The sequence below is a fragment of the Xiphophorus hellerii genome, chromosome 11 (genome assembly GCF_003331165.1).
Source record: "Xiphophorus hellerii strain 12219 chromosome 11, Xiphophorus_hellerii-4.1, whole genome shotgun sequence".
NCBI lineage: Eukaryota > Metazoa > Chordata > Actinopteri > Cyprinodontiformes > Poeciliidae > Xiphophorus > Xiphophorus hellerii.
This window is the reverse complement of record NC_045682.1, coordinates 11713945-11845300: the sequence shown is the minus strand read 5'-3', so window position 1 is coordinate 11845300 and position 131356 is coordinate 11713945. Positions and strand designations below refer to the sequence as shown.

General features: G+C 38.0%; 5 protein-coding genes across 6 annotated transcripts in view; 3 read left to right on the top strand and 2 right to left on the bottom strand.

The window, feature by feature from the left end:
• The first annotated feature begins 10886 nt into the window (after positions 1-10886).
• Positions 10887-54514, top strand: zbtb20 (zinc finger and BTB domain containing 20). The gene is made up of 4 exons (XM_032576922.1): positions 10887-11111; positions 33811-33969; positions 36809-38329; positions 40564-54514. Exons 3-4 carry the CDS (start codon positions 36829-36831, stop codon positions 41097-41099), a joined length of 2037 nt encoding a protein of 678 aa, XP_032432813.1. The 5' UTR covers positions 10887-11111; positions 33811-33969; positions 36809-36828; the 3' UTR covers positions 41100-54514.
• Positions 54515-54877: 363 nt separating this feature from the next.
• On the top strand, positions 54878-88739 carry LOC116728660 (GDNF family receptor alpha-4-like). Its single transcript, XM_032576934.1, has 9 exons — positions 54878-55037; positions 64283-64875; positions 75290-75556; positions 75636-75728; positions 75805-76174; positions 78769-78878; positions 79210-79344; positions 82768-82904; positions 85064-88739. Exons 2-9 carry the CDS (start codon positions 64821-64823, stop codon positions 85265-85267), a joined length of 1371 nt encoding a protein of 456 aa, XP_032432825.1. The 5' UTR covers positions 54878-55037; positions 64283-64820; the 3' UTR covers positions 85268-88739.
• On the bottom strand, positions 57552-60641 carry si:dkey-251i10.1 (ADP/ATP translocase 3). The gene is made up of 4 exons (XM_032576942.1): positions 60416-60641; positions 59127-59613; positions 58892-59032; positions 57552-58786 (listed from the first exon to the last, which is right to left on the bottom strand). Exons 1-4 carry the CDS (start codon positions 60524-60526, stop codon positions 58629-58631), a joined length of 897 nt encoding a protein of 298 aa, XP_032432833.1. The 5' UTR covers positions 60527-60641; the 3' UTR covers positions 57552-58628.
• A 35263-nt stretch (positions 88740-124002) lies between the features above and the next one.
• On the top strand, positions 124003-130021 carry cdc23 (CDC23 (cell division cycle 23, yeast, homolog)). The gene is made up of 16 exons (XM_032576927.1): positions 124003-124138; positions 124423-124495; positions 125285-125422; positions 125518-125560; positions 125652-125757; positions 125868-126000; positions 126100-126277; positions 126368-126465; positions 126601-126682; positions 128216-128369; positions 128481-128600; positions 128687-128762; positions 128849-128910; positions 129200-129278; positions 129499-129618; positions 129690-130021. The coding sequence occupies exons 1-16, from the start codon at positions 124026-124028 to the stop codon at positions 129840-129842; spliced, it is 1728 nt and encodes a 575-aa protein (XP_032432818.1). The 5' UTR covers positions 124003-124025; the 3' UTR covers positions 129843-130021.
• A 790-nt stretch (positions 130022-130811) lies between these two features.
• The window catches only part of kif20a (kinesin family member 20A), an 11371-nt gene continuing 10826 nt past the window's right edge, over positions 130812-131356 (bottom strand). Inside the window, exon 19 of one of the 2 annotated variants that reach the window (XM_032576905.1) lies at positions 130812-131186. In XM_032576905.1, the coding sequence (XP_032432796.1) occupies positions 130821-131186 (366 nt within the window). In that variant the 3' untranslated portion in view covers positions 130812-130820. The other variant, XM_032576906.1, reaches the window with a different exon arrangement.

The window sequence follows — 131356 nt, the reverse complement described above, 5'->3', positions numbered from 1 at the left end:
GATTCTTCAGAAAAGGCGCTCATACTAAGGTTTGTTTTGCTTTAATTAGCCCAGCATTTTATTTTGGGGATCCTCTAGAGTTGTGGAATATAACTGAGTTCATTTTCTGTTTTCTGTCCAAGAATTTTTGCAGCAGTCAAAACTGAGGGTAATCCAAGTACTGAACAACACGCATCAACTGCGTTAGCGTCTGGGGGAGCTCAGACTGCCAGTGACTCTAGAAGCCTTTTACCTTCCATCTCACACTAGGTGTAGTAGTCATTGTTGGTGAGTGTCTGTCTTGGCTGTTTCCGTTTATCGAAACCACTGTGGATCTGTCGGAAGCGGATAACGTTTCCAGCTCTAGGCTGTTCCATTTATAAATTATGTTTTTAAAGGCTGCTGAGGTTTTCTTCCTAAACCACAGACATTTTCCAGAGGTAAACCGTAATAAAAATAACTAATAAAAACCTCCTTTCAATATCCCAATGACAAGTACTTGATTTACATAGATATCAGATATCTATAAAACAGTCACAGTTTATTATGCTAGTATGTGATACAGCATCATCATAATTTGCTCATTAGTAAGTACATTGTTCCATTATATAGGCATTTCAACAGCCATTAGTCATGCACAACACTGTACATCAAACATGACATGATGGAGATTCCAGCTGCCTGTTTTATTCACTTTAGCAATAAGGTGCTTTCCATATAAAGCCAGAAATAAGGACAGAATACTACAATAAAACTAAGTCAAAGAAAGAGCTGAGAAAAATGTCTTAAATCTGGAAGTTACAACCAATCTGTGTTACTTCAAATGATTATACACAAATTATCTAGAAACAGTCTGATTAGCATCCCCTTGTTGATTGTTGGCAAGATTTTTATTTTTAAAGGTCATTACTGATGATTTTCCTTCCCTGGGATTGCATTGACATATACTGTACCTACGTCTTTCAGACCAGTAAGCTACTTGAGAATCTGCTTTTCTGGAGGTCTAGTTAATCAGGTGAGGATGTGGTAAATACCGCATGTGTTAGGACCAGAGAAGCCGGGTAAAAATCAGCCCATTCTTACAGATGCTCTGGACCCTCAGCTATTGAGAAATTATAATTAGCTGGAGGTGAGACTCTGCTTAAGTTTTAAATGTTCCCCCTACTGCGAAGAGAGAATGAAGAGCTCAACAATGAGAGTTGTGAGACAAATTTAAGAATCGGGGAAGTATTGGGAAACAGCAAATTAATGTTCTACAACAACCATAGGCAGATTACTAGAAATTTGACATTCTCATTCACAACTCCCCCTACTGTTTGCTGATTGGCCAGGATGAAATGCATACCGAGAAATCAAGCTCAATGGGACAGAACCCAGAGGGAGCACTGAAGGAAGATGAGAAGATGACATACTTACGTCATGTAAATATTAAATCAGAACTCGGTTATCAAGTATCTTTTTTCATTAAATACTCTTACATTACATTACATTCTAACATTTAATGCCATTACAGCAATCAAACGCTTTTTATAACACCTGGTCAAATGTTCCGTGTTTACTGGGGTTTTGACAACATTTTGTGAAACGTTGGAAACATTAAAATTACTTCCACCCAGAAAAACCTTGTGGGGGTTAAAGCATTACCAAATACTTCTATATATTCAGTATATATACAGTATATATAGACACATTTTCCACTTGCTGATAGGAGTTGTATATTTCCCTTTTTCTTATATGAAACAGTTGTAGTCAGACTTTGTGGCTGCATGGCCCACAGAAATAAAGACAGCGCACTCTGCCTCTCAAAGCCCGAGCAGTTGACAGCAGAACAAATGAAACGGTGTCACAGTCTAGTCTTTGAATTACTCTGACATACCTTCTTGTGCCCACTACCGGCTGCCATTGGCTCTGACAGCGAGTCAGCTACCTGGATGGTTAAAGGCTTGGCCTGACTTCTGGCAGAGCAGTCACTTAGTGGGGCACGTTCATGCCTCCTCATGAAAATAAAAATATGCCCAGATCGTTGTTTTCACTGTGCACCAGCACATCCAGCTGGGGAATGTTCTCCAAAAAGGTCTGCTTTAAGAAACAGATCGGAAAGATGTATGGAAGCTTTTTAGGCCAAATCATCTGTTTATATTTATTTACTTGTAGCATTCACACTTTAATGGGAACAGTGAGGCTAATGAAAACGGATGTCCCATCAACAAACATACTCATGTGTATAGTTCTTGCTCTCCACACTTCAACAACCGCAAAACAAAAATAACTTCTTTCAGTGTCCCAAACATAAAAATCATCTCAGCTGAGCAAAAATAAAAAGCAATGTACTTTTTTTTTTTTTTTTTTTGCCTTCAGGCAAATTTACAGTAAAATATGCTGCATGAATTCTAATCAGGGCAGAGGAGAGTCTGCAAACATCACAGAGGGGCTGAAAGTCAGAAGCATCCCGTGCCACTCCCGATGCACTCCTTTCATGTGCTTGTGGCAAACAGAGGTGAGATGACACGTGAAGCACAAAGCAGACAGATGAGGAAGGATCTGTGGAGACTTGCATCGCACTGTTCTTGTATCTCAGCTACAAGGCAGACTCTGACAACGGGCCCCTGGGAGCTGAAAGACTAGAGGAAGAGCTTATTAATCATTTATAGCACTTGGGCTGTGTTCTCAGAAAGACAGTTTTGTGATAACTCATTTATGTTACCTCCACTGTCTGGCTAAAAGAGACCGAGGCACTTCTTTTAACTGAACTCTCTTTACCACCATTGTCCGTGTGCAAACATCAGCACAGGTTTGGTCCTAAAAATATTCCTAAAATTCACCAGGAGAGCTAAAATAATCCACTTTCACACAAACAGAAAAGTGTCACAGCTTTAAATACCTAAATGTATTATGTTTTAGTCTTCCAATGCAGGTTTTAAGAGTTAAAACAAAACAAATATTAAACATATTGTAAACACTTGTTGTCTTCTTTGTGTACTTTAGTATTTCTTCTCAACTTAAAATATTGTGTGACTTGTTGAAGTGCTGGTACTTTTGAGAAAAAAATACCAGAAAAAGCTCCATTATTTGTAACCCGAATCACAGCAGCGGTGCACTTTCTACAATATCTTACAGCTCCCTGCAGGAGACAGAGATGTTTGTCACTAGAAAAAAAAAAAAAACAAGAATAGAAAAGAAATCTGGCATTGTTGTGGTTTTGTGTGACATCTGGAACGTTTGTGATCATTTTTGTGAGTTTCAATAAAAGATGTTACAGTGATATCATCGGTGACATTCTTCACCGACCCAAATGAGTCTATTTTAGGCTCAATTATTGGCAAATCAAAACCAAGGACAAAATAACCTTAAAAAAAACAAAAAGAAGCTAACCAAACAAAGAAATAATTTTGCCCATGAGCCTCTCTGAATAGCTCTCTTCATTGCAAACTTATTGTGCAATGTGAAACATTGTGCACTTTTAGGTGTTTTATTAGCATTTTAGATTTTGATTACCAAGAATTTTTGTGAAAGCATTTCCATCCTTTGAATATTTTTGCATGTTTTTAAAATCATCACCAGTTTTAATTCATGATTTGTTTTTTTTCTATTGTAAATTTTGAAATATTTTTACAAATTAAAATTTGAAAAATGGGAATCTGTGTTCAGAGCCTCTACTGACACATTTTTTAAGGAAATTGATTAAAAAGAATTGGTACTGAATAGTAACACTGGTAAGGTTTTGCTTTATTAGAAAATATTCAGCCTAGCTTTATTTCTCAGGAAGATCTGCTCTCTGGGTTGAACTTACTACCAGCAGCCACAAATAAAAGCATTTGCATTCAAGCCCCCCGAACCAACATTTTGTGGTACCTTTTTTGCTGGAGTTAAAATCTTTTGGGGATGTCTCCACCAGCTTTACTTATCCAGAGAATACTTTTTTGGAAGTTATTCCAGATTGTATGTACAGCATCAATTTTGAAATGTTTTTAAATGTTTTAAATGCATTTATGTTTGGATTTCGACGCTGCTAACGTAGCTCTGGTTGCACGCACAGGATCATTTGGCTGCTGGGACGCAAACCTCGAGCCGAGTACATGCAGTAATATTTTGCAAGTTTCATTTTAAGATTGCCTCCATATTCCCATCAAATATGACAGCTGTTTTGCCTGCTTAACAACAGAAACCCCACAGGCATAATGCTGTCAGTAGCAGCTCCGCTTTATTGCGGAGCTGTTGTGTTCGGACTGATGTGGACAATTATTCTAGATGAAAAACAATAAACAGGAGAACAATTTTCAAAATCTGAAAACATCTGAAAGAAGTTAGTTCAACTGGATATTTTTAGAGGTGTCACAGTAGAGAAGACTGAATTTAATTGCAAACCACGTATTTTAGATTTTAGTGTTTTTAATTTTGAAAACCATGCCATAGTTTCCTTCCATTTTACAATTGCGCACTACTTTGTGTTGGCCTTTTACATAAAATCTCAATGCAACACACCAGATGGTTGCAGTGTAGCAAGACGTGAAAAAGTTCAAGGCTGTGAATAATTTCACAAGGCTCTACACATACAAAAAGTATAGATTTCAAAAATGAACGCAATTAAACCTTGCTAGTGCTTCATAAAGCAAAATGTGTACTTGAATCAAGAAATTATACTTTGTTAAAAAAAAAAAAAAAAAGTAGGACCATTTGTGTGAGATTGAAAAAGAGACAGTCATAAATACTGCATGCTTGTCCTTGTGAGTCATCTTGAATCACCATTGCTGGTGAAGCTGCCAGTATTGAGGTGTGTCTGGCTTATTCATCTGTGGATTGATTTGTCTGGATTTCCGAGTACCCTTGCACAAAACAGTAAAGGCGAATTTAATCTGACGTGCTCTTGAGATGACGCAGGAACATTCGTGGAATGAAAAGAGGTTGGGAGAAAGTGTTAAAACCTGATATGAACTTGTTAAGCCACGAAAAGAACACGAGGGCCCTAAATTTATTGCACATTTATTGCTTCCCATATTTGGCATCATTATTATAAACCATCCTTTGTGTTTGTCATCCTCTTTTTCCACTCCCATCTCCGTATGTGGCAGCTCTGAATTGTGTGCCAATTAAACATATAGCTCCACCATATGGCTTCATTTTCATTCGTAGATAAAGCTGACCTTTGCTCCGGGAAGCCCCTCTTGCTATGGTCACAGGACACAGACTCCATGTTTCTCATAGAAATGGGCTCATTATAAAGTGAAGCATGCTAAAACATCATTTATGTCAACTGAACCTTCAAAAATACATTGCTACGACCAAGAAATACGATAAGGCCCAGTGTGTGATTATCACAAACAAAATAAAACTTGGTCCAGATTTGTTTGAAAAGAGGGATAAATGGAGGACGCGAAAACATTCTTCATGATAAAAGAAATCCCTGAAATGAATGATGCTCCTTTCACCCTTCTGTATCTGTAGAAAGGTGAGAGAAATAATATTTTAATTGCAAATCCTCAGATCGGTTTGCACATTATCAGTCACCTTATTGCTCATTATGCCCTGTCTAGAGGCCTTCTGCAAAATGAATAACCTTTGGGCCATTCATTTTGAGCAACACGATAAAAAAACCAACAAGAAGCACAAGGACGAGGCCTTTGTGAGCTCTTGTGCTGCACATATTTTATCTAATTTACAGAAGCAGGGGGAGTATGGATGCCTTCCATGTCGGGTAGTGAGAGTTTTCAGTTCCAAATCGTCCATAAATCCAAATGGTCAGACATAAAGAACAAGAAGTCAATTTAACATTGAAACCTGTGCGCAACTTTATGTTCTTGTGTATCAAGACACCATGAGGCTCATTTGAAAGAGAAGAAATCAATTCAAAGCTTCTATTTGAATAGGGAAGAGCTTCAAATAAAGAGAAGAAGGAGGCAGATAAAAACATGCCTGTGAAAACTGGGTCTCAATGCTGCCCTCTGTTGGTCGCATAGTGTTGTAAAAACGTGGAGCACACATGATGTTCCCGCTTAAAAAGAGGGTAGCTCATATTAACTAGACAGAGAGTAATCCTAAAATACATCCAAAAAGTTGTTTTTCAATAATTAGCGTAACAGTGGCAAGTGGGAAAAGGTGAAACTGAAGTGGAAAATATTTTATCTTCTATTTTATTTATCAGTGATTTGCTTACTCTTTAAATGTACAGCTGCTACTTATTTAAGACGAAAAAATGATTAAAAGCATTGGCCGCAGATCGATTTCCTTTTGTTTACAGTTTGGGTAAGAGTCACATACTGACAACGTATGGTATTTTATTTTTACTGGTTGCTGCATTCCAAAAGGACAAAGTCCTGTCCAGTCTTTCAGAAAAAAAAAATTACAAAAATAAAAATCAGTTACCCCAACATGCAGCAGTTCCCATAACATTCAGCCTTTTTAAAGTGAAAAATAAGGCTTTTGTTGACACTGAACATGAGAGGGTTAAAACATGCAAAAAGATCCTTTTGTTTTGCATTGGGATGATAGAAGTTTATACTGTGATCACACTGGCTTTTTCTATATCTCTGCTCTTTCACGAGAGGAACAGGCACATAGGAAAGTATATCTATTTTTTATTACCTTGTGGATTTCTTTTATGTTTAATTTCAAGAGTGAGAAGTGACCACTATTCTGGCTGTTTATGTCAGGTAAGATAACATTACAAAAGAACATTTTAACCTGATACATTTTAACTAAAATATGAATGAAATAAACAAGACAAGTCCGATAAACTAGTATTGCAATTCATGTCATTTAACATTTTTATCTACTTTAGTCTACATTCTTCTCTTTTCTTTTTCTTTCTTGTTTTGTTTGACTAATACTATAAAAAAAGATTTCTGCTGTAAAAGCTGAAAATGGGGCCTGTGACTAATTTTTTAGCTATTGCTGAAATTTTTTATGTTTACTTTTGTTAATTTAATCTGGTTTGTTTTATATTTCACTGACTGTTATTGTTATGAAGCGCTTTGCCAGTGGTTTTAAATCTGCAATACAAATGTAATTTGATTTTATTCGACAGCTTTTAAAATGCAACAAAAGAATTCAGGCCATTCTGAACCCTTACTCCAATTACACAAACGTGAACGCTAACCACACACAGCTCTGAAAAGTCAAGAAACTATTACACAGTTGTCATATTTTTCTGATTTTGCATGTATATGTTTGAGTATAATTAATTTGTGTTGCTCTTGAAACTCTTGACATTTCTCCCTAAATCCCAAAAATATTTGTCATTTTAAGATTAAGATTTCAGATATTTATTTACACTGTTTTCCTTACTTATAACTCCAGTTGTGATGCAAAGTGTTCTCAGACTCTCAAGTATGACATATGTTTTTATATACCATAAAAAACATTTTTGGCCTATGATAATTGCTATTCACGAAAGCTTTATGAGACAAAATAAAACAGTACATCAACTCATGTACCAAAAAGATGCAGAGGGTTAACCCTACAGCCCCAAATGTATCATTTTTATACAAAACTTCAATATTTTTGGTAAATAGCATGCACTTTCTTCAACAGCATAATGAATTGAGAAAATATGATTCAAGAAGCATTTTATACATTTTCAATAAAAGGCAAAAACACGGACCAAGGTTTTGAGTTTTTAGCCAAAAATGTTAAAAGTAAGCATCCATATGAAAGTGTGCCAAGTGCCTTCATAATGCATACAAATTGTGTCCTTTTGCTTGTAATATGGCTGCAACTATGATGGAACAAAATATGAAAACTAACCAATATTTCAACAAAAATAGTTTTGTTCCATTAAACAAACCAATAAACAGCACATTTTTTAAAGAATGCCATCTGTAGCTCCCACTCAATAAGCATATCTTACACAGACTCTACAAAATTACAAAATATGTGGTGAATAAACATGGTTTTAAATGCATACGTTTTGATAACAGCATTTAGCAGAAAAGCCTCCTCATATCTCAGTGACAATATAAAACATTTTGGGAACACCAAGCAATTTTCCAGAAAATGCTCCCTTATTTTTTATTATTATTATTATTTATTTATTTAACATCAGAATTTTCTCACAAATATTTTGTGTATAAGGATTACAGTTGTTTAATTATTTTCAGACATTTGTATTCATTCAGTCGTTCATTAAAAAGTTCACCCAACCGCTGATGTAAAACAAATTAACGACGTAAACTGGCATACTGTGTTACTATAGCATTTCATTAAGTGGCTCTAACATGTGTCAATTACTTCGACAATTGACGCTCCTTTGCTTTTACCCAAAAAAAAACACACATTCACACTCTTAGTTCGTTAAAAGAAAAGCATGCAAAGCAAGTTCGGCAGACACAAACTTTCCATTGCCTGGTGAATCCTTCCCCGCACAGGCTGCGGTTGATCCGGTCTGGCATGCGGATGTTCTCCTCTCAGCATGTCCCAGTTCTGATCCCAGAAATGAATCCCGACGCTTAATTGACGTTAAAAGGCGTCCTGTGTAGGCCCAGGTGACTTATTGGGGGATTTTAAACGCTCGCATTAAGGCCAGGCGACGGTGTTCCTGGTTAATGTAGGTCAAAGCAGTGACGGAGGGAGGTGTCCTCCGTTGAACCCGCGGTATTATTGTCTTCCAAGTAGACCTGCAGATGGCGCGCACAGTCAAGACAGGGCCCCGGGTGCTCACTACAGCGTGTGCCCTCACGTAAGAATATCCCGTACGGTAGTTGGGAGATGGCGATGGTCTTAAGAGACACCTCTGTCTCCTCATGTTCAGCTGGAGGGCTGTGCAAAGCAAAGTTCAAGAGGGCAGCTTTTCTTGGAGGGAGTTCAGGTCCCGAATGCTGAAACTCGGTGAAGCGTTAACCTTAGTTGACCTCTTTGTCAGTTAAAGCAAAACAAAACAAAAACACGAGGTACATCCACCAGTGGTTACTAGAAAATAGTATGGTTTTACTCCAAGTATTTACCCCCCCATCTACGTGGTCCATTATTCGGAGCTGGGCAACACACACACCTGTCACTGTCTAGACGGGGAGGGGGGCATTAAGGCGGAGGGTATCCCACATGAGCCGACACTGTTTTTTTTTTTTTTTTCCTTTTTTCTTACACCATATATCTCTAAGCTTCCTGAAAATGACAGCACAAAACAAAAAGAGAGGGGGAAAAAACACACGACTCTACCAAATTTGATTGGCCACTTGTGAACCGACACCATTTTTTCTCCCCCCCTGCTCGTAAACCCGAGGTCAGCTCGGGACGTTAAAAAATAAATAAATGAGAAAATAGAAATGCGTAGAAAGTAGAAGACACGGGCAGACAATCTAGCATGTTGTGCGCCCGGGAAGGATTGACGGGAGCCGCCGTCCAATCAGCGACCGCGGAGCGGCTAACTTGCTAGACAGACACCGGACGTGTCCAATGAGAAGTTCAGACCAATGACGGACGTGGAGATGACAGTACCCCTCTTGTTCCCGTTTGATCCAGATTTTGGAGTTCATTCATATTTGTCAAGCAGCCATTGAAACCGCCTCAATAAATATAAAAACTGCGCAAAAATGGGATAGGTTTGTAGGTTATTAAAACATCCTTTACATACTGTTTTCAATTTATACAAACAGTAAAATAAATACAGTCGCTGCGTGGAGGTGAAAGGAACTTGAATTAGTGAAGTACTATCACTACAACTACCCACAACCTCCCACAGAGAGCCATAATGATCCCACCGTGATTCCCCTTCGCTCTGCGATTGGAGCGCTGTAATGTTGACGGGTTTCTGCGCCAACCCAAGACAGTGCGCTGCGCTTCCAATGGCAGCTTCAAGTGAAAAGGCGTGCCTGGTCATAGACATAGGACTGTAGACGCCGCCATCAGCGTCCGTGTCGTACTTCAGCATCGCCGCCATCTTGTGAGTGGAAAAGAACCGAGCAAGACAGCTCTGCTTCAAAGGTCTTATTGTAGGTCAAACATTACTGTTTGATGTTTTGATTATTAAGCTTAAAAAAATCGATTAATTGAAATTGAAATTCAAAACAATTTAATTTTTTATATACATTTACTGGACAGTCACTTTTAACATAAAGTATATAGCATAATCCTCATTGTTTTATAATAACAGCGCATAATTAGTACCCACCTCATAGCAATTTCTTACCAGTAGTTACATAGTATCTCTACTGTTGCCTAAAACTTCAGATTTACTCTCACCATTAATGATGGAACCATGCTAAAAAAACAACTGAAAAATGTTTCATTATTATTTTTGTTTTGTTTATATAATCATCCATAACCTATGCTTTATCTGTCACATCAAGTACACAAATGTGTTATTTTTTATTTGTAATTTACCAAATTGTCATTACCACCCCACAATGGCCAACGCAGATAATAAAGAAGAATGGTTATGATATGAAAGAAGCCTTTCACATGGAAATAGTTTGTTTGGGGTATCAAATTGGTGTAGAAAGGGTCAAAATGGCAGTGAATGGGCATGAAATGGGGTACAAAATAATAAATAAAATGGCTCATTAACTTACACTACACTACACTAACTTTAAGGATAATTTATTATACCCCATACTGAATAAAATTAAGAGCTTTCATGTATTTTCAGAGGCAAATTAAAGGTAAGCTAATTTTAGCCACAATGTCATTTGGAAATGTTCATTTCGGTGTTTCCAATTAGTAGCAACACAATTGAAGAGTTTGGCTTTAATATATAATCTATAAAAAACACGATGAAAGTAAGCTTTAGCGTTTTATTCATTCGGAGAACAGTTTGACGGGCTCCTTGCCACTCGCAATATGGCGGACGCGCTGACGCATCTTCTCCGCTGGACAACGAAGCCAACGGGGCGTCTACTCCTCTACGTCTATGTGCCTCCCCAGACACCGCCCCCCCTCCTCCTGCCCCTCCGCCACCACCACCCCTCAAAGTACTCGATGTATAGTTAAAAAATGGGAGGGCACACTTGAACCGAGCTCTTCTATGAAGGTAGGCTGCAGCGTGTGTTTATTGATGAGATGAAAAGAAGATGGAAGTGAGAAATGAAACAAAGTAAAGGAACATACTGAGAAAGAAGAAAAGCAAAGTAAACACGCTTCGTCGGGGGGAAAAACAGGGAAACACTGTCGCCACTTTTTTTTGAACGAGCTTCGAAGTGCAGGTAAGAAATTTGAGAAAAAAAAGTAGGAAAGGGGGGTTTGGTCTTTCGGCTCCAGTGGCTCGTAGGTTGTTATATTTAGTGGAAAGGCATGTTACAGAATAAAACCCCGATCGGTGAGTTTAAGGGAGTACACGCCTGAAATGCAAGACACTTCCATGTAGTTAGAGCTGGCTTTACTAACCCAGTAAATTAGGCTGTTACACAATATAAACTTATTTTTTTTTATTGCCGGACCTTTAATGAAACCACTGTAAATAAAACGCCATTAATAGGAGTCGCCTGTAAATCGAGTTTTCTGGTCGCACTACCGAAACGCGTTCTCTTGGCGTGACGCAAGTTTCCCATCTGTCATTTTCGCTCGAGCCCCCTTCCTTTTACTTTTAAACTGTCATGTGGGGACATTTGCACAGAGTCCTGCTCCGGTCAAAGTGTGTCCACAGGTCGGCTTTTCTCTCCATCAGCGATGCTGGCTCACATTTTACACGCTGAGCCCCGGAACAACTGGAGGCAGGCAGCCCGACGTGCGCATTTTGGCTTTTAGGTCAGTTATTTGAGGTAGCTTGCTTTTTATTACTCCACTTTGCTCCAAATATACATTCCAACATTTGGTTGTACTCATTTGTATGGTTCGGCTTTATTTAGCGTGAAGTCTGTCACTTAGATGTGTGCGGGGTGCATTTTTTTTATTATTAATTATTACCCTCAAAGTGATGCATTCAGGCGACTGGTTAGAATTTGGATAGGAGAAGGAGGGCTATTATTGGGTCTCATGGTGAATTTGGGTGCCATGTTTATATATATAAAAAAAAGAAGGAACACTTATGCCTGCCAGTGCTGCCCCTTTTCTTAGAAAAATAAAAAATTTTAACTCGTAGCTTTCAGTTCAGATGTGCAGCGACGCTCCTGTGTAATTAAAGTTGCAGGAGTACCTTTTGATACATTTTATGAGCGAAATATTCATGCGTACAGCTCGTGATTCCTTTGCCCTACATCTGCAGCTCATCATGGCGCTCCTAAATAAAGTTAAAGAGATATTTCAACGCTTGCTCGCAAAGAAAAATAAATAAATAAATATATTTTTAAAAAAAACTAAAATACAAAAAATAAAAAACTGGGCTACGCGTTGAAAATGCACCGAGAGGGTCACGGGGAGTTTATCCTGAGCAACATGTCAGGCTTGCTCATCTTTATCGTTGCTCGAGTGTGCGTGCACGTGTGAGGCGAGCAGATGTTGTCCCAAAGCGCTCGGCTTTGTCAGATAAAGAGGGAATACAGCATGTTCTCGCTACAGTAGGCTGCATGCACATCATTTCGATGTGTTCTGGAGTGCAGCTTGAGGAGAAGTTGAACGCAAGTTTAAAAATCGTTAATTTTTTTTTTTTTTTAAAAGCCATTCCTTGCATACATTGGTCAGGTATCCGTGTTATTTTGTTATTTATTTAGTTAATTGTGCATTTGTTTGGTTTGCTTTAAATGCGCGCAGATGTGCACCCGTGTATAGATGTGTGTAGGTTTTCTACAACGCGATTGTGCGTTTTTTTTCCTCGCAATTTTGTTGTGATCACTCCCTCTCTCCGCCTTCATTCACAATGTGGCTTCGCAACGTAAACGGGTTGCAGTCCTATAGGATTTGCTCGTTGCAATCGCAGACTTCTCTCTGGATCATTTATTTTCTGAATGGACGCGCCGAGCGTACTGCTCACGGAGCTGAAATGAAGACAGTTGTAAATCTGTCCCGTGACTTAAAGCCTATAGATTTGACTGTACGAATGCACGCATGTGGGTTATTTGAGACAGAAACCTCCTATCGGCAATGAAATCCCACCTGTGCCTTTGTTTAGTGTATCATTTGATGACTTAGAGGGTGATTGTCTGCTCTGTAAGTAAGCTCTCGCCATCATGACTTGATGTCAGACTCTCAACAAAGAGGTGTACAGTAGCTGCTGGAACAGAGTCAGCCATTACGTGCTTTGGGAATGTTTGTATTGTGAGTATCAGGTGCCCCGTTTTATCCCAAATTGTTTAATGTGTACTTACATTAGAAATGCACTAATCGGGCTATTTCTGGCCAATTGAATTATTATAATTATTTTTAATTTTTTTTTAGGTGAATGAACTCAATTCATTTTTTTTTTTTTTTTAAAGACTGTGATATATTGAAGACAAAAACATCTATCTTTCATAGATGTTGTTGTTTGTGTCCAGCGAAAAATAATTACTCGATTTTATAAATTCTGGTCAAAAAGCAAATTGAGGTTTTAGTAGAATCAAAAGCGAGCATGAAATTATGTGCTGTTGGTTTATAGCTGCGCTGCCAAAAATAGAGGGTCTTACTTTTGTAGATTAGCCCCATTTCTGCATCAAAGCATACAGTGGTGGATCTTGCACTAATTGCATGCATCTCTCTTTTTTTATTTGATTTATTTAAATAGTTTTTTAGGGACTATATTTTCTAAAGATCTAAAAATTTGCATGAAATGGCAAAAAATACTTGTTTTCGGACCTTTGATAGTCACAGATAAAATCTGTATGTTAATCAATTTGGAATCAGATATATATATATATATATATATATATATATATATATATATATATATATATATATATATATACATTTGTTATTTTGCTTGACTTCCTATTTCTCTTTTCCTTTTACAAAAAGAATGCAAGTTTTGATAAACTTCAATGTTTTGAAGAATGTCTGGTCACTGTAGAATAACTCAGTTCTGGGATCGACCAGCTTAGCTATTTTAGTTTTAACTAGAAATGGCCAAAAATGTTCTTTTTAGACCTTTAAGTAGCCCTTTAGTTTTTGATCAACTCTATCAACCACCTGTGATGCACATCTAGGATTTCTGACAGTGTTTTCCCCATGTACAACATAAGGCTCACCAGTCCTGTGTAATTGGACATCTAATTGGAAGTTTCCCATTTAAAAAAAAAAATATATATATATCTATATATATATATATATATATATATATATATAGATATATATATATATATCTATGTATATATATATATATATATATATATATATATATATATATATATATATATATATATATATATATATATATATATATATATATTGATTTACTTGGGTTGCCCCAAACTGGGATTGCACCCTGTGTGGGGGGCCGTAACGCCTCATCTTTAACTAATTTATTTTATTTTAGTCAAAACTCACATCAGTTTTAGGTTTAGAGCCTAAAATGGTCAGAAAAAGGTCGATCTCTTGCTGATTGACTGGTGCTCCATTAGTTTGTATCCTTATATTCCAGCTTGGCATTTAAATTCACCTTCTTTGAGCTGTTGCCTTTTGGCCTCTTTCAAGTGTCACAGTGTAAAAGACCCACCCCTGACTAATGAATATTTAAGAGTGTGTCTTCAGATGAAGGAAAGCCATTATTATATGAAGCAGACCCATGCAGAGGAAACCGTACACCTACAAACAGGAGGAGGGAGGGGATGTGGTGATCAGTTAATCCACACCCAGTAATCAATCCCACTTTTCTGTTTTGGCTTCAGACGTTCCTTTTTTTTTTCACTCGTTTCCCTCGTTTCTCATTTTACAATTCATTGTTGACCAAGAAACTGTCACAAAGTGTTAACAGACCTTTTTAGTTTGGAAATGCTTTTTGACTGATATTTGTCACGCTTTCACACGTTTCTCCCACCTGATCATTTGGATTTTACTCAATTGGAAAAAAAAAAGAGGAAAAAAACGTGTGAGTATACATATAATAAAGTGCTTTTTGAAAGAGAGGACAGAAAACAATCATCTTGTACTGTACTTGCTCGCAGATGGCAGATCAGCGTTCCAAACAATTTTTTAAGTGCTGTTGAAGAGGCACTGTTGCCCAAACAGACGAGATAGAGACGTCACTCGGCAATTCTGTGTCTCTGGCTCTGGGTTTACTCACAAAATTCAGCCACTCTGCTCAGACTGTTACCTGGTGATACTGGTGGCCTAGATCTTGCATATCTAAATTTACGAGTTTATTTTTTCCTTCTAAAGCTCATTTTGGTCTTCGGTTATTACAGCACATGGTGAAAATACTTGGAGAGGACATTCACGCACAAAAAAATAAAATAAACTTTTGGAAGTCTACATTTTGCTTCAAATTGAACCGTGCTCTGATAATACTCTAATAAAAATGTTAAGTGCCTGTCTTGTTTAACCAAGCTAATTCTCGGATTCCCAAATTTTCCAGTAAGGTAATTTTTACCACGATGTGGAAAAAAAAAAGACTTGCACTTGAATCCATTGTTGCACTTTGTCTCACACAGTTGAACATATTTGGCAGCCATTTTGGGAATGCAGTCGAGATCCATCGATATAACGAGCCACTTTGTGGATGGCTTCCAGAATGTCACAGTGCTTGTAATCAACTGGTCCTTTTGTTTTCTGGCAGACTTTATATTTCTTTTTCTTTTTTTTTTTTTTTTAATGGGTGGACTCAACAACGTTCTTCTCCGGAGCAGTGTCTGTTGTTGAGATTGCCCACTGAGGCTGTTTTCAGGTGCAATACCGTAAAGTTAAGAAGTCTTAAATTCACGTACTTAAATTAACCGCAGAGTAGCCTTAAGCCTTTAATAGACTTTACAGATTTGTTTTTGTGGAAGAAAATCACAGGAAGTTTCTCATCTGTTTTTTCTTGTAAAGACTCAGGAGACACAGAAGTTACAAGTAGCGTTCTAAAGAGACACATCGATTAAATGCTTTCAGTCTCAGCTTTGTAAAATGTACAAACGTGAAATAATCTTTTGCTTGCCGTCTAATTAGACATTCTCTGTTCTAGCTTTTACTTGGTAGCACTGATTTCTGGTTTTCTTTAAGGATTTGATTCATTGATTTCAGTTTTATCAAATTATCTTTTTTTCCATGATAACAATATAACCCATCATAGTTAGGCTGATGTGCATTTATATTAGAGATGCACCAATCAGGCTTTTTCCGTGGCATTACCAATTTCAGGGTTTCTTTTACTGACTTAGATTTTTTTTTTCTTGTATAGGACTATTACACATAAAAGAGGAAAAATGAGCTGCTGGTTCTTTGATAGAGCAAGTATTTTTGGATATGACAGAAAATGAAGGAATTACAACATTATCCCCATTCATTCATCAAAGCATATGTCATGAACAGTCATCTGATTATTTTTATGTTATTATTATTTTTTTAGTTAAAAAAGTGCATCAAAGGGCAATTTACTGTTTGTTGGTTTATTTGTTAATGAATAAAAAAGAATGGGATTAAAAAAAAAAATGTATTCATTTATTCTATTGGAAAAAATAGCTTATTTTTTCTGAATTTGCCCAATCAAAGTTGATTTGGGGAAAAATCGTCTGATTCCGATTGCGTGTTGATTGACCGGTGCATTTCTAATTATAAACTGTAGATGATTAATCTTACAAAAAACGTGTTCTGATTCTCACGGCTCATTGCAGGGACAAAGGGTTAAAGCACAAATATGTAACCGAATGTTAGGTCATAGTTTCATAGCACTGTTCTCCTGTTCTCAGTAAAGCATCGTCGAAATGTATTATATTTGACATATTTATTTAGTTTGTACTCTTGGATCATAGTAAAGTTTACTTAGGTATCTTTGAATGAATTCTCTTGTGCACTTTCTATAAATATATATATTGACCTTTGGCCTGCCGGGTACATGTAATTTGCTTTTCTTTAAGTATTTTGTAGCTTTACAATTATTTGGGTTTACAAATGACAAAGTTACAAAACCTACAGAGAGCTCCTATGGACTGCCTTTGTAAATTTTGTTATATTATGCAACACAACAATGTTAATTCAATGAGTCATGGTGAGTGAGTCCCCCTCTAGCCATAAGCCAAATATAGAAGGAAATATGCTTTCCTTCAAGCATGAAAAATCTATTTTGTTTATCGGTTTTGGCCAAACCAGGATATATGTATATATTTGTTTTTAAGTGAAAGGTGATTATTATTTGTTTTTCGTCCAACTATTACGCTCCAGTTATAAAGCTGAATAAAACCTTGTATTGTAGATGCTTTCAGGAAGAAATTTGGTATATTCATTCCACTGAAAAGGGAAATAAAATAAAAAAAACATTCACCTTTTTTAATTAATTTCCACTGAGGATCCAAAAGATCAATTATGAAAAGAAATATTTTTAATCTAAAATTAATATTAGCAGCTCTGTAACTTTAAGATCATGGAGAAAGTGGAAAACTGACTAACTTCATGGCATGCTTTTTGATTTTAAGGGGACTTTTGTTTGGCATCTTCTCTCCCTGCAAGTATCGCAGGAATGCGTAATGAAAGCACACACTGAGACTGAATAAGTATTTGCGAATGTGCCAGCCAGTTGTCAGGAAGCTTTTGTTCACTTCTAAAATTTTATGGCGTCTTATGAAACACAGTTACAATTCCCAAAAAGCTGGAAGGTGGATACGGTCCTCCTTTCTTTTGTTGGTAAGACTGTTTGGGATCTCGGAACAAAGAAATAGGAAAGCGCAACACGTAAATACACCCATTTAGGTCGGTTTTCGTTCCTATGAAGTACGTCGTTCATATCTAGCATTTCAAAAAAGGACTTAAAGTTTTAAAGTCATTTGAAGTTTAATTTGAAGCTTTGTTTTGATGGTCGTTCGGTACAGCGCATTCACTTTAATTACACATCAAAGAGGAAGTGACCATGAATTTCCATTACCTATGATAAAATTACTAACAGACTGTTGATCTGTACTTCTGTATATCTGCAGGGTTGGATTCATTAAAATTCAGGTCGTGTTGCAACTTGACCTGAAGATTTTTTTACAACAAGCGCATTTTGTTTCAGTTTTCCAGAAGTTGAAAAACAAAAACATTGTCTCTGTTTTTTCCTATTTCTGTATGGCAGAAATGAGCTTTTAAGTCTGCATTTTCGCTCTTTAAAGATAAACGCAATGCCTTAGTATTCAAATGATGTGAAAATGTATCTTGGATTCTAACAGCAAAGTTGTATGTGTGCCAAGGTGCATGTGTGTCCTCAGTTCACCCTGCTGCCCATATGTTTTTCGCAAGTGAGGGCGTGCTGGCTGCATGGTTGAAGAGGGAACTATTGAAAGCATTTATTATAAGATTAATCTACTTTTTTATGTTTTAAAGACAAGTTAAGCTGTTTATTCTCTTCTTTCATGTTGCTTTACATATATTTTTTGTTTTCTTTGAACTTATAGTAGGCTAAAATTTCTGACTGTGCACAATGTGTCTCAGTTCATAAATCAGCAAGAGAAATTTGTAAAAAAACAAACAAAAAAACCATCCTATTAATATTTTATTTTTTGATTTTTACTGGCAACATAATTGAAATATCTGTAGGTGTTAATTCTCCAACAAGCTTGTATTTAGATTTTTTTCTTCAAAAACTACTTCAATTACCATAAGCTGAATGAAACTTGTTGTGCGTGTGTTTTAAGTTGACGATAGTTTTCAAACGTGTAAATGCAAACTCATAAGACAAGGTGACCAAAATTTTACAAACACTGCATGCTTAAAAAAGGATTTGAAAAGACTTTTACACATATCACTAGGGTTACAAATCAACGACTACCAGAATATCAGATAGGCAAATACATAAATACACAAAATAGCTTATATAGGTCAAAATGTTAATTTTAACCAACCTCTCTATTAATATAATTATTTTACAGTAGTTTTCTGCAACTGTTTGTTCTTTACATTATTAATAACCAGTTTTATCTGAACTAAATGTAAAAAGATACATAACATTTTGATTGTAAAAATACACTAAAATGTGTGTTTACAAAGTTTGTGAATAATCATAAATAACTATTTTGTGGTGATAAATACAGTGGATATAATAAATGTAAGTGTATCCCTGTATGTCCACACACGACTTACACATGGTAACACCAAAGAACAAGATAGAAGAAAAATACATTTTGATTTATTATGTGCATGACCAAAGCATTTTGGACATTTTATTTTTTTTATATGATTAATATGGAAATTTTGTGATTAATTTTCACACCAGTTGATTTTCTTGAACTCTTTCTAGTTGATGCCCTTTATTTTTTATCTGTATTTAAGTTTTTGTCATACTCAAATACTGTTTTATTATAAGTGTAGCAGCAATTTTCTTCTTTTTCAGAAATTGTTTTGTCATGTCAATGTCAGATGAGATTAGATTCAAAAGTTGTAAAATACTTGAATCATCAGGAAATATGTAAAGAAATAAAGGGGATTTTGAATATGTAACTGATACATTAATGCGACACCACAAAAAGCACTGACACACAGAATTAAACAGACTGTTCTTCACAAATTGTTGCTTCTTATTTACATAGCGTCTCATCCAGATCAGAGCTACTACTCCACATCCTTTAGATTTAGCCAATTAGCAATTCACCTTTGATGGTGTGAAATACATTTTAAAGATGGAAAAAAAAAACACACAACTTATTTGTTTCCATCAAAGTTTTGAATTGCAACGGTTGGTGCAGGTGACAAAGGAGCCTCATGTCTAACCTGCTAAACAACAAACAAATGCCAACACAAATATTCTGTTTTATCAAAGCATCTAGGCATGTTGAACAATGGCTTTGACATTTTGGAGTAATTAGAGAGAGAAAAAATGAAACAGTGTGATTGTTGAAGTGGCAATGGTATCACCTGCGTTGCATTTTCAAAGTAAATGCAGTCCACATGTCGAGCTTCATTTAACGTTTAAGGTGCTTTTAGCACAAAAAAAATATTTGTTGTAGCTTCGGTGGCACGTCGGAGCTTTGAATAAAACTGAAGCATCTGCTATATAAACTAAGATTAAGCTTAGGTTTTTCTTGTGGTTTTTTATGAATAGGTTAATGAATGCTTCAAGACAAAATGTCCTTTGCAGCCTTTAACTGTCCTGGGCTTCGCTCCTGGCTACAGTCTCATCATTCATTCTTTAATTCATTCATTCATTCACATTGTATTTTTTTCCTTTCTCACTCCGGTTCAGGCTCAGTCAACCGTATTCCAACATGCTTTAACAGGAACGCAGGTCACCAGGCTTGCACACAAAAAAAGAAGAAGACGGTTACAGAGATATTAGGATGTCTCCATTAAACGTACTCTATTACTGTAGGTTTACTCAAAACAAATCCCTATTGGTAAAAAAAGATTACTTAAAAATCTATGTAAAAATAAAGCCTTTCAGAGCCTCTATCTAACCATGACAGTACAAATGAAGTATCCTATATTTAATATGACCTGCTGAAAATAGTCCCAGCCATGCTGTGGGATTTTTATAGTAACATTAGCAGCAAAAGCTGGTTGGCTTAGGTTTCACTTCCATGCTCATAAACTACAGATTGTTCCTTGTAAAGAAAATGTTTCTGCTCCATTCATCATGCCAAACTTACCAACAGGTCATGGGCATTAGGAAGACTAAAGGCCAAGATGATTATCTTATAAACAGAGTGTTGAGCAGTTGTATTATCTCTTAACTACATGAGGTCACTCTGTTCCTCTGTAGTAACAGTTTCTGCTCATGGAGCAAATCAGAGGACAAACCAAACCAGAACACATCATAGTAGGAAGAAAAGTGACGGTGAGAAATGTTGCTGGCAATACACTGATAAGAAGTAAAGTGGCGAGATCTAGGTACGGTTATGGGAAATGGTAACCACTTTGATATTCGTCAGTGACAGGTCATTGTACTGGTAAGCACATTTTTCTAAAAGAAAAATGGTAAAATATGTGTAACAAGCACTGACCTAAATTAAAGGTTAAGAAATGAGAATTACTACTAAATACACTGGACATATCGTGTGGAGAGACGCTTTGGCTACTGTTAATATATTTTAATATTAAGGGAGTATTACCAAACTTTTTTGTTCATTTAGTTGGTAATTGAAGGTATTTATAACTTGTTTTACATGCTATAATGTTACAATCCTGAACTTCATAGATTTTATTTGAATAGTGTGTGACAGACCAACAGAAAAATTTGCGTAGTTGCGAAAATGATCTATATGTATCCTCTGAGACTAAAGCTGAACTTTCTGGCTTAAAATGTGAAAACTCTGTGCTTGGTGGAAAAACGTACACTGCACATCATCCTGACACACCATTTGCTTCCTTGAAATACGGTGGATGCTTTTCTTCAGCAAAGATTGTTAATCAGGTCAGAGTTGATTTAAGGACGGACAGAATATTGAAGAACACCAGAAGAAAACACGTTAGCGGTTTCAAAAGTCTTAATTCTAGAGAAGAGTTCCCACTTCCAGCTAGATAACAACCCTAAACTTACAGTTGAAGCTACAATGAAATGGTTTTGACTGAGAAGTTCTTATATGAACATAAGACTTGAAAATTGTGCTAAGAGACACTTTCTATCCAATCTTACATTTTTTGAGCTAATTTGAAATGAAGAATTGGTAAAAATTTAGGTTTCCAAGTCTGAAAAGCTGCAATAGGCCCCTATAGCTGTTCAGCTGGAATGCATCAACTTGTGACCCACTAAATACAGCATAAAACCATGCCACACCTTTCAGATTTTATCAGCAAAAAAAATAGAAATCTAAAATAAAATTGAAAAGCTTGCGTCATATTCTTCCACTTCTGATGTCTGTGCCACTTTATGTTGATCTATCACATAAAATCACAATAAAAACATTTAAGGTCGTAGCTGTAACGTGATAAAATGTGAAAAAGCTCATAAAGTATGAATACTTTTGCGAGGCATAAGAAGAACGCTGTGATGTCGTCTGAGTCCAACATGGAATGATAATTGGCAGGGTACACAACTTTTGTAATATGCCATATAACTTGTAATGCAACCTTGACTAGTCAGTCCAACATAGTTTTCCTGCTGTTTTTCTGGCAGCTAGTAATAACAGGTTCAACCCTGAGAGCAAATCTCCCTGGGAAACGAAGCTAGGCCCAGCGTTTTACAATAGAGCAACGACAAAAGCTTTAAAGGCAGACGGCGTCGTTATTTAGCATTAGTTATTTTCAATCTGTTGTTAAAAAAAATGCTTCCTTCAGTTGTATGATTGTGAGTAAATGAAAACACTTACTGATTCGGTCTTGGTACATGTGACTCAAGTGTAAAAAGTAATGTTTTATCAGGCGTTTCCAGGCCTTGTGTGTTCATTATTTTTCTGCAGAGGTGTATGTATTGACTGTGCTCCTTTCATTATTCCTTCAGCCTGGTTGTGCTACATGTCACAGGTGCCCTCTGAGAGTCGACGCTCTCTTTAGCTGAATGACCTTATTGTCCTTATTAAAGCCTAATTTCTATGGCACATCTATCAAGTGTGTGCTCTGCATGGACATTTCACTTTCAAACAATGTCTTCCTTCCACTGTGCTTGAACTTCGGCATTACCCGATCCACTATCAGTCTCGCTGAAATTAGTGTGGGGGAAAATTGTTTCTGGCCTTTATTTCTCATTTCTTGCGAAATTCCTTAGTTGACTTGCCTAAGTTTGTTTTGCAACACGGTGCTGGCTGGATCAACTTTCTCAGTGTGCTTAGATTGCCACGCCTTGCCGGAATAACCGGAGACCTTCATTTTGTGCCAACTTGTGCGCGGTTCGACAGACCTAACCTACACAGTGTTTCTAAGCCAGGCTGCGGACCACTGACCCAGACGTAGCAGCATGGTGTGTATAGGGTTCAGTGTTGCTCGGTTGTGTTTCAGTGTGTCAGCGTTACACTTTTAGATGTCATTTGTCAAGTGAGCTGTTGAGACATATATAATCTGTATTTACTGCACAACAGCTTGCCGGACTATAAATACACTAAACAGTGCTAACCTCCATATGGCTCAAAGTAAGCACAGAGTGTTTGTGTTAAATCCTTCAGATTTAATATCTTACCCACATATTAGGGGAAATGTGCATGTACAAAATGTACAAACTATTGTAGGTTAACGACACTCAAGTGTGCAACTAAAAGATTTTTTTAGGCCATAAATATTGTCTGCATATAAAAAAATATATTAAAGGAAGCAAAGGCATCTCTCCTTAAAGTAATAGTAATTATTTCTCAACTTTTTCCTCATTCTAATGAAATTTGTATAGATGATACACTCAGAGGTAATATGCAACGTCATAAATTTTATTTTTTTTTTCACCATTTTTGTTCCATTTTCCTCTAAAATGCAACAATTGGAGTAACATTGTAAGTCTGCCAGAATCCTTTCAGCTGCCAAATATTGACAGTTTCGTGTTCAGGAAGCTGAACCTTGAACCCAAGACATGCGGCTAGAACTTCAGGATTGAGCTTGTGCTGCTTGATGCCTCCCCACCCCTGTGCGTTTGTGAATGCTCAGCTCCTCGCGGCAGCTGCACGAGGGAGCACGAGCCGGTGGACCCTTGTGCAGCTGCTGGTGAAACACATGGCACTAAACTCCTGAATCTGCTTACAATCACATTCACAAAGTGGCAGAGTAATGCAGATTTGCTATTGGTGGCGAAGCTGCCTGTCAGATTACAACCAGCATGGTGTGACGTGTATTCGGATTGTCTTTGTCAAGTAGTGATAGAAAACAATTGTTCACTTATGTATGCGTGTCTTATCAATGACGGTGCGGTTATAAAACTTGTTGCAACATCAATACTTTTTTATTTCCAGTGACCATTTAAGAACTGACCATGTTCAGAGGCTGTGCTGTTCTCCATGGTGCAAGACGAACTCGCCCATTACCAAAAGCTACACATTGTCTTTTATTTAATCAGCACAAAGCGCCTTTTCTGCTCATTTATCTCCTAAGGACACAGAGTCAGAAGACACTTTGTTTTCTTTATAAGATATGAAGGCCTTATGTCCCCGCTGTACTGCACAATTTACTTCATGAGGTCCTGCTTACTGTAATAGTTTTTTTTTTTTTTTTATCAAACTTGAAATGTTACATGGTGGCAACTGGCATGAGCCAGTACAGGATTCTCACAATATAACAATTTTGAGAGAAAAATACAGCAGTTTTGTGACATTTACACTAAGTTTGAAACACAAATATTTAACGTGATCCTGTCACTTTTTGTTTATAAACAGGAGTACTAAATAACTTAACAAATGAATTGTAATGGTTGTAATAGTGCTACCAGTAACATTAACCTTTACAATCTTGATATATGGACTTAAGCAAAATACAGAATATAATAGCCTTTGTGAAATTTTGCTCTTCATTCAACAATAGTACTTTAACAAACAGATTTTCTCTGGTTAATTTGTCAAGCTGTCTGAATGGATGGCTAGCCTGCAGTCTGTTGCTTTACAGACATGCTTAGGATGGTCTATTATCATATAATTTATCATCATCAAGTTAAAAATATATAATATCATATTACATTATTTATCTCGAAAACATTAAGCCTAAATTTATATTAGAGGGACCAAAATATTACCATGGTCTGGGAACTCCTTTTTTTAAGTTTTGCTTTCATGAGGGCAACAATTAATTAATATATTACATTTCATTTTAGACCAGTATTTGTATTTGTGCTGACAGTAGAACTATGACAATTCTTTCAAAATACCTTTTATTGTAATTTTTATGGTTTCTGCTATAAGTACCGATAAAATTTGCTGTCAGATTTTAAGCTTTTTTTTCTGCCTGCATCAGATGGAAGTGGGGAAGCACTGCATTTACTTTATGCCTCAAACTCTGTCACACTGGAACTTATTCTGGCACCATTTGTAGGACCTTTAACTGTAGTAATGGTGAACCATAAAATTATATCAGCTTTTAATCTGTAACTTTTTAAAACCTTGATATGTCTTGATAGTGGTAAACTGGCCATGTGTATGGTGGTTATTAGTAGGTGTGTGACAAGCTCTTAAGGCACAAGATGTGGAGATACCAAAACATCACAATTTTTCTCAACAAAGTGAAGTCTGTCTTTCAAAGCACTACAGTTGCCTTCAAAATGTTATTTTGTTTGTCTGGCCTAAGCTTTTGTTGTGAGATCTCAAAATGAATAAGTGTAACTTTGTGGATTCATATTTGAGGCTCTTATTTTGAAATAAGAAAATAAAAATCCCTGTTGAGTTGGCCTTTTGTGTAGACAGTTGGCTAATAACGATTGCTCATCTGGTTTTCCTGACAATGCCTGGTTACGTAACCAATGACGAAGCCACCACAATAACGATCTGTTAGCACCGTGAAAATACGGCTAACCATTAACTGCTAACAATGCTAAAACTAGCATCTGGATTAAAGGATGCAATAAAAGGCTATTTCCCACGTTTTAATGTGTATTATTATTTAGTAATAAAAGCACACTAGACTGACATGAGCATTAAAAAACTTAAACATGGCTGAGATATTTTTGTCTAGAACCTGATTACAGGACAAAACTTGCAAAACTTTTAGTTTCCAAATAAAATATTTCCACAAAAATATCAATAAAATCTCACTTGATCTCATTGTCCCAAACACAACATTCTGCATCATCTCATGATTTGTGAGCTGGGTGTATGGTCACACCCATACTCATTACTGTAATAACCAGTAATGGATAGAAATCTCCTCCATAAGCACCTGTGTAGGTCCATGAAGACCTCTTATTGGCCTGTGAGGTCTCGCTTTAGAGAGCCAAAATGCCCTTGACTTGTGTAGTAGCTGTAGAGAGGCGGACTCTTGTGCCTAAACGATAACTCTTGAATTTAACATTAATCACTTCGAGGGTGGGGGTGGTGGGGGGGCTCAGAGGTGTATTTGGAGTTTGTCATATGAGTAGTCAGATGTTTCATTTTTGGTCAAATGCTCATTATCAAAAGCGGAGCCATTTGCCAACTCTAAGATTTTTTTTTTGGTCAAATGCCTCTCTGTTCCATCACCAAAGCAACGCACAATCTTTAATTTAAATGGCCCTGTGCCAGAGCGGGCTGTTTGTTTTCTGGTGCTAGATGAGTCTTCGTTAAAAGCAGAGAGAGAATTTCACTGATGGCACCGATTCTTCAGTATTTATATGGACTTTGACTTGAAAAGTGTATTATCCCCCTATCTGTCAAAGCACAATGAAGCTGCTGTGGATAACAGGGCATGGTGAATGTGTTCTTTCCATAAAATGAAGATCATCAGAAACAAGCTGTTCTGCTAAATATATATATATATATATATATATATATATATATATATTGAAGACAGTTACTTTAACTGTCTTCAACTTGCGTAATGTTTTGAAGTGTTTATTATTATTATATGCTTCAGGAATTCATTTGAGAGCCTCACATCCTGTCACAATGAGCGCTTTTCTGTCGGACCGAATGCCTTAACAAATTAATCTGCTTTTCTGTTTGAGACGTTTTATTGGCAGTGGAACTAATCGCGAACAGTCAGATTAAATTTAGGGTGCTTTACGGCGTTAGCACGCGTCCCTCTGATGCAGAGAAAAGCACAATCATAATACTGGTCACTCAAGCACTTTGAGCTTAACAGTGGTCATAACATTTCTCTGGTGTAATTACTGCATGACACCCTGACCGAAGAGGAGGAGGGCGTTTATTCATGTGAATTTGCTAAATGAATGATTTTTTTTGTTTGTGTGTTTAAACTCAAGTTTTGAAGGTTGGCCCTTCTCTTCCATCCTCTTATTTTTAAAGCTCATAAAATTCCAGTTTGTAGGAGTGTTTGCAAAATTTCTTTCAAACCAGAAGAGATCACTGTTTAATTTATTGAAAACTATAGCTTTAGTGACGCCCCCTAAGGTTTCAGCCAAAGGAGAAGTAGAAATGAAAAAAGAAAAATGTAAATGTTGTGTGAACATGTTGGCTTCTCTTGTCAGCAGCCTACGTGTTCTTGTTGATGATTTTCAAGCGTCTGCTGTAAAGGCAAATCAATTAAATCTTGACACTGCGATTTGTTTTCTGCTGCCTTTTTTTTTTTTCCTGTAGCGTATACGAGTTAGATGCATTACTTAAGTGTTAAGTGCTTCACTGCATTATAGAGAAACACTCAAAGGTAATAAGACACACGGTGCTCTGAATTACTTGGATTTAATCAGCAATCACAACTTTGTTGGCTGGAGATGAATAATTTTTAATAAATTATTATGGTGTAAATAGAGGAGAGCTGCGATCCTTCAATGTTCTTTGACATTTAATTCTATTTTTTTGAACTTTTTTTAGGAGACATTAGTGATAACAATGAGTTGTGCCTGGATACTGTTTGTCAGGTGAACATAGCGTACCTTTATCAAACACGCCCTCTTCTAACCCCTATCAAATCTGCACCCTTATTGCTGAACATTTCAAAGTACTGTGCTTTATATATTTACACAGTGCACTGAGTTGCACTGGATCCCAAAGTGAGAAAGCTTGATTTTGCCTGGATAGAAGACTGAAATGAGTTATTACTCTTCAAACAGAAGAGTAGGCATAGTGGAGGCTGCAAGCAAAAACTTCAACACAACACTCTGCATGTGTGCAAGTCTCCATCGGATCCACGGAGATGCCGCGTGCACAGGCGAAGACACGAGTTTCTCCACGGTGCCCTGTGGCCCCTTTGTCCCTAGATTTAAATGCACAAGGCCCCTTGAATATATGCCCGTAGTGTTTGTGCGCTGTAAGCATTATTTGCATATTCAACATGTACATTATTCACGTGGCTGATACCGCTCCTTTCATAATCGGGCCTCATGTGTCTCTTTTCAGACCCATCCCCCATCCTCACCATTTTAACCCCCAATCCCCCCCCGCTTCTTGATTAACTAATGTCCAATTTGATGCAGCGTATTTCAGGAGCTTGTCACCTAATGCAGGCAGCTGATTAACCTGGAGTCTGGCTGGTGAAGTTGCAATCCCCGTCCTGTCTTAATTTCTTTTTTTTTGTGTGTGTGTGTGTGTCTCTCACCCCCCTTCTCCCTCTCCTCCCCGTCCTCCGCCCCTCCTCAGCCTTTTGTTGTGGTGGCAGCAGCGGAGCATGCATTGCATTGGGGCGGTCTGAAGCATTGTGTCTGATTTCCAGCAGACAAAACTGACCTCTGGGGATTTATTGACAGTAAACTCCACAGAGGCAGACACAGAGCTGGGAGAGCATAGACGCAGCTAGAGAGGCGTGGGGTGAGTGGGGGTCGTTGGGGAAGGTTTGTAAGGAAAGAGGCAAAAAAAAAAGGAGAGGGTATTTGGGGGGGGCACGGACGGACACGTAGACGTATGGAGCAAAAGAGTTTAGACACCATGAAACAGGAAGCAGGTAGAGACACAAACGGAGGGAAAAATCAATACAGCGTGCCGAGGGGTGCAAACATGTGGAATTAAGTTCGATTTCCAAATTTTTTTTCTTTCTATACTGTTTTCTATTGGCAAGTGAGAGAAAATGGCCGCCTCCTACGAGGATCTAATTAATTTTGAAGGATCATCAGCCCCTTTAGTCCGAGGCAGGGTACAGGAGGGGAGGGTGGGGAGGCAGACCCCTGGGCTGATTAGAATTCACTGCAGGTAGGCGCTGGCTGCTGCTCACCCACTGTGTCACGGCTAAAATGGAACCACTGTTGTGAGTGGCAGTCTGGGCAACAGTAGCCTGCCTTCCCCTGGCCTGCTCCTTTGTTGCCAGCATTCACCTCACTTTACCCCTCAGGCAGGTGAATCTACATGTCTGGATGGGAAAGGAAAGCCAAACTGGGAATATATATATACGCACACACACACGCCTACACACATGTTTGCATTGTCAAAAACAAAAAAACAAAGAATAAAGGGTCAGTGGCAGCAGGATACAGTTGCATCTTCAGTTAACCCCTGCAGGGAAAGTAAAAAGGTCAAATATTTACTGTTGGGGATAGATTTAGGTATTTAACTAAATATGTGTAGGATGACTACACAAAGGGCTACAAAATATAATATTTTTATTTGTTTGATTTTCACAAGAAAATAAATGAAAAACATTTCCGCAATGGGGGAGAAGTTCGTAGGTCGTTTAAAACAGTGATGTTATTAAAATTTGGGCTTTTTTTCCCTGTTCGGTTCAGACTGGAATTCTTTTTTTGTTATTCATTAGAGGTGTAACAACACACGCAGCGTATGAGATAAGACAAAATGCAATGTTAGGGTCATGATAATAACACAAGGTCAGATTTTAGAAAACGTTTTTGAAAAACAAACAAAAAAAAACACAGTTTTTACTTTACCAATAGAGTAAAGGCTTCAGTTGTATATAATATTCAGTGTTAAGTCCTAAACCATTCATATCATTGAAGATCTAAGCTTAGCAGCAATCTTTTAATGTGGAAAAGTATTTCTTTCTGACTGTGAAAAATACTAATGTTTTAGAGCGGCCCAATAGTACTTACATATTTCTGACAACAGGTTACCAAACCACTTCAATGTGAAGGGAAAGATTTTTATCTTCTGGACGTATAGATCTGAAATACGGGTTACAGGAAGAGTGTTTTACCTTTATTCACCCTTTTACAATGCACATTTAAAATATTAACACACATAGTAAAATGCTTCACATCAGTTCAACTCTTCATTAATTCATACCTCAATATTAATTCATACTCATTGAGATTTCATCCCTTCCTACTTGTTTCTAATTGAATACAAACCATTTTATACCCATGTACTTAAAGTATGGTGAATAACTATTTAATTTATTATTTTTTTCTGTACAAACTTTAAGGGTGGCCTCCCACCCTCAAACATCTGGAACTGATCAACAAAGATAAATTGTCAAAGTGCAAGTGAGCACAAGCAAACAGCTGGCTAGCAATTATGACAATAGTTTGACTGACTGTTCCACTGGATATTGAGAAGGGTATAAATAGTGTGTTGTTGTGTTTAATAAAATTGTAAATGAACAATTTTTAAATTCAAAATTAGTACTCTTTGTATATTGTTTCTAACAGGAAATGAGACGGGCATCGCTCCAAATATATTAACACTCCTTAGTTGTATGGAAATCATTTTAAATCTAAATTTGTCATGTTTATTAATAGAGGTAGGCAATATGAGTTTAAAATTTTATTACAATATTTTATTACTGATGTGATAATGACAAAAGTGACGATAAGAATTATTTATTACTTATTTTTTATGGGCACAGCAATCATAGCACCACAAACTGGAAAACATTCCCATTTGTAATGTGCCTCTTTTGGAAACCAGTAACTGCATTTAATCATATTTTTAAATTTATTGATATTCATTGATACCCTCATTGAACAAACAGTGGAGAAAATAAAAAAAAAAATAGTAATTCCGACAATACAGACAGTTTTGGAGGTTTTAAACATCATAAGTTGGCAATTATTGTGAAAATAATAATTCAACAATCTTAATATAATAAATGACAAATAAATGCCTAATCCCAGTTTTTAATATAATATATTAATTATTCAACTCTGCCAATAAAGCTTATTCTCATTACAATTGATCAAAAATAAAAACTTATTAAGAAAACACTCTAAAACACTTTAGCTACGTATATGGTTTCTAATTCCTAATGGTGGGAATCAAACGGCGATACAAATTGGCAAAAATAATTGCAGTAAAGGATAAAATCTGCAGCATAAGTAGGGATAATCTTGTGATCCCTTGATTTTGTGATGGATTCAAAACTGATACTTTATCAGAGAAGCTGTCACGTTTTAGTTTTGTTTAAACAAATGAGATTTTATGCTGTGCAACAAGATTTTTTTTTTTTGCATGTTTTTTTCATACCCAAATCTTCACATGAAAATTAGTTCTGACTAGTGGTAGAAAAATTGTATTCAACAGTACAGTTGCACCAGATTTTTACAGGTTTTGAGCAAAACATATATGCTACTCGATTAAACTCTTAGTTTATTTTGACATGTTTACTAGAATTTATCTTCATAAATAATGAAAATACTGTACGGTAAGGGAGGAGCATAGGCCAAAAAGGTATATAAAGTCCACATTTTCTACTTAACAGGGATGTAATAGTATATATCAATATTATGACACTTTTCAAACTCATCAAAGTGATCAGTTTATCTTTAGCAAAGACATAGTTAGCAGCAGTTAAAGTTAAAGTAATTTGTTTCACCATGGTATTACTTTCATCAATATGTTCTACATTACATATCTATAGTAGAAAAAAATGCAGTCTTCACTGTGAACACGGAATGTGCCCACCATTAAGAGCGGTTCACCTTAAGGTGTTTTATTTGGATTTAAAGAATGCTATGTGAAGGTCACAGTGGTTTAAACATGGTAAAGACCCTTATTGAGGTTTTGCTGTGTTCATGTTTGAAAATGGAGACATAAACAGTCATGTACTCATTCTGGGTGTCTTGCCAAAAATACACTGATACAAAGTCTGTAGTCCAACTATAACTCTTGACAAACTGCAACAAGTTTAGCAGTCAAGCCAAATTGAGAAATGTTTTCTTACTGTGATTTAGCATTGACAGCTATGTAGTTAGCATCTGCTAGAGGAGGCGATTATTCTTGTAGTTTACTTTTGCTTGTATGGTTAAGATGTCTTCAGAATGCCTTATTTGCACATTTGTAAGGTGAAAAGTGGAGCTGTATTAAAAACTTGGCGCTCTATGGTGATTAAAATATTCACGCTGAGCTCGCATCTGCAGGTACACGTTTGACACGATGTGGTTGATTAACAACCAAGAAACTGAGAGTTTTTAATAGGAAGGTAGCTGAAGATGGCTTCAGTGATAATTTTATTTTCAAACATTGAGGCTAACCATACTAATACTTCACTACCATTCTATTTATTGAGATCACTATTTCTTTTTATACTTTAGTCACTTTGTGAATCTGCAGAAAAAAAGAGAAAAGTGAAACTGGTGTGTCAGACCAGCAGTATAGAGCTAAGCTGTGTAAAATGTGCTTCACACATGGCCTCTCTCTCTCACTCTATCTGCTTTGGCAACTCGTCTGCGCTTTCTAATTCTTTGCGATCTAGTATCATCATATCGCCCAACCCCGCTACATGGAAAAATCAAGAGATTCGTTGTGGTTTTATTTGCATGGCTATGAAGTGATTTATTTACAGTTGGCACAAAATGGTGGGAACAAATTGGCTTAGGGATAAACTGATACGGAGCCATTAAAGTCCTTAAAAAGAAAGTCAGATTCAGAAGATCTCAAAGAAAAATGGAAATCAGTAATCTTTAAGATAGACATTCTCAAGGTTTGGTGTACATGGTTAATTTAAGCTTAATTACAGAGCTGTAATAGCAAGAATTGTATGAAAATGTCATAGTTAAGGATTTTACTTTGAGGCGTCCTTTGGTCTTGACCAACCGTGCATTTGTGGTTGTTTGCTGTGACACAGAATGATCCATCTCAGTTTAGAGTGATTACCCTCTGCTGTTATACACGCCATTACTTGTCTGCATCAATTATGCTACATGAGAAGCACTTTTCAGGAAACGCACATAGGTGCAGTGAATTCAGAACTTCTCAGAGCGGAGCGTGTGGACTCAGGGTGACCAAGTGAACAGAATCCTTTATGTTTGAACATATTCACCTTTGCTTTTCTCCAAGGTATTATTCTTCACGGCACGGAAAGAGCGTATCCTCTTTGAGGCACATCCATTGCCTAAAATATATCTGTTACCTTGCCACAGAAAAATCTAATATAGATACATTAATTTGCCGGACTGCACGACGTTGTTGGGTTCTTCTTTAGAACTTCTCGAGAGCAGTGAAAGAATAATTTGTCAACACTAATGTGCAGGTCTGGTCAAATCCCAGCCCCGTTCTGGTTACTCAGCAGCCCGGTGTGGTTGCTGGCATTTCAGAAAGAGAACACTTCAATTTAGTGTTGTGGCAAATGGAAGTGGAACCAAATGTGTTTTTTTTTTCATATTCAATTTACCCCACAAAAAAAAAAAAAAAACATTTAAGAGTGTCAGGTCAAACTGAACCCACATTAATGATAAGTGTGTAATTTCCAGATACTTTTAAGGCTTCACTGGTTGTAGTACTTTAATGTATTCTGAACAATGTGACATTAATAAAAAGGAACGTGTCTGAAAATGATTTTTCCCCTGCTTTTATGTATTTTCCCAACTTGCCTGACTCTAAGTGATGTGTTAGTTCGCTGTGGTTTATCTTACACCGTCTTTGTTGCCAGTTTTTGGGGTCAAACATTTGCGTGCTAATGCGTTTGCCGAGTAGAAGAGCGATTGTGTCAGGCTTTCTTGGCGTCACCAAACCAGCACGTCACATGCCTCATGCTGTTGAATGCCTTTCTTGTGATTTCCAGTGAAAGCCTTGCATGTTTAATATTTGTCTCATCTCCATTATATTATAGCCTAAATTTGCTCCACATCTGTATGCAGTGTTACACAGGTTACATTTTGGACTAAGGATAAACCTATCATGATTTAGATTTGTTCAAAATCATTCTTTAAACAAAAGGCCACCCTTGAAATTTTGGAGAATGTAAGATTTTTTTTATTTTTTTGACAAGGGTGTGGCTTTGTTATCCTGCAGTTGAGAGAGAGAGAGAGAAAAAAAAAAAAAACTGGCACCAAAGGCAAAATCATTTTCAACCTTGATTTGTGATTTTGAAGTCATGTGATCACAGAAACGTCCACTCGCTTTGCCGTAAAAACTCTTCACACATCTGTTGCAGCACGTCTGTGGCAGATATTCCTGTTACTGTGGCTCTGGGTTCATTAAGGGAGTGGCAACATCGACAGGCAGAATGTGGCATTAAGATTTGTCTTTGTCTTTTCTCCCCCCCTCTCTCTTCCCCTTCCCTCCTCTCCAAACACTGTAGCAGAGGAACACATGATTTGGACAGAGAAGACTGACAGCCTTGCCTAGCACCAGGCCACTGATCAGCCATCTCCACCAGCAAATTGACCCGCTCTTCATCACCAGCCTCACAAGCATTTTCATAAAAAAAAACAAAAAAACAAAAAACCATCATCTAACTGTGAGTAATGGGGCAGCTTCATTTTTTTGACATCACTATTTTAATTGTAATTTTGTTTAGAAAGTAAATGTGCCATTTAATAATAGCGTACTACTTTCTGGGTGAGATTTGTAATTATTTATTTAAATGTTTTTGACACATATTGAGTAAAGATATAGTTATGGAAAAATTCTGCTGGATTTTCATGTGCCTTTATTCATTTTTCAGTGTCACGAGTAGTAAATTTTTTTAATTACTCTGAAGTATTTTAGAAAAAACTCGGTCAAAGATGACAGCTTTAGTAAGTAACAGCACAATACTTGACAAGCATTACGTGCCAACTAAATTAATTTTGTAGCAGCTTTAAATATCTCAGTTTTCCTCTTCCTCCCTATTTCATTTGGATTTTCCTTTTTGTATCTGCTCACTGAGGGGAAAAAGCACATTAGGTTATCTCTGATCAGCTAGGCCACATTTAGTGTATTGAAGGGATAGTTAGAAAACGGCATCATTGTGAACACATGGCTGACAAAAGAGGCCTGTTGTCCTTTTAGCCCAGTGCGCCACCTAAAGGCTATTTTAGGCACTTCAGAATAAAGCTGAACAGCAGCGCTTAATAAGAGAACCCTCCTAATTATTTTTCGTTAGGTTGAACTATAACTTTTCTGCATCAGGCATAGTAATATGCAGCAACATTGTCAATGTAAATAAAAACATTCATTCTTTTAGGCATACTGTTTTTTTATGTCATTAAATGTATTTTAATATTAATTATTTAGTTTGTTTTACTAGGATATATATATCTATATCTATCTAGATATATCTAGATATATATATCTACATATATCTAGATATCTATCTAGATAGATATAGATATATAGATATAGGTTTTAGAGTTCTGTAAAACCTGGTTGGCCAACATGTTACTGCCATCTGTAAACGGTAAGCGTCTTCTTGGTGAACAGAACAAAAAGTTCCTTTATTTCAGTAATTCAATTCAAAGCATGAAATTCATCTGTTATATAAAATCATTACACAAAGACTGATACATTTCAAGTGTTTATTTCTGTTTATTTTTGATGATTATAAAATGGAGGCGATCAGCCTGTGGCTTTGCTGAGGTGTTCAGAAGCCCAGTTTGCTTTAATAAAAGCCTTCAGCTCATCTGCATTGTAGGTTTAGTGAATTTCATGTTCCTCTTGACATTACTCCGTTGATTCTCTATAGGGATATTTTGCTGGCCAATGTAGCTCAGTTATACCATGGTCATTAAAGCAAGTATTAGTAGTGGACAATGTGGGCACCAAGTCCTACCTGATAATAAAACCAGCATCTCCCTAAAGCTTGTCAGAAGAGGGAAGCATAGCAACCATGAATCATGAATATCTTAATGGACAGCTGCATTGATAAAGCACATTAGACTAACAACAGCAGATGACTTGATTTCCCAAATCCCTTTTCTCTTCGCCTCATGTAAGATGCTTCTACTGTCGTCTCTGGTTCAGCTTAAGACGAGGAATGTAAAAGTAGTGGCACGTCATCCATGTTTTGTAAACTTACAACCATTCACCCTCCAGTATGATTTTCCCTCCTTTCAAATTATACATGACAAAATGTCTAATCTGACTTGTGTGATGTAAACTAACCTTAATCTACTCGTGGTTAGGTTTCACAGAGTGCGGTCTTCTGCTGCCTCTGCCTCTCCGTCCCACAATCCTGTATTTCCCCTTAAATTACCGCGATCACAGGTTTGCGAGTTAAATATATTTTTGGGGTTGTTTGTAGTATGCCTAGTATGCATCAGTGTAGACTCTGTAGACAGATTTAAATAAGTAATTAGATTTATTAAGCAATCCAAATTCAGATGAAGCCCAAAATGTAGAGATTAATGTTAGTTAAAATTTAGAGACCGGTTGGAGGGACAAAACCAATAAAGCCCTGGACAGCGTCCCTCATTTTCCAATGTAAGCATATTATCACAATCACATGTTCCACATTGACGTCTTGTTTGGGTCCTGGGTCATATTGTCTTCTTGTCCCTCTGGAATCTTCCTCGTGACTGAATCCATAGATGAACTTGTTGTTCAAACTCAATGTTTTTTGTGTGTGACTTGTTTTCCCTATCATTCCAAAAAGTTTTTTTGTGTGCCCAGACAGTACATCACTGATAGCATGAGTTACTGAGACATAAAGATATGAACTGTTTTCAGACACTACACAAGTACCTTTCTTCTTATTCAGCCTTTATTTAAGCAGGATGAAAAAAACTCCCTGCGATTGCAAGAGTGTCCTGGCAAGTGACAGCAGCACAATTACAGTAATTACTTACAGATAGACACACAGTGTCTTTCAAGATGGATATAGATTTGTAATAGTAGTATAGTTCACCTCCCCGCCGTTTGTCTGGACATCTTAAATTATCGGCCGGTGTAGACCGTAGACTGAAATCATTTCTTGAAAGTGGCCACTGATTCCAGCCATCATCTGCGTTTTGTGAATCTTCCCCAAAGTCTCCAAAGTGCTTCACTTCACAATAATCCCAGGGCTGTGTTTTTTCCTGTTCATCTACCACATAATTTCCTTCCACTCAACTTTCCATCAATTTGCTTGGATATGACAGTCTGAACAATCTGCTTCTTTACCTTTAACAGCTTATCTTCAGTTATTGACACTTTACCCATGATTCTGTAGGTTCCCAATTCATTTTTTAGAAAATATATTTAATTTTTTGAATTGAATTGCTGAAATACACAAAGTTTTTGAAGATATTCAAATTTTTAGACCAGTTAATTGTGAGGTCCGAGCTACGTTTCACGTATGTATTAGTTTTTCAGGGAGTTTTATTGCTCTTTCTTTCCAGGTGACATCAGTTGCAAGGGGATGACCGAGCGCATTCATAACATCAATCTCCACAACTTCAGCAATTCTGTACTTGAGACCCTCAATGAGCAGCGAAACCGCGGGCACTTCTGTGACGTGACCGTTCGGATCCATGGAAGCATGCTGCGAGCTCACCGGTGCGTGCTGGCCGCTGGAAGCCCGTTCTTTCAGGACAAGCTGCTCTTGGGCTACAGCGACATCGAGATTCCCTCTGTGGTCTCAGTGCAATCCATCCAGAAGCTGATTGACTTTATGTACAGTGGAATTCTGCGGGTTTCTCAGTCAGAAGCGCTGCAGATCCTCACCGCTGCCAGCATTCTGCAGATCAAGACCGTCATCGATGAGTGCACCCGCATCGTGTCCCAGAATGTGGGCCTGGCTGGTCCAGGGGGGTTCCCTGTGATACCAGGAGATTCTGGCCAGGAGACACCCCGTGGCACACCAGAGTCTGGCACCTCCGGACCCAGCAGTGATGCAGAGTCAGGCTATATGCAAGTAACATCACAGCAAAGTGTAGATCGTACATACACATCCCTGTACTCCTACCCCGGCCTGTCTCTGCAGAATGGCACCCGAGAGCGGTCACTTTATGTTAACCCCCTGTCAGCAAATTATGATCCAAGCAATCAGAAGGACCAGCAATCTCAAGATCCGCCCTGGATAAACCGCATCCAGGAACGGTCCCAGCAGGTGGAACGCTTCATGTCCAACGCAGAGTCCACTCACTGCCGCAAGCAACCACGTCCGGTACGCATCCAAACAGGAGGGATGCACATAAAGCAGGAGGCCGAAGACGAGTTCACCTGCTACGACATGGGGGACTGCCAAGATGACACTGACCACAACGAAGGTGTGGAGGGCGAATCCAAGGTTGAAAACTTTGACTCAGGGGTCAGCTCCTCCATCAGCACAGAGACGGATACCATGGAGCAGCAGCCGTACCTGACAAGCTTCAGTCGAGACGCGGTTGGGGAAGGGCAGCAAGGCATCGAAGGAGTTCCAGTGCAGATAGAGGTCAGCGACTCGTCCCCAGAGCGGATGCAAAAGACGGAGGACGGGGACACTTCCCACAGCACTAGTGACAGTAGCATGATGCAGCCCCTGCCAAACTCAGTCAAACTCAGTCCCATGTCCCAGTACATGCGCCAGATAGAATCACACACCAGCAACCTGAGGATGCCGATCACCGTGCCCAGCAATTCCCAAGTGATGGGCACCGCCGGAAGCACCTTCCTGCCCACACTCTTCCCCACGCAGCCGTCGAGAGACCACAAGCCTTTCCTTTACCTTCCTGGCCAGCAGCAGCCCCAGTTCGTGGCAGTGCCGCCGCCCGCAATGCCATCATTCCCGAACCCCATGTCGGTACAGCAGGCTCCATCTCAGCAGCAGCAGGCTGCAGGAGGGATCGGTCCGGGTGAAAAGAAGCCCTATGAATGCACTCTCTGCAGTAAGACCTTTACTGCCAAACAGAATTACGTCAAACACATGTTTGTCCATACTGGTAAGTCAAAATGTTAAAATATACATGTTAAATGCTCAATCATATAAATATTTCACTCAGATTGTAACTGTAGACTTAGAGAGTAACAGAATATAAAAGGTTCATCATATGTTGAATAGAGCCATATTTAGTTTTTTGTGAGCTGTTGTATCAGATTATAGCGAGTCTTCATAGAGATCAGTAGACTGGGTTAGAATAAGGCATGGTTTGATATGAAACCAGATATGGTAAAAAGGTTAAGTTAGGTCAAAGGTCAGGTTAAAGAAGGTAGTAATTTGAAAAATTTTCAGTGTTTTCATTTCAAAACGGTTTTAAAGAGCTCACGATTAGGATAAAACATGAAGAAATGATCTCTTTATGTCATTATGCTTTATGTCTTGTTATTTTATATATTATCATAAAAAATAAAATATCTAAACCATCAGAGCCATTTGCATACATTATAAATAATGCATACATCATGTATATAATGCATATTATATACATTATAGATACTATCTTTCCCTGCTTTTTCAATGGAAAGACAACCAAGTTACTTACCTTCAGTTTAGAGGGTCCGCTTGAACTTGTAACAGCCATCACATATTTTTAGGTGAAGAAAGACGGTAGCTGAGACTGCAGTAGTGTAGGTCTCTATAATGATATTTGATTCTTAAGAACCGCCCCTCAAGCGTCAACGCCAGAGCAGTGACAGAGAATTGAAGCTGAAAAACAACCGAAACATATAGTGTTGTCATCTGTTATCGGGATGATTTTTTTTTACAGACAGAAAGATTAAATGTTTGAGGTTTTTAAAGATTAAGACAAGTCAAACTGAAAATCAGCCAATTCACCAGACGATTTATCTATTCATTTTACAGAGAGAACATTATCTTTAACCTATATAAAATGTTGGTGTTGTTTAAAGGTGGCAGAAAAAAATCTAAACAATTTTTGATCATAGTTGACTTAGAGAGTTCTTTAGTGAAAGTAAGAGATTGACTCCTCATAAGCTTTCCACAGAAAGCCACTTCAAGAAATTCAAAACTATCCTTTTAAAACAAAATATGAAGACTCAGAAACAAACTGTATGAATATCTTACCATCTGCACCAGTCAAACTACTTTGATTAAATAATAAAATTGTAAGTATTTAGCACATAAACTGAATGACTGATTAACTGCCTTATAAAATAATGCTTATATGGTCACACCTGAAAAGTGTCTTTATCATTTCTGCTTGACTTTACAATGTCAGTAGAGTTATTTATTTAATCAACGTCAACGTCATCAATTTGATACTTGGGAAACCATCATCACAAAGGAAAAGATTCAAATATCATATAATTAGATGGTCCCATAAAAAAGCCTTTTCAAACAACCATTATTATTCATTACAATCCATTTCCTGTCCAGAAGCACTCGCTTTGGAGGCTACTGACACAGCAGCATACAGAAGAGATAATAAATCATGGATCGATCACTCAACAAGATTAAATCTGAATAATGTATGGCAACCAAGGATTAATTATGTTTACAAATTTTGTGAAAAAGAAGTTTTCTATGAGGTAAAACCCTGTGTGTTTTTAAATTGAAGCTTTCCCCACATTTTCTGCAGCAAGCAGCACGTAGTGGAATAAAAAATTAAAACAAAGCTAGCTCAGGTTTACTTCTAGCTTAAGGTGGTTCTGCACACAATCCTGCAACATATTCCATGTATAGAGACTGCTGGCAGCATTTCAGGACAATTAAGGGTCAAAAAATTGACTTGACTCTCTTCCAAATCACTTATTTGCTCATTTTTTGTCTTCAATAGCTTGCTATATGCTTTTAGAAAGCTTGATATACACCCCACACTATGAGGATGCTGAAATCCTTCATTAAAAATGACCGCACCACACAGATTTTGACATTTCAGTCAAAGCCCTCATCAAGTTGGCTGTTTACACGATGAACAGATGGAGCTAAATTAGCTTTAGAAACGAAGATGGGAATAGAATGGGGAGGTTAAGATTTGCACGGTTTTCCCAGGAGTGATGCAAATAGTACTTTTTTTTCTTCTAAAAGTAAAGTATAATTTTAGCATTAAATTTGGAGTACATTTAGACACATGGCAACAGAATAACACTAAAGCATGTTCAGATGTGCTTGTTCAGACACTGCAAATGAGTACTCCTCTCTAATGTGCAAACCTTATTGTTTCTGGAGGTGGGGGTTTTCAATCTCTTAATGCGTTTGTGTTGTGTGCACATCCAGGTGAGAAGCCTCATCAGTGCAGCATCTGCTGGCGCTCGTTCTCCCTGAAGGATTACTTAATTAAACATATGGTGACACACACAGGGGTGCGCGCCTACCAGTGCAGCATCTGCAACAAGCGTTTCACCCAGAAGAGCTCGCTGAACGTCCACATGCGGCTGCACCGTGGAGAGAAGTCCTATGAGTGCTACATCTGCAAGAAGAAGTTCTCACACAAGACCCTGCTGGAGCGCCACATGGCCCTGCACAGCAATGCCAGCGCCATCACGGGGCTGTCTGTTAGTGTGGGCACCCCGGGCCCGGTCTCCATCCCGATGCCGATAGCCGTTCCTGAGCCCGGAGCCGGAGTTGTGGCCCTCGCCATGCCAGTGAGCGGCGGCGCCGGAGTAGGGGCCGGGGTTGGAACGGGAGTGGGTGTAGCTTCTGAAGCAAGCTGCCAAGAAGGGACCACCTACGTGTGCTCCGTCTGCCCTGCCAAGTTCGACCAAATGGAGCTCTTCAATGACCACATGCGAATGCATGTCTCCGATGGATAAGTACAAATTAAAAAAAAAAAGAAAAAAAGAAACTTATTTCTGAAAGAATGACAAATACAATGGCACTAGATTTTCCTTTTCTTATTTTGAGGTATGAAGAGTAATGAGTATAGACACTGGCACATTAAGTTTCCCCAAAAAAAGTTTTCTTTTTTTTTTTTCCTGTTATTCTAAAAGAAAAAAAGATGGTGGCCTTAAGGCTCAGTGGTTTGATATTGATCTACTGGATGGATCCAAACTACGGGCCTCTAAATGTATGCTTTCCTAAAATACTGATTTATGTGTTGAACACTACCGAAAGGCCTACGAAAGAAACACATACACACAAACACACCTTTAGTCTAGATATGTCTGAATGACTTTAAATGAGCAAATATGTTTGAATGTTTGTGATTTTTGCATATAAGTCTGTCTCTTTATTTGTCCAAGTGCGTGCGTGTCGGCGTGGGCATGTGTGTGTGTGTGTATGTGTATTGCTATGACACATGAATCATGGCAGTTGTGAATCCATATTGACCAGTTTGGAAACATAGATGTCCAAGCTTACTGTGGTATAATTTTAAACAACGATAACAATAAAAGACAAAAACTGAAGAAAAAAAAAACCTGGGGTTGGGCTACATATTCCCTCTAAAAATACTGATAGTCACAAGATTGCCTTCTTATATCAAATAAAAAAAGGAGAGTACTTAATTTGACACTGGGTTTTATTTATTCCTGTTTTATTAAGGGATTATAATGCAGCTGTTGTCAAGGTACCAATAATTTAATTATTTTACTTAATTGTAACCTCCCGTCCAAAGCGATGGGGAAAGTGATTATTTCTCACCTGTTTTATGATTATTGTCCATGAATTTTGACGGTCAAGATAACGTTTACTAAATTTTTGTGTGCTGATGAGACAGTATTTGAGCAAAAATATGTTTCCTTTTATTTTCCTGGAGTTTAGAGTTTATCTCATTTGCATACACTGCCTTTTTAATATCCTAAGACTGTTAAGGCTACTCAGATTTCTTCCACTGCAAAACATACAAAAAAATGGAAGAGTCTTCTGCTGATGGTTGTGTGTGTGTTTTTTAGCCTTTTTCACAGTTAAGGCAGGCTGGAATATGGGACTAAACTCTCTCCTTCATCATTGCTGCTCCTCAACCTGCACCCGACTGTTATGGGATATAGATTTAGAGGAAAACAAAAAAAAGGATTTGTCACTTCAACTATTGTTGTTATTGAGTAGCCTGTTTGGGTTTAATCTCATAATTGAATTACAGTTTCGCGGGGAGGGGGTCGGCCGGTTGCTGATTGGATCGGTGTTGTGAAAGATGGCGCAAATTAATTTAGAGTCGGACTAAAAAGCAAAATAATTGCCGCCCTGAACCTAGAACGCCTGTGTAACCTGTTCATTACGATTGCGGAGCTATTTCAGCAGGTGGGAGCTGAGTGCATTACTCTTCGTGCATTCTCTCTCTCTCTCTTTCTCTCTCTCTCTCTTTTTCTCTTTCTCTCGCTCGTCGAAGGCTCAAATGGCATGCAACGTTTTGAAAGGAAATACAGTGTGAAAGCAAAACAAGTAGCTCCCATCAATCGATAGCACGCTGTTTCATGATATACCACAAGCTGCAGATGGACTGTGTGGAAAAACAACATACATTCCCAATTTTCTCAAACACCAAGACACAGCATGTGTAGAGTAGATGTGAAAGCTTGTGTGTTCATGTTGTCTCATTCATGCATTGCGCTACTTAAGGTTTATTACAGATATTTTTAAAATTCTTTTACATTTATTTTATATCCAAAATAGGTCTCTCACACACACATGTGTTTATATATATACACGCACACACACACGCACCCACAAACACACCCAAACACATGCACACGTGCAACTGCCTGCAACTGCAACCTGAAGGATTTGCTTCTTTAAAAGCGAGCAAAAACTTTCGGTGGTTGTACGATAAAGCGAGTAACTAACTGCATTCAGGGAAGTCTTCAAAAGACCTCCTGTCAGTTCAGAAAAAAAGTGCTATTTTGCACATTTTCTTAAAATGCCTGTGCTTAATATTTAATCGTTTTCCTTAAATGAACTTTCTTTTATTCAATTTCAAAGAAAAAAAAATCTTTTTTTTTTATCTTGATAAGTGGACTGCATTATTTTCTTGCATATATGTTGCACTGCTTAAACCAATAAGTGCACTACTGTTAACAGAGATATAGTTTTAGAAAAGAGATTTTTTTTTCTTTTTTCTTTTTTTTTTTTAAGAGTTCACATGAATAGCGGTGTTTCAACTTTTGTTCATTTAGTAAACTTTTCAATTCTCGGCTTTTGTTATGGCTTGCTGTTACCTTCAGTATATTCTCGTGCCGTGTTAATGCAAGCATTTATTTTATTTAACCATTGTGTGTGCTCATCTATGTTTAAACCTTTGAAATATTCTATCATGTCAGTTCCCTATAAGAATTTATTTGATTTCTTTTTCTTTTCTTTTTTTTAGAAACAGTGCAGAAATTTCCTATGAGAACATCCAAGCCAAACATCATTAACAGTGAAACAACGACAGTAATAATAAAGAACCTCTCGTCCAAGTCTGTTGGCGGAAGTAATATTATATTATTAATAATAGATTTATAATATGTGTGTATGTGTGTAAATGACATGTGTGTGTGTGTCCTGGAAAAAAAAAAAAACAACAACTTTCTGTTGTGATGGAGTGCAGCTTCTTTGATATCAGTCCGTCACTAGTGCACAGTCGTGTCTCTTTACTTCGGTGTTCGTGTGTCAGTGAGCGTCTGTGTGCGGTAAATAGCCTAATCAAATTGTTGATAAGTGGAATATCTCAACTGTAGGGCTTCCTTTGCAATATGCAGCGCAGGTACTATAAGAAAACAGCTCTCCAAACCTTTTGGGCTAATAAGGCACCTATAACAATTCCTTAGCTTAGGCCAGCTGGCGCGCATCCTGCTCCAGCTTCTTTTAGCTTGATGAAAGAAAAAAATACGTGTGAGAACAGATCTTTGGAAGTGTGTGGTTGGTCCTCAGTAAAATTAGCATGTTATTGAACATTTGATTGGGCCTGTCTCTATGGTGTGCATAAAAAAAGCCTATGAAGTGTATGGTTCCTATTCGTAGCTGTTGTTGCCTAGTTGGCAATATTGCTGCATGCTAGTGCTACATTTGTCTCTACACAACACGTGGAGGGTTAAATCTCATGCCTTAACAGACAATGCACTAAATAGAAATATGTAAGCAACTGCCGAGGTCTCTTTCCAACAGTATCGCCACTCGTATGGCACAACGCAGCTCGTGATGTTCGTCGTCTGTTCAAGTTCCAAACACTGCCAAACTAACATCATCACTTTTTCCAACGAAAAGAAAAAAAAAAAGAAAAGGAAGAAAGGCAGAGACAGAGTCAAACTGTTTTGGTGTAGTGGGTGTGTTTCGGTGATCTAACATTCCTTCATGGCACCTAAATTTTTACGTACGTGTTTTTATGTGAACACCTATATCAAATGCACTATTGACTGTAGCTAGATGAGTACAACCAGCCTTGTGGTATCATTGGTCTAAATAGTAGTAGCTTGGTGTTGGTTTTTGAAATGTTTGGTTTCACAATTACACTATGAGTTCTTTCTTGATCACTTATATTTAATTCTTTTCTTATTTTGTTTTTGGAATAACAAAAGTAGCCAATCTTCATGTGACCTGGGTGAGGGCTAGAACTTGTCCCATTGCTGGTTGATTTCTTGTATCATAAGGTGTTTGATAGGAGACTAGGTTTGGAAAGGAAGGAACCTTTTTGCTCCAGTGTGTCATGATGTGCTATAGCATACGCCCCATTTCCCCTTCCCCTTGTTGCATTAGCATCACGTGTCCTTCACTGTCCATAGTTATATATTCCTTAGATTACTTCGGCTAAATGTGGTGGTGCTTAATTCTTCTCTCGGTTGCAAAAAGAGTTAACTTTTAGTGCTTTGCGAAAGTTGTCGTGCCCTTTAAACCTTTTCTCATTTCCTCACATTACTACCACAAACTGCAACAAAATTTTCTGGGATTTTAGGATAGACCAACAGATGGTAGTGCGTGACTGGGTAGTGAAGACATAAATTATACATGGTTTTCAAATTCTTTCATAAATAAAAATCTGTGAGTGTTGTGTGTGTGTGTTAGGGGTTGGTATTTATTGCATCTTTAACCATTTTTAGAGACATTTTTTAACCATCATTTTGTCTTGATAACGGAAAACTCTAATAATTGCAAACTCCAAAAACTTAATAGTTTGTTACCTTTTTATCACCGTTGGTTCCTTGAGAGCATCAGTAAAAATCTGTTTATTTGGAAGTATGAGTACAAGTAATTATTGATACAACTGCCTTAATTAATGCCGTAGTGCAAGAAAGTTGTCTGATAATGGATAAGTTTTATTCTTAAGAGAGATTTGTAGCAGTTTTTCTAGGAAGTAGCAAACAGTAATGGTCATAAAATCTATTGCCAAAAAATAGAGGTAAAATTGAAAATCAATATTTACATACTTTTTATTGTCATTTTTGTCACATTTTACAAAAAAGTTTCTGTCCATATTGCCTGTCCTTAGTGTGCAGGTACATCCGGCTCCATTAAGTCGATGTTTTGTTGAACAACTGGGAATGAAATTTAGTGTAATCTTTGTTGCAAAATAGCTGAAAGCACTCATCGGATTACTCTCCCTGGTTCAGCTACATGTGGACAATCCACTGATTCTCAATTTAATTTAGGTTATGACTTTGACTGGTCCAGTTCAAAACACAAATATGCTTTAATATAAACAATTCGGTTAAAGCTTAGATTATGTTTTTACTCTCATTGTCCAAAGCCTCTGGATTTGGCTGGATTTTTAAGGCGTCACTGTAATGAATAAAAGGTCATGTGACATTTATTTTCTTCTGCTTCACAATACTACACTACCTTGTGTTGGCCTATCAAATAAAATTCCACAAAAAAACCCATAAAGGTTTTTCAGTTTAATGTGTAAAAATCCATACAGGGTAAAGGGCAATAAATACTTAGCAAGGCATTTTAAAAGTTGTTGCAACATTATCCTGAAAGTTATTCCTCGTTTCCTCAATCGTGCTTCTTATAGTTGTAGGTCTAGACCTTTCTGTTCGCGACACGCTCGCATATTCTCCAGAACGAAAAAAAAGAAAAACATGTTGAAAAATAGATGATAGCCTTGAGCCTGCAGCCTTTTGTGTTGTGTTTGAAATATATTCCTGTTTGTTTTTGTTTATATTAGCGTAGAGACACGGGGTCTACAGTACATTGTTGTCCTTCTTGCAGTAAGTTTAAAATTTCACTGTTGAAGTCGATTATTTCAGAACTCTTCCTGCTTCTCTGGTGGTCATTGTGGTGGTGTTCATAGCATTTTGCGTGGCTGAATTAAAGGAGTAGTCTGCTTTTTTTTTTTCCTACCGTGTACTTATATATCCATGTATGCTTCGCATTGAGGTGAAAGATGGATCATTCCAAGCGTAGAACAGGGTCATTTTAGTCTGAAAAGCATGGGTCCGTCTCTCAGTCTGTCTTCACACGTTTTAAAGTCAGATTCTATTTTTATCCAGGCAAGTCACACAATTCAAAGTAGACTACAAGACGCACCACTCACACAGTAATAAACTGCATTTTGTCCTTCCAATGCATATAAGAGTAAAATGGCTACAAATATGCTATATATATTTTGAGTATCCATCTCCATGCAGAAAGAGAATACGTTTTCAGATAGTTTGATAAAAAAAAAAAACAAATCCTAACTGCAGCTAGAGTATTACTGTACTTTGTGGAATATAGGGAGTATGCCTAACAAGTGCCTACCAGAACATGCAGCAACTATACAGAATATTCATAGTTTTTCTCTCCTGCGTTGCACAAATACAGTATATACGCTATTAAGAATATACTATTTATACTAGTACAGCTGAAAACCTAGTGCTTGTGAGTGCAGCAAATGAGAACCCTTTAAAAAAAAAAAATACCTGAAATGTTTTATTCATATACAGTAAAAGCTACATCTGCGAGTTTTTGTTTCATTCGTGTGTTATGTTCACACCATCTGGAGGATTTGAAGATTTAAAACGCAGTCATGCTCATTTAATTAAATAGTAGTAGGGTTTGATTTTAGCTCAAAAGCTCAGCTTAGTTATTTCTCCCTTTTGAACGGAAGGCTGTTTAATTTTTTTTTCTTCTTCTTTTTCTTCTTCTTCAGTTTACAGTATTTGCCATTTGCAAACAAGCCATATACTGGAATGTACTGTACGAGTGGGGAGACCGGGCAGTGGTGCTATGTGAGCAGCAGGGGGAGACACGGGAGCTGGACGGAGGAACGTTTACACACCTGCCCGTCACGGCGACATGAAATCCAGGTTTAATCCCTGGATATTTCATATCTCCCTGTTGGTAAATAATGCCATTTTGCAAGATTATAACAGCGCCTACGAGCACAGCAGTCGCTGCTTAAACTCGTACTTTCTTGTTAATGAATGTGATGGTTTGCAATCTGTTGGAGCTGGAAAGCTGCTTGTAGTCCTTTAGTTGGTTTCAAAGTCCAGAGCTTTGATAACAAGGCACCTACACATGCAAACCAAAGCCCAAGTTCCTCACAGGGATCCTTTAGGTTTTATTGTAACTTGCAGCCTTGTTTATGTGTAACTGGGAGTTATAAGGGCCTAGCAATGAGCACTGTAGATAATTTATATATATTTTAAAAAGATAATTTGTACTGTATGCTTGATTGGCACAATTTTAGAATTTGGAGACGAGATGAGAATTTTAAGGTTTTGGCTTTGGGTAAACACATTTTTGCGTGCACAGCAGCCTCTTAACTGGCTCCGATGAGCAACATGAAAACAAAACTGAAAGAAAAATAAAACACAAATCAAGTTACAAAACTGAGCTTCTGCAAGATGAAAAGGTTTTGGGATGCCTTATTATTCTGTCCCCTGTGGACTAATTACCCAGTTTTCTCTCCAACCTTCTCCAACTTGGTTGTCATGCCAATTTCCGGAAGGGGTGCACTTTTAAATTGTACCATTATTCTTAAATTAGAAGTGAGAAACGGGAACAGAAAAAAAAGAATTAAACAGATTTAAAATGAAAACTTTGTATGAACTGAACGAGAAGCTCGTGATTGCTTCCATTTTAAATCTTTAAATCCTCCACAATGCGTCTTTTTGAAGTAAATAGGAGAAAACAGCTATGATTAAAGACACGGTTCATAATTTTTGAAGTGAACTTCTGCTGCAAATTAAACACAATATCACACCTGCATGAGATTACTCCTGTAGGTCTTTGTTTAATAGAAATCCGGATTAGCTTTTCCTGAAGTTAAAGCTAACGGCTGGTCAGAGTGGATAAAATTATATTTTAACTCCCTTAAAACTCCAATTTTAAGAACATCGTAATGGTTTATAAGACCATTAATAACACAGGAATCGGGGACTGGAGGTGATGCCCTGACAATGTCTTCCTATGTAAACAGAGATACATGAAATGTATCTGTTTTGAGTAACCACTTGCTATTAAGGTAAATTTTAATTTTTTTGTATTTTTGGGGGGCATAAGTGGATGCTTTACTTTTTTGTCAGGCAGTTACAGAGAACTAGATTTTTTTTGTCTCAGTATATGTTTTACAAAGGAAGAAACATTGCATCCTCCTCCCATCTCCCTTATAAATAACCATTGGTTTCTTTGAAAATAACCTCCCAATCTGCAAACATGATGACTCTATGATATATTTGAGCTTTAAGATAATAAAAGTTCCCTTTGGTCTTGGCCCTTCTTGGTCTTGCCATAAAATTCAGCTTCCAGCTCCAGCTAATCCGGATTTATTGTAAATGAAGGCGCCAACGGAGTCACTGCAGGTTAGATATTAACTGTTTGTTACCAGAGCGTCACTCCAGCACTCTGAACTGTCCATTTAACAAGAAACACACGTAGTTTCATAGCATATAGGCAATGTTATATAGGTAGTCCCTGTCATCTATCTAACCGTTACTTCTCAGAAACAGTGTCTGTTCAGGTTTTACAGATATCCAGATTCTGTTTTGACTTTAAGCTTTACAAACACAGTGAAACAGCAGATTATAAAGTATAAGACAGCGATACTAAGCTATAACAAAATCTACTTTCTATTCACTATATGAACATGCAGTTATTAGGCTACCCCTGTTTTCATCAGACGTCGTCCTTCGATGACCACGGTGGATCACCCCTCTCCTTTAGCAGAGCACAAACTCTTTTTCTTCTCTTCTTTTTTTTAAAACTTTTCTTTGTCACAGTGATTTGGGGACTCAGCTGTGTTTTAGCCTCTGAAGACTCAACTCTTAAGGCTTTTTTTTTTTTTTTTGTCTTTTCAGTCACTGTGGCCTTTTTATGACTTAGTTCAGCCGGATGAGACAATTAAGTTTTGAAGTGTGCAGCAGCGTAACTAAAAACATACATTCCTGTCTTCAGTCCAGCACATTCCAACTTCAAGTCTGGCATTTGTTTCCCACTCTTAAACCACCTGACATCAAATCAGTTCTTTAACGGCAAATCTGTTCCATACTCCCAAGAATATAGTTTCAAATGACGCTTGAGTAAAATTTGCATTTCCCTTACTTTTAAAAAGAAAACAACAAAAAAAAAACCATCTGATCCGTTATTCAAATTCTTCGTAAGATCTCATAACCTCTTAAGCTCTGAGCACAGCTTATTCTTGTGCGGACTGGTTTTATAGGCAGCACGCACTGTTCTATTGCTCTGTTTCTCTTGGATGTGTGGATCACGTTTTTATCGTGCAGACACACGAGTTTAAAGAAAGAAAAAAAAAAAATCAACCCAAAATACAAATAGAGAAGTCGAGATCTTTGACGCTGCTGCTGTCTCAGCCAATACGCCAGGCTTGGATTAGAGATTTCTAGCACGATTCTGAAAGTTTGTGGTAATTTGCAAAATATTAGGAGATACTTAAAAAAAAAAAACTGTACAATTTTCTGTTTTCACAAACCAAAGAAGGGTTAGGATAACTTCAGTTTTTGAAGAAATTCCTTTTTTTTTATGTGAGTAGGGTTCCTGCAATCAAGCTCGATTGCTTAAGTTCTTTTATGTTTTCTTATAGTTTTTCTTCTCTTGGCAGGGTGCTTGTGAAACTGCGTGTACGCTTTGTCACTTGATTGGTTGTCTATAGTTTTGTGGATTATGTTAATTGCCTATCGTAGACCAAAATAGACTATCCTTTTCTGTTTTGTTTTTTTTTTTTTTTAAATGAGAAATGCAACAAAACATAAAAAATGAATCCGACACAGTAGCTGTGATGTAAACTTATGGCATGTTGAAACATGTATCAGATTGTAAATGTTGCATCGTTGCTCGGGCAAAACGTGATTTTCAATAACTGTTGGTTTTCTTCACACACACACACACACACACCCACACGCCCGCACACATTTTGCAAACTATTGTACACTTCTTTTCTTCTCCTTCATATGGGATTACTTTAGATTACTTTGTCCGATTGTTTTTTTTTTTTATGTGTTTTCTGTGCTTTTGTAATAAGATTTCTTTTAATAAGGCTGTCCCTAAAATACTAATCTGACAATGTGGATTAGAATAGATTCAACCATTTATACTTGAGATGGACCAAGATGTTAATTTTGCACATATTTGTAGGTTGTTTATTTAAGCCAAAAAAAAAGAAGAAGTAATCATTCACATCTTTCAATCTGAGCAGTTCAAAAAACCCAAATTTAGTCAAGGTTAAAAAGAAATCATCACCTGACAATATGTGAACAAAAAAAAGAAAGAAAGAACTACACTGAAACCAAATTCAGCGATGGATTTAACCATCACAATGCAATCCAAATATGTGATTAGATACCATTTTTTTATAACGAATTTTTATAAAAAAAAAAAAAAGAACACACATCGTCTGTGAGATGAATGTAAAAACATTTGGGGAATTTCGGTATTTGACCACAGACAATAATTCATCACTGTAAAAGTCTGCTGTATGCTTCCTTATCCTGTGGTTTCAAAATAGGAACATTCAATTACTGTACTTCATTTCGTGTTGTACATCTGGGCCGAAGATTTCAACGACAAAAAAACCCAAACATTTATAAACCCTAAATTTCATGTTCCCAAATAACAAAAAAAAAGCTTAAATTGATTTTCTTTTCACTTTTTTATGAGGCTTTTTGCTGCCATATCATGTATGTAGATGCTTTTGTAAACATGCACTTAAGTTAAACTATGAGATGTGCATTGAAATATATGTATATTTTGTTTAGGCTCCTTTTTTTTTTTTTTTGCGTGATATATCATTATTTCCCTACAAATTCTTTCTCGGATACAATTCTGAACTTGGCAGAAGTGGAGCTGTTGTAGTAAAGGTAGTTTAACATCGAAAACTAAGCAACCCTGAAATATATGCTGCAGTAATGTGTTTTAACTTTGTCTTTTCTTTTTTTTTTTGATAATTTATGCTCCAAGTTGGTTTGTATTTTATTATTATTATTATATTATTATTGATGTTATGAAACAAGCTTGTTTGAAATGTGTTGACTGCTGTTGAAATAGGAGATAAAGTTTTTTTTTTTTTTTTTTTAATGTATGTTCAAGGACGTTTTTATATGATTTGTCAAACACTGGACTGGAGTGAATTTTCCAACATTTCCAAGCTGAGAGATGTATTTGACAGACTTAACTGCACAGATAACACCCGCGAGCGTAGATTTGAGCCGTCAGACCAAGCTCTTCCTCCCAGCTTCGTGTGTGGGAGCACGAATGACATGATCCTTAAAAACAAAAACAAAAACAAAACAGGATCATAAAAAGATGTTGAGTTAGTGCTGGTTAGTTGATGGGTATATAAAAAAAAAAAAACAGGAAATATTTCCAAATTGTTGCATGGTAAAGACTGGTGACCGGTTTTTGTTCTGTTTTTTCTGAGAAAAAAAAAACAAAAAACAAAGAAAAGAGTGCTCTTTTAGATTTTCAGAGAAAAACATATAAAGGGACGCCACTTCGCACCCAAGCAGTTTTCGCATTCATCTGACCGGTTCCCTCTACGGTAAAGCAGATTGTGAATCATCAGACCAAACACCACTTTTCAAACCAGAAAAGAGATTTGCACTAGACTGATTATTTTTGGTCTTCTTCTATCTAAAAGCAATATAACGAACTCCACACGTTTTTAACCATAGCAACCGTACGGTTGTCACTGTCCCTACGGTGCGAATGCTGATATTTGACCATTTTCTTTTTATATTTGTAGGTACAGAACGTGTCACCCTTTGAAGTGCACATCCACATCTTGTTTGTAGCAGAGATTTTGCCTTTTGTCACCCATAATTTTTTCTTTTTCTTTTTAGTTTTCTTGCCTACCCTCCCCCCACCCCCACCCCCTGAGTATTATTGTCCAGAATCAAGTGGCATTAAAACTGTTGTTTCCTCCTGCGAACGATTTTGGACAAAATACGCAGCACTTACACATAAGAAGCGGGATTCAGGATGTCAAAAGGAAAAGAAATAATTCATGAGTCAGTGTCATTTGTCTGCATCACACAGCCTGCCACATGTTTGAAGAGAAACAAACAAACAAACAAACAAAAAGAAAGAAAGAAAATGCCAAAAGATAAAACCCAGCTATACCCACCGTAGTGCACATTTAAAACACTGGTCACAGAGCTCTCTGCATATTTGGTCACTTTGACTGCTATTTTTTACAAAAATGTAAAAAATAAAAATTGCTTTAATTAAATACTTAAAAACCCAAAAAGTGCTTCTGTAAACACACCATTATTGGCTCCTCGTCCAGAGAGTCTTTGTCTACCAAACCGTACCATAACGTCATCCTTTTTCAATGAGGTCATTGACAGCAGCCACAACTTTTCAGATATGGTTTCGTTGACGAATACATGTACATTTCCGGAAAAAGAAAAAAAAAAAAATCACACAGCAAAACTTTGCCTCTTTTTTCTTTTTTTATTTATTTATCTGGATGTAGTGGCTTTCCTGTTTTTTCCTCTGCTTCGTGGTGTTGTTGAAAGATGTTTGCGGTTTTGTCTAAATTTGCGTGTTAGAGGAAGCATAAGTATGTGCCTTTCTTGTAATCTCCTTGGTGAGTTTGTTTATTATTGAAAAGCTGAAGCCAGCCAATTGTGTTTGCACTACAAACCAAATTGCTTTTTTTTTTTTTTTTTTATTTGTGATGTAGACTATTTAAGCGAGCTTGTTGCGTCACTTTAACCGTACAGTATGCATGAGGGTGAAATTGGTAAAGTCTAGGGCTAGAGCTCTCGTCTGTTGACCTGTAAAACCAGTGCAGCTTAGAGGATCCTTGTGAATATATCTCGGCTTAGTTTCACGTTTAAGTTTTCACGTCCATCTCCTTAAACAGCAGTTTATTTTATTATTTTTTTTTTTCACACTTTCAGCAGTGAAATTAAACAACAAAAAAAAAAAAGAAAAAGAAAAAAAAAATCTAACAACATTTACCACGAATACAGCTTTTACTTTCACATGCCACAGTTAGAGTTACAGAAGTTCAGCAAGAAATATTCTTATTTTTTTCAAAATCCATGGGAATGCATGAGTATAGGAGGTCGCCTCAAGACTATTGGTCAAATTAAGATTTTTTTTTTTGTTGTTGTTTTATTATATTCAGTAATCTTTTTTCAGTGACATCAGAAAAGACTTATGTGCTTTGTGTCTTACAATTGCACCTTAATCATGTCAGTCCATTGGGGGAAAAAACAGCAACAACAGAAAAAAAAAAAAGGCTGGCAGTGTAATATCTCTGATTTTAGCACCTTACTACACAGCATGTTTTCACTTTATGCCAGTTTAGCTATTCTTCCATATGTATGATTTCGAATCTAAACCTAATTTTTCACAGTTATACATTTTTTTTTAAGGGATGTGCCAAAGTTTAGAGGCGATCTCTCGAGTTGTTATACTTGTCATTTTCTTTTCATCCTTTTATCGGTTTAAGCAACGGTATGTCAAAAACTTTCCTATAACAGTGTGTGGAATCAATTTATCTCAGCAAACAGTATCATTACTTGCCATTTTACAATAAGCCCTGTATTTCACATATATTTACCAGTGATGTGTATTTGTTATTATAAAGAAAATAGCCGTAAAAGCTTCATTATGTTACATAATATTGTGACTTTTTTCGAAAAACTGTGAAGACTTATCTTGCATATACTTTATAAAGAAGTATTAAGCCTTAATACAAAAGACTAAAAAAAGTGTGGAAGAATAAACTGATTGTTGCTAAGTAAGGATGATTTTTGTAAATGTTACCAGCACTTTTTTTGTAATTTTCACTCTCTGAGGTATTGTACAAGTTCAAGCTGTTTGTGAAGTTTGATTATGAAGGAATAAAAACTAGTACTTTCCTGTACTTCACAGAAAGTCTTGTTGTTGTTTTTTATGCACTTCACTTCGTTGCGCTTCCCTCCCTATGACTAAACGCCCATAAATTAAATTAGACTCATAAGTCGTCTCGCAAAAGCGTTCAAGCTTTTCACCTTTTCTCACATTGCACTTACAAATTTAGATGTGTTTTATTGAGCTGTAATGTGACAGACTGAAACACAGCTGCACATAATTGCAACATGAAGGATTTTTTTGTTTTGTTTTTTTGTTTCCCCACAAATGGAAATGTAAAAATTGTGTTATGCTTTTATTTTCGGCCACTAACATAAAATACATCGTAACCGCCTTCCCTCAGTCGTTATGTAATCAGTAAATTAAAGTCAATTTGTTCAATGTGGAGAAGCTTACAGATGGGTTAGCTTGCAAAACAATATCCAAAGTTGGAAACAGGACGGCGTGTACCCACCAGGACACGACCTGCCACGCAAACTTGACAGGCTGGGCAAGAGGAGCATTAATCTGAAGCAGAAAACAGAGCCATGGTTAAGGTAGGAAAATCTTTTAATAAGACAACTATTACTCACACAGCTCTCATGAAAGTGGCATGAAAGAAAGCATTTATTGGAACGAAGAGAAACCGGCTTGTAGTTTGTCATGCTACATGCCATGTGGAGAAACGGCAAATATGTAGAAGAAGCTCTTTTGGTCTTAAAGTCTAACATACAAAACGTATGTAGAGCAGATCTACACTTAATGTCACCATGGATACAATGTTCTCAACATGAAACACGGTGGTGACAGTGTCATCCTGTGGGGACGCTTTGGTTCAGCATGGAGAGGGATAGATGGAGCTCACATATAATGTTATTCATTAGAGTGGCCCAGTCAAAGTCCAAATTTGAATTGATGCATGGTTTAATACTGAAAGCTCAATCTAACATCTACTTGAGAAACTGTGGTCAGACTGGGAACTCATATTTCACCACCTGAAAGCCTGAACATCAATATAAATACACAGTAAACCTTTTTTTATTTTGTACCTGTAAGAATTGGGTGAAAACTACATTATTTTTTTTTCCACTTTAAAATTAAGCACCATTATATGTTGTGCAGTCACATAAAATCCTAACAATATTCATTAAAGATTATAGTTACAGCGTGACGAAATGATTAAAAAAGAAGCGTGAATACTTATGCAACACACTGTACATGTTGAGAATCGAGGACTTTTTAAACCAAATACAATATAGAATTTAAATAAACATGCATTTATTCCACGGATTATAGTGGCTTGGTGTAGATGCCAATTACAGTTAAACTACAAACTGGAATGGATCCCAGAATGCAGGAAACACCCAGGACGAGCTGCCAGCTAGTTACAATCCTATGACTAATAAACGCTCATTCTTCACTTCACACCTACGTGTACTTCAACCGTGCAGACTCAAGTGTTTGGACTGTGGGAGGAGACTGATACAGCCGATGGACGAGCTTTACACAGAAACGAACCATGGAGTGGGTGTGAGGCTACGCAGCAAGACACGCAGCTGCTGACAGGCCATGAAGGATTCTCTCAAAGAGGACAAAAAGAGAAATATTTCCTGCTCTAAAGCAATCAAATTTGTGACCTAAACAAGAGTAATATTAGCCTTTTATCCATTGTCAGACTAAAACTGTACAGATGGTCTTCGTAAAAGAAGCAGGACAACCCAGTTAAGCGCTGCCATCTGTAGATGATATTCTGTTTCCTGGTATGTTGATGACAGTCAACAAGCTGAATGTCACCAACACATGATTAACAACTAAAATATGGAATTGTAAACAATAAATAAATCACCATCGATAAAATCACATGAAAAAAAACAAAACAAACAACTGCATACACACTTTAATGCAGAGTTAACTGAGAGCGTCTGTGTTGTGATATTTAATGTGGAACTGCGGTGTTGGATCTCTGCAGCATCAGATAGGACCCTCAGCAGCCTGGGATTCAGCTCTGTGACAGCTGCAGGGCCTTTTCCCCTGATGAACACAGAAAACTGATCGGGTTATAAACAGAGAGCAAGTTAGAGATGCACCACAGGGCTGAACCACCGAGAACTTTATGAACTAATAAAAGATCATTTTGGGAGCAGCTGATGCAGCTTTTTATATTTTGCGCACAGACGAAGACACATAATAAAGACGTTTTTATGCTCTCAGAGGTAGGATGAGTGGCTCTTTTTGGCAAATGTCAAGATTCCTTCTGTTTGTTTTTCTTTCTTTTAAGTTCTTAACCTTTTCACCTTATTCATGGTGCCACCAACAGGTGTGGTTGGAGTGTGGGGGCATAACAGTAATATTGTTTTATGCATTGCTTAAGAACGCAAGGACAAGCTTTGATGTAAAACAACTTTTTACTTTCTTTTATAGTCCTTTATGGTACCTATTTTTAAATGTCTGTGGTCAAATATTTAGGTGAAATATTAAAAATATATAATACACAGTCACTTAATATTGCATGATTTAAAGAAAAACTTGTTCTGATTTGTCAAATAAGTGGATTTTTGGTGACATTTCTTGAAAACTTGAGATTTGCTGACTACTACGTTGTTTGAAAATTATATTAGGAGGTGCATTTTTTTATTTCTTTTATCAGATAGAGATCTTACACTTCTATTACAAGCTCACTTTTGATATAAACAGTCTATGCACATCCTAATTATTAAAATAGTATTAAAATCATTAGTTTTATATCTCACATCTTACACTTTTTTCTGCCACTCAACTTTCCATTAATATGCTTGGTCAGCTTCATTAGCACGTTTTTAAACCTGGACTTTTTCTTGCCTAACTTCCTTGTAGAAAGTGTGAATGATTGTCTGCTGAACAACTGATAAGTCAGCTCTTCCCCTTGATTGTGCTGGACAGAAAATACCCTAAAAGTTTCTGTAATGAAAATTTTCTACCATTTTTTTTTTTTTTTTTACTTCTTAACGTTCTGATTTACTAAAATAGAAACACATCCAGCATGAACCCCTAGTGAGCAACATACTTCTTTGGAATTGGACGTGACACAAAAAGGAGCTTAAAGATCAATTTATTTACAACATGAACACGTAAATGATTCCTTTTCCATTCACTTTATTAGCAGCTCTCACAATTCAACTTTCATCAACCGGTTAGCAAAGTGCGTGTTCATTGGATGTGCGTATCACGCTTAAAAAGAAAACTTAAGACGCCGTTTTCAAGCTTGTCTGAGCTTAAACCGCAGACGTTTTCCTCTTGCTTACCACTGGCGCCACCTGCTGTTAATCAGGCTAAACAACATGCGCTCTCCAAGTCCAACCACTGGAAAATGTTTCTGCCTTTAAAATAAATCTTCAAATATAATTCCCGTTTAGTGCCTAGCGTTTAAATGTCATAAAACCCTTTAGCTTTTACTCCCCAACCTGTCACAATTACTATCCATCACTGTGCAAACACGAAGATCCACTGCTTTAACATTTGGGATTTTTGGCTGATTTAGTCTGAAACATGCAGCTAAATACTGTATTTTGAAAGGTTCTTTTTGAAATTACTTTTCAAATTAGCTAAAAGACAAAAGCCTCAAAATTTGCCACGAGTTAAACACTTTAGACGGTAGACATGGTAGCAACAGAAAGCAATCGCCCTAAATCTCCGTTCTGTAGAAGTCTTGTGCTCTGCAGGAGGTGTGCCGTGTTCAAAAGGAGAACAGGCTTCGGTGTTCTACTCTAGAGGCTCAAGGAGAGATAAGCGCGAGTAAATATAGCAGTCGGGTGTAATCCACTCGGTGCATTTCATTATCCCGCGAGTGTTCATCTCATGCTATGACAGTGGAGGAGACAGTTCACATCAATGGTTAAGGTTGTTCCCCAGGATAGATTTATTCAAGTTGGGACCGTACAAACCTAGTGAATGACACAAGGAGGTATTTATAATTTTCTTTTTATATCTGGAATGACATTGGTAAAGAGGGTGTGGAACGTTTTAAAATCAAAGATGCACAACATACAGCCACCTCTCACAGCTACTTCGTGAGATGCTAGTTGTTCCCATAAATAAGGCAGAATGCAAAGTCCATAGAAATGGAAAGTTAATACATTTAGCCAAATTGGACAGTGACGTGACAACAAGAATTAGATGACTTTCTTCAGCTCATCGTACAACACCAGCACGAAGGCGCCGCCCATGCCTCTGAGCACGTTGGACCAAGCCCCCTTGAAGAAAGCTTTGCCACCCTCGTCACGTGCGATCTTGCGCCAGCAGTCGATGGTTCCACTGTACATGATGTCAGCTGTGGGAGAGAAAACAAATTACATGAAGCCCAAATGACCATTTCTGCATCAGTAGAAATATGTCCACCAGGCTGGACACGCTCTTACAATTAAAACAGACTCACCTCCTTTACGTCCAGACTGCATCATCATGCGTCTACGGACAGTATCGAAGGGGTATGAGGTCAGGCCAGCAACAGCTGTTACAGTTTGTGCGATCATCCAGCTCACCAATATGTGGGTGTTCTTGGGGTCTGGAAGCATACCTGTAAAGGTACAAGCATAGAAAAAAAATTTCAAAAACCACAACACTAAGACCCTCACCATATGCACCAATTATTCAGCATGAAGTCAACATACCCTTAGCTGTGTCATAGATGCCAAAGTATGCAGCCCTGTAGATGATAATGCCCTGCACAGACACGTTGAAGCCCTGGTACAAGCCCTTTATGCCATCTGACTTTGAGATCTTTACCAGACAGTCACCCAGACCCTTGAATTCTCTCTCGGTTCCCGCTTTTCCCACGTCAGCCGCCAGACGGGTACGGGCGAAGTCGAGAGGGTACACAAAGCAGAGTGAGGTGGCTCCGGCAGCTCCTCCAGAGGCAAGGTTACCAGCAAAGTACCTCCAGAACTGGGTGCGCTTGTCGACACCATCCAGGAAGATCTTCTTGTACTTGTCTTTAAAGGCAAAGTTGAGGGCCTGGGTGGGGAAATATCTGATGACATTGGCAAGGTTGCCTCTCCAGAAGGACAGGAATCCCTGCTCCTTGGGGATACGGACAACGCAGTCCATGATGCCTTTATACTGCTTGTCAGCAGTGATCTGTTTGCTGGCATGCTGGACCTGGGATAATGAAAGGAAAATCATTAGACATCTACTCACCAGCTAGACACATGAAAGTCACAAGGTTCTTCCATTGTGACCTTCTGGCAGGTTAAAGTTGTGAAAGTTGTTGATGGCTTTCCCCACTGCTGCCTCTAATCACTGTCCTCTGGTAATCACTGATAATGACTGCATTGCTTAATCTCGAACTGATTTAGTTGTATAACAAAAGCAACTTGTGAATATTTAAAAGTGAAACTGTTCTCAATCTTTAAACTTCCGGTTACTTAACAGTGCTAATGGGGAACGGATGTAAAACTAGTTGACCCGGCTTTAAAAACCGCCGCTGGGCCTCTGTACTTTCACCAACCGCTACCTTAGCAACCGCAACGGCTTTTAACAGTAAATAAAAGTGATATAAAACTCGCCTCATATAAATATTACAGTGATAATTGAAATATTATGATTAAAATGAAAATAGGCAGGTATGACAGGATTGTACAGAGTGTACCAATGCCGCTACGAGCGTTTGTCCTTTGTTAGCTAAAGCTAACTACCGGCTAAGGTTAAGGCGCAGCGATGCAGTTAGCAACCGGGCTCGTGTAGGTCATTCTCACTTATGTGATGACCTTAGATCTTTTAACACGTAACTCTTCTGAATTTATTGTATTAAAACATTAACGGCACGTGTAGGGATCTCGGTAAGCTTGTAGACGAGCAACGCGAACATTTAGCAATACTTCAGGCTGTTCTTCGGTAGGGTGAAACAAGCTACATGGCTAACTCTCAGTGAGCCTCCCGGAAGACGCATTTTTTTTCTTACCTGAAGGAGAAGCTTCACTCTTTCGATTGGGGCGACGGCTGTTTTGGAAATGGCAGCGGAGATGCCGCCAGCCAAGAAATCCTTAGCGAATGAAACAGCTTGTTCACTCATGTTGCGATGTTCTTGATGTGCCTTTCAGGTAACCAGTATTACACGATGTTTCCCAGCTGCCCTTAACGGCTGATGGCCTGCACCGACGAAATGGCCGATTGTGAAGCCGCGTAGACGATTTATCTAAACAGATAGCTCGCGATACTGCACGGGAACTCGAACAGTAAACTATTGGCCGAGCCTTCAACGTCATGATGGTTTTTACCAATAGAATGTCTATATTTGAATGACGTAGGCTAGCGCGCTGTACTTTTTTTCCCCAGGAAAGTAAATTCACGTGAAGTGACTCACTTGATTTGGACACAGAGCAGGAAGAACCTCAGCGTGGATTCTCTTGTTCTTATCTGGTTTCCGGTTCAGTGTCACCCTGAGAACAAGCTTATCTGACAGATCAAATCTGTATTCAGTGGAAACCATATAAACATTCAAAATGACTTTGATTTTCTTGGTTTTACTTTTCAACAAATTAGAATAGCAGTTATTGAACAATTAAGTTAATTTAGCAAATTATTCAAAAATGAAAAGTCAAACATAAATTATAAAGTGACGTATTTCAGTTATTGCAGATAATTTTGATGATCCCATGTTGAGCTCTATAGAAAAGAAAACCTATATACATGAAAGTGCTCAAAAGGTTTCTGGTAGATGGCTGTGTTGACTGTACTCAATAAAACATAATGGCAGCAGTGGTAGGAGTTTGTCCTGTAATCAGTGGATTGCTGGTTTTATCCCTGTTGTTGTGTCCTTGAGCAAAATACTCTTTGGGTGCCTATACTTTGGTCCACTACGGTCCATTTACCGTAGTGGACCAACCCCAGCATATGACATGGCTAACTGTGTGTGAAAAGGTCACCTTACTCCAGACTCTGGGAGCATGACTTTTAAATGATATTGAAAAGGAAATAGTTTAACAGAAATTGAGAACTTTGGACTCCCCTTTCTCCTTAACCCAGTTAAGAAGCTTCTGATAGCCAGCAAACATCTGTGTGTCTCTGTCTATATCTTGTGAAAATGCTCTTGAATTTGCTTTGTGAAGGACATTTTGTCCTTCCACACAACTTTTCATAAATATACTTGGATAAACCACTCTGTGACTAGTTACGATATAATAAGTTTATTAAGATACACTGGTAGCACTAATGCAAGCCATTAACAGTCACAAACAATATGAAAAAAAAATCCCATCCTATAAAGCACACACTTATAGGCATTGCAAATGTGTATAGTTTTCAAATTGTTTGTCAGGGCAGGATGTTATAATATTAACATATTTTTTCAAAAGCGTTCTAAAAAAATTTTATAAAAATGGCTGTTGTCCAAAATATTTGCAATTGTGCACACTAGAATCACCTTATGTAATTATGAATGTCTTTTGTTTGACTGTCTTTTTGTTAGTAAGCAACCATAACATTCATCTGTCCATCCATCCATAATTTATACCCACTGCAAGTTACAGAGCAAACCTGCTGAATGCAGCATCTTGGGCTGTTGATGAAAAACCTCATGAAAAACAGGTCATCTATGCATTTGTCCACCAGGGGGAAGCAAAAGATAACCTGCTTTTAGTGAACCAAAACGATAAGACATCCATCCATTCATGATCCATCCATCCAGGTATAGGTGCAGACTGGTGTGCACGTCTGGACAGATCAACAGTCCATCACATGGCAACTCTGAGACACACAACCTTGCCAGTGCACTCGCATCTAAGGGACATTTAGATTAGCCAATTAGTTTAACTGGTTAAACTAAATGTGCTTTGTGCTGTGCGAGAAAGCCAGAATCCCAGGAGATAACACCACATGCAAGGAGGAAGGAGCCCAACTTATTCAAAGTGGAATACTCTCTCTAAACTAACTACAAAAACTAGCACAGGATTATCCCAACTAAAAAGAAATGATTGCAAAAAACATCTATCAATAATAATCAGGATTTGTTAGACAGCCGTGCACATTTTTCTTTACTGTTAGGGTATTCAAATTATTTACTACCACTACCAAACTTTGGAACTACGGATTCATATGATACAGTATCTGCCAACTTGTAGTTCCTCTTAATAGACAGCAGATGTCAACAAATAGTTAAAATCTTACATTTAGCACTTAACAGAATTCAAATCTCACTCCGTATGGAAGAGCTCATTTTTAAACGTTTGTGAATCCCTCCTTTTTGTTAGGATCATCGGTGACCAGATTTAACGTCTTAAATGTCAAAAAATGCAAAGGAAAGCCATTTAAAGAAAACCTAAGATGAAACCTGTCTCATATTCCGATATGAATCATGCAAATAAATGTTTGGAAGAACGCTGCTTCAGATTTGCACATTTTGGACTGCAAGCATTAGTCTAACAAAACACCTGCTGCTGAACATAAAACTGTAGTCAGCATGAGAAAGGACCATGTCGCACCAAACATTGCATTTCTTGCTGAGATGTGCAGAATATATTTTACAAATCAGAATGTGTTTGGACAACGTGACACTGAGTGAGCATGAGCCTAAATATTCGGTGGACTGAAGTTTCTCCCACTAGTTCAAAGAAGATTTGAGTCATTTTTTCATCAATGTACATATAAAAAGTATGAGGAGAGTTGAATTGCTTCTCATGACAAAGAAGGAAATTATATTGAGCCTTTTACCTGCACAGCAGGGCAGGCACAAAGAGGACCAATACCTCTTCAGGGTCAGAGATGAGTAATCATATTTTAGTGATTCTTCTCTCAGGGTAAATACCTTTCAACTACATGGTTAGGCGCAGTACATCTTTAATAGTCTCTCAGTCCAATTACACAAGGATAAAAGTGGAAAACACTCTAAGTATGACTCTTCATTGAAGAAATTGGAATCTACTTCATTTAATTTTATATTATCTGCCCACTTATATTTTCAAGATTGTTTTTCATACAATCTAAAGCCAGAAATTAGGATATATGTGCAAACAAAACTGTTCCTTCGGGCTCCCAAACCAGCAGAGGGCCCCCAAGAGCTCTCACGTTTCCAAATGGAATGAAACTTTCCCAACTTCAAATGAGTGGTTTCTGAAAAATGAAAAATACTGTTAAATATGCTTCTGTCCATAAACAGTTAAGAAGAAATAGAAATCATCTAGGATTCAATAGAACTAATGGATATGCTAATTTTAATAATAAATAGTGAAATACAACTTGGCAGTTATTTTAACAGTCGTAATTTAGTGTCACTAATCATTTCTGCTGATTACCTTTGTGCGGTAGACGCAGTTCCAGTATAAAATACTGGCTCTACGTGCAGCCATTTAAACTGTCCCTTCCTTATGGACTCTTCTGCTATGGGGGTTGAACTTTTTCAAAAAGTGGCCAGATTGAGACCAATAATAACATTGACACAGAGAACCAAAACCAACAGAATTTCAATAGATTTATTTAGTTGGCAGAACTTGAAATTTTGATCCAATATCACATCTGATTTATTTCGACCAAACACTGAATCTGCAATACTTTTAACAGCAGTAACAAGGACGAGTGCTGTTCAAAAAAATTATTAACAACAGTGTCTGTTTTTAAGTGGTTTTATTGTTGTGTAATATTTATTTCTTGGCATCGGCTATGCCTTTTCATCCTGATTAATTCAAAAGAATAGTCTTACTTTTTTGAAGTTATGTGACATAATTAAACCGTTTTCATAAATTTGGTAATTGTGATTAAAGAATTTTTTTTTTACATTTTCAATTGAAGCTTAACCGTGACATTAAAACATTAAAAATCGTCTCCTTTCATTTAGTTCATGCTGTCCACCTTCTGCTTTCCATGAAGCCACAACTTGACTGCAAAGACCCAGCTGTTCCTTCAACAGGAAACATTTGATCTTCCCCATTGGTACGTCCAGCCTGTTCAGGGGCCAATCACGTTGGGGCTTCGCCGCACTCAACGTCCGTGTGGACAACAGTGCAGCTGAGCTGCGCTTGGAATCCCACGCAGAAGTGTAAAAGTGGAGACAGGTGCGTTTGCCTTGCTGGGAGTCTTTACGCTGCAGAGAATCCTTTCCACTTTTCAAAGCAGTTCACAGGAAAACCCCTGAATGTTTACCTTCTTCCGCACAAATCATAAAAATGAGGGGAGCGACAAAAATCGCGAGAGCTTGAGTCACTTCTGTTCAGTTTTGCCAACTTTGTGCTGCAGACCGTCCGATCCTCTTCAACCCGAGCGGACACAGCAGCAGGAGGCGGAGGAGTGCAGAAGGAGGCTGGATGAAGCAGGAGACGGGCAACTGAGCTTCAGCGAGCCGGGTACCCGCTTCCCCATTCCGCAGCTGTCCCCCAATGTCACCGGACAGGATGATGATCATTGGACTTTTGCTCAATGTCTTTTCTCAGGGTAAGGAGCATTTATCATTTAATTGCACGAGTCCATTGGTTTACACACATTTTCCTCTTCCATTATTTTTAAGTGTCGCATTTTCATGCACATGTATTTTATATTCAGACCCCTTTACTCTGATATCCCTAAATACATTGCAACCATTTTCTGCTCTACTGTATTTGCCACAAAAAATCTCAATGAAATACTTTGGAGTTTATGGTCTGGTACGCAGGGAATTCAACAGGGTATGACTACTTTTTCAGTCTATTTAGTAATTAGAAATACAGCGTCAGGATAATAAACTTACATTATATTTTTGTTTTAAATTTTGTGGAATATTGTAAGCAACTTATTTTAGAGAACATCAGTAAGCTTAGCAGCTCTATATTTCAAAAATTTCATACATAAAATAGCAAAAAAAATTTTTATCTTTGAGTAAGACGTACATTATTACTCTACAATTTTGTTCATTTTGCTAAAAGGATTTTGTATTTGAGTTACAAAAATTTGCTTAAAATACAAGAACAAAAGGAAAAGCGTGTGAGAGAGTGACTTTTTCAGAGACAGAGTTGTTTTTCAAACCAACAGAATCACATATTCGAATGCAGCAGAAATAATTCACTCTAGGTTCAAGGTAAGCTACTGAGACATAAAGTCAAAGAGGTTTATTAAATCATAGAGCAGGAAAAGTGTTTTCCATGTGGATGACATCATTGGGTCAGGTCTGTTATCTTTGCCTTGGACCAGATCCAGACTAAGGCTCTTCAAAGTATTGACTGGACTGTCCCGGGCTGCTGCAAATATCACACATGAATTTTTAAACACTTAAACAGTACTTGGTACTAAATCAAAGCTTAAGTAGGATTTAAATTAAGTAATGATTGAAATATTTAGACGAGCACGACAGGTTTGGAGAATCCATTTGTTTTGGCTGATGATCAGATGGAAACAAAGCTGTCCAGAACAGCTCACACTTCACGGATTTGGATTCTTCGTCATGCTAACATATTCAGCTTTCTCTAAATAAGTTATTAAGACCGAAGCAAAAAATAAAAAAATAAAATCCAAGCTAGGCTGGTAAAGAAATGTAAAAAAAACTTGTTGGTGTTTTATACAAAAGCATATCAATTTAATCAGTGCTGTTGTTTGAATTTTATGTTTTCTCCTGTTTGCATGCACCACATTAAATGACTTTTATTTAGAGCACCTCTCTCCTCTCTCAGTGGGCTCAACATTGCTGAGACGCATGCAAACATTATAATTGTTTAGATTATGACAAGATAAGAGGAGACGGGGGCTACCACACGTCCAGCTTCATCCTGATGATGTTGGCAGTGGGTGCCCATTAGAGATTAGGATCGCTGAAAATGATAAATGCTTTTCTTGTTAATGTCAAGCCGCTCATGCATTCTGTGTATCACACAGAGTACTTAGCCTAGGTGGAATCACACCAAGCAAAAACATTAATTTTCAAGTGCCAATTAATTGAGATCTGTCTCATTACACATGCAAATGAGATACTCTGTCATGATGTCAGTTCTTCCTATTATACCTGATTGGAAATCAAAAAATATTTGACTCAAAGTTTGTCATTAACATCACTGAGAACTGTGGATTGTGCAGAATGGAGGCTTAAATCTGCATCTGTTTATATTTAATTATCATTGGTCGTTTATGCTGCCTCAGCAACGCTGGCGGGAACTTCGGAATAAGAGTGCAGCCTCCCCGGCTTGTCTGTCATCAAGACCAAAATGAAGAACATGAACGAACACAACATCTGCTTATTTCTATGGTAGATTGTGTCTGCTTTAGGCAAAACCTTAACAGATGATTTTGTATGTCTTTAAATTAAAAGACATACTTTCATATTTAAAGTAACCTTTTCATGTTTCTACTGTCTCGTGCATTGCCAGATTTGATGGAGGGGATGTGTAAACATCAATTGTCAAGCCTTACCACAGATTCTCAAGCAGGTTTAGGTCTGAATTTTGATTGCCTGTTATCTAAACTGTTTCATTTTTAGCTCCAGCTGTATGTTCATACAAAAAGAGTATTTTCTTAGTCTTTCAACGACTGCTTTCTTTGTACCTCTCTTCTATTAAATGCTTCATTGCTTTCCTGTCAGCCGATCGGTACAGAGTTTGCCCATCTGTGTGAATTTCTGCAGCTCCTCCAAAGTTACCATAGGCCTTTTTGGCTGCAACTGTGAATAATATCAGTTTTGATAGAAAGCCATGTCTTTGTACCCTCCTCAGGGACCACTGAGGAGGAGGGTTGGGAATCCCTCCCTCCCGATGCCTTTTGTAATCTAATGTCCTGCATGTTTTATATAAGTCTCTATTTCAGCACACTTGATTCTAATGATTCAAGTGCTGCAGAAATCTGTTAAATACCCAGTTATTTAAGTCAGGTGTGAGACAGCAAAGAGACGCCTAAAGCATTCAGGACATGTTGTCCCTGAAGACCAGGATTGGAAGCCACTGCCTTAATCAATCTTCATTTGCAGATGATAGATTGAACAGTGCTGCATGAGGTGTTCAAATCAGATTTTTTTTCTAACCCAGCCCTGCTTCAATCTCATCCACAACTTCATTCCTGACCTGCTGTTTTCATTTCTCTTCCTGATGCTTTTTGTAATCTAATGATCTCTAAAGAAAACCTCTAAGGCCTTCACCGGACAGCTGGATTAATACTGAGATTAATTTACACACAAATTATTTTTTTTTTACTTTTTTTTTTACTAATTGGGTGCCTTCTGAGGGTAATAGGTTGTTCTTAGTTTTATTTAGAGGTGTTGGAGTAAATCTGTCTAAATTCCAAAAGCATACCACACTTTAAAGACTTTTGAGAACGATTTTAAAACCATGCACCCGCATTTCTTGCACTTCACAGCTTTGCAGTAATGCATTGTGCTGGTTTCTCACATAAAATTCGAAGACATACCTTATTGTTTGTGGTTTTAATATAACTGGAACAATATTCAATAGTTATGAATACTTTTGCAGCATGCTGTATTTAGTGTGTCAGGATACAGAAATCCTGGTTCCTGGTTATCATTTCCCAGCTAATAACTTCATTCATACCTTTCCCTGAATTTACCTTGCAGAAATCTTAGAAACAAATGGCCTGACACTAAAAGGCCTGACGGTGTTTGTGCCACGTCTGAAAACTATTGTTAAATGACATTTAACCCGACTTTGACCTGTTGCTGCCAGACCCCTTTGGATTATTACAAAAATCCCAGGCAGTGCAGGCTGCCACTGTTGACTGACTGCTGCTATTTTTGCACCTCACTTACTGGACCTGCTTGAGCCTTCCCAACGTTTGTCACAGGTTCAGTACGGTTCGTTTTGAGTTCACATGAGGTGAAAGATATTCATGAGCATTTTCAGTTTCACGCTTTGAGTTTTTTTACTTCAGATTTTCGTTCCTTGTTGTCGTGCCGTCTTTTTGTCTCTCCTCATGCTGAGGCATTGTCTGTCTGCACTCTGTTTTTGTGTTTCTGTTTTGTTCACAACAGCAAGGAAATTACAACAAATGTAATTGGTAACCTGCCTGTTGAACATCACACAGGTAAAATAAAACAAAAAATAAGCTTTTTTTTAAAGTAATTTACATATTAGGCTTTAATGTAATTAAACTGAAGGATAACTGTCATCATAATTTCACCTTTTATAAATGTGATTTCTCACCACCAGCCTCTTAAAAAATGTGTTATATTGATTGTTTTTTTTTCCTATCACCTAACTGCCATTGCCAGTTACTCAGTTTTTTTGTATTAATCTGCATCTTGACTGTCACTCACAGACAACTGCACAGATAAAACCGCTCTGGTCAATGGGCATTACGGGCGTGTGTGTGTGTGTGTTTGTGTGTGCGCGCATGTGGCCAAGAAATTATGTGGCACATTGAAATTTAGGAACACAGTAAACAGCAGAAAGCAGAAGCCTGGAAGATTCACTCCAACTGGCTGATGATGCACCTGATGCATTTAACCTGAACTACCATGGAGGCATCCAGGGTGTGTGGGGTGTTGTGGTTAATGCATGCATAATGTGGCTCCACAATCCGACTGCCACGCCTCATTAGATGAGGCATTAGCCATGTAGTAGACGCACTATTTCAGAACATGAAATTAGTGTGAACTCAAGAGCACCTCTGGCTCTCATGTGTTTTACAACTTTTTCTTTTTTCAGACACCATTTTACCATCCGCCACAGCTTGACTGGGCTCGATTCTGGCTTCAGCTTAGTGGAGATACACAATACCTGCACACAAACCCGTTCAGTCTTTGTTGTTTAGTCTACACAAAGAAACTTAGAAAAAGAGGCTCAACTGGACCACATTCCTGGTTTTCCTGCCTCACAGAATCCAGGTCTTGTTTGCATTTCATCAAGTCTAATTGAGGATTCTGCCTGTCAAAGCATGGCATCAAGGCACATTTAGTCAATTCTAGGCTGGGAGTTTGAAAGGGTTTGCCAAATGTTCATGCCGCTATCACTACAGTCTCTTGTGACCACAGAGTGTGAAGAGCTTCAGTCAGTTCAGCAGGGATCATAAAGGGACAGAAGTGGAAGTTGGAATAATAATAACTCTATTCTTATTCATATTTATTGGAAAGTTCCACACCTCATGCATTTTCTTCTATATTTAGTAGAGGTTTTCCAATTTACCAGCCAGCTGACAAATCAACATTTGGCCAGTTTGGGAATAAACTATTTTAGTTTCATTTGAGCTGATCCCTAGGAAAACATAGCAAGTAGTGTCACTTATTGGCGTGTTTCCGCATTTAGTTCATTGTAGTGTCTCGCTGCTATTTTCTCGTAGTGTGTGTGACTTCCTGTCGACAAGTCCCTTCTGTCACAGTTCCCGACCAAATTTCACATCAGACTCACACTTCCCCACTAGGCATTCTCTCTTGCCTAATTGAATTACTGCCCAACAATCTGGATTCTCTTCAACCTAACCCACCATGTTTGAAGAGACAGAAGAGGGATTTGCCAAACTGTCTCTCCCGGTGAGAGTGGGCGCTGAGTGTTGAGGGTGGTGCAATAATCACAGCGTTAACCTTCATCAGCTTTGGCTCACAAATTCTATTAATCACTCCAGTGAGAAATCAATAGGGTGCATTAAAGCTCACATATCAAAGTAATTCATCTCTTACAGTTTTTAAAATATTTTATATAATTATTTTTAAAATCAGCCTCTCTTTTCTAACATTTTTCTCAATCAGGCGTTTTACTTTTTAAAATTTTTTTGCATTGCAGAATTTACTTTGCCTTGCCACCGTAAAATCTTTTTTCCTGTTATGACTACAAACAAAAGTACATTTTATATGGATTTTATAGGAAAGACCAACACAAAATAGTTCATAATTATGAAGCTGAATGAAAATGATGGCTTTTATTTTAAAACTGTTAAATGCATTTTCTGTAGCCAACTTTTACTATGACTCCTTTTAATAAAACCACTGCACTTTAGAAGTCATATAATTATTCAAAAGGAGTCATACTTCTGTGGAACAAAATAAAATAAAATCAAGCTGTTCTAAAGGACTTAAATGGACAGCCATGAATTTGTTTCAAGACTTGAAAATCAAAATAGAAACTGAACGTAGACTTCACCCAATCTGAATGAACTCAAGTTATTAAAGACAAATTAGCATAATTTCAGTTTTGCAAACTGATAGAGGCAAAACCCCGAAACTCTTGTAATACTGCAGAGAGAATTTAAAATCCATGCCTCACTTTTCAGATTGCTATTTGTAAAAAATATTGAAGGCCATTCATCATATGACGTCCACTTCATAATTATGGACTCCTTTGTGTTGGTCTGTTACTTAAAATCCCAGTTACATACAACAAAAATTGTCTCCATACAATTGCAATTCTTTGCAATTTAGACTGTTGGCTCTTTCCTTTCAGCTGTGGTAAGAATAAAAGAAAACAAAGTGCTCTCTGTGCACACAGAAGATTACAGGAAGCTTCTTTAAACTGCAGCACAACACAGTGGGATTTGACACTTTGGTACAATTAGCAATACATAATACATAGGCAGACTTGCAGATAGACAGGTAATGATCTCCTTTACACTTCACGCGGAGCTGTGACTGTGACTATGACTCACTGCCGTGATACTATTTTTTCATCCCACCTCCTCCTATGGATTCTGTGCGGCGGCTTTGGAGGTTTTCCCGCTGCGGGGATGAAACATAGCTTCTGTTCATGATATGTCTTATACCAAAGCGAGACATGGACCTCATGTGGTGCCTGAGATTACAAAACATGCAGCAGCAGAATTGAATTGCAGTCGTGCTTTGTGCCACATGTCAGCAGGAGCTTAATCGAAGTGTGTAACCAGTCGAACTCAAAAGCTGTGTTTGTGCATGAACTGACGTGATGGATTATATGTTTATGAGCTGAGCCAGTAAGTACATGTGATAAAAAGACATGTACATGTAATGAAGGATGTGTTGGCCATCCTTCATTATGTTTATTTCTAACACACTTTCTGTGTTTGCTAGTCTTTTGTGTGTGGTTTATTGATAAAAGGGTACAACAAATTCATAAAGTCAAGACAAAAACTGTGTATATTCTTTGCTAGACTGAGATCATATGGGTATAAATTGGTAAGAGTAATTAGGTGTCGCATTAAAAAATAACTAATTTCCAGAAGAGCTTTAATAAAATACATTTTTCACTCACAAAGAGCCTTTTTCCCATTGTTTCCCTCAGGCAGCTTCTGTCTTTTCTGCTTTGTGGCTCTAATGGGGCCACAATCATCATTATGGAGTGATTTGTGGCTTTTCACTCACAGACCTTCCTGGTTAGAACATTTTCAGTCAAAACAACCCTAACTCTTTATTTCTACAGGCAGACGGGCTGTTGTGGTTCTGAAGAGAAAGGAGGATTAATAGCTTTGTATTGCAGAGTGTAAATATTTTGGTTCGTCGCCTTATAGCATCTGTAACCACGTTTGAATCTTGACTTTGCAGGCCTTTGTTTTAGGAGATTGCAATTTTAGTGAATTGCAATATTTCTCAGCATCTCAGCAAAAGATGGCCTCTTTTGGAGCAAACAAGGATGGTGATGAGTAGAAGTGCAGCTTTGGTTTTGACATGTAATTGGTTGCATCATCATGGCGGTGAAATGAAATTCTATTCAAGATGGTGACTTGATCAAGAGAAAGAAGAAGATAGATGATGATGAAGAGAATAGGTAAAGGACTAAACCATCGGATACCCCTAATGTGACAGTAAGTGTCAAAGAGAAATGATCCTCACAAGATTTGTGAGATAAGACTGGAACTAGCTGCAGGCAAAGTCTGTGAGTTCAGTGGAGAGGTAGGATTGGATGATTTGTGAAAATGATCTCTGCGCTATGAAAAGAGCGAAAAGTTGACTGGAATTTCTTGAATCTGGATTGGAGATGTGCCTGTGGTTGTTGTACTAGTTGGCTTTTTGAGAAGTGATTTCATATCGTCACTTCTTTACTGAAGTGTGATTTGGAGTTTTATTTCATCTACCATGTTCCTCGAATGGCTGAAAGCCAATATTTCAAGTACTTTGTGTGCAGTAAACACCATTTCTTTCCTACACTAAATGAACATATCATATTAAAGAATTATACCAAATTAATTGTGATTATGATTTATTTTATAGCCACGCTGTTCTCCTTTTGCCTACCTTTTGAAATGCATCATTGTATCAGTGTGATATACACCGTAGCTTTTCTCCTTGTATAAATTTAGTATGCTCAGATAACTGTAGACCTGTTTCCAAAACTGAATTGTGTTAAATAAACAGTTTTTAGCTTCACAGAGGTGTTGCATCTGGAGGCGGTGTTTGATGTTGGTTAAAATGCTTTTTCCAAATAAATGCATTTCTGTTAAAGAAGGTTTTCACACTCACTGCTACTCACTGTGTCTGACAATAATATATGTTTTCCAAATAAATTACATGTATGACCCTACAATATATAAAGTACAATAAGCATATCAAACTTTTTCAACATCTTTTATCCTTCAGAGTCTAATGACTCTTATTACAATGCAAGTTTTATTGTGATGATGAATGGAGTAGTTCAAACGATGTTTTAGAAAAAAAAACTCTCTGTGAGCGTTTGTGCATTCTAGACACATCTAATATTTGAGAGTTGGCTGCTGAACAGCATCGCTTTTGAGGCAGAAAATTATCATGTTCATATCTCTTCTTTTTTTTTTTTCTCTTTTTGTTAGTGTGTGTGAGGCTGTCTATTCGCCAAAATTTATGCCAAGCTTATGAAGGCAATGCTGCTGGGTTGCTAAATCCCAGAAGCTCTCCAGTGATGAATCCGGTGATGAAAATAGGGTTTGTCAAAATAATAAAGGCTTGAAAACATTGTTCCGGCGAAGTGAACATCTGTGAAATCAGAAAGAAGGGAAATCAATCTTGAAAATGTGCTTTGGAAGGATGTCAGCAACTGTAATCCTGCACTTGGGAACGTGGATAAATTATCGCCTGTAAAAAAAGACTTCATTACTAGTATGACTCATGAAAGACATCAATATGGTCCAACACTGAGCGTTGCCAGGAATCTGACATTACTGTATTGTGACTTAACAGTGTAAAATCTTTATTGTACATGTGTTTGTATTAGCTGATGAAATATAGGCAAAAGTGGCCGAAATACGTGTGTAGTCATTACCAAGACCTTGGTCAATTACTTCCACAAAATAAACAGTAAAACAAAATGGTTGTAAAAGAGAAAGGGGACTTTAAGGCAGCAAAACCTTTTGGTTTGGCAACCACGTTTGGAAACCAAAAGCAAGGCCCCACAGGCTTACCAAAGCTCTGCAATAAGTCAGACAGTAGAATACAGTGAGACCATTTAGGCAGAAAAGAGTTTTAACGATACCTTCTGCTCAAGAGACAAGCTGGCACACTGTGTTAGGCTCAAGGGAAGGTGGCAATATTTTCAAGAAAACTAGGAATAAAAATATTTTGTTCTCACAAATAATTTGAAAGTTTCACAGATTAGAAAATATAGGAACTGTTATTAGTGTACACACAGTCTACCATTAACTCGTAAGGAAGAATATAGTTGAGAAAACCATTAAGATGCTGAGCAAATTATTAAAACCATTACATAAAAACCAAAACAAAAACTGAGCTAACAGTGAAAGAATTACTCAGTAATTTGATCTGTTCAAAAATTCAAGACATGCTTGATTGCGAGTGTTTCTAGTAGGCTGGCTGTCGCCGTTCCTCCATGTGGTGAAGGCGGCTTCACAAAGGACATCTACAGTCTTCAGCTAATTGTTTTTCTGGGCAAAACTTCTTGAATGTTTTGAACAAGATCCAGAAAGTGTTTTGTCAGACGAGCGTCGTGAACTGCACCTGCTAAAAAGATCCACTGATCTCCCACTCAGAGGAAGACCCTCGGTGAAGAGGGATGCCACATCTCCACTCCAGTCTCTGGTTTTACTCTTTGCACAACCTAAAAGAAAAAGCTTCAAGATTGTGATTTAACCTCATCCTCTGTATCATGTTGAAAGGATCTCCCAGTGGGATCTCCTTCTTATGCAAGTAGTATTAGAAAACATTAGGACAATGTCATACATTTTTTTCTTGTCGGATAATAAAACTTTGATCTAGAGGTCTTAATTTGGGTCAACAATCTGCCTTTGTCTTCATGAATAATTTTGCTCGGTGCAGGTGCAATTTTGAGGTGGTTTAACACTTGACTCTCAAAACCATTAAGAAAAATGTCAACTAAATGTTTTTCTGCATCCAAATAAGGCAACGGTGTTGTAAGTAGTTAAGTAGTTGCATTACTTCACTCCAGGGATGTGCAGCTCAAAAATTCCAGCTTTTTTAACCTTTGCCATCAGAGGGATTATAAGCTTGACAAGCCAGGTTTCTGCACTGATTTAGATTTTTTTTTTTTACGTTATACCTGAAACTTGAGATCAGCTGATTAACAGCCTGTTTTAGTTTAAACGCAATGATTGATCATTTTGTTGTAGTGTTTTATGTACCACATATAATCTAAAAACATTTTCTTTTAGTATATGTTACTTTAAAGAATGCTGCCTGCACTCTATCATTACAAGCCTGCTTCTTGGCTGAGATGGAGACTTGAGTTTCACACTCAAGTTGCACATTAATTGCAAAAACTTTGTGCTTGACGTGACTTTTTGACCAGAACATAAACTACAAACCTGAGCTCTGACAGGTGAATTGAAGCTGGACATTGTTGAAAGGATGAACTTGATTTATTAGCCACTGACCTTCACAGATCATGGGATATTAATAACACATAATGATTTATTCATTTTAGCCATAATTGAGCACACTGTACCTTACTTTTTAGTTTGCAATTCATAGCGTCTGTAATGAACCTGTTTGCAGCTTTTGTAGGTCATAATGTCAACCTCTCCTCTTCTGCAGGCGGTGTTACAGTATCTGTGTCCTTAGATTGTCTGGTGGCGGAACAGGGCTGTGTCCAGGAGCCGTCCTGCAAAGGCGTCTATCGCCTGCTGGAGTACTGCGCGGCAGAGGAAGCCGTGTCGCCACTCGGTTCAGATGCCCGCCTGGAGTGCCTGGAGGCCCAAAACTCACTGCAGGATTATCGCCCCCTTCAAGTCTGCAAGTGTCAGCGGGGCTCTCGCAGAGAGGAGCACTGCCTGAAGGTTTACTGGACTGTGAGATTTGCAGGTGGGTGGAAAACCCAAACTTGTACGTGGGTGTTCTTTGAATTCAGTTGCTTCATTCGTGTGGTCCAATATTGTTTCAGCATATGATGAGTATGAAGTGTCCCCATATGAAGAGCTGAAGTTGAATCTGGTGAGAAACATAGAGGTATCGCGTATGGCCTCCATTATGGCAGGTAGAGTATATCCTGTTGGTTTAGAAAGTTATTTGTTTTATTTCACACTAACGAGTCCGTACTCTGCTTCCTGCAGCTTCCTCTGTTGTCGTGGACGGCCAGAACCAGTGTCTGAAGGCTGCTCAGGACTGCGGCCTGTATGAGAAATGTGGCTCCTTGCGTTCAGAGTATGTGGTAGCTTGCACCAAGCGAGCAACAGCCACCGACAACAGCTGCAACCGCCAGAAATGCCACAAAGCCCTGCGGCGCTTCCTGGAGCGTGTGCCAGAGGAGTACAGCTTTGCTCTGCTTTTCTGTCCCTGCTCTGACACTCTGTGTGGGGAGCGCCGGAGGAAAACCATTGTGCCATCATGTTCGTTTGAGGAGAACGCAAGAGGGGAGGAAAGAGTAGGCAAGCCCAACTGCCTCAGCCTCCAGAACTACTGCTCCAGAGACGAGCTGTGTAGGTAAGAACCTGTGTGCAGAGAAACAGAAGCAGTAAAGTCTGCAAAGCATTGAGCAGCAATCCATTTACCCACTTTCCAAAGTAGTCGCATTACTTTATTCAAATATTCATAACAGTTCAACTTTTCATGCTTTTTCACGACAGCCACAAACTTAAAATATGCATAAAATGTTTTTTTATTGGAGCTGAATATGATAAATGGAAATAGTTCATAATTCTGAATTTTAAGTAAAAGGTAAAGTGCATGATTTCAAAATTATGCACATACAGTACAGACCAAAAGTTTGGACACACCTTTCTAATTCAATGGGTTTTCTTTATTTTCATGACTATTTATAAGGCAAGAAATCCCACTTATTAACCTGACAGGGCACCTATGAAGTGAAAACCATTTCAGGTTGAAGCTCATCAAGAAAATGCAGAGTGTGTTCAAAGCAGTAATCACAGCAAAAGGTTGCTACTTTGAAGAAACTAGAATATAAGGGGTATTTTCAGTTGTTTTACACTTTTTTGTTTAGTGCATATTTCCACATGCGTTATTCATAGTTTTGATGCCTTCAGTGAGAATCTACAATGTCAATAGTCATGAAAATAAAGGAAACTCATTGAATTAAAAGGTGTGTCCAAACTTTTGGTCTGTACTGTATAAGCTCTTGAGAAGTGTATTTAGGTTTAGCTCCGCAGGGTCAATGATTTTAGAAACATATTTGCTGTATTTGTAGCTGCATTTCTCTGGGGAAAAGTTCCTACAAGCTCTGCAGATCTATAACCTGAAATATGTTTTATTTTTTGACAAACAGGTCAATGTCCATCCATTAAAAAATAACTCAATGCTTTTGATTTGAGTTTCTGTGATCGGGTTTGATTTTCTTTGGATTCTTTGGGTTAGGGGTCATCAACAAATCACATTTTAAATTACATTTCAATTGGACCACCTCGCCTTATGTGGTCTTATAAGTTTTATATATATGTATGCTTTAATCTATACCAGCTGTGTCAAACTCATTTTCATCTTGGGCCATATCAGGATATTTAATGTTCTCAGACATCTTGTCACATTGATGTAATTTGACAGTATACAGATAAAACTGCTTTGATTTGACTGACAAAACAATATTTAAGTACACAATTGCTATCTTGAAGGTTCTATTTAGGCTTTCTATGTAGAAATATAGACTAATTTAGGGTCATGCTAGAGGAGCAGTGGTTACAGCAACACTTAAGCTGGTCTACGTATACCATCTTACTCCAGTTCCTCCTAAGAGATCTCCACTTGCTCCCAGACCGACTGGTTTGTAAAATCCATCCTGTGCGTACTGGGTCAGCCCCAGGGCATCATCCCCACTGAGAATCCCAAAACGCTAAAGGAAGAATTTCTTCTGCGTCTTGCCTCTTCTTGGATAGTACAGAGCTTAGTTAATAGTCACGCTCTCTAGGTCACAGGGACTCAGGCTGACTGATCATAAAAAGCTTTTCTTTCTGCCTTAGCTCTCCCCTCACCACTTAGACATGGTACAGCAGCCACAGCAGAAGCTACACCCAAACCCACGGTCAATTTCATGGTCTCTTTTCCCATCTGTCATGAATAATGCCTGGAGACAACTGAACTACTCCACCTGAGAGAGACTTCCTCATCCTCCTGAAGCAGCATGGTGCATTTTTCAGAGAGAAAAAGAAAATGACTTAAATTTATGACTCTATACTGATTCACCCGTAGCGATTACTTTATTCATAAACACATACGGCACAAAACAGAGGGGTGCACCCTACAGGCTTTCCTGGAACGGAAAATTACGCATTTGGTTATTCTTTTAGTAATTTATTTTAATTACTGTAAGGGAAATTGTAGCAAAAAAGGTGTAGCACTTACTAGTGTTATGCAATATACTTTATATTTTCTAAATGAAAAAGGCTGGCAAAAATAAAAGGAAGTTTTCCTGAGACTCATTCTGCAACAATATAGCAAAGCTGGTGTGTTATTAGCAGCACAGTTCATTCTATTTAAGAAAATGCTTTTATTCTTTTGTTTCTCAAGGCAACTACAAGTTTCAGCCAATCAATGGGAAAAGCCCTGAAACACTCCTTCAGTAAAGAGATAAAAAATATGTTTGATCCACTCCCTAAGCCCTCAGTTTTAAACAAATCCAAATTGGAAAGCTCTTCTTAATTCACTTAATCCAACTTGCTATGCACTATGTAAAAATATTGAACTTTTTCACTTTTTTTTCTTCACAATACAACCAGAAACTTCACTGTATTCAGTTTGAATTTCAGTTCAAGCAGTGAAGATTCATGTGTTGTTTTGTCTGTATATATTGAAAATGAGATCCAAATAGATGAGATTTAATTTCTGAAGTTCTCTTACAAAGAAGTGTTTGATTCGCTGAAAGAAAACAACAAATTTACAAACATTTTTTTTTAAAGTAGGTACTTCTCTTTCTCCTCCTTCTATTTATTTCATTGTTTTGATTTATGACAGCCCTGAGTGCCAAAATAAAATTTTCAAAACACTTTAAAATGCATTCAGCTTTTATGTGCTGATGCTCTGAAAACCCATTTTCTCCACTGAGTGTGTGTTGTGTGTGTTTGTTTCAGATCCCGGTTTGCAGATTTCCAACACAACTGTCAGCAGTCCTCTCTTTCTGCCTCTGGCTGTATGCGAGAGAGCAGAGCCATGTGCCTCAAGGCTTACACTGGACTCATAGGTGAGATGCTGGAAAAAAAAAAAAGTAAAATTAAAACATACAAGAATGCACATAATAAAACTGTAGATCCATTAAAATGCTTGGATTCAAAAGCACAATTTCTTGATGGTCTGCATGAGCATAAAAATACAAACAGAAGGAAATAAAAATTTCCTTCTGTTTTAAAATACAACAAAAGCTTTAGTGTACTAGAAGGTCATAAATATTGAAAACCAGACAACTGCTTACTTTATAATCTAAAATTGTTTTGCATGGTGCATAAGTGTTGTTTAGAAACACTTATTTGGAAATCTAAGTGTTGTTTAAAGAGTTTTAAACCTTTGTCTTTCAGGAACCATCATGACTCCCAACTATGTGAGCAACAGCAGCACGGAGGTGTCCCAGTGGTGCACATGTGAAGGCAGCGGGAACGAACTGCAGGGCTGTCAACGCATCCAAAATCTCTTCAGCAACAACATATGTCTACGTAAGGGAGATGCATAAGAAAGTTTGTGGTACAGTTCAGTTTTAGGGCTGAACTGTCCCAGCGGGCCCCTCAGTCGGCCATAAATGGTTCCCGCTCAGGACATGGTGGACTCTTCGGATTACCAGGACTGTTAACTAAAATATCTGGTGGCTATGGCTGAGAAAATCATTATTTGGTTTTTCAGTAAATAAGGATCAACTTAACATAGAAATGGTTCAGTAGCTAAAAAAATGAACATTCTTCCATGAATACCTTAACTGCCATATTCAGATCTTTTAGAAAACCTGTGAGGAAACCAAGGACTTTATATGATTTAGAGCAGACTGGGGCACTAGAAAGAAATCTAAAAATGGCACTTCTATAATTTGTCCTTTTCGGTAGCTACATCCAGACCCACTTTTGGATCATTCTAAAAAGAGAAGAACAGTAATAGGAGGTTTAACTCTTTTCAAAGATTTGTCTCCTCCCTCATGCTTCCCAGATGGCTCTTCATTCAGAGCCCAACTTAACAATTATAAATAATTTGCATATTGGTGACTGAGAGATATTTTTTCATGTGTTCCTAAAAGCTTACTTTCCATGCTTTTTGTTCCAAATAAAATAAACTTAAAAGAACAACACAGAGGCACAGTGAACAAATCTAATCATTTTGCATAACTGGAGTTACAGTTTAGCAAATGTTAACATCTGAAACATAGATTCAATAATCTATGTTTGATCCGAGATGCAATAATATCACAATCAAATTTACTATAATATTGATCAACTAATATTTAATTACTGGAGTGAAACTGGTTAAAAGGTTTCTGTTTGTGAAGAACAGATTGCTGTTTTCAAGGATTACATCTGTAAATCAGACAACAAAATAAATAAAATTCAAGGTATTATTTATTTATTCATGTATTTCAAATGCTCAAAATAATAATAAGACATATAGTCAAGGCAATTGACATGTAACATGACACAATTTGAAAAGGAGCAGGTATAGAAGGTAAAAGATCTTATGATCTCCTCTCTTACCATCAGAAGTCTCTACTGCAAGGATTAAACTAAATACAAACATTAGCTGTGGCAGTTTGTGGAAGTTTTTGTTTTTCATCTTCTTTCTGAGAATATTGTGAATAATGGCCTCATGTGCCACAGATCGTTAAAATTGAGAGCATGACCACAGTTATTTGAAAATTCTGGGTTGAAATGTGGCAAGAAACATCAATTAAAATGAATTACAGTTCTTCTGAAATGTTAATGAGTCAATGCTGCAGTTTAGGTTGCCAATTTCCTTCATGTCTCTATACTTTGTAGAATAAACTTGCAGCTGACAATCCTTGTATCACTGTAACAACAGAGGAGATGTCGTATTTCAGCTGTCAAATGTAAGTATTATCTAAATGAATGCCGAGATGCTAATCTAGCTGAGCGCTTTCTAATGTGCATTAATACAGAATTCAAATGAGGTGGGCCGTAATTGATGATTGAGAGGGTAAGTCACTGAACCATAATGTTGTCTTATAAATAAATGAACAGCGAGAGATGTTCTCCCTGGTGCTTGGCCGCCTGCCAAATGCGAATGTGATTTTGAAACTCAGCAAAGTCAATGAATCCTTTCACCAAATCTGATCAACTGGAAGTGGCTTGTGGTTGAGTCGTTGCCAAACCAGAATGAGCATCTAGAGTTCTTGCTCAGTATGTCCTGCTGATGTATAACGATGTATTGTTTAGCATGTGCTGTACTAAAAAAAAAAAAAAGAAAAAAGAAAGCAATAGGGGACAGACAGACAGGCGGTTTTAATTAGAAATAAGATTTCACAATGAGGGGCCTCATTAACAATCAGGCTGTATGAGACTTTCATTTGGCGTACAGCACTCACATTTTGTTCGCAACATTGTCTTCCAGAAATAATGTTGAGGCTCAGATTAGTTATGATTGCACACCAATGCAAAGTGAAGATAGTGAAAGACAATGGGAACTCCGCCTGCCTGTTTTCGCCTGCCGTTCGGCTACGATAGAAATCCTGGAGATACCAGTTGCTGGTTTATTCCAGAAAACTGGCATTTCTTCCCATTCTTATATTAAGTAGATGCTTGTGAATAATCTCAAATTAATTGATCAATTTTTTTTTTAGAAACTGGAAAAAAAAGTTAACTGCTTTCTTTAGCCATTTGCAAAAGGTTAACTTTGGTAATGTTTTTTTCACTGCAGAGTGACCATGTGTGAGCAGCACACGGGCCTGTGGCAGGGCTCATTATGTTGGCGATTAAACAGCCCATCCAGATGTGACCAGCTACATTTTCTACATTCAGTTTAACACTTAAATATTTCTCTGCCTTCCTTCTCCCTTCTTTGCTTTAGACAAACAGCTAAAAATATGATGCGTCCTACAAAAGAGGAAAAACTTCAAGTGAGGAAAAAGTGACACTCGGAAAATTTAACATGAAAGTATATATTTTTTAATACATGCATCTGATAATTGAGTCACAGAATTTTATGGAAATTGTGCTTATTATTTTTTTAATTGACTAAAATATAATTTTCTGGAGAGGTTTTTGACTCCACAGCAATGCATTGAGTTTTGTCCAGAATCAGCTTTGCAAGTTGAAATTAGATGGAAAACATTGCATGTGAGCAAGAATATATGCTACAATGTAACTTTTTCTATTATTACTTTACATTTTTTACAATAAGTGATATCGCTTATAGAACGCCAGACAAAATATATTAGAAAAAATGTGTAAAAAACATTAAAATAAACTTAAATTCTTTTATTCAGTGTGAAAAATATAATTTTGTGAAAACAATGATTGTTTTCACAAAATTCCTGTTGATACTTGCATTGGTTCCCATAGAAATCCTTAAAAAATGGATGAATGTGTGGAAATAAACCTCATGGATGTATTACGGACAACGGAGGAACTGTGATGTTATGGGCCTCTTTTCTGAAGTTTTCGGATTCTTGTCATATATTAAATGATAATCTATTTTCATCTTTTAGAAAACTTCAAAATAGATTGTAATAATTTTAAATACAGAATGATACAAATCAATGCAGAATTGGGTCATTGGACACACAAAATAAAGTTTTATTACCTCTGCCACGTCTGTACTCAGAACTAAATTCTATATCAACATTGAATAAAAGTATAAAAATGAAGGTTTGGTTCTTCAACTGTTGAGTAATTTTACTATAAACTCGTATTTTAAGATTTTAATTAGTTGAGTGAATCTCTCTTAAACAAAATATATACTGTATATATTTCTAAACTTTAAGATCATCAACAAGTAACTTTTATTATTAATAGTGAAGAACTTGGAGCATTTTGCTCCATCTTAGCTGAGAACACACACTGATAATGTTTTAGTGATGATTCAAAGCAGAATTAAGATGTGAAACTAATGAAGATGTCCCCTGCTGATTTTGTTTTTAGGCAATGCCATCAGCTCCATGGGAATCTTGGCGCCTCCTCCGGTGGAACACACTCCAGTGCCAGTTTCTCAGCCCTCCCCTCGCGTCTTCCAGGAGAGGGTCCACGTTAGCGTCAACACGCTCCCTGAATTCAACAGTGTAAGCACACACTCCTGCTACTTTCTCACTATGTGTTGGTGTTAGAGATTCAGCTCCAGTCAGGGGACTGCATATCAAATCCTGACACCAATGTTTCACTGAGGACTATAGCAGTGAGTTGAGGCCCAGCAGCTTTCTGCATAATCCCAGATTATTCTTGTCTCACTTCCTCTTCTATCGCCACCTCTCAGTGTGGTTCAGGATTAGCTGTAGGTGCTTGCTGCAATCTTTACTGTTAATATTCATGGGAGTGCGCTCATCTGGTTCATATGTACAGTTGTAATCCTACTGTATCCTATATTGCAAAAATCTTCTTTCTGCAATCCAACCTCAGGAGACCCAGACCCACAGTTCAGGTGTTTGACTTTTGCATTTCTTCTGCAGACTTCCATTTAAATACCTCTTTACAATGATGTGGAGTGAATCCAGAAAAATAAATCAAATGACACTGACTGGTGTATGTAATTTATGTATGAGTTTAGATCATTGCTGAAATGAGACACATGATTGAGAAATGACAATTTCTTAAAATTATCTTGAGTATCTTGAGTTATTCATGTAACGTCTCAGGGGAGTTTGCAGGTCAATTTGCTGATTTGCCCATTTGAACCTGAATATCTCCATGCCTTCCATTGTGGAAGTTGACGGCTACTTTAATTGTTTCGCTAAATTAACACACTACTTGTAGCTGCATATTACTGTAGTGAAACACAGTAGTAGAAAAAGCAACCAGAAGTAGAATGTCCCTTCATCAGGTTGTCACTTTTAGCTAAAAAAAAGAAATTCAGCATCTCGGTGATTGCCAGTTATCACAAAAACTACTAACTGTTTTTTGCACCAACAGTGTCGCAATCATTAAAAATAAATAATAATAGAACTGATCTAATTTCATTTGAAATTAATGGAATCATTTTTTGCAAAATCCTCCACTTTTAAACTTAAATGTACACAAATAATATTGTTGTAGGGTAGGAGATAAATGAAAATGTAATAAAAATCAAGCGGGTCTTGTTAGTCTAGTGTAGTAGTATCACAATTCAGCATTGATTCTTACTGTTTGGGTCGCATGGAAGCTGTTGTTTTTGTGGGGGCTTGCAAGGTCGTTGTCCACTGGAAGAGGCCGCCTGCAGAAAAGTGTGGCGCTCGCTCCGTGACCTTTTTGTAAACGCAAAACAGGGAGGAGGAGAGGGAACCCTGGAAGATAGTGATGTCACGTGTACTGAAGCAGAAGGATGTCTCCCAGGTGATCTGCGTTGTTCATGTAAATATAAGATATAACATATTTATACATAGATGGAAAAAGTCCAATCTAAGCTGAGAACTGAAGTGTTGTCACTCATAAGTGATATAAAATAAATGCAGCTGCACATCTTCAAACCATTGAGTATTATATTTCCATACATCCCATAACAATCCTGTCGTCAACAGTCCCATAATGTCGCTTGATGCTGCATACAATGCGGTTTTATTTTCCATGCATTTGGAGTTGTTCTTTCACAGTTATTGTCATAAGTAAACAAAAGAGCAGACAGCAATTTGGCTCTGCTTGCTTTTGAGCTTTGATGCATGATAACTTGGAGACTTTAAAGAAGAAATTATTCTAGCCCATATAGGCATGAAGCCCCGTGGAGGACTCTTGCAGTTGCTGCAGAGATATCCAACAACGATGGCCGTCTTATGGCAGCAGCTTCAATGGAATATTTTATCAGGAAGAACATGACCTCATTCTCTTTGGATTTTTTTTTTTTCATGTTCAACAGCCTGTTTCTTCTCAGTCCTATTCCTGAATGTTCATGTTGTGGAGCAGATGCAGAACTTTACAGACATTCAAAAAATATGCCGGTTTCTTTGCTAATTCAAGGCGATCATAAGGAACCCAAACAAACAAATAAGGTCATTAAAAGTTGCTAATGGGAATGTAGGCAGATTTGAGCAGCAACTAATTACATTTACTCAATTACATAAAAAAAAAAAAAAAAACTAAACGAATCAAGGACATTTTGGAGGTTTAAATTCTCTTCTTAAATATTTTGTTTGTATCTTTGAGGTATTTTCATTCGTAGCAAACTCCGTGTTATGTAGACCGACTCTTCTTGACGTTCCCTCCATGTTTCATTGCTCTTGTTAATTGGAGCAATCACTCTTTCTCTCCTCCACAGATGGAGGACAGTGACCAAGAGGAGGAACAAGAAGAGGGAGCAAATGAGGAGTTCAATGTCATCCCACCATACTCTGAGAAGGACTCCGACACTGAATCAGGTGCCAGAGGGAGTCAGCGCGGAGAAGCTAGCCAAGTAGAGCTCGCTCTGCCATTGCTGCTGCTGCCAGGCCTCTTCTTGAACTGGGAATGCTGGAACGACTGAAGACTCGACTTTTCTTTCAGCTTAGAGTTTACAGTCGCTATTGGTGTCGAATTCATTGCAGCCCTCACTGTGAAACACAGTCGACGGTTACGGAAAAGACATGTAAATGCCTCCAAAAACGTTTGTGTCCTATTCCTTCGAACACTGTAAAATATCCCAACTTGTTTTTTTTTAATTTCCTTTTAAGCATTTATAAGACATTACTCATCCTTCAGTTTATTTGCTTAAGTGACCTTTCCTCAATGTGAGTACATGGGTGAATTGCAAAGTACTGTTTGGGCAAAAGCTGCCTGTCCTTTAAAGTAAAAAAGTAATACACAGTACTTCACAAAGAAGCTTATCGCCCAGCGCTACGCTTTTACTCTCCGGAAAACCATAACCAGTCTACTCGACTGCAATGAGGTGGGAGCACAGCTTTTGATTTCTATTTCATAACTCATGTTGCATCCATTTCTCTGCTGCTCCTTTGGCTCTTCCTCTATCTTCATCATGCTAAAAAAAACAAAAAACAAAACAATAATCCACTTCATAACAAGCTAATAAAAGAGGAAGCCACATTTAAACCATTTTGTGAAAAATAAAATAGGATCTCTTAAAAATTGCGTCATTTGACAAGACAGGGATGAGCTTCAAAATGATGTGCCGTCACGTTTTGTACGCTTATTCTAACTCCACGCACCGAAAATCATGACAAAAGTCACTTTTGCTCTTTCTTTTTTTTTGTTAACACACCACTTAGCATTATTCCTCCTGCACCAAGCGGCTGAGAACTCGGGCGAAAGTAATGAGATCAAATTCCATTGTAGAAACGGTGTTGGGAGAAAAGCAATATAAGCAATTACTGCACGATTCAAATTGCTCCCATGCAGGGGGGAAAGTCTGGAGTAAAGCTCACGGGAGAGAAAAGCCAATTTGCTGCTGTCATGGCCTCTCACTTTTTTATCCTTAGGAGATCTAGTTTTAGTGCTCCTTCCCCAACATGTACCTTAGATGTTTTGAAAGCAAAATGAAGTGATAGGGATGGACATCGGAGGCTGAAGAGCCTGCTGGCTGCTCTCGTCACTGGCCAGCACATTCAGCCATTCTCTCTGCTTTAAATGCTGATGTTTTGCTGATGTTAATAGTTTTTCCTTTTATGGCTCATTTTCCTGTAAAATTAAGGAGCTGCAGATACAGAGGTGAAAGGAAGTTTTTATAGAGAGATAAACCCGTCTAATTTCAAAACTTAGAACTAAACTAACTAACTAAACTGACTTCTGTAAAGATTTTTGTTTTTGAACTCAGTATTTGCAATGGTTGAACTGAAATTCACTTGTGATGTCTCGGATAAAGAGGAAAAGGCTGAATGAGCCCGCAGCTTTTTTGAAGTGTACAGTAGTGTCTGGTCTTGTTTACTTGACAGGTTATTAAAATTAAGACTTAACTTTGGATGCAAACTGAGAAGGACAGTTCTCAAAAAGCAGTTCTTCCCTGAATCCAGCTCCATCTTTCTTCACATTTTCTAGAAGTCAACGTTAAACTTTAATTGGATTTTGTGAGTTTAGTAAATACGACTTGACTGTTACATGCTTCAGGGCAAAGTGACATCATTCTGTTTTTTTTGACCATTCCTTGCTGAAAACAGCTGAGTGGATGGACAACTCTTCAGTTTGCTAAATTTTCAAAGTCCAAACCAGAAAAACTGAAATACAACATCAGACCGGGCAACAAAAGCTTGTTTGGTTTTAATCATGTGATCATGAGAGTTCTAAGTTAAATATGGTGGTGTAATAGTTAACTATTTACCAGCGTCAGAAGCTCATGTAGGGTTGGTGTTCTCTGTTGCTCTCAGTAATCCCAAGCATGAAGTCAAAAGATTTCTTTTTAGATTCTTAAAGATGTTTTATATCAGTTTAATTTTAATTCTCATTTAAAGCCCTTTCTCAATTTAAGTACACTATTTTGGTCAGCTACTAACTTCGTAGGCCTAAAGCCCATCCAGGTAAATTAAGAGTAGAAAATGCTGGATTATTGTATTATATACTTCCACATTATAATTGTAGTCCACTTAACACAATCAGATGCTTAAGATTGTTCAATTTTTGTTTTTCTTGACGTCGACCACATTTTTGTCCGAACGAAGTTTCTGCTCTAACAGTTAAACTCTCAACTGTTTCTAGACATCCGAATCAACACACATCTACAGTAATCAATAATCTCAGACCTGCTAATATTTAGCTTTCACCCTATTTTCCCCCCCGAAATATTTCGACAAAACTCAGAAAATGTTTTGCTGCTTCACAAACACTGAATATCTTAAAATCTAAAGACTAGTTTATCAGCTAAACTTGACCCTGGTGTGGTCATCCACCAAAGCCTTTCACTTGAAATATAATGTCCTACCAAATATTCCACCCTGCAGTTCTTTGTGATTGCACGTTATATTGTAACATACACAATCAAATATCCAGAAAAGATGATGTGAAATGCCAATAAGTACAGCGATGACTAGTTAAAACCTAATTTCAACTAAAGAATTGTCATTTTGTGCTGAGAAAAACATTGATGAAACGTGACCACCTATCAGACAGAGAAGTGCATCAGTCAAAACAGTTCCTTTTATTATGAATAGCAACATCAAAACATCAAATATGGATGACCTACACAGTTTTGCAAGCCATGCACAAGCCAGTAGGCAATTGTCTAAATAAACATAGCATAACAACAGAAGAGTAAAGTCAGGAACTCTGATCAGAATCAGAAACTGAGTCTGATAGACTCAGTTCGTTTGGGGACCAAGATTGCAACATTTGTTAAATCGTCAGGTGGTGGTTTCACACTGCACTGTGCCAAACAAACCAAACTCTTTCAAAAACCTACTTACCCCCTCGCTTCTGTTGGCTCTACTCCAAGAACCACTGACGGAAACAACACAAAAATGTCTGAAGAAGCCATGAGCGCAAGTTCCTTCTTGATGAAAAGTAAACAAAAATGGAGTGGCGTCAAATTTTAGCGGTTATAGAGTTTCTCTTTTAATTTTGGCAAAAGACTGAGTCATTTTCCTACTAGCACTATAATTTTGACTCTTGAACGTGAGGAACTGGTATCCACTCTATTTTAGCCTTTTTGTCTTGTTTATGAGCTTACATATATTTTGTCAGTAAATAGCTTTCGTTTATATTTGTAAACATTAATGTCCCAGATTGGTTCTGTTTGTTGAGGGGTTTCAAAGAAGAAAAACTCTACATTTATAGAATCTAAATCTTACAAGAACTATGTAAATACCTACCAAATTAGACAGTTTGTAGTTTATATCATAAGAGTAGTAAGACCATGTACATCACTGTTTCACATGCTAAAGTTATTGTAAAAACATATCAAACATAGCAGATGTTTCTGTGTATTTCCTGTAATGTTGTGCCATAGAAAAAAAAGTATGTCAGTTTGTTTACAGAATAAAAAGTCTCATTAAAATGTGTTCTTATCTAACACATCCGTTGCTTCTGATTCAAACTAATCACACTGTTTAAGAGTACAGAGAATTTTATTTTATACATTGACATACCCATCTAAATACACTTCCATGTTCACATATTTCTGAAATCCAACATTGTGGACTATTTCTACAAACCATTTCTCAGTGTGATGCCTTGAAATATCCTTGCTGTAGTTTAAGCAATTTGGGAGGACAGTAGCTCTACTACGAAGTGCTAAGCTACATTAAGTCACAGAGGAGAGTCAGTGGAAGAGTTGGTTTAAAATAACTGAGATTAATATGTTTGCAGATGAGAAAATCATTTGGCAAAACAGGCTATATCAATGCTTGTTTCAACATAGATTGCAAGGTTGATAGGTCAAAAATTTAAGCACATCCCATTGAAGCAGGGTGCTCGAGTCCATTCCCAGCGACTTGAGCACCTCTGCTTACCATCCTGCAACTATTAGATGGGTTCCTTCTGCAACACACCTGCTCATTAGCAGGCGTTTGGAGAGCTGAGTTACTGCCAGAGAGGGAAGTCAGCCTATTCACCCTGGCGTGTTGGACTGGACTTACATCAGTGCAAATAAATTCATAGGTTTTCCACCATTGATATACCAGAAATGTTGTCGCTGTCTATGTTCTTACATGCCAGTGGGGATAACTGTGGCTCAGTGGGTCGAGTACTCAAATGTTGTGGGTTTGATTCCAACTTCCTCCTGCAACCTGTTGAAATGCCCCTGAGCAAGGCACTTAACAAACTGTATAAGTTCCACCTGCTGGTGTATGAGTGTGTATGTTTTGAGTACTAAAATGTTCCTAAAGTATCTTCGGTATGACTAAAAACGTGCTGCATAGTTTCAGTCCACTTTACATTTTCTGAGTTGATTACAGGGTCTTAAAGATGCAACATCCAGATGCAGTTTTCACTGGAATGGTTTGTGATCAAAAATGAGCAAATACAGGCAGCAACAGATTCTGGGATCAGCCTTTGCTTAATTACTGAAAGTACAGCTTCAGGGCTCCTGGGCTTTGTTTACAAGTCCAAACTCAGTCGCCTGGCTGCAAAGTTAAGTTGTTCCTTCATATTCCCCAAAGAGAAAAAGTATCCTCTCTATTTTACCCATTGTGTTTATGGGTAGAGCAACTGAGCTCTCAGGAGGTTTTGCATATGGATTCAATTTAGTAGATTTGGATTCTGTAAAGAAGCGTTGGGAGAATGCCATGTATCATAATGGGACAGTGTTGTCTAGCTTTAAAACCATAGCCTTCAAAATATCTTGCAAACATTATGTAATCAACCAAATAAAATTATACCTCTTTTGTAAACATTATCTGAAAAGATCGAGACCTCAGATGAGATGAAGATGTTCTGAGAACATTCATTCTCAAGCATTGCATTTGAAAACATTATGAAAAGACTTTTATGGGTATTTTTGTTATTATTTACATGCACAGTTAAAAATATACTTATCCTTTTCAATTAGGGGTTCAGCGTGGATTCAGCAGCAGAATGCACTGCACATGCTTTATTTGAGTTCAAATTTAAGGTATTTTTACTGTGAGGCGACAGTAATCACAAGTGAGCCGCTGTGCCGCCACAGGAGACGCTTGAACCGCCTTATATCCCAGCAGTGTGCTCATAATGCGTAAAAGATTAGCAGTTACTTTAATGCTTATTAATTAAGTAAATCGGTGCACTCGTTTTCACATACTCCTGTGTCAACATACTGAACTTGTCTTCATATAGTGCAAAGAATGTATTTTTTTAAACTTGGCCTCAAACCAATAATATTAAAGCACGAAAGAAAATTAGGTTTCCTTATTAATATGATAATTTGTGCAGCAAGAAATTCTGCAGTCTAATCAGATCACCCACTTAGTTTTTTTCTCTAGTTTTTGTTCATGAGTGCAGTTCCTGTACCGATGACTTGTCCCGACTCTTGCTCTACATAAATTCTCAGACCCCTGCTAACATTAAATGATGTTACACTTTTAGTGATTGTAATTAACTTGTAATATTATACATGCAAAGTTGACATTAAAAAAAAAAATCATCTGATGTTTGCGTGAGCTTTGAAGTGTATAAGACTAATTAGTCCTGCGTAACTCACTCTGACAAACATGATTTACAATTGTAATTTTTCCAATACGTGATGATAGTGGACTTTCAATAATGTTGAGAAACACTGTCTGTTTTAAGTAAATAACGCCTGGTCTTTATTAATCTAAGATGTCTGTTGGACATTTTGAGACTGAAATTAAAAATGGAAAAATCAAGCAACGTATTCAGGTTGTTTAGTAACATAATACCAGTTCAAATGAATACAGTTAAGATGGTATTGAATTAAGTCAGACCAGACTTTCATAATATTACCTCATTAAACTTCTCGTTGCTCCAGACTCTGCGTGCCTCCGGCTTGTGTTTGGATTCTCCACCAACACGCATCAGGGCGCTGCCGTGTGCAGAAAGTTTAAAGAGATGCTTTGAAACGAAGTGCCAGAGGTCAGAACTGCCATTTGAGGCAAAATAAACTGTTGATGAACAGGAAAACAGAAACGGGAACTGTTGAGTGAAATGTCCGCAGGCTTTCATCAAGACAAACTGCAGCAGTGCTTGAATAAACAGATAAGCTCATCTTGAATGAAAAAGGGTAAAATAATCAGCTAAAGCAAGCGCAGAGTGGGATTTACTGATAGTAATAACCTAATTTCACCTTTACTTATCATGAACCCATGCTTGTCCTTTGAAATCTGTTTCAGCTCCAAAACACCTGTTTTTAAAGTTTTGAAGTTTTGGTATAAGAGACTAGAGAAGCTGAAATTGTTCTTGAATGCTGCAGATCCACTACAAGATATTGAGTTTTTAAATAAATCTTTTGTGATTGCTTTCACTCAGATGTCTGTAGTTAGCTAGTGAAAAACTCTTTCTTTTTTCTTTTTTTTTCCAGAGCAATGTGAATCCTGGACTGTAATCATTTCCACTTATTCTGTTTATGGCAGCGGAGAAAATGTTAGAAATGAGCAGAGGACATAAATATTTTGCATTCAATAAGTTTTTGAGAGCATACATAACATTTACAGCTAGGACTCAAGTCTTATTGTGTTCACGTGACTTTACTTAATAACATTATACATTTTTCCAACACATTTAAAACACAGAAGGACTTTAGTTTGAAACTTCTCACAGTGTGCCGTAGGTCAAATAGAGTTTCACTTGGCCAAGAGACTCCTATGGTCCACAGGTTAGCACACTTTGACCTGAGTTCAAGTGTCACTGGGACCTTTTTGTATTACACAATGCAACATTTTCCATACCTGTTCTCAGGCTTAATTTATGGTCTCTTATTTGAAATCAGGCAGAAATTGAGTTTTGACAGCTCGTCATGACATAATGAACGTAGTGTGACAATAAATAACATAAAGGAATCAACAGACGTGGAAGGAAATGATCAGGAAACCAAATCCCAAACACCCCAAGCATAATAATATTTAGAAAATTGCTGAAGAGTTCACAAGTGACTTTGATCAAGTCAAGTCCTTAAATTGTTTAGTTGTTGGTTCTAATTTCTCACCAGAGCCAGTTCACCCAGTGACACCAAAAGTGTAACATAGCTGATGGTTTCCGTGCACATAACTCGTGTTTGTGTGTGAATAAGGGAGCGATCAAAAGATGTTTATCCTGCCAAATGTTTATTAATCAGAGAAATGTAGCCAAATTCCTTCTTTGACATTTGAATGTCTTAGCAGATATAACTACACGCACCTGTGAGTGTTATTAAGCAACTGAAAAAAACCCCAACTAATTTGCAACATTAATTGCTTTCATGTTTGGCAGACTTGATTGTAATGTGTTCTGACATTTTGCAAGAAAAAATGGCTCATGTGCTTTTTGGTTATTGCAGAAGAGAAAAATGGAAGACTCCTTGAAATAAGGTGAGGTGTGAGAACGAGACAGATCCATCGATTGAATGTTTGATGGTAAAGTAGTAATGTAGTTCTTATTAGAATCTGTTTGTTTGACCAACCTAGCACCATTTACCGAAATAACTGAGACACTTAATTTACATGACTTTTGTTGCTGATGTTTTTTGGATGGTAACAAATCATATTCAAGATTTCTTTCCAATCATTTTTACCCCAAAAGTTTGATTCACCATTATTTTCCCCATCATTTTAAAAAAGGCATTAGACATTTCTAACCTTTTTGCAGCCATTTGCCATTATCTATGTGCACAAGCCGAGAATCACCTTTTCCACAATCACTAACTTAAGCTTCTGGCATAAATGGTTAAGGATTGTTAAGCTTCTCACTCTCTCAATTGGACTAAAGAAATGGTTTCCACCTGCAGCATATTAATCAATGTTCTCAGAGGGACAGTCTTGAATATTTCCTTAGTTAAACCCAGGTCTTAGCTTAGGTTAGGTTAGTCACTCTGTATTGTAGTTTTTGGAGCACAAAGAAGTGATAAAACTGAACAATTTTCACTGAAAATCTAAATATTAATTGATGAACTAAAGTCACAAAATAAGCAGTTACTGGCTTTACTTCTGCGTAAAATATTCAATGAAAACAGTTAATTTTTTATCTGGGTGTGTTTGGTCTTACTCTTCTTCTTTAAACTATTAATACTTTAATAATCTCAAACATTTTTGCTTAATCGTGGTTCAAAACATGACTTCTTTCATACACTTCTTTATTACAGAAGAGTTTATTCTGAGACGGTTGGCATCTGGTTCGATTTAGGCTAAATTAGCAGATGCCTTTACTTTTACGTTTTATGTTTCAGCTCAGCACAATCCTTCCTTCCCAGAAGGGCTGCAAGTAAAACGCTTTCTCCTCATCTGTCCTTTTATTAGCTGTGCAGTCCCACATGCTGGACGAACTATTCCTGAGGTCTTTATCTTATTACAACAGCAAGTACACTGACAGGGTGTGCAAAACAAAAACACTGCTGGGTCAAACCATGTGATGTCCAGTTTATTCATGCATGATGTTGCTACTTTAGATATTTATCACTTAGTTTCAACATGTTAGACCAAAATTTTGATTTTATTTTTAATCAATTTCGAAAGTTTACTGTTTTAGTTGTCTAGGTCCTATTTTTATGTCACAAAAAACTTGGATTACAAAAGTTGCCTTCTCTTTTAAAGCAACTGTGTGTAATATCTTTTCATAACTTTGAATTCTGATGGGTTTTTTTCATGGAAAATGAAAAAAAAATCTTTATGATTATTCTACATACACTGTATTTGAACACTGTGTGCAATCTCCATTCTGCAGTAATGTTCATAATCATTGCTCTGGGGTGGAAACTAAATAATTTTGACTTGATAATCCTGTTGCAGTCCAATGTCTGACTGGGTAAGCTTGAGTGTGTTTCAGTTATTTAGTTACTTATTTGTCACACTAGACCTGCAGCATCAGCACACCCAGCTGCAATGCAGTAGATGTTCAGTGCAGAATGTGCAGAATGCAATTCTTAAACACTGGGGCACATGTATCTAAATTTTGGGTGATTTTCCTTTCAATATTAAAGAAACAATAAAATCATTTTTGGAACTTACCGTAACCACGAATTCAACTTTCATGGTTATTCAAATGCAGGTTTGGGGTTTTAGGATGCTTTAGCACTACAGCAAAAAGTGGTTGGGCATGGGATATTTAACACAAAACTGCATTTAGAAAGCAGCAAATATATGATTATTGTATTGGCTCTAAAGCTGCAAGTTTAAAAACAAAAATGCTGCCAAAGATTGATAATACCAAAATCTCTTTCTCTGGAAAAACAAAACAAGTATTCTTTCCGAGGATATGTGGATACAACCAGGCTTGTGCACCTCAGACTGTGGAGTGACTTTAAAAATGCACATTCTCCTCTGCAGTAGCTGTCATTGGAGTGATTGTGCCTGTAAGCTTTGTGTTAAAACAATACACTTTTTTTTTTTTTTCCTGAAATGTTCCATATGATATTGCCACAGATGTAGGTTTGACCGGCTTCAATGCTCCATTAATGAACAGGAGCAGAAATATTGTACAAAATGCATTTTCCTAAGAGCAGATTGTACTCTTAAGTCACACATTTATGTGAACATCGTGTTCACAAACCCTGAAGAGATTATGTGATGATGCTATAATATTTGAAAGGGCTACAAATATGGGCCCAAGGCCAGTTGGAGTTTATTGACCATGAAGGCTAAAGCTGTAGTGACACAGGTTATTGAGTCAGAGGTGTACTAGGCTGCTTTTAAATGTCAACAGGAGGTTTTTGCATTATACAGAAAATACTGAATGTTTTCTGATATTGTATATCTGGGGATAAATCTAAAACAGTAACTTGAGTTCTGTGCAGATTTAAAAGCCTCTCAGTCACTCTGTGACACCAATATGCAGTAGAAGTAGCTTTTTCCCCCAAAATTTAATATTTCAATCTTGTTTTGCTTAAAAGTGTTCAGACAAACCTCGCTGCTTATTCCTCTATTTCTTCCGTAGCTGTATCTTTTCTCTGTTGCCCATCTTGTACCTGCCCCACGACAGCCCCGCTCATCTGAGCTCCGACTGTGCCTGCTGGCTGCATCTCCGCACTTTAATTTGCATCCTGTTGAATCTGGTCTGCAGCTCAGATATGGGTTCTGAAACTGGCAGATTTATTTTACATTTCACCATCAGAAACAGAATATATTTTTCTTTTATAGTCAAGAATTTTATCAGTTTAAAACTGGCTCCAAACACAAATTCCACCTTTAAATAAATCAAAGTGGGAACAAAACATACAGGTGAATCTACCAAGGACTGGCTGACAATTAAAAAATGGAAAATACTTAAACAAAATCTCGAAACCCGCTGTTAGAATACGAGTAAAACACAGTAAATGTTTCTTTAAGTGAAATAAAATAACTTATTGTTTCAGAGGTCATATATTGTCACCTGAGTTTTCACATGGCCGTGTATTTATTTTTGGTAATCTTCTTGGTATTGCTTCAGTTTTATTCACAGTTGTTTATACATCCCTGCATATAGGCTTTATTTTTTAACCTTTCTTTTTTTTATGTGATATTTATTTACATCTTCAATTGTTTTCTGTCAAGACCATTCTGTTTGTGCTCTGCGTCTTTCCTTTTTATTTTATTCTCTATAGTCAGGGTTGTTCTTTCTGCCTCTGTTTTCCTGACTAGACTCTCGTATCTTTTTACATCACCTCAGTTTTGGTACAAAAAGTCTGTCTTTTGTTGTTGTTCTTCTTTCTTTTTGCTGCATCTTGCATCCAGCGTTTGGCTCCACTTTTGATTCAATTTTAACTGTCCTTGTAGGTAATTTAAGCCTGCTGCATAAACAGAATGGAAATGCTTTATGGGAAAACATCAGACAGGGGTATAGAAAGTCCCTGGATACAATAAAGGTAGAGAGGGGCGGAGGGGGGCGACGAGGCTCAGCCAAAACAGAAATGCGGTCTGAATAAGCAAAACTACCTGTGTAGAACATACTGATGACAGAAAGAGAGAAGAGCCATTCCCTCAGACTCGACCATAAAGTAAGAAAAAAAAAAGTTTTGAGAGCCACAACCAAGAAGCTCACATTTATTTTCCCTCCACGGCTCCATCACTGAGAGGTATTAAGAGACAAAGCACTCAGAGCTTTTAAAGAGAAACAGGTTGCAAAAGGAGTGTTTTAGTTGAATTTACTATTGACTATTTTACTCCTGCAGCATTGTAGCCATGCATGTGTTAAAAGCAAAAATAAAGAATAAAAAGCAAAATAAAGAATGGATGAGAGGGACACAGACAGAGGGCTTTCAGACCGGCCGACGGTGGTCGTAAAAAAAAAAAAAAAAATGGAGGAAACACGGTGAAAGACAAAAAGCAGCAGATGGAGGGAACAATCCCAGCAGTGAGACTGTGGGAATAACATCCAGAGCTTTATCCAGACAAAATAGAAAAAAGGCCAAATATGAAATATCTTAGATCCTCTTTGGGATTTAGCATTTTGGCTGCCTCAAATGTTTAAATTTGATGTCATAATTTAAGTTTTTGACTGTACTGCTGAATGAGTTTGATCTCTGAAACCCTAGACAGGCATGGCACATCTCTGAAAGGCGGATAGGGAGGGGGAGGTCCGGGAAGCAAGAGAGCAGAAAGAAAATTGAGACGAAGCATTTGATGCATGTCTTAAGAACAAGGGTGGGCTTAATGATAAAACATTGCCAGTGAATAAGTCTGCTGCCAGTGGACAGGCCAGGCCTGTCAGTGTAAGCATAAAAGGTGATGAGTGAGAGCTTTGCACCATAAAACCGTCATGCTCTGCGATGCACAGTGCTGAAAGTACAAGGGGAGGCCTTGAATATAAAACATAACCATAATTAAGTGCTGATATAAAAGTGGCACCGTCCAATCTGTTTTGACATGCATGAGGGTGGTGCATGTGGGAGGAACATGATTTGCTACTGAATCAGATAACATAGTTTCAGTAGTTTCATTACGTCGTGCAGAATCTGACCACATGAAATTAAAACCTTGTTTTAGACAATTTTCCTCCGTTGACCAAACTTTTTAATTTACAACGAACTGAAACTAGTGTGCTATCACTTAATCATTGGCATTTTAAATGTGAACACTGAAGATAAAAATCTGAATTTCCCCCTCACATGCCTCACAGCAGTTTATGATGGTTGTTTTAAAAAGCTTGTTCCCGTGATTCAGTTCATAAAGTTTTTTTCACACATCCGTATATTACATAATGTATTTCTACTAGTGCTGATGATTTTGGCTTACAGCTAATGAAGACCCAACACTCGGCGTCACAGAAAATGGTGAAATGACATGAGACCAATAAAAATAATTTCATCATAACACAGAAGAGTTATTTTATGACCTATAAAACCATGTGAACGACTGTTGACTTCCAACTGAATCAATGACGTCCTCTACAAGAACACTAAACAAAACAAGGTTGTTGTTAAATAAGTCGTCTCTTCGCAGCGTGCTTAGTTAAAATGCATTAATGGAAAGTTGACTGGAAGGAAAAGGGATCAAAGAAGTACCAGGTGTTTTCAAAATAGCCCGTTCACAAATTTGAGGAAGATTCATAAGTGTTCTAGTGAAGCTGGAGTCTGTGTTTTAGGAGTCACCACATTCAGATGTACAGTTGTGTTCGAAATAATAGCAGTGCCTCAACAGCAGCAAGAAAATCACTGGTTTTATTAACATTTCAAACTCTATACCCCAGATAAGTTTCTGGGGGGTAAAATAAAGGTATAGAAAACCAACAAACCCAACAGGACAGCCATGCATACTGTGGATTCTGTGAAATTGAATGATTAACTGAAAAGGGTGTGTTCAAAAAAATAGCAGTGGTGAGTCCAATTAGAGAGGGCATCAATTAGGGAGGGTATTCTGGGAAAAAAGGGTGTTAACAGGTGATCCGTATTTAAGGATCAAGACAACTGGCATGCTGGCTGTGCATTTCTCCTGAAAAAACAATGAAAATGGGTCGTTCCAGACACTGTTCTGAAGATGAGCGTTTCCTAATAAAAAAATTGATTAAAGAAGGGAAAACATACAAAGAGGTGCAGAAAATCATTGGCTGTTCAGCTAAAATGATCTCAAATGCCCTGAAATGGGAGCAAAAAACTGAAAAACGAGGAAGAAAAAGAAAGACAACCCCTCGAATGGACAGAAGAATAGCCAAACTGGCGAAGACTCAGCCAATGATGGGATCCAAGAGGATCAAGCAAGACCTTCAGTTGACAGTGAGTACTGTGACAATCAGAAGACGTCTTACTGAGGTTAACCTTCCAGCAAGAAGCCCCCGCAAAGTCCCACTGCTGAGAAAAAGACATGTGCAGAAGCGTTTACAATTTGCCAAAGAGCACATTGACTGGCCTGAAAAGAAATGGCATAATATCTTGTGGACAGATGAAAGCAAGATTGTTCTTTTTGGGTCTAAGGGTCACAGGCAGTATGTCAGACGCCCTGCAAACACAGAATTCAAGCCACAGTACTCACTGAAGACCATTAAGCATGGTGGTGCAAGCATCATGATATGGGGATGTTTTTCATACTATGGTGTTGGTCCGATTCACCGCATACAAGGGATCATGGATCAGTTCCAGTACATCAGGATCCTGGAAGAGGTCATGCTGCCATATGCTGAGGAGGAAATGCCTTTGAGGTGGACCTTTCAACAGGATAATGACCCCAAACACACCAGCAAGCGAGCAAAAGCATGGTTCCAGATGAACAAGATTCAACTGATGGAGTGGCCAGCACAATCCCCGGACCTTAATCCCATCGAAAACTTGTGGGCTGACATAAAAAGTGCAGTGCATGAGGCAAAACCAAGAAACGCTGAGGAATTGTGGAATACAGTGCAATTATCCTGGGCTGCAATACCTGTGGAACGATGCCAGAAGTTGGTTGACTCCATGCACCACAGATGTGTAGCAGTCATCGGAAACCGTGGTTTTGCAACAAAATATTAGTTTAGGATACTCAGCTAGGTTCACTTATCAAGAATTTCTTTGTTTGTACAGTACATTTTTGAGTTTCCAAGGAAAGATGGCAACACTGCTATTCTTTTGAACATGCCATTTCTTACTTTATTTGAAATATTATTATTATCATTTAAGTTTTGATGACTTTGCGCAATTGTTTTGCTTTGGAATAGAATGTACTGTGTCCCCAATGTATCTGTGTTCATTAAAGTACAATTTCTTTGAAGAATTTTGACATTTACTCATTTTTCTAAAGGCACTGCTATTATTTCGAACACAACTGTACCTAGGACAGGAACTACAAGTGTCACATTGCTTGAGTTAAGCCACTGTTTAACCAGAGACAACCTCAGATGGTATCACTGTGTTTGATTGGCCAGAAAACTGATCTGACCTGAACCCCGGATACAATCCGGATCAAGAAGAAGATGCAAGACACCAGACCCATTTTTCAGCCTTCTTTACAACCTGCCTCAACTTCTGACAGATTGCTCTGAGTACAAGCATGAATGATTCTTTTAAAGAACTGCTTTCAACCATTTCTGTGTAGTTTCTACTGTGTGATTTGGGCTGTTGTCCTGCTGGAAAAAAAAATCTTCCACAAAATTGCACTTTTTATCAGGAGTTAGCATTTTTTAAAACTTTTTTTTTTGTTTAACTCATGATGCATGCTCAGTGCTGAGGGTGCAATGGGTAGTCACAGTGGCAGAGCACTCGCTCGCTGTGACTTCTCTGGGCAATTATCTGCTGCGGTCCAAGTGGCAACCTCTGGAATATAATCATAAATTTACCACAGACATTTGCAACTCTCTAAAATGTCTACTCAAGAGACCCCCTAAAGTGAGTCAGTAACACAAAAAGAAAATGTCTCACTCTTCATCCAATTAGTGCACTGATGTAATTGCACCTTTTGCTCTAATATGGAAGCAACATTCACTATACAAACCTTTAACTTCAGCAAAGATCAAATTCTACAGAGTTTATCCCCTAAATAAGAGATTTAAAGAATGAAGCATTAAAAAGCTATAAAGCTTAACTGATATTCAGTCACACTGACACTGACTCCTCACAAACGTTCTCTGGCAATAACCAGAAAGAGTTTGAGACTGCAGTGCATGGCCAATGTTTTGTCAATCATGTTGAAAGGCAGAGTTAGTGATGCAATAGTAAAATCAATAATTGCTGAAGCTTTTGACAATGCGATGGCAATTTAATCGCAGCACGGCTACTTTCCACACTAGAAAAAGAATGAAAGTGTGTGTGTATGTTAAGTAATCTACAATAAATGACACGTGCTGCATGCTGGAAACTGGTGCAAATCTAAACAAGTCAAAGATGATCATATGGGCCACTTTGGTATTTCAGACTTACATTGGCTTTATTCTCCTACGCTACTATTGCTGTAGTTTACCAAATGAATGTTCAAATCAACTGACACTGACATTTAACAAAAAAAGAGAGAAGTAAATGCATTTTATGGGAATTATTATGCATAGTTTTAAATTGAAAGATTGTCTTTTGCTTGCAGTTTGCCAATTTCTTCCTGCTGAAAATCAGAATAAAATGTGGCTTCAGTTTTCTCAGCGTGACCCTGACCAAGACTACACAACTTTCTTTTTGGAATCAGTGGATGTTATTTTACACATTTTAGAGCCATTTGTTTTCCTTCAGGGTCATGTTTTTTTCCACCCTCCCACACCTTCTTTGGACTGATTCATTAGTTTCAGAAATTTGAAGCCTCTCACTGCAAATCTATGTTAAAATAAAGCCATGTTTTTCACAGACAAACAAAGCTTTGTTGGTTTCTTGACAAAGTCAAAATGAGAGGGATATCTGAGAAGTCTGCTAATGCTCTGATTGTACAAATTATCACAGCAAGACATAAAAATGGCAGTGGATGACAAATTAACAAATAATAAAATAGTAAAATGGGTTAGTTTCACAGGTGAACAACAGAGTAGCACCAGCTACATACGAGAGACATATGAGAGATGGTCTTAAATTTCAATACATATTTCACAATGTGAAACCAGGCATCGGAAAATCACATTTATTTGTTTTTTTAAATTTTCATGTTGTCACACAAGTTTCCAAAGTGTGAATAAGCTTACAAAGTTATTCCATCATGAGGAGGCTTTCCCAAACAGCTAGAAGGCACATGAATCTCATGTACAATTTAAATTTGAGAAAGTAATAAAACAACTTAATATTCTGGCAAATAGAGAATAATTATGGTAATTACTCACTGATAATGAACATTGTACATGTGAGCTGTGTCTTAAGCATCACAGCAAATCAGAAACAACTGTAAACATGGCTCTTTGTTTAAAGCTTTCAGCCTTAAGGTTGATTTTTTTCACCTTGAGATTTAGATTTCAGTTTTATTCATACACCTCTAAACTAATATATTTGAGACAAAGCAAATACCATGCATGATACCTGCAAACAGACGTGACTAATATTACATCATAAATGACATGAGTGTGGAATGATATCACTGCACTTATTTATATTGACTTATGACAGCACTGTGGCATGGCATGCACACATGCATAAGGGTCAAACAGAGCTCTTAACAACATACCCATCAAAACACTGATGACAGCATAAAAAGGGAGCATAAAAATAAGAAGCCCGTTTGCAGTGAGCAATTTTAAATTGTACCATCCAGAAAGGGTCTTTTCAGGACAGGAGTCAGCTGCTTCTTCATTTGCTTTGTAGCCATTTCTGTACTCCAGGCCCAGTGGTCAGACATTAAAAGCCTACAGTCTGGCAGGTTGAGGTTAACACAAAAAGCATTTCCTCTCTATTGAAATACACATAAAGACAGAGGCCCTTTTGGAGACATTTGCTTTGCGGGCAAATTATGCAACTTTAATGGACTCTACTGAGACACACAAAGTGGAGAGAAGACAGAGATTCCTGTGAATATGGAGGCTTATGAGAGCAAGAAGAGGGACGAAGAAGAAAGGTAGATGTGGTATCTCGCAGGTGGAAATATATAGCCACAGGCTTTAAGGCCCAGAATCCCTTATTTCCAGAGAAGAAGACGATTTCCATTTCTATTTTCCCTCTCTTTCATCTCGTCCACACACACCCCCACACACGCACACACACGCACACACCCCTACAACAGACAGTGGAAAATGAATGCAGATAAACACTCCAACAGACTTTTTGCTCCACTATCTGCGAGATCGTCTCATTTATGTGGAATAGCCTTAAGTATAAGAGAAGTGAAGAAAATGTGCTTCCACAGTGATGACAAGGGAGGCTTTTTGATATCAAGAGACGTTCGCTTAAGAACTATTGCCTTTGAGCTTCAACTTTCTTTGGTTTCCATTTTACTCTTTTGTGACTCAAAGCAAACTGAGAACTGACAGGAGGATTATTGATGAAAATGTTTGGTCTTCTTTATTGCTTTGCACAAACATGTTCATAACCTCCACCCTCTAACAGGATTTTGTTTTTTATATAATTCACCTGTTATTCCTTAATTTTCCATCTGTTTAACTTTCCTTTTTTTTAAATTCTTTAATCTATACTGTATGTGTAATCACATTTCATTTAAGCTACATGTCTTCAGAATTGTAATACTATTTAAGTTATTTAACAAAAAATACCTTTAAAAAAGGTTTTCTTGTTAAAGAGCAAATTAAGGCCATTGCTTTCCAATACTGTTTAGTTAAATTACGAGATGGTTCATGTCACCATTTCCGACTATCTGACATCATGTCTTATGTTTGAGATGCTTTGGATTTTAACTCCAGCCAGGACTTTTCATTTTGTAATTCTTAGCCTGTTTTTGATGGATTTAATTGTTTGTTTTGGGTCATTGTCATGATGCAGGCTCCAATTTTACTTCAACTTTTATTTACTTTTTTTTTTTACATAGAATTTGACATTTTCCTCATGTACTTTCTGATATGCTGTTGAGTTCAAGCCGGTCTGTGATAGTTTAACTTGTTCAGCCTCTTTCTTATTGTGGAAGCACAAAGTTTCACATCAGCAGCAGCTGCTGCTCCTTGTTGATGATATTTTAAAGATTTTGGAGTCTTATTTTATCTTGCAGTTCTTATGCTGGGAGTTGTTTTAAATTTCCCCCACCTGTAGACATTTTCTAATTTTCTGATTTTTAATATTTTTGACACCCATTTTACAACCTTCTAGATAGAGTCCTCGGACAACACTTCAGTCATTTTGTTCTTTTTTGATTTTAACTACCTAATAATTTGCCTCTGATGTGATAGAACGATGTGTAACTGTAGTTGAGTCTGAATTTATTCCTCATTAATTGCATTTTACATCTTAATACACATAAAGTTTAAAATGTCTTTTCTTCAGTTTTTATTTACATCACTTGAAACTTTTTGAATCGTTAATATTGATATTAGCTTCTCATATGTCTAAATATGCTAGAGAAGCACAGGTTGTCCTAATGGAATAATGCATGTGCTTCATAGCAAATATCAGGATAAAATCCTGTTTTATGAGATGGAAATTGTGTGAGGTAGTGTCTGGGGACAACACTTGACCAACATTTGCAACATATAATTATTGTTTTGTAATATAAAACGAAATAGAAATGTCAAGCACATTTGAGATGAGTTTTTGCTCAGCAGATGCAGTCATGACAACGTATACAGAGCAGACTGTATTTGTTTTTCTTTGTGACAACAGATATGCATGAAAGCTCAAATTTAAAGCTTAACATTTTTCGCAGAAAAAAGTCATCAGGGGAGGGGTTTCATTCAGGCTTAATGTCTGATGTGGGACATTAGGTTTATTTGAGGGCCATTAATAAATCATAAAGATGTGACAGCAACACATGAAAACAGATTCAAATTGTTTGAGAGACTTTGTAGATTGTGTTTACGATTGATAGGAGTGTGTGTGAATGTCTTTGCCAATTTGATAGGAGAGAAGTGAAGGTTATTGTTGATTTAATAACTTAATTGGCATTGAGGTAGGACAGAAGACAGTGGGTGGGAGCAGATATACACGGAGAGGAGAGTGTTTTCAGATTAAGAGTAGTATTAATTCGGAGCCATAATCTCGCTGTCTCTGTAATTGAGGTCACACACCAGGGGAGGCCGAGTTTGGAGAGAGACTGGATTTCTGCTTTGCTAAGCTCTGCAGAGAGAGCAAACAGACGCAGGAATGAACTTAGGCGGAGCAATCCTCCCCAGACGTCAAGGCTGTGGAGTTTGTTTTCAGCGACAGAGGGAAGTCAGGCAGCAACGGACACACCAACAACGGTCTTAGCAAAGCCAAAGACTTTGCTTGGAGACTTGGGAAGGACGTACAGCGCTAGTGTTTTTGTCTGACTTAGCTGTTACTGAAATAGATAGTTGCATTTTTTATAGGCTCAATCCATAAGTTTCACTCTCTGAACCCTCCATCAGATAAACGTAGAAGCTCTTTTGAAGAGACTGGGCCTACAGGGAGACAATTTTTGTCAGTACATCTATCTAAAATAATGTAATCTCAAAACCTTTTTAGTAGACTTTCAAAGTTGCTCTGCGTTTTATTTTTTGCATCACAATTCATATGTAAAATTGTTGATGTGGCACTGGACTAGCTTCACCTCTTCAGTAGCAAAGACAGCTTACTGTTACAGCTGTCATTTACTTTTGTTTATCTAAGACATTGAAATCTATTGTCTTCTTGTTTCTGACAATCTAAATTATCTGAATTATACAATCAACACCTTAGTTTGAAAAGATGGTAGCAACTTGCATTGTTTTACTACAACAAATTGTTTTTAAAAAGTGAGCTCTAGTGAGAGACTTGCGTTTCTAATGCCATCATCATTCCGTGTACAGAAAGCGTGCGTCAGTAGAGCAATATTACACCTTTTTCTGTTCCCTGCCACATCTTATAAGATTCATTGGTTACTGATTCCCTTTTCCCAGAAATCCTCCATGTCAGAAATCAAGACTAAGCACCTTTAAGTGTGCCGTCACAAGCATGTTTCTGTGTCATTACTTATTCTGACAGATTAATGTTGTGAGGTGTTGGACCTTTAATTACAGTCCATTTTTCATGCTAATCAAATGGACACAAATTCAAAAGGAAATTGGAAAAAAAAAGTCAAACAGATGTCTCAGACTCAGATTTTATGATTCAAAATCCTGTTCGAAATTAAATAATAATGAAAAAGTCAGAAAGATAGACAAACATATGCGATTAAATATCAAATATATTGGCTCAAACAACATTGTTGTTCTCATGTCATAACATGCACAGTTAAATAAATGGGCATACTTTACTTATTACTTTCTTAATAACTGTTTTGAGTGTGTATTTCCTCCTACAGTGTGATCTCCAAACACAATAAACCAAACAAAACAAAACAAAACAAAACAAAACAGAGGTACTTAAGCTGTCTTGATCCCTACGATGCGTACCTTGTAGCTTTGTGCTTGTATGTGGTCCCCATGCAGACGTCAATTCTTCTTATTACCTTTGCTCTCACACACTAAACCACTGAAACTTTACTTTTAAGCCCATTCAGTTCTCTAGCATCTGTCTGAGATCAATATTGTAATAACTGGAGAGGAGAACGTCTCATCGTAATCAATAAGGGCAATGTATAGCTATGCAGAGGTAGATAGAGAGAAATCATTCTGCCGAATAGCAGAGATGAATGTTTCTGGCACCTCATTCATTACACTATTGAATAATCCATTGGCTTGTCACCATAACAGAGGTCTGCTGTGAGCACATCTATGGGCACCCACAGATGCACAAAGACACTTTCATTTGTCTGAATCACTCAGAAGAATTGCATGAGCACAGGAAAACATTTTCTGCCTTGCTAAAGTATTCGCACCCTTTAAAGTGCTCGCGTTCTCACTGAAACCAGGAAGATAGAGCACATAACACCAGTTTTAAAGTCCCTCCACTGGCTCCCTGTAGCTTAAAGAATAGACTTTAAAATACTGTTGTTAGTTTATAAATCACTGAACGGCTCAGCACCACAATACATTAAAGATCTGCTGTTGTTGTATCAACCTTTCAGACCTCTCAGGGCTTAAGGTTCTGGTCTGCTCTGCATCCCCAGAACCAGAACCAAACGAGGAGAAGCAGCTTTCAGCATCTATGCACCACGAATTTGGAACAAACTTCCAGAAAACTGTAAAACAGCTGAAACACTGACTTCTTTTAAATCTCAACTAAAAACCCACCTGTTTAGGATTGTATTTGAAACGTAATCAATTACAAATTTATTGATGGAACTTGACTTAATGCTGTGTTTTGATTGTTGATTCTATCTTGCATTGTGTTTCTGTGTTTGTAATGATGTAAAGCACTTTGAAATGCCTTGCTGCTGAAATGTGCTATACAAATAAAATTTGATTTGATTTTAAGTTTCCCCATTTGGAAATTTTGTCATGTTAGAATCATAAACTTCAATGTTTATAGCTGTGATCATGTATGAAAACTAACACAATGTAGGATACGATTGTTAATTAAACAGAAAATGAATCAGTGTCCGTGTAAGTATTTCAGATTTCTTAACTAATTTAAAAATAAAATATAATCCAAGCATAGAGTGATGCAATTATTACAATTACAACATGTTTAGAAGAACAGGACTATTTAGTTTATTCCAAAGAGGAAACTTTGCTAGTGTACAAAATATGGGTTTTATCTTGTAAGCTGATCCACACTGGTAAAGATGTTCAAAAACATCTGTTTACAGAACGAGGGGGGGAAAGATATGCATGAAGCATATGCATAAATTCTTTGCCATTCAATTTAAACTTGTCAGCTTTCGCATTTGTCTCAACCTTCTCATCAAATCAAATTTTTGGCCGCGCTTTAGCTGAAATCACTCCAGCTGCCTTTCACATAGCGCAGACGACGCTGTGGGAGGAGAAACCCTCGGAAGTAAGATGCAAATTCATCAAGTCGTACTCACACATCTGACAGTCAGAATGAAACACTTTGCAAGAACAGCTCTGCAGGGTCTGCAGAGGCTGTCAGTTGACTTTAGTGCGCTTTAGACTTGGGGCTAATAAGGATGTGCTGTTGGGAATTTGCGTGCATGACAGCTAAGCAGAAGGAGCGATGATGATTAGCCATGGGGCCGGTGAAAAGGGAGTGATTGCAAAGACACCAGTCAGAAACCAGAACGGAAAGCGGAGAACAATTTAAATGTGACACAAGTTTAACACTGTTTTAGGAAACAGAAGTAAGCTTTATTCTCTGACTTAACACAGAGTTTGAAACATTTTCAGGTCCGAAAAACAATCGTTTTGTTGTAACAAAGTGGTTGTTTTGTTTGAAATGGGCATGGGATGGTATAACATTTTCACTCTATGACCATTTCGTGTAAAAAGCATGATTTCCATCTAGTTACACAAATTTAAACCAAATGTAAAACATAATGCTGCCTTGTTTAAAACAGAAAAGCCACAGTTTCAACAGTGTACAATGCCCTACTGCTAACGTTTTTGATTATTAATGTTTAGTTTGTTATTTCTGTTTTACACTCAGGGAACAACTATAGATTTCATAAACTTTAGAGTAACTCTCCAGCGATGTTTATACAGAATGCTATACTTTTGGTCATTCTTCTTTCTAGAGAGTGTTTTTGTGTTTTCCCCTGGGTGTTAAGTTCAGCCTCCAGCAACAACTAATCTGGATTTACAAGAAATGACGACTTTAAGTGAATTATTTTCTGCAAGTAAAATACTGACTGCCTCTCAATTTTGACCATAACATCTCTATCCCTTTAAGATACAAAACAGCAGCGATGGTAAAATGCTTAAACTCTCCCCAGTGCCACAAGATTGTTTTTAATACATATCTGGTGTTTATCTCATTAAACTTTCTGAACCTGCTATTCAATGAACATATTAAAGTATTTGGTACACTTTAATGTTGTTGTTGCCACTGGCACAAGATGATGCCTTTTGAAGGCGTGCTACTTCTGGAAAAGTTAAATCGACCAGTGAAAATAAATGAAACATCACAATGCCCTCTGCAATTATTGTTTCACGCTTGTAGAAAACATTATGAGAACGCTTAAATATAAATGGGTTGTTTGTGGAGCACATAGTGTGACTTTTATCCTTTTTGTAATGATTTTAGACACTTTCAGCTAAATCTTGTTTTTAAATTTGTGGTCTTCCACAGTAGCTGTTTACTTGCACATTCCACACTTACCTCTGTTTACAATGACTATTAGAGCCGTTATTGTTCTTAGTTTTATTGTGTATTTTATTTATATAAGCCTTGTAGTCTAGTATGTGTCTTTATCTGTTTATATTGTATCATGCAGAAGTATATATAACATGACAATGAAGAAAGTTCAATCTTTTTTGTGAGAATAAGATTAATATACAGGATATTTACTATAAAATATATGGACATGAACTCTAACAGTACATTCATATGAATTCAAGACCCACTGGAAAAAGTATTGAGCTTCAGTGAAGTTACTTGTTTTAATAAATAGGTGATATAAGAGAAATCAACACCAGTGCTATCATCTTTGTGAGCTTACACATATTTTTTGTAGACAACTGTGTTTGTGAGGAAAACTGACCCGTAGATTAAGATCAGATGGTTTCTCTATGATCCAACTGACCCTCTTCAACATAAGTGATCTCGAGGGAGACCGTGCTGCAGCCCCGTCCAATCAGAGCGCGGAGCAGGAGGGTGGTTCTTGTCACTCACACTCACTCTCTGGGAGTGTACAGAGAGCCAGAGGGTGAGTGTGTTGATGTTGTGTGTCCAGCTGTTAGAAGACCTCTGGGTCACTAAGTGGCTCTGTGCATTCAACGCTTTTAGTTTTATCAGTATCGGCTACTTGCTCTAAAAGAAACAAAATGCTTTTTGAAAACATTATTTCTTATCGGTCTTAGTAAACAGAGTAAATAAAACATATTCACAAAGAATTGGACAGTGCCATATCATTACAGGGACTAATTATGGTTGAGCCGCAAACAAATTGATTGCTGTTTGTTTGGTGGACATAAAGCAGTAACAACATGCTAATAGTTATAATGTTATAATGCCTATATCGTCTTATAAAACTTTAGCTATGATCTACGAAGACTTTGTTTTTTCAAAATACAAAACAGTGAAATGTTTGCCTCTAAAGCAGCACTAAGCAGCATCAAATCCCTCGCTGAGATTTCACATCTTGTTTCAGTGGATTAGACTTTTCAGACACAGTAAACATCATTTGATGAATGGCTATGAAACACCCAATATTAGTAATTTGTCTTCTTAGAGTGCTTATTAGCAATGCATCTAACTTCAGGTTGCCGCTGATTTGTTTCTCATTAAGGAGCGACATTTCTTTAATATGAAAACCAAGCAGGTTCAGCATACCCATTATTTTTCCCTTTCTCCACTGACTTCATTGAATCCACCGAGGAGAAAACGTGTTGCAATAAAATCAGGATGGAGGAATTATGCTTCAGATGAGATGAGTGAAAAACAGAGTCAGAAGATTCTTGAGAAACGGAGGGCAGGAGCCGTAATAAAGGTTAAGTTTTGCATTTTAATCAATACTCAGTGCCTGATTGAGAACCTCCCTAAATCCACATTTCTGGTCTGAAGTTTACATATTTTAATCATGAAGGTCATATATAAGATGAATTTGAACTGGAGGGTAATGTTTATATATCAGACATACACATCGTGTGCAAAGGTTTGACCTTTGGCAATTGTAGATTTTCTTTAATCCACAGAAGTTCAAAATCATCAATATAAGCTTTTTTGGAGCTGGCTTTAATCTCATTGCACATATGTACAGTGACAAACAATAAATAAAATTCAAATTCTGTTCAAATTCTGTCTATAAATATATACTGTATATATTAATTAATTTGCAAGGTGCACCTCAACCACACAACTCTTTGTACCCTTCAACAAGTTTCTGTACTCATTTTATCTGAATATTTGATCACTTTTCCTGGCAGGATGGATAAAGCTCATTTAAAGTTATTGTTTCCTCACCCATACACTTTAAATACGCTTGAAAATGGCACCATTATGGGGTGGTAGCTGTTAATAACTGACTTTTTCTATTTAGAGAAAGATACTGTCTTCTTAGACAGTATGCCCACATGGACAGAACAAATGCCTTTTGGAAAATAATAAAACGTTTAATGAGAATAGGGATGAGTCATTTGGTCACAATGACATGGAGGAATGAAGCTTTCAACCCAAGAACAATGAACCACTTGTCAAGCACGGCGGTGGCAGTATCATCCTAATCATCTCTCTCAGTGCCTGTGGTACTTTCCACAGGATGCAGAGTAATAAAAGACTACCTTCAAAGTCCTATTTGTGCTCCTGTTTAAGAGCTATACAGTTAAACACGAGCACAATTTGATGTTCCAATAGGACAATGACCCCAAACACAGTTCTAAACTTGTTTTGGCGTCAATAAAGCAAGCTAAAATTAAGTTTCTGAAATAGCCCTGATCTCAACCATGTTTAAAAAAGTTTAACAACTTTAATCTAACTGAGAGTCTTTGGAGGGAGCTAAGCATGCCATGTATTATTTACAGGCAAATAAAAACAGGATTGCTCATTGTTTTCAAAACTGGTAGACCTTTGGCAATTTTTTCTATCTTTTGAGAGATTCCTATCACTTTTCTTATCAGAAACAAACTGATGGGTTGACTAAAAGTGTTTTGAAATCTAAATCTGCCAGGTGTACGAACACGTTTGTTCTGAACTGTGCATTGCTGATTGTTTTGATGACTGATTTGTTCAAATCCATTCCCATTACGAATGCTTGTAATGCTGAACAGGCCTGTACATAAACTGTTACTGAAACATGACTAAGGTGCAGAGCAAGCTGAATATCTAAGTCATAAGCAAGAGAACAGCAGAGAAATGTTTATGGAAGCTTCTTAATGCATGTTCTCTCTTTAATGCATAATGAATCTGGAGCTGTTTACCTCCCCAAAGTTTAATTGGCACAGCTCATGTAGATGTGGAATGATTTACAAAGGGGAATCAAAAATGCTAATAAAATAAAAGCCCGGCATGTTTTAAAAGCCCCTCGGTTTCCCTGATTCCCTGTCACAGCTACAAGCTTCAAATGCTGAAATATCATTACTGTTAAAAGCGTAGCATGCAATTTTCGGCTTTATAAGGCTACATTTTCTCCTGCACCATTGCAAAAAATACCTCTTAAAATGGAAATCTAATATTTTCAAGCTGCACTCAGTCATGAATTCTTTGGGGAATCAAGAGACTCCCTATTGGCCTGACCTCAGTCTCCTTGAAATTTACTGGGGAAAAGTGAAAAATCAACTGTCAACGAAAATGAAAAAAGGTCAGAGGAGAAAGAAAATTACAGCTTTGATATAGCTCCAAAATATTGTGAAGAAAACATACAAATAATACAAAAGGAACCAGGGCAGCACAAGCAGACAGATGGCAGCATCCTAAGGCATAGCAAAATGAGAAGAAGAAATATGACTCTGAGTGCACCAAAGAAAGATGATGCAATAAAGCTTTGACTCCACAGAGGAAGATAGAAGAAGGAACAGAAGATGAATAGACAGAAAGAGTGAAATAAACAAGAAATCAGTGGGAAAGAAATGCTTTTAAGAAATGTGTGGAGGCAAGCGGCCATTCATAACCTCACATTTATTTAGGATACAAACATGGAATGATGGAGGGAGAAGGGTGGAGGTATAGAAATGGGTGGGTGGGTGCCCCATCAGTGCACAAGCCTGAAGCAATGAAACATTACGCAGAGATAATGAAGATGGTTCTGCTCGGTCACACTCCACATTAGCCTGGAGTCGGACCGACCCCAAAGTGTCAACAAGTTAATAGACTGGATATCGGTGACTCTTTCACACTGTTGCTCTCCAGCACAAACACCAATTATTTACAGGATTTCTGCGGATAAGTGAACAGAGATACCTCTACATGGAAATTAATAATAGGATGAGCCTGAGCTTCAGCCAGAGAGCCTAGAATAATGGGAGTTTTTGCTGTGTGTCTTTCTGCTGTTTTTCTAATGGACTGGCAACCTGTACAGTGCTGATATGTAGAGATGGATGGATGGATGGATGGATGGATGGATGGATGGATGGATGGATGGATGGATGGATGGATGGATGGACGGACAGAAGGATATGTAGACTCTCCGCAGAGATACCATGTTCCAGGTGAGAAGAAGCTACAGTCATTGCTATGTTATATTACATCACGAGATGTAAGGAAACTTTTCTTCGTTGCCTTTGTTTTTACACCCTCGAATCCAACAACATCCAACCATCACAGTTCTTTTAAGGGCAATCAGTCAAGTGAAAAGCTGCTCCTGTGCTGTCAAGATGGCAACAGAGCATGTAGGAGGCGTGACGTTATATGGGAACTACATATATCAATGCATGTGCACAGACAGTTTTTTTCACTGCAAATGCAACATTTGTAACATTGTATAGCCCTGTGTTCAGTCCTAACACAGACTGAGTGGCTTCATTCACTTCCTCTGCTGCCATTGCTAAAACTACAGGTAGACTATAATTCTAAAGCAGCACAGAAAATCAATGTCATCGTTCACAACTTTTCCTTCTGTTTGTTGATTGATCTGGTTAAAAATTGACCGGAGACAATTCGAGTCAAAAGGAGAAAGCCCAGACTGTGCTGGAAGCGAGAAATTTTTTTTTTTTTGCATAATTGCACAGGAAGGCAAAAGCCAGGCTGAAAAAATGCAGCCATAACCTATTCAATCTCTCTGTCTTTGGGACAAATTAACAAGCGAACAAGATCTGTAAAACAATTTGCAACTCTATCTCTGAATCAATTAGAAAAAGACAGCAACAAGATGTTGCTGAATACCACGCACCACATAATAATCTCATATTTTAACTCCTTAACTTTTAGATAACTTTACAGATTGTCTATGATTACAATATCATTATGATCAGTCAGCTCTGGTTGGCTGCTCTTTTATCAATAATCCAAGCAGATTATGAGGACTTCAAGTTGCAGCCATGCGACCAGCTGAATCCCTATTTGTCTTTACAAGCCATTGAACAAGTTCATCTAATAAAACTTTAAATGGCCAGAGGGATAATTTTGAACATTCTGAATTTCCATCCTACATCCATGTAAAATAACAAATATTTGGGATATCCTACCTCTCATGGCTGGCATGAAACATGGTGTTGTTTTGTAGTATCTTGCTGAGAGACGTGCATTATTTTTGAAAAGACAACTTTATAACAAATCTGGAACAAACTTCCAGAAAACTGCAAAACAGCTGAAACACTGAGTTCCTTTAAATAAAGGCTAAAACCCCATCTTTTTAGAGTTGCTTCTGAGCCATAATAAACGGAACATTGACCAATATATTCGACACGTACTGATGATTTTGATGATAGCACTAGTCAAAATGTAATGTTTGTCACTGGTTTCTCAATTGTCCACTGTATGACTTTTTATCTTTGTGTTCTTATGATGTAAAGCACTTTCAATTGCTTTGTTGTTGAAATGTGCTATTAAACTTGATTTATCGATCAGTGATACGCTGCAAGTGATGTTTCCCTAAGAGGAAAAAAAAGTGGATTTAATACCAGCTCTTCAGTAAAGGATGGTTGGTGCACACGTACTCCAGCATTGCACCGCTTTAATGTTGTGTTTTTGTTCTGTTTAATCCTTTTTTTTTGTTAAATTAATCCATTCCACATTTGACCCAGGAATTGGTTCTGTGAATAATCTGAATAGTTTTTAATTTTGCAGTGTTTAAAGAGTGGGTTGTATTGTTTATTCATTGCAGAGACAAAAATTAAATCCATATACTTGGCTGCTAACAGTTAACAGTTAACTAAATTAGTGTAGGCCATGACCTCCATTTAATGACGCATTCTGTAGAAGCATTGTTAAATTATATTTGGCACTTCCTTTTTAACAATTGTCAAAAATGTTGAATAATTACTTCTGAATGTAAAGAAAGTGTCAGAAAACAGAACATTAAAATACAAATAGTCCCGTCTCTGATGGTGATGCATTGGTATCTTTGTTGATAAAACTCCATATGTACGTATGAGCGAACGCTTCAGTCACTTTAAGCCTGCTAAATAAAGAGATGTCACTCAAAATTAAAATGTAGCTTGATGTGCAGCTGCAGATCAAAAGCTGTCGAGCTATCTTAATTATTCCTTTGTCCTCTTTCTCATCAGTTTTTAATTATTCCTCCAAGTTTTTTAATTAATTTGTTTCAAGCCACTTTGTTTCGGCAAAAGCATGAAACAAAGTGTTCTGCTGAGCCACAGGGAGGCAAAAAAAGATGGAAGTTCTTTTTAGTTTCTTAGTGAATGTATCATACTTTTTCTGTTTAACTTTCAAGAGATCAAACTATGAATCTGTATTTGCAAATCCCAGGGCTTGTCTGAAAAGGATGGATAATATGTGGCCAATGGGAGATTCTTTTCTGTTCAGCGCCTGTTGGAGAATTCAAGTCTCCGACGCGTGGTGCAGAGAACACAAGCCAATGTGCACAAGTGAAACACTCCCAGAGCAGGCGCTGCATGAGTCTGCTGGGACCAGCTGATGCTCCCAGCAGAGTCAGCATCGCTGTTCAACATGAAACACTGCTCGAGTGTTTAGTCCACTGAGACTCGTCACCTGCTGCTTGTCAGTAGGGAGCTCATGAGGCAGATTGGTGTGGGTTAATGTTTCCAAACATGGCAGCACTGCTAGGCGTGGGAACAGACATGTGTCATGATACGGTGTGTTAAGAGAGGTGAGGCAAACGCTGTAGACCCAGGTTGGATGAATAATGATGATTTTAATGAAGAATAAACAGACCAAAACAGTCCCAAAGCCGGGCAGCACGGCCGAGCTGAAGCCAGGGCTCGACGCCGGTAGCAACCGGTAAACGAGGGACGGAAAACTAGACAGGGCACACAGGAACGGAACGACAAACGCCAAGGGCGGCAAGTAACGACAAGGACCCGACGAGGAACAAGGAACACAGGTGGAGTTAAATACATGGGAGGGTAATCACAGAAACGAGACACACCTGGGAACAATCAAGGGGAGAACAGGACAACGAAGAGACTTAAGGACACAGAAAACTCTAAATAAACACAGAAAAACACAGATCCTGACAGTACCCCCCCCTCAAGGGCGGCTACCAGACGCCCACAAAACAAAAACACAACAAGGGCGGGCGGAGGGGCGCTGGACGGGGGGCCAGAGTCCAGAAAAAACAAAAAACAACCCACCATTGTGGGCGGAAACACAGGAAGGGCCAAGAGTCCAAAAACAACAAAAAATTACCCACAGGGTGGGCGGAGGCAAAGGAGGCGGGAACCACGGAGGTGGTCCGGCGGTCGTCCGCGGCGGCGGGAACCACGGAGGTGGTCCGGCGGTCGTCCGCGGCGCTGGAGGCGGGAACCACAGAGGCGGTCCGGCGGCCGTCCGCAGCGCCGAAGGCAGGAACCACAGAGGCGGCCCGGCGGCCGTCCGCAGCGCCGAAGGCAGGAACCACAGAGGCGGCCCGGCGGCCGTCCGCGGCGCCGGAGGCAGGAACCACAGAGGCGGCCCGGCGGCCGTCCGCGGCGCCGGAGGCGGCGATGAGGAGTTCCGGGAGGCAGAGTCTCTGGTGGAGCACAGAGAGTCGGGGTCCCGGGTGGAACACTGGGGGTCTGAGTCTCGGGTGGAACACTGGGGGTCTGAGTCTCGGGTGGAACACTGGGGGTCTCGGAAGGAACGCAGGAGGTCTCGGTCTCGTGGGGAACGCAGGAGGTCTCGGTCTCGTGGGGAACGCAGGAGGTCTCGGTCTCGTGGGGAACGCAGGAGGTCTCGGTCGGAACGCAGGGAGTCTGGGTCTCGGCAGGAGCGCTGGGAGTCTCAGGTGGAACACTGGGGGTCTCGGTCTCAGGTGGAACACTGGGGGTCTCGGTCTCGGGAGTCAGGGTCTCGGGAGGAGCACTGGGGGTCTCGGTCGGAACACAGGGAGTCTCTAGAGGGACACAGGGAGTCTGGGTCTCGGCAGGAGCGCCGGCTGGAACGCCGGCTGCATCGGGTGCGCCGGCTGATTCGGCCTCGGGTGCGCCGGCTGGAACGCCGGCTGATTCGGCCTCGGGTGCGCCGGCTGGAACGCCGGCTGATTCGGCCTCGGGTGCGCCGGCTGGAACGCCGGCTGATTCGGCCTCGGGTGCGCCGGCTGGAACGCCGGCTGATTCGGCCTCGGGTGCGCCGGCTGGAACGCCGGCTGGAACGCCGGCTGATTCGGCCTCGGGTGCGCCGGCTGGAACGCCGGCTGATTCGGCCTCGGGTGCGCCGGCTGGAACTGCTGGTCCCGGAGATGCTGTAGCTGGGCTGGCGGAGAGATAGTCCGGCTTGGGAGGTAGAGGGTTACCTTTCAACACGGCGATGGCTGTCAGGCGTTGCCACTCTGCCTCCTGTTGCAACTCCGCCAGCCCCAGATGCGGAAGTCGCGGGATCCACTCGTCCAGCAGGAGGACCATGCGCGTGGCTATATTCAGGCGCTGACGGGCTGAATACGGGCTTGCCACGACCGCTACATAGTCCTCGATGGTTCTCATTAAACCTGCTGGGTCCATGATGGTAAAAAAAAGCGCGCCTCACCGTACTTTCTGGTCGGGTCCTTCTGTCATGATACGGTGTGTTAAGAGAGGTGAGGCAAACGCTGTAGACCCAGGTTGGATGAATAATGATGATTTTAATGAAGAATAAACAGACCAAAACAGTCCCAAAGCCGGGCAGCACGGCCGAGCTGAAGCCAGGGCTCGACGCCGGTAGCAACCGGTAAACGAGGGACGGAAAACTAGACAGGGCACACAGGAACGGAACGACAAACGCCAAGGGCGGCAAGTAACGACAAGGACCCGACGAGGAACAAGGAACACAGGTGGAGTTAAATACATGGGAGGGTAATCACAGAAACGAGACACACCTGGGAACAATCAAGGGGAGAACAGGACAACGAAGAGACTTAAGGACACAGAAAACTCTAAATAAACACAGAAAAACACAGATCCTGACAACATGAGGTGAGCCACTTCATAGGAGAAGGCTGGACCAGCAGGTCCGAGTGAACATGGCGGCAACAATGGATGTAAACTCCTCACAATGGAACAATATGGCTCAGTTTGAGCTTCCAGTGAGGGAAACAAACAAACTGCAAAATGCAGTGTGGAGGTATGGACGCAGCAGTGCATAACAAGAGCAAATGACCTCACCTTTAGAATTAATGGGTGTTGTAGTTCATCTGTCAACATGAAAAATAGAGTGGAGTGTAGGGGTGAGTTTGATCTCAGGCACAGGTGTTTCCAGTTTGAATAACTTCAGTTCATTCTTAAAACCCTGAGAAGCTGCTTATTCAAATGTACCAAATGTGTAGTTTGTCAGCTTTTGTGTTTTGTAAGCTTTAAAAAAAAAAGACTTTCTGAGTTTCATTGCATAAGGAAAAGAGAGCCAAAATCATTTCTGGACTTACACAAATGGAATCATAAACTTTAAATTGAATGTTGGTTATGTGAGCAAATACAAATAGTGAATGGAAGATGAATAATGTTTGGCTGCAGGTCCCAGGGGTTGGACACCAGCATGTCAGTGAATAATAAAGAGGAAAAGAAGCAATCCTTGCTGCAGGGGCTAGATAAAAAATATCTCTTCCAAGAGAAGCAGTAAGGGTTGTTAACTGATTTCACATTCATGCTGCTACATTTAGAGTTACAGATTAGGTAACACTTTACAATGTTTTTCCAAACAGTAAATAATACATATAGCACCATGCCCCCCCCCAAGAAAAAAACAAAACATTTTGTTCTATTGCTCTGACAGATCTCAGTTAGAATCCAGTGAAACAAAATACCTGCAGAAGAAAGCCAAGATGTCTTGTTTGCAGTTTGCCATAAGAGATGTAAGTGATGCCACAAAAGCCTGAAAAATATCAGTATGGTCACATAACCAAACCCTGATAAAACCGTCACCCTAAATCTCCATAGTGACACAAACCTTTTATAGGAATGGGACGGGAAAACTGGTTGGAATTGTTAGAAAGATGCTTGGAGCTAATTACAGTATATGGTCCTGAAGGAAAACCTGTTTTAGGATGGGACAGAGGTTTATCTTTTAGTAAGACAACTGCAAATAAGTAGACAGAACATTCTAGTTAGAATTTGTGTAAAGACTTAAAAACTGATTTCCACACACACTCTCAATCCAGACTTACAAAGTTGAAGCAGCTGTGCAAAGAAGAAATTGGACACAAATTAATTCTCTAGTTTGGTAAAGCTGGTAGAGACATACCCCAATAGTCTTTCAGTTGTAATTACAGCTAGTACTGACGTCAGAAGGCTGAATACACAGGATGTCATATATTTCTTGAAAAACTGAAAACACATTTTCATCAGGACAAATTTCTTGCATAACACAACAAAAGGTGAAAAACTTAAAAGTGTAGGAATACTTTTACAAGGCACTGTCAATGCAGTCACTGGTATAAAGCACACTTCCAATTTTATGCCTGCTAAGCAACTTCACGTCTATATATAAAAAAACTGTCCTCTCTGCTAATTATAAGCAAGCAATGCCCCATAGTTGGAGGGAACAGAGAACACGTTGTTCTGTTATGAATTATTTCTTCTAGGTTTTGTGAAGGAAGCAGAATTTATATCAGAATTCATGGGTAAAACCATGAATCCTTCAATATTAAATAATGTATTTATGTAGCCCTGGATGCAGCAACCCATCATGCCCATCCATACTCTTTGCTGCCATTTCTGACCTGAGTTACATCTGCTGATAATTACATACGACTGTATTTTTTCCTTGTCCAGATTATTCTGTGCAACATAACTCCTCCAGCAGACTACCGGCACTTTGATGTGAAATCATTGCAACTTGAATTTATAAGACCTGTGCTCAGTGAAATCTGACAGGTGGTTCCTTTTTGTGTGTCAGTTAAATTATGATGGAGCGTCTGGTTTTGATCAAGGGTGATTCAGAGCGACTCTGTATAATTTGTTTTGACCAGCTGGCTGCATCAGTCGAGCCAGCCAAAATCTGCAAAGACCAAGAGCCAGAACGGTGTTGCATTACAGGATGTAATAAGAGCGGTGTAAAAGCATACTGTTGACAGAGATTTTCCAAATGAATTAGGATGCCACAGAGTGGTGAAAAAAGTATGTGGCCAGCTTGCAGGCTTTTTTTTGTTTTCTGGGATTTTATTTGTCTATTTTTTGTGACACCTAAAAGTTTCAGATACAGCACATTTCTATATTGGGCAAGGGCAATGTGAGTAAAACAAACCACAGTTTACAAATGATCATTTCATACATTAAGAAAAATACTGTACTATCCTAACCAATCTGGTCCAATATGAAAAATGAATTTCCCCCTATATCTAACTAACAGGTTGTAGCACCAACAGCTGCCATCAAGAGTTTCTTGCAACTTGCTATGTGTCTTTTGCGTCGCTGTGAGTTGAAATGTAATTCAGCATTTTCTCATAGGGGGCAGATTTCCATCAAATACAGCAACTCATCCAGATCCTAAAAGACTGAAGCAGATTTTCACTCTGGAACGATGCCTGACCAGACCATCTTTGTCCTGTCTTTTTCTTATTGTTGACTCATAAACACTGACCTTTATTAAAGTTAACAAGGTCTGGAGAGTGTTAGGAGTTTTTGGGCTCATTTGTGGATTCCTGGACAACTTGTTGTATTTTCACTCTTGTATTTTCCGTAGGCTGGCTACTCTTCCGTATTTATCTGCTTTTCTTTCCTTTGTGGAAAACAGCTATTTCTCAGTCACAGCTTTTGACTCAGACATACATTTGTAACCTTTTCCTGTGTGAAAGATACTATTAATATCCATTTTGTTCTTGAATTTCTGTAGGTCAGAGAATAATCTGTTGTTCCCTGAAATATTTTATTCTATTTCGTGTTCTTTGACAAGTTCCGGTTAAAGTTTTTTTTTTTATTCTACAGGCTGCCAGTAATTATTGTTTGTTGTGGCAAGTAAAGGCGAACCCAGCTTTCCTAAAAATATGGTTGATCAGTTTTACTTTTTCACATAGTGTCATGTTAGTTTAAATCATTTGTTTCCCTTAATAAATGAAATAAATGAAAACTTCTTTTGTATTAACTCATTTCATGTTCGGCTCATGATAACCTTCATTTAATAATATAAATCAATAAAATTTTACAGAAAAAACATAAACAGAAGACTGAAAATACTTTTTCTCAGGACTGTGCTCGTCCCCAGTGTCCTGTGGAGTGCTATGGTTGGGGATAGAAGTTGATAGCAGGCTCCATGTAACCTTAAACTTATTGTGTCTTTTCCCGCTCCCTACTGCACCTGTCCCAAAAGGCAAATTAATCCCATAAGCAACACATATCCCCCCCTCTTCACTTCTGTGCTCAGACATGACACATCTGTCTCAACAATTATCCATGGCCTGACATGCTTCTGGAGCAAATCACACAGTCCTTTGACTTGGAGGCTGTGGTTTTTGTAGCATTTAGTCTCAGTGATGGACAGTATAGAGTTTATGATGCTTCTCTTTTTCCTCTCACCCATGCTTCCTTCCCTATCCCCTCTTACAACCTCAATCAAAACACTTTCGTCACGGTCGGGACAGGAAAAAAAGGAGAACAAATGTCAGATTACTCTGCAGTTGACAACCTATCTGTGCACTCTGAGGTGGAAAGAGGACTTAAAACCTTGAAATTGCCTCGGTGTCATTACCTGAATAGCATGTTTTTCTATCTGTGAGATGTATACTTCTCTGTTGCGTGATTGCACAGAAGCCCATTGAAAAGCAATGCGAGGCTGAGTCCCCTTGCAGGCAATGTGATGCGGTGCCCAGTGCTCAGGTGGTGGCTGCCCTAATGACACGTGGCTTTCGGCTGTTCTCAAGCCGAATAAACAACATCATCAGTAGCCAATCACAGGCTCCTGCACAAGGCCCTAAAGATCAAAACCACAGGGACAAGACATGCCTGTAAAGGCTCTTTTCATGCGTATTTACACAAACAGAACAGATGTACTGCAAAAAAATATTGTTTGTTTTTTGGAAATATTTCTCAGGTTGACCCAAACATTTACTCTTATAATATTTTTTCCACCATCTAACGTTGTTTTATGTACAACTGCAGTGGAAAATATCAAGGAGAGACTAGAAAGAAATAGAATTTTCTTTCTTTTTTTTTTTTTGCTAAATGTAAGAGTGTATATTATGAATATGAACACATAGAGATCCTTTCACATCCAGCTTTGAAGCTTTGATCTCGCTCTTTGAAAAGAAATGGCCTTGATTGTCTTTTATCTTTATACAGATGGAGAATTAACGTGTGGCTCCTCTCATGGCAGACACTGCCGATTATGGAAAGACAAAACCAGCATGTCATTTGTCTAAAAGCAGTAGTGCATAAAAGTATAAAATATGGAGCTTGTCCAACATTAGTAGCCAGTGTATTTAAGAAAAAGACCTCTGAGATAACGTTTGTACGATGATGAATCAGAAAGTTATGAATTACTTATGGGACGCTCCATGTTTGTGTGAATAACTTAGAAATATAAAGTATGAATAAATAATAATGAAGAAAAGATTGGGAACATTTATTTTAGATTAAAAATACTGTTTGGGTGACAAAACGAGAAATGAACTGAAATCAGAACTCAGATTTTTCCAATGTTTTATGTGAAATTACACTACTGAAAAAAAGACAATTTGATTAGTAGGCTAATAACAGGTGTGCCACCTGTTAAAGCTCCTTAACAAGAATTAGTTCAATTGAGTTAGATTAAAATGCATATTCTTATGTTCATAGTTCAACACATACAGATGCAACATAAACTCATTCTCATTCATTTCTCTGAAATACAGTAAAGTTTGAAAATATACAGACTGAGACATCAATATTTGTATAATAATTCTACAGGCATAAAATCTGAATACATTCAGGGGGCCTTTACTGTATATAATTGTAGTCATAAGGGAATTGAAAAGCCAGAATGTTCCTTTTTAATAATATCTTGATTCTGTTTCGTACATTATATTATTGACAAAATCTTCAAGACATCTTTTTATTTTGGGTACTTTACTTTACCACCTTCTCATACACTAAAAACCATTGAGTTTGAGATATTAGTTTAAAGAATTAGAACATTGGCTTTCAGTAAGGTATGTACATATAAAACAAAGCCGACTTTACCAACATGGCTCCTCACAAAGACCACAGAAACTGCCCACATGTCCGCATACACACCAAGCAGTCAACCAACTTCCCTTGAGGCAGGAAAATGGTGTGGGTCTTTCTGTATGAAACACCTAACGTTAGCCTCTAAAGCCAACATATAAATTTGTTAGCATAGCATTATTCAGCTCCCAGTTATCAAAAATGTGAGTTCCACAAACAAAACTGTGTGTGCCATCACACAGTTTTGTGTGTACATTAACTGTTTATGTGAATGTGAGGAAGGACTACAGTAGATGGAGTACATGTTCCCTTTATTCACCTTTTTCAACTTGCTCTGTGGGTTGTGTGCTTGGTTTTGTAACCCACAGCAGTACTTGATTACTTTGTCAGTCTCTCTAAGTGAGTTTTGCTCTTTGAAAGAATAAGCAGCACCTTTGACAGATGATGTCCACCAGTGGGTCGGAAACGCTCGCAGGGGGTTGGGAGTAATGGTAGACAATGACACTGCATCGCATCAAAATGAAGGGAAATTATATTTTGCTCTCTTCTGAGTGAATATTCAATTACAGTATCATCAAACATGTCAAGTTTCTTTTTCATCTACAGGACATGTTTCAGACCTCCCAAACAGAGCTCCAGTGCCATGCAGAATTTCTTGTTGCAGGCATATTCGTCCCTTTACTGTTTTCATATTTCAAACTGTGTCATCCGCTCATCCTCTTAAGGAGTCCTCCGGGACTAAAGGCAATTTAGCTCTCATTATGAATCCCAGCACTGATATCCAATTCATTTCAAACGAGCTACAAATCGTTTTTTGTAAGGAAAAGTAGCTAACGGAGTGAAGCTACTTGATGATCAGCACGAACTTGATGATCAATCATCATACAGTGCCAAGACTAAAATTGTTCACCTCATATAGAGAGTTGGATCATGACATTAGGATAAACGAAAACATGTTTTTAAAGTGTGAAAAAGTGGATTTATTGACCAAGCTATACAGTGCCATCTCCTGGCAGAACTCATTTTTTCATGGAAGTTTGTTTTAATTTTATAGCTTCATGCTGACATTAATACATGTTTTTTTTTAAAATAAATACAGTTGTTTTTCTTCTCAAATTATATATTTATACACAGTGCCTTTCAGAAGTATCCATTTTAATATTTATACCAGTTTCACAATTTGTCACATTACAGCTAAAAAATTTGGTGTATTTTGAGGATTTTATGTGATAGATCAAGATAAAACAGTGTGCATTTATGAATGGAACATGGTTTTCAGTCATTGCCTTCAAATAAAAAACTGAATAGTGATGTTCTTTTGTATTCAACCCCAAATAAATCCAGAGAATACACTCATTGAGAAGAAAGCCATAATTCCTGCTGCCCCTGACTAGAATATACTCACAGTAACACATGGTGGTGCTGGGACAATGCTGTAAGGAAGCTGGTCAGAGATACGGTTGGAAATAATCTGCCACATTTGTAAGAGTTTTGAAAAATATGTATTCTTTTGAGGGAGGGAGTTTATTTCACGGCACCTGAAATGTCCACGACTTTTGTTCTGAAAGGGAATGGGAAGAGGAAGTGGAGTCTCGTAGCTTCTTTTTCCAACCAATCACCTGTTCGCTTGGTGAAATATGAAAATGGCGGCTCTGTGCAGTGAGTTCGGAGATCTGGCACAAATCAAGAAACAGCTAATATCTGTCATATCGTTGTGTAAAGAAAGAGGAGTTTTGCATAGCGCGAAGTGGTAAGACTGCAAGATAAAGAAATGTGCTGTTTAATGTGCATCTTTTTGCAATTTGACACAGAAAAGTCACCTAAATAAACGCCATGTCTCTGGTATTAGCTAAAATAGCGCTGTTGATGAACATATTTTAAGCTAAGACATGGCAGGTTTAACGACACTGTTTCACTAAATATGTTTGATGGCTATCAGTCAGTGACGGTATTGAATTTTCGTTTCGCTTGTTATTGCTGTAGACAAGTAAACAAGCGGGGTAAATGCTAACACCGGCGATGTTTGCATTTCAGGGCTTCTGAGTTGGCGTTTGCTTTGGATCCCCTTCCCAAGGATAATTTACCCCCAGAACCAGCATTCACTGAGGTTAGTTCACTGTCACGAAGGTCTGAGGTTCAGTGGGGTTTTTATGCATGAATAATAAAGAAAAAACAAAATCAGTAATAATGCAGTTGATCAGAAATCTCATTATTAGCTCACTTATGTTCCTTATTGAATTTTTTTAATTCAATATTTAAAATTACAATGAAGGTACATTTTATTAATCAATTTGTATAGCTTTGGGGCTATGTGCTCCTATTTCGTACATGTATTCAAATCATTTCATACCTCTACACTTAAACATAATTTATTGATGATTTCATTGTTTCAGCTTCCCTACTAAGATTAATATCAAGTGTGGGTAAAAAGGTGGAAGTGAATATGCATCCAACTGGCTAATGAAGCTGAATTTTAATGCACGGAACCAGAAATATTGTAGTCTACTAAATACTTGATCCAAGCAGTCTTTGGCAGAAGTGACATTTTTTTTTACAGATGTTTAGATTTTCTGGAGCCTATTTTGATAATATTTTTCATTTCTAAGCATTTTTTAAATTCAAGATTATCACAATTTTAATTTAGGCTTTCTGAGATTTGTTTTAAACGAAATGTGATTTTCTTTTTTTTTGGACAAAAGGTATTGATTCAGTGTTGTTCAATAAGGCAGTGTGCATGATTCTTTTTAAACGCATACTGCCCCCTGCTGACCAGTTTTTCAGATCATATTTAGTATTTAAAACACCTTTAGGATTATGCACTTTATACATTTTTATTAAATCATGTAATCATAAAAATTGAAGAATGTTTTCTTACCATTGTCTACCTTGCATACAGGAAGACGCTCAAGATCTGGATGCCTTCACTTTGGCCAAATCCTACTTTGACCTGAAAGAGTATGACCGTGCTGCTTACTTTCTAAAGGGCTGCTGTAGCCAGAAGGCTTATTTCCTCTACATGTATTCCCGCTATCTGGTAAGATTCAATAAATACTTATCTGTCTCTGATTCACGATTTGATCGCTCTGTTTTGGAGGCATTTTTTATGAGTAGATGCTTGTTTAATTTTAGTCTGGCGAGAAGAAGAAAGATGATGAGACTGTGGACAGTTTGGGTAAGATCCTTTTGATTTACACCAATTAGAGAACAGAGGAGCTACTTCCCTTGTTTCCGGAAAGTGTTTATCTGATTCTGTGTGGTTTTAGGTCCTTTGGAGAAGGGTCAGGTGCGTAATGAAGCTTTGCGAGAACTGAGAGTTGAGCTCAGTAAGAAGCACACTGCAAGAGAGCTGGACGGCTTTACGCTGTATTTGTAAGTGCTTCTTTGCCATAAAGATGCTCACTAATGGGATATTTAGTTAAGGAAAGAGTGGACTACAAATAAACCTGTTGTTGTGTGTGTGTGGGGGTGTATGAAAACAGGTATGGGGTTGTTTTACGAAAGCTGGATCTGCTGAAGGAGGCAGTGGAAGTGTTTGTGGAGGCAATTCAAGCCCTTCCTCTTCACTGGGGTGCCTGGCTGGAGCTTAGTAACCTCATCACAAACATCGAAATGGTAACCATCTTTTGAAGTTTCTCGTGTTTTGTCATGTTACAGCTACAAACCCTGGAAGTTTTTTATATAGATTTTATATTCTCTGCTCTCTTTGTATAGTTAAAGTCCCTGTCTCTGCCTGACTGCTGGATTAAAGACTTCTTCATGGCCCACATGTACACAGAGCTCCAGATGATCAAAGAGGCTTTGCAGAAGTACCAGAACCTCATTGAGGCTGGCTTCTCCAAGAGCACCTACATCATCTCGCAGATTGCTGTTGCCTACCACAACATCAGAGGTTTTCAAACGTTTTTCAAGGTTTTAAATGTCAGGAAAATGCTGTGTGAGCAGGAGGAATCTAACGGCAATCTGTCTCTGTTTATTAAAGATATCGACCAAGCTTTGGCACTGTTTAATGAACTGAGGGAGCATGATCCGTATCGTATCGACAACATGGACACCTTCTCTAATTTGCTATATGTCAAAGTAAGTTTACAGCTTCTAAATGTGTTGTCTCAGATTTGAGATGTAAGCACATGGTCAATAGGGATGAAGTGGATTTCATGAAAATCCAGAGGTCCCTTTATTTCTTTATTCAGTCAGTGCTTTGTGTCTTTACAGAGTATGAAGCCTGAATTAAGTTATTTAGCCCACAACCTGGTGGAGATTGATAAATACCGAGTGGAGACATGCTGCGTAATTGGTAAGCAATAAGTTAATCCCATTGAGAATAGAAAAATCACAGAGGAACGTCAACGCTTTATTAGACTTTCAGGATAATCTTTAGACTTATTTACAGTCCTGAGTTTGTTCCTCAAAGAGAATAGGCGCCCTGCAAAACATCATTTCCACATTTTGTCTCCTTGCAACTACAAGTCAATATATTCTGACATTTGGCCCAATCCAACATGAAGTTGTGCAATTGTAAAGCAGGAGGAAGATTCTCCAATGCAGTATTAATTTTTTGTTGCCGATGAAAATAAAATAAAAAAATGTAGCATGCTTTTGTATTCACTCTCCCTTACTTTGATACCTGTAAATATAATTCAGCTAGCTAAATTCCCTTCTGAAGTCCCGTAGTGAGTAAATGGAGTCTTTAAGAAACAACATGGATGAGGGTTCTCTGGTTTCATCAGCTCAATGTTATATTATTCAATCACTATGCTTAGCAGAAAACACACCATCAGCTTAGTGGAACATGGTAGGAGCAGCATTATGCTGTGGTGTGTGAAACTGCTCAGAGTTGTTGGGAAAGATGCAGAGAAACCCTCAAAGAATACATGTTGGAGGTTGCTGGAAAGCTGAGGCTTAGCAGAGTTTTTAACTTTGCAGCACAGTGACAACTCTTAAAAAGCTGTCACAGCTACGAAAGAGAAGTTTAGATTGAAACATATGGATGTTAGAATCTCTTTGTCAGAGTCCAAAAGTGAAACCAATGTTTTCTGTGGCAGCAAATTTGAAATTAATGTTCAGGTTCTCTCCAGTCTGAACTATTTCATAAAGAACAAAAGGGCAAATTTTAAGTGGTAGCATGTGCAAAGCTGGTATAGACTTTTTTCTAAAACAGGGGTCTCAAACTCCAGTCCTCGAGGGCCGCAGACCTACAGTTTTTAGATGTGCCACAGGTACAAAACCCTGGAATGAAATGGCTTAATTACCTCTGCCTTGTGTAGATCAGTTCTCCAGAGCCTTGCTAATGACCTAATTATTCTATTCAGGTGTGGTGCAGCAGAGGAACATCTAAAAGTTGCAGGACTGCGGCCCTCGAGGACTGGAGTTTGAGACCCCTGCTCTAAAATATTGACACTGAGCTGAATTCAAATAAAAGTCACACTTTTCTTGTTTGTAATTGAAACACATTTAAAAAGCCAAAATATATTTTTTCCAGTTTAGTCAAACTGCACTTTGTGCTGGTCCATCACATAAAAGCCCATTAAACTATAGTTGTAGTTGCAGCTTGACAGAATGTAACAAAGTTTAAGGAGTCTAACCTTTTGTAAGGACTGCATTTTTGTCGAGGTTCAAAATAAATCAAACTTAACCTCTTTCACTCATTGGAGTTTTCAGTCTCTGTTGACCTCTAGAACCCGACGGACCTACCGGTGGGTCCGTCGGGTTCTAGAGGTTAAAACTGGAAGTAAGTCAGAACATCCCATCATTTAACTCTGACCCTTGGCTCTTCACCAACTGCCTGAACCTCAATGGGTTTCTGAGGAGAACTTTGTTTCATTTAAAGGGAACTACTACAGTTTACGCTCTCAGCATGAGAAAGCAGCTCTGTACTTCCAGCGCGCCCTGAAACTGAACCCTCGTTGTCTTGGAGCCTGGACCCTCATGGGCCACGAATACATGGAAATGAAGAACACTTCAGCCGCCATCCAGGCCTACAGGTCGGATAACATGTTTCACTGATTAGCTCAGTGTGGAACCAGTTTTGCTTTAAAACCTGCAGATCTCATGTTTTAAAGAAATGTTACCTCTGCTTGTTTTTTTTTCGCCAGGCATGCAATTGAAGTGAACAAGCGGGATTATCGTGCCTGGTATGGATTAGGTCAGACATATGAAATCCTTAAGATGCCTTTTTACTGTTTGTATTACTACCGAAAGGCTCACCAGCTCAGGTTTGGATTAATTTTATTTTTTAATGTTTATATTCAGTCTAAACACATTGAACTGTGCATCACTGATTTGGTCATTTTGCCTCCAGACCCAATGACTCTCGCATGTTGGTTGCATTGGGGGAAAGCTATGAAAAACTCTCTCAGCAAGTTGAAGCCAAGAAGGTAAACATCTTGCAGCTATCAGGACCTTGGGTTTATTTTGTAAATATTCAACTGTTTTTTAAAAATTGATTTTTATTCTTTTGCAGTGCTACTGGAGGGCTTATTCTGTTGGCGATGTAGAAAAAATGGCTCTTCTTAAACTGGCAAAGTAAGCTGTTCTCAATTTAATTGTTAAAAAGTGGCACTTAGCAATTTAATGTTTTAGTGTAGCAGTAGTTCCTGCCTAGTTTGGAAACTTAAATACTCTTTAAAAGTGAATGAAAAACAGCATTATTCCATCTCCTATTTTCATATTGCTACATCCATTGATATCTCCCCTTAAATAAATTCCTTTTTTATGTTGGGTAGAAAATGGTGCAGTAACCTCAGCTTTAGATCATTTGTAGCTAATTTTTCAGCTTCTTGTTCCATTAAAGTGTAATCTCATCCCTCCACAGGCTCCACGAACAGCTGAATGAGTCTGACGATGCTGCTCAGTGTTACATGCTTTACATTCAAGACATTTTCTCTTGTGGGGTAAGCACTTGGTGGAATAGATGTTGTAACTTTAAATAGAAAACTTCTTTGCTCTGTACAGCAAAGAAGTGTACAGAGCAAAGAATTAAATGCTTTGTTCTCAAAAGCATTTAATTCAGTTGTAGCATCAGGCTTTGAATTTGATAACTGAGGTGGAATAGTATTTCTAAAGTCAGTGTGATGAACTGAATGAGTCTTTTCAATGGTAATGTTCCTTCAGGAACAACTGGAGCATGCAGAGGTGAGCACAGCTCTGCGCTACCTGGGTCAGTATTATTTCAAGAGCAAACTCTACGACGAGGCTTCGCTCTGTGCGCAGCGCTGCTGTGACTACAACGATGTAAGTTTTAAACATGGAATCCATGATTATCCTGTCAAAGTCAGCAGTTACATTGACTGATCGCTCTGTAGGCACGAGAAGAGGGGAAGGCTCTGCTGAGGCAGATCTCACAGGTCAGAGATCAGGTGGAAACGCCTTCAGCAGATCTGTTCACTCCGCTCTCAAACAACAACACACCGGTCAGGAGGGTGTCTCCTCTGAACCTCATCTCCTTCACGCCATGATACTCCTTCTACTTAATATGATGACAGACATTTGCTTAAAATAAAGCTTTAATTGTAAATGTCTGTTTATGTATTTAGAGAAATGTCATGTTTTTCTATAGTTGGAATTGGATCTTTCTTTATTTGAAAAAGAAAACCTTCTAGTTAATTTCTAATAAAGTACATTGTCATATGCATAAGACTGACGATATTTGATATCTTATGTAGCAAAATATGTTGAGCACAAAAACATTATGATTTGCACATCATAACTTTAGTACTCTATATTTAAAAATAGTGAGAAATGAGCATTCTCCCTTTTTGTCTTTTGCATTTACAACATACAATGAATGTTTCTAGCCCCTTTAAACAAGATCAGCTTGATTCTTGTGCCGTTTGATAATTCTAGATTTTAAAAGGCAATATTTTTCATTTAAAACCTTACATTTGAAAGAAATACACCATTACAGAGCATATTTCAAATGCTACAGAATATACTGCATTTTATTTTGAAAACAAAAATCCCTAAAAACTCAGTCACAATCTGAGACATAAAAAAGTAACAAACAGAACTTTTGGCATGCAACCCAGACGATTGGGACAAGACAGAAGAAAACTTTCCACAATTTTAGAACAGAAACCAGAAAACATAGAAAGCAGCAAGTGAACATTTAGCAGTTTAGTTTGCTGTGCATGAGCTTTGTCCTTTATAATCACACACAGTTTAGACATTTATTGTGGTGTTAGGAAAATATTTGCCGCCGAGGCACATGAAGCCGATTTACAGACATGCACAACTCTGACCTTACAGTCCTTCAACCCCAGAGAAAAATCTTAAAGCATTGATCATTTTACTGGCATTAACTGATAATCATATTTTGGATGACTGCAAAAAAGTAAATATATAAAAAAAAAACAGTATAAAAATATAAAGGTAACCAGCTGATACATTTTGCATCGAATCAGAAAGCTTAATCGAACCTTTTTAAAAAAAATAGCTCAGTATTTTCCTCTGAGGCTCCGTGGGGTGAGGAGGGGGCTAGGGGGTGGAGACGGCTGACGGGAGCGCAAGATTCGCGAAGATGGAGTCAAGCTGGATTCCGCGGCTGCATGGGCGTTGTATTTACGTGAAGGGGTGCGAGTCGGAAACAGAGACTGGAAAAAGTGCCGTTTCTGGGGTGGCCGGTTTTCGCATTCGCTCGGCGTGGTTGCCATGCAGCCCCTCTTTTTGCAGGAGCCTGGAGTAGTGGGTGCAGCGAAAGTTGTAGTGGGCGGCTGTGCGCGGCCCGCCAGGGTCTCCGCCTTCCGCCGCAAGTCTGCTTTGACCAGAGTGAGGTCATTCTGAAGCTCCAGCAGGATCTGGTTCTGAGAAGAAGTCAGTGGAGAGGGTTAGACAGGAACACAGAGGGCGAAGGGAAAGACGATGATTAGAGAGATGGGAAGAGCTAAAATGCAACATGCTCCAGCCCAGTTATCACCTGGTGAAGGTATTAGAAACCCAAATTCAGTTTTAAAGCTGGCTGTGCAACAAGAAT

Coding starts and splice junctions, on each gene's coding strand:
- zbtb20 (XM_032576922.1), top strand. CDS start 36,829: ATGACCGAGCGCATTCATAACATCAATCTCCACAACTTCAGCAATTCT. Junction 38,330..40,563: donor ACACATGTTTGTCCATACTG/GTAAGTCAAAAT, acceptor GTGCACATCCAG/GTGAGAAGCCTCATCAGTGC.
- si:dkey-251i10.1 (XM_032576942.1), bottom strand. CDS start 60,526: ATGAGTGAACAAGCTGTTTCATTCGCTAAGGATTTCTTGGCTGGCGGC. Junction 59,614..60,415: donor GAGTGAAGCTTCTCCTTCAG/GTAAGAAAAAAA, acceptor TCATTATCCCAG/GTCCAGCATGCCAGCAAACA. Junction 58,787..58,891: donor GCAGTCTGGACGTAAAGGAG/GTGAGTCTGTTT, acceptor TCTCTCCCACAG/CTGACATCATGTACAGTGGA.
- LOC116728660 (XM_032576934.1), top strand. CDS start 64,821: ATGTCACCGGACAGGATGATGATCATTGGACTTTTGCTCAATGTCTTT. Junction 75,729..75,804: donor TATGGCCTCCATTATGGCAG/GTAGAGTATATC, acceptor TGCTTCCTGCAG/CTTCCTCTGTTGTCGTGGAC. Junction 76,175..78,768: donor TCCAGAGACGAGCTGTGTAG/GTAAGAACCTGT, acceptor TGTTTGTTTCAG/ATCCCGGTTTGCAGATTTCC.
- cdc23 (XM_032576927.1), top strand. CDS start 124,026: ATGAAAATGGCGGCTCTGTGCAGTGAGTTCGGAGATCTGGCACAAATC. Junction 125,561..125,651: donor TGAGACTGTGGACAGTTTGG/GTAAGATCCTTT, acceptor GTGTGGTTTTAG/GTCCTTTGGAGAAGGGTCAG. Junction 125,758..125,867: donor GACGGCTTTACGCTGTATTT/GTAAGTGCTTCT, acceptor GTATGAAAACAG/GTATGGGGTTGTTTTACGAA.